Raw genomic sequence first — 144,179 nt, 5'->3', positions numbered from 1 at the left:
TATGACCTTTCTTTACTCCTCTTTCCAGAAGTTGCACTTATGCATTCATCTAGATCAGTTAAAAACTTTAAAATCTACTCACAGGTTGATTTTGCATCATCAATATTGATTAACATGGGTTTCATAATAGGTATCTGTCTCAGAAGTTGAAGGATTATTTTCCATGGCCATCAAGCTAATGTGTAGGGCTGAGACATTCTACCTGGACTGCAGACCCTTCTCACAGACACACCTTGTGTCTTTTGTTGGTTGGGAATGTGTTTTATCTTATGATGTCAAATGCATTGTTGTAAAAGTTACTTGAAACACTTCAAGACAAGTCCTGAAATTCACAGTAAACTCATTGCAGTTCGCTGCTTCTCCCTCAGTATCTGTGCAAGGTCATTTGAAGTGCATGCCCTGACTTTCACCTCAGATAACCTGTCTCTCATACCCCAAACCAAGACTCCCTTTGACCTCCCCTTCAATCCCACATGGCTACATCAGCAAACTGTGGTGCATCAGCTTCTCCTGTTTGCTCATCTGACAAAAATTTACAGCTTCTTTGACTCAGGCTCTTGCCTAAGCTGTGCCAATCAAATACTCTCTTTACTAATTTTCTTATGTGACAAATGCATCTAGAATGTCTACTGTGAGCTAGGCACCACAGATGTGTAGATTATAAAGCATGTCTCAGGAGACTAGACAGCGTAAGGAGCGCTGAAAGGATTTCCTGTGCAAGTATGAACTGGAACTTAGGTGTGCGAGAAGAGAAACTAGGTAAATGCTCTCTCTATCTCTCTGTCTGTCTGTCTGTCTGTCTCTGTGTGTGTCTATAAGGAGGTGAGTAAGGATGAATTACATTCTATGCAAGGGCTGAACGTATCTACTGGTCCAGTAGTGGGGAGAAATCTAGGACTTTTTTGGATCCTTAAAAGATACTTAGAAAATAAAAGGATAAAAGAAAGACATTAGATCAGAGAGAAAGCCTGATCAGCTGCATTAAGGATTTTATCTTTCAACTCTAAAACCAAAATGTACCATCCTGAAGGGTTTTCAATGACTGCGCACTTGCGTATTTGTGTGAGCAAGCAAGCACACATTTCTGCATCTTGAATATGAAAGTGAGATGCAGCATGGCTGACCGTTGAAGAATGCAAACGTGGACAAAACAAGCCCAATTTTAAGACTCAGATAAGCATAGGAATAAATTATGAGCCTTCATTCTTAAACTTTTGGAATAGCTCTTTAAAAATTTTACAAATGTCCACCTAGTAGCTCATACTCTGATAATGAAATACATCTCAAACCTCACATATTACTGGAGGTGAAACTGTGAGGAACATCTGGCTCAGTTATGGTCATCTTTATTGAAGCAATACCATTTACTTCCATTGTCAGTGCAAAGGCCCTGCCACTATCATCTATCCTTCCTGGGGAAGCTGGAGGGGAGGAAGATTCTGCACAGGTGGGGAGGGGTCTGAGTCTGTGCCTGCTAACCTTTAGCATGGCCTCACTTGGGTGAGCCTACAATGGGTGTGAGAGGATCTGAACACCAAATTTGATTCATTACCATCCTATCCTTACAGCCCGTTTTTCTCAATTTCATTCATTTATTCATGACTCAGATTTTATTAACATGTGTGAACCATTTATTGAGGAGGTAGTAATAAAAAGTCTGCATTATGTGACACAGAATTCCCAGAGTACATGAGTGACAGTGTCTGAGGCACATTAAATCAGGAACAGAGTTCATTTCTGTCCTCAATACAAAGGCTTGGCAGGACAATATTAACTACACTGAGAAACCAGAACTCACAAACAAGGACCACAGCAGCTGCCCTTTAAGGGCTGTTTCTAAGAAAAAGATTCTGTCTTCCAAAAATTTGATTATTCTGATTTAATCTACTTACTAGAATATTTTAAAAATAAATCCCATTGAAGATACAGAGAATAGTACTGTCCAGATAATATTGTTAAAATAAATCTTCATTCCTTTTTAGTTTCACGGGATATTGGTTTCTATTTTATTTCTTAAATCTACCTTGATGTCTATTGTTTTCAGCCCCCAATATTGTACTGTAATAATATTTCCAGACCTCCCTTTTCAATACTTGAATCATCCCATGATGGGGAATGAAAGGAGGAAACATCTCAAAATTCAGAGAGAGATTTTAGCCTATTGGTTCTACATAGAAATATATCCACCACTGATATGAGGGAATAGGGAGAAAAGTAACAAAATGGAGGAAATAAAGAAGAAAAGAAACAGGATGCTATGGAAAGCAGAGAAGAAGAAGTTTACAAATAGGTGATTCTGTGTGCTTTCTAGAGGTGTTCCCCAATAAATAACCCAATCCCCAGTTCTCCAAGCCACTCATGGAGATTCTATCTACCTACCTGGGAGGAAAAAAAAATAAGTTGAAGAAATTTTATACAAGAACTCATAATTTGTGTTGCTCACCAAAATATGGAACAGAAATGGAGGATAATAAAATTAGAAGCATAGATTTTAGAGTCATTCAAACCTGCTTCAAGTGTCAGTTGTAGCGTATTTTATGTTTTAATTCTGTTTCTTTTCTTTATTTGTAAAATAGGATTATTTTGCAGGGCTGTGTATCTATGAGTTTAAATGCACTCATATATGCACATATAATTTCTCTCTGTAAAGACATTATTATTTACCCTTATGGCTACCTTTATAATTCGTGTAATCTCAATGGTGGGATACTTTTGTTATAATTGTTTCAAAGTACAGTTGGTGTAGAGCTGTGATAGGTTTGACATACAGGTAATCCTCCCCACAAGCACAGTTATTTATATCTTAAGCCTAGGAACCTGTAGTTGCTATTTTATATGAGAAAATGACTTTACAAATGTGATCAAATTAAGGGTCTTGAGGTAGATAATTATCCTGAGTTCTCTAGGTGAGCTCATTGTAAACTTGAGCTCCTTAAACGATGGATTCAGGTATCAAAAGAATGCTGGATTTGTTTGTTTGTTTTCTTATAAACAAGGTTACACTCTGCAGCCTTGGGTGGTCTGGAACTTCCTATGTATACCAGGCTCACCTCAAATTCACAGAGAGATCTACCTACTTCTGACTCTGCCTTCTGAGTGCTGGGATTAAATGTAATTGCCACCATGAGGGGTTAAGATGCTGGTTTTGAAGATAGAGGAAGACAGCCAAAAGGCAAAAGATGTAGAAAAGCAAAGATTTAGAAAAGCAAACATTTTATTCTGAAGACTCCAGCAGGAGCAGCCTTGAACTGCGGGATGATAAATGTGTGTTGTCTTAAGCCACCAAGCTTGTGGTCAGTTGTTACAGCAGCCGTAGGGCACAGATACAGTCGTGGTTGGAAAGAATCCGTTGGTGTTTCCTGCATACCACATCTCTTTGGGTGGTCCATCTACTGAGAGTCGCATCACAGTCTTACAGCTGCTGTAGCTTCAAGATCCCCGAAGGTACTCAGAGAAAGCCTCTCCAGGCTGTCCTAAGAGATGTGTAGGTAGGTACCTCATCGGAATAGTTAGCAAGCAAACTGTACCTGCTCCTAGCCACTTCAGATCAGATCTGAGGTCTAAGGGGTACTCTAGGGAGCCCAGGAAACAGGGAGAAGCAGGAGACCCCCGCCACATACACACACACACACACACACACACACACACACACACACACTGTAAGCAGCATGTTGCTCTCAGTGGTTTCCTTGGGAGCCTCTTTACCCAGGCACCAGGGAATTTTGTTATTGTTATTTTGAAGCCCTACACATTTTGTCAGCTGCCATGACCCAAAGGAGTGTGGCCAGCAAACCACATTCTGGGGGGTGTTCTGAGAGTTAGTCTGAAGCATGCCACGGTCGTCTGCTTCCTCCTAGACATATTACTCAGGATGTGTTTAGCCCTTATCTACTAATTTTGAGATGAGAATCTCTCTCCAGTATCCCTCTTTAGGTTTTGTCCTAAAGTTCAGGGGTGGGGGGGACTGTCATCGAGAGTCCAAATGATGGTCGACTTCACCAAATAAAATGATGGTCGACTTCACCAAATAAGGCCTCTGGGAATATTTTTGTACAAGTGTCATTGTGGACATATTTTTTTAAATTTAGTTTCGGAAATACTGGAATTGCTGGGTTGCCTACACCCATGTAACCATGTGATTAAATGTTTAAGTGGAGATATGTGCATTGGTGAGAGAGACTAGGAGGGTGAGGGTCTAAGCATATATGTGTATGTATATGGCTATGTATGTATGTGTGTATATATGTATATTTTAATGGGAGTTTGAGCAGTAATGTCCTGAATGGGTGGATATTGCTGTTCCCAGAAGACACGGTTATTAAATGGTTCTACCCAAAGAAAAGTTTAAAAATAAGCATAATATTAGTGTCAGCCATGGAATGCCTCCTCCCTATAAATTATTAGTCAGTGCTACCCCATAGACATCCAAAACAACCCAGGCCAATGGCATTAATCTTAGTGTTCTGGGTTGGTCTGATGCTTGTATTTTGATGCTAATTACTGGCCCTCAAGATCTGGTTACTGCCTGGATAAACCTATCCTTGTATAAACCTGTCTAAGACACTCTACCTGTTTGGTTGATTAAAGACCTAAACCCTGGGCAGGGCAGAAAGGTGTAGGTGTGGCTAAGAGTCCCAGGTTTTGGAATCATGGAAAACAGACAGACTGATGGGAAGAGAGGAGGAAGAATGAGGCCATGATGGATTAACATGGAGAAGAAACCACACAGACCGGGAGGAAAAAACTCCAAAGATAGCATGGATGAAAAAAACCAAACAACTAAATATAAGCAAATATTCATAAGATTATGGGTGGAAGGTAGCCCAGATGTATGATGGTTAAGGAGGATTGGATTGGGTTGGGGCTGGGAGATGGATGGAGAGGTTATTGAGACAGTGTAGGTGAATTATGTGCCCAGCCCAAGGTAAATAAGGCAATTATAAACAGGTGGCTGTGTCTTATTATTCGTGATAGCAGGTTAAATAATGCTGCCATAATAATTACAGGGCTAACAATAAACATTATACAGCCCAACACCATTTTATTTACAACAACATCGTAATCTCCCATCATAACTGGTTGGTAATACTCTTTTGCTGAAGGCACCACTCACGGTGGATGCAGGGCACAGAGAAGTCAACCTTGAACTGAGCTTGGTCTTCTTGCTGCATAGCTTACACAGTGCCGGACTATGTAGGTTTCTGGGGTAGAAAAGGAAGCTATGGTTTACTCAGCACAGGCCCTGCCTGCTACCATATTGACCCATTGTAAAGATGTGTCCACTGGTGCAATAAATAGTGAAATGTCTGTTACAGGGCGGTAACCTGCCATCTTCTGACTGGACATAAGGTCTGTTACACAGGAGGGATTTCATGCTGGGTGTAAACTGATCAAAAGTTTATGACTAGAAGATTATAAGCCCCCTACAGAAGGATTGTGGGGGGACTTACTGTTGTTATTTTGCTAAAGGGTCACGCTGTCAAGCTGCCTTTAAATATTTATGTTACACCTATAGATTTTTGTTACTATCAATTTTGGTTAGAGAGAGAAATAGCAGCTTATATATTTTATACTTTAAAAATGTTAGGTGTCTTATCACTGATTTTGAAGAGCTTTTTTAAATATCTTAGATGTTTATTAATTTTCTCTTTCTTCTTTTTGTTTTGTCTTTTGAGACAGGGTTTTTATGTCTAGGCTTGGCTAAACTCACTTTGTAGAGCAGGCTGGATTTGAACTCACAGAAATCTGCCTGCCTCTGCCTCCCTGTTTCATTTTCTTAATTATAACTTCTGATATACAAAAATTTTAAGTTAGTACTTATAAGTATATACTTATAATCTTATAAGTACTTATAAGTATATACTTATAAGATTGAAAGTATACACTAAGTTAAAATAAAAAAAAAACAGAAAAACAAGAAGAGAAAGAAAATGAATAAACCAGCCACTACGTACATGTGATAATGTATTATTTCTAATATATTAAAAAAATCCCTTCAAAATCAGTGATAACACAGTTAACATTTAAAAAAAATAAAAGCAGGAGGATTTTGGGCTTGAGGTAAAATGGGGCTGTGTGGTGAAACATTGTCTCAAAAACTTTCTCTTATTTTAATGAAAGTCAGGTATCATTTTTCATAGTTAATCTTCTTGTCTTCTGAGAAATATGTACTTATCCTAAGAATGCAAAGTTATTAAACGTGTACTTTCTACAAAAGGAAAAAACTTTACTACTATAGATTATATTTTGTTATATGACCCATCTCAAACTAATCATATTTTTCATAGGGTGAAATAAGAGTCAGGGTTTCTAAACATATATTTTTATGTTTTATATGGCTATCCTGTTGCTTCAGCCATTTGTTGGCAAGTCTTCCTTTCTTCATCTTGCCACATTTAGTTAAAAAATCAATTGGTTCTTATTTTGATATGAATCTAAAACTGCCTTAACAAAACAAGGTCTTTAAAAAAATCAAACAACCCCATAAATAATCTCTGTAAACTCAATGCCTGGGTTCTGTTCTATCTACCTGTTTCTTATTGGACACTACTATAATGTTTTTGCTAGCCTACTGTTATACTCAGCTTTGGAATGATGCATGGTAAGTTTTCAAACTTGATTCCTTTTCAAGATTGTTTTGGCATTCCAAGTCAGATTTAGACCCAGCCTGAAAATTTCTTATTAGAAGCCTGGTGGAATAGGATTCTTGAGATAGCAGCAAATTTCCTCACCAAGGTCTACCAGTACTCTGAACTTTGAGCAAACTTCCACTATCAAGGAGAGCGTGCTGGTCTGTGCTTGCTGCAGAACAAGTGCTGAGCACAGGGCCATGACCCGAGGTGGTAGTGGGAGACCAGCAGAAGTTTTTATAAAGCCACATACTCCATATTTAAATGTGAATTCACGCCATCTAATGAAGGATAGAGAAGAATGTTTTTTATTGATGGTTAATAAAACTTAAGACAGACAGACTTGAGCTAGCTTCTTTACCATTGGAGGGTTTTGCATGGAGGCGGAAGTGGCCTCATTTAGATTGGTATAAGTCTTGGGCTAGGATTGATTTAAACCCAAAGTATCACCTGACCCAACCTAAAAGTTGAATAGATTTTGAGCATGATGACTAGACCATGAGCTGTAGGCTTCTATTTTTAAAACCTACTTTATTTGCTTTCTTAAATGCCTCTACCTCCCTTCCAGTTCCCCATTCCCAGGTAGGGGAAAAAGAAGGTTAGTAGGAACAGGGGATATAGATCTCATTAGACTGATTTCCTTGGGGCAACTCCACTGTTCATCATCAGGATTTGAGCAGTCCAGCTAAACAGCAAACCAGTAAACACAGCAGCAGCAAACAGCAGCAGTGGAACGAATCAGAAGCATCCTCTCCCAAGCATTCTCTGGAGCTGTCTTGAAGCAAAGAGTTCTCTCTGGACTCCTATTTATGCCCTCTCAGAGTCCGCATCAGGATGTTTTCCTGCTGGCAAAAACCACCCACCAACCCCCATACGCAAGTCAGTTTTCAGCTGACAAAGATCATGCACCCCTCACCAGGCTGTCATTAGCTATGGATAAAACATTTTCACACCCCACAGTTGGCACTACAACAAAAATATAACATAACCAAAACTTCCACTACAGTGAACACCTGGGGATAAAATTCTAGGTTCCCTGTCTGTGCTGTATTGTGTGTATGATATTATCACAGAGAAAACACAAAGTGCAGAAGATAGCCTCAACATAGTAGCAGACGAAACGTGGCACACTTTCTCCTGTGGCAGCAGCTGCTTTGACAGTAGAGATTCTTCCAACAGAGAAGACCATACTGCACTCCAGAAACGCGGTTGTCACAGAGGCCTCCTCTGAAAAGGCCTCTCCTTCAGAGAGGAAAATGCCATCTATCAGGCAAGAGTAGCTCACAGCACCCAGACACTCAGTTGTGGGGGTGATAGAGAAACTGTCACAACAGGGGAGGCAGAGCTTGCCTTAAATTATATTTTTTTTTTGTTTTGTTTTACATTTAATCTTACATATGCAGAAATTTCTTTCTTTCTTTTTTTTTTTTTTTTCATCTTTTCTTAAATTATATTCTTTAAACTAAGAACAAAAGTGTTCAGAAGGGGACAAGTCTCTGAAGCGGGGAAGGCTGGAACTTGTCTGGACTGGTGGCCAATTTGACAGAGTAATGGTTAAAGTGAAAACTGTAACTGAAAGTAGCCTTAACAGAAAAGTTGATCTGTATATCTTGGGCTGCAAACAGCACTGGACCTTATGCTCAGAAATATGACAATGTTTTCCAGTTTTAAAAGGATTGCCTTGTGGAGCTCTTATCTCCTCCAGGTCTTTCCATCTCCCCCTTCTTTCATAAGATTCTTTGCACTCTGCCCAAAGTTTGGCTATGAGTCTCAGCATCTGCTTTGATACCCTGCTGTGTAGAGTCTTTCAGGGTCCTCCTTCTTGCTTAGCTTCTTTACGTGTACAGATTTTAGTATGTTTATCCTATATTATATGTCTAATATCCACTTTTAAGTGAATATATACCCTGTGTGTCTTTCTGCTTCTGGGATACCTCACTCAGGATGATCTTTTCTAGTTCCCACCATTTGCGTTCAAATTTTATGATTTCCTTGTTTTTAATGGCTGAGTAGTATTCCATTGTGTAAATGTACCACAATTTCTGTATCTATTCCTCAGTTGAGGGACATCGAGGTTGTTTCCAGCTTCTGACTATTACAAATAAAGCTGCTGTGAACATGGTTGAGCAAATGTCCTTGTTGTATACTTGAGCATATTTTGGATATATGCCTAGGACAAGAAGAGCAACAGAACCAAAAAATTCTGGGCCCGGGGGTATTTTCTGAGATTGACACTCCAACCAAGGATCATGCATGGAGATAACATAGAACCTCTGCTCAGATGAAGCCCATGGCCGCTCAATCTCCAAGTGGGCTCACTAGTGATGGGAATGGGGACTCTCTCTGACATGAACTCAGTGGGCTCTTTGATCACCTCCCCCTGAGGGGGGTGGTCAGCCTTACCAGGCCACAGAGGAAGACAATGCAGCCAGTCCTGATGAGACCTGATAGGCTAGTGTCAGAGGGAAGGGGTGGAGAACCTTCTCTATCAGTGGACTTAGGGAGGGGCAGGGAGGAGAAGAGGGAGGGTGGGATTAGGATGGGATGAGTGAGGGGGCTACAGCTGGGAGACAAAGTGAATAAACTGTAATTAATAAAAAATAAATTAATTTTAAAAAATCAAGGGAAAAAGGATTGTCTTAAAATGTTTTTTACATTTATCTTGTGTGTATGTGTGATGTGGATGCGCGCACACGTACAACTGTATGTTTGTGCAAAGACACATGTCTGAGGGTCAGAAGACAACTTTCCAGAGTTGGTTCTTTTCTCGCATTGAGCTCTGACCTTGAGTCATCAGGCTTGGCACAAGTATTTTTACCCACAGAGCCATTGCTGGCCCTGGGTTTGGTTTTTCTGAGTTAGGATCTGACTATATACCTCCAGTAGCCTGGAACTCACCACGTAACCCAGGCCAGCCTCAAACTTGTGATGATTTACCCATCTCTGTTTTCTAAGTGCTGGGATGACAAGAGTGTCCCATCATGCCCAGCTAAGATCATGCTTTGAAACCTCGTGGGTTTTGTTTTTCTGCTTGCTGTGCCATTCCAAAGCCGTTAGGAACATCTCACCACAGGCTTAGCACACATCGTGATACTCTTGAACTTCATGGGCTTTACAATATGATGATTATAGTCTTAGGCTCTCATATTACTCATTCATGTCTGTTAAAATGCACGGGTGGGGGAGAGGACGTTAAGACTTCTGCATGAGACAAGAAGCTTTCTGTTTTGATATTCAGGGGGAAAATTAAGCATTTGGAAAATTCAGCTGAATTGAGTTAATTGCTTTTTCAGATGCAGTAACACTCTCTAAGGAAGAAATCAAATATATTACAAGGAAGGCATTACTAACAAGCATGTTGATTCAAACCTGGCCTGAGGCCTTGCAAAGCTTCTGCAAGTTTCCATGGAGACAGGAGAAGAGGCTTGTATGAACCAGTTAAGATCCTGAGATTCACAGTCAGAATGGTATGAACTTGAATTCCAGCCCTCCTGTCCTCTCGCAACTTAGGGAAGTTTCTTCACCTGTGTGAAGCTGTGACTTGGAGGCTAAGAATGTCCATCTACTCCTGGGATGTAAATACAGTGCCTGGTAGAAGCATGGCACCTGGCATGTAGTGTTATCATGGAACAGCATTAAGGAAAAACAGCCCATACTATGTCCCTTGAAAACAGGATCTCTTGGGGCTGGAGAGGTGCTGGCTCAGTGGTTAAGAGCACAGGTTGCTCACCCAGAAGACCTGGGTTAGATTCCCACTGCCCACATTGATGGTTCACAAGCTTCTGTAACTGGAACTCCAGTTCCAGGGGATCTATCTGATGCCCTCTCTGTCTTCCTCAGGTACTGCCCAGACATGGTGCACAGATATCTATGCATGCAAAACACTCAAATACATAAACACAGAAGCAAAACAGACTCTCTCCTGATATAGCAGGGAACAGGCTCTGGAAAACTGCTCCACTGGGAAACTGACACAGGAAATTAAGTGGGGGAGATAAAGAGCAGGAAGTGCAAGGCTTTCTAGGAGTTTCTTGGTGTAGTAAGCTTGAGCAAATGGACCTTGAACCCACGGAAGGACACACACATCGCCATGGTTCTCACTTAGAAGCTCTGCCACAAATCTCTGGTCATGAGATGATGAGATGGCTCAGTGGGTAGAGGTGCTTGCTGACAGGCCTAATGACCTTGGTTTGATCATGGGACCCATAAGGTAGAGGGACTAGACTGATTCTTAGAAAGTTTTCTATGACCCCCACTTTTGTGCTGGGTCATGAGTCCACCCTCCCATGTCCTCTCCTCAATAAATAAATTGAATAAAAAGGAAAAAAATTTCTCAAATCTATAATCACGACAATAGTATTGAGTTGGTTCTCCTAAGCAAAATGATGCTTTTAGGGAAAGCACAGCGATCTTTAAACAGTTGTCACCATGACTAGGAAGTAAGGGACTAATGCCTTTTGCTCACAAAGTAACAATAAACACAAATTTTCCAAACTGCTTGTCTGTTTTACATGTGTAAAGTTGGCACCTTGGCATGCCATTTGGCACAAAGTTGCACAACACTGAAGTTCTCATATTGGTTGTGAAAATCTATAAAAATAGCTTGCAACATAGGAAGCCATTGGCCAGTGGACCATTAATCCCTCATTGCCGGAGTGACAGCTGACAGGATTATGCCCACTTTGCTCTTATTCTCTACTCTCTTTTCTTAGGGCTCATCACTCAGCACATTTCCATCGAGAGAAGAAGGGTTCTAACCAAAAGCACCCTTAGAATAATAATTAATAATAATAATAATAAAGAACTTTATATATGTCCTTGAGCCACTCTGTTCTCTAGGACCACAACTGGGTTACTGCGGCAGATTTCTGGGCCAGTGTATGTGCTTATTTTCAGGTGAGAGTTCTGAGTGGGAGATGCAAACTAAAATAAGTCAGCACAAGCCTCCTCTTGGCTTCTGATTTGTTCTCAAAAATAGCTCGATGCTTAATTGCACATCTAAACTTAGTCCATGAATTTGCATGTGTAAGTAATCAGAGAAGTATTTGCTCAGAAATGTGTTCCATTTCCTGTTTGCTGTAAATCAAACTACTGAGCAGAAGATAGGATTCTGAAATAGTCTTCAAAAATGTGTTGAGAGAGCCATGCTGTATTCCAGGATATTTTGGGGTCTCATGACCCAACCAGCTTAGACATTACTTTCCTGAAGAAGGCTGCCACTGACAATCAGGACATTGACACCAAAGTAGGTCAAGTGGCTTGCAATTCAGGTCCTCTCTTATCATCTGCCCAAGAGAAACGAGGTCTCATCCATACTGGCTTTGATATCATCTGAAAAGTAGTAAGAACGTTTAGTAACATAACACGCATCAGAGATACATTATACAGGGCCAAGGGCAGAGCCTCAAATAGTACTGTCAGCCTCTAATTCTTCAAATTAGCCATTTACTCACCAATTTAAATGTTTTCACGTGCACCTTATACATACCAGGTTGAAAATACAATGAAAAACGTAGTCCCTATTTATAAGGAGGTAATAGCTGAGAATCAGTTGGAAATAAAAATTAAAGAAGACGAGGCAACTGTGCAGCTGGAGAAAGTATGCAATCACCACATGCTGTGACAGGAGCTGTTAGTGCCGGTAACGGAAATTCACTCTCAGTCTTAACTTGGTCACTTCCGCTTACTAGTTCTGTTATATATACACTCTTTCAAGGTCCTGTGTGTTAGTCAGATTTTCTCATTGCCTCACCAAATACCTAAAAAAACAAGGAGCAAACATTTGGTTTGTCTCCTTGTTCCAGAGGTACCTGGCTATGGTAGCAGACAGGATGTAGAAAAAAAAAAAAAAAAAAAAAAAGAGCAGTTTCTACCACGGTGGCCAGGAAGCCGAACAACAGAGAATGGTTGTACTAAAGGCTTTCCTCCTTCCCTTCTGCCTTAGGTTTACTGTTGTTGTGATAGAACACCATGACCAAAGCAATTTGAGGAGGAAAGGGTTTATTTGGCTTATGCTTCGGCATCACAGTTCACCATCAAAGAAAGTCAGGACAGGAGCTCAAGGAGGGCAGGAACCTGGAGGCAGGAGCTGAGGCCGCAAAGGAGTGTTGCTTACTGGCTTGCCCCACTTGGCTTGCTCAGCCTGTTTTCTTGTAGTACCCAGGACCACCAGCCCAAGGTGCCATCAATCGCTAGTTAAGAAAACACTCTACAGGCTTGCCTTCAGCCCTGGTTTCTAGAGGCATTGTTTTCTTTATTTCATTTTAATTTTTATGAGTACATTTCATTAAACATTGTTTCTTGAATAAAAGTGTTACCAGTTCATGAACACTCATGTTTTTACCTTATTTTTTTATTCTTTTCTTTTTTTTGTTTTAATTTTTTTCTCATGTATTACATCTTGACTGCAGTTTCTTCTCCCTCCTCTCCCCCCAGTCCCTTTCCCTATACCTCTGCTCTCCCCCAGATACACTTCTCCTCCATTTCCCTTCAGAAAAGGCACTTTCTTAACTGAGGTTCTTTCCTCTTCTATGACTTCAGCTGTGTCAAGTTGACATAAAACCAGCCAGCATACCTTCCTTTCTCATACTCAGGATCCTAATCCAGTCCTTCCTGGAAATATCCGTACAGACATACCCAGAGACGTGATGTACCAAACTCCTAGATGCTTCTCAGTTTATTCAAGTTGACAGTCAAAATTAACCTTCGTGGCTTCTAAGTGGGTAAATGTTCCAAGAGAACATTTACTTCCCTGTCTTTGGTCCTGGGATTGGCCATGTGACTTGCCTGGGTCAATGAGATACAAGCAAAGGCTTGAAATGGGTTGACAGTTTGGATTTTGTCTTTGTGCCTGTCTCGGTCATGCTGCGGTTGGAAGGGGGAGAGATAAATGCCCAGAGTAGTCCACTGAGGTTCTGTGGCTGTGTGCGTTACATGAGCTGTCAATATGATAGGACTACTATTGGTGAATGGAGGAGGGGCTCCAAACCCAGGCTGAAAGACTCTTGGGAGGGCCCTAAGACACAGTAATGAAAAAGGATGAATGTTCTATGTGTGCTTGTAGAAGTGTGTGTGTGCACATAGGAGTGTGTGTTGTTTTTGTTGTTGTTGGGGAAGTTGGTGGTGTGGGTGGAGGGAAGGGCCAACCAAAGGAATGGAAGTAAGTGAGACCATGTCCCGTTTTCTGAACTGTAAGTAGAGAAGCTTTGCTGGAGCAGCCTGCACAGCCAACAACTGTGCATGGACCTCCGCTCTAAGCAGAGGGGAAAGCCCCATATTTGAAGGTGTTCTCACTGGACACTGGCCTCTGGCATTACTGAGGACTTAGTCCAGAGTTCTCCCATGGGAAAAGCTACTCAGTAGTTGAAACTATGCCCGTTTCCTATTAGAATTCAATTATCGTCACTGTTATTAAATACTTTTGCTTCTTTTATTTTCTTAGTAAAAATATTTAAAATACAATAATGTACACTGGCTTGAAAGGAAAGGAATTTGCATGGGGTCTAAGTGGCCCCATCTATTTCTTTAAGGGAAGAACGATACATTTAGCTGTCCAGAGTTTGTCATCTTCTTTGAATAATGTGATGCTAGAGAAATCCTCTAGACTTAGCAGGATTTGATCCCTGTACTGTGTCTGAAACGTATGGCATAGTCAGTGGTAATAACCGGGCTGATTCCGCCCTAAGTCTTTCCCCACGCTGGCCCGGCCATGACTCACAGGCACCGTTAACACATACTTAAGTATATACGTCTCTTTCCTGCCGCCACTTTTCCAGGTCAGAACACTTTTAACCTCACGTAGCACAGACGTCCCTGAAATTTGACTGAAACCCGACTTTATACTGTTATGAAATCTATGAACTGAAAGCTCCAAAGATCCCTTTTATACCTCACAAGTACAAATGGTCAAAATAATCTTTAAAAGACTTTACTGGACGTTTCCAATTCACTGATCAACCGGAAACTGCGGCACCATTTGCCAGCAGCTTACCTATAAAAGTGTCCCAGCGTAGGGAACTTTCCAGACCACGGAATGCTAAGTTCAAAGTGATGTCCAGAGAAATGACTGGCTTTGCACCCAACACTTCTCTGGGATGAAAGCTGGTCTTTTGGCAGTTTGTTATCTGGGTTTTCTTTCCTACGCTGCCACAAGAAGACACATGACCCTGAGGGCAAGTCACATGAGCCTCCCTTGCCTCTGGGCTCCTCATTTGTCAAATTAGAGGGTTGCACTAAGTAAGCTTGAAATGCCTACCTCTTTCCCTGCCCAGGCCTCACAGTTAGCATTCAGTGTGCGGTTTACACTCTGAATCCACTGAGATGAGAAGGGAGGCTGAGACGGCATCAAGCAGGTTGAATTTAAAGAGCTTCCTATGCATGGAAAGAAACAGTAACTAGTCAGGCATGGTAGCTCACTCCTTTAATCCCAGCACTCATGGAGGCAAAAGCAGGCGGATCACTGTGAGTTTGAGGCCAACCTGGTCTACAAAGTGAGTCCAGGACAGCCAAGGCTACACACAGAATCCTTGTCTCAAAAAACACACACACACACAAAAGGAAAGAATAGAAACAGTAACTATGAGGTAGATTATATATTCACTCCGCCTGCCTCCAGAGATGTTTAAAATTGAGTTGCTATCATGCAGCCTTGACAGGTTTACAGACAGACCAACCTGGGTCTTGAGTGAGTCAAAAAGAAGAAAATACTCAGAAACAAGGACCATCTTTATCATTGGTGTCTGTTTTATCTAGCATCTGTTGGGACTCCTAAGTTGTTAGTAACGAGGTCTGATGACATATTTATCCTAAGGGTAAAAATGTCTCATGAAACAGATATGAAGCTGACCTTTCAGTGAGATCTACTTCCACAAAGAGAAAGGTTGCTAGGAGCCTTGGCAGGGCCTCTTCCCTCAGCCCTATTGATTATTCCTGGAGCCTCAGGTAGATTCTCCCTTATTTAAACACAACCAAACACATACCATACTTCCTTCAGGGGCTGAAGTTTACTTTGCTTGCATCTGAGGCAGAAACCTACATGAATTAGACATTTTCCAATCTCAGTTTACAAAGTCTAAGGAGAATCCAGTGGCTCTGTTTGGCTACTAAGGTGAAGGGTTCATTGCATGGTGCACTCATTGGCAGCCATGGCGGCGAGTTCTTATGTTCTCACATGTGCTTTTGAGCAGGAGCTCTGAATCATATGCCTCCAAGGAGCGCTATTCATATTGTATTGTATGAGCAATGTCCCATAAAACCACACAATGACAATCGAGGGTAGTTCTTAGATAAGGGAATGATAGTCAGCTGTAGCCAAAAGATGCTGGCTGTATCTCGCCAAGTGGTTGCTGGAAAGCCAACCCTCTTCCCCCCAAATACAAGTCTGACTTACTAGCTAGACCTTAGAAGTCCAACTGGGGCCAGAACTTCAGGTTCCTGCTCTATAAAACATACCTGCTCACCATCTCACTCTATACTTTAAGACAGGGTCTTCTTATGTAGCCTCTACTGGCCTGAACCTCACAACAAAGACCAGGCTAGCCCTTATCTCACACTTTGCAGTTCTGTGTCTTTGTGCCTGTAGTGGACAACTTACGATGGAGGAACTAGTAAATATGTGTTTCCCTTCCTGCAGCCCTCTAAGGTTTCACAATGGTTTTCAATGCCTCTGAGACCTATTCTCTTCTCTCTTAGAGGCAAAGAGTCCAAGTAAGTACTCCCCTAACTGACAATCTGCTGGAATGCCAGAATTCTCTTGGCTCTACCTCCCTAAGTAGCCCCCCTAAACTTAAGTTCCACTCTGGGAGAAAATGGTTTTCACAGCAACAATGAGCCACATATTTCTTCTCCAAAGTATACAGGTCCACTGGACATGACCCAGTCTGACACATTCTAAATTTATTTTCTTAGATTCAGAACTTCATGCGACTTAAGAACACTAGATGTGGAGATCATTTGAGCCCTGATTCGGACTTATTTAACTTGGCCATTCTGGGGGCCAAGTCTTTACTCAAGTGGCTACAGTTAAGATATCAAATCTTTGAAAAGCTGAGCAGCCTTTGTTTCGTGCTTGGCATCTGGTATGTGTCAAATGGCCCAGCTCGGATATTTCCTTTCCTTCTGAGAACACATCTCTCAAGAAGGTTTGGTATGGTCTTGCCAATGAAGGAAGCAAGAAACTCAAGCCAGCCTGGAGCTTTGTAAGACATGGAAAACTGGCTGAATTCACCATGAAAACAATTTGGAAGGATGAAGTAAGTACACAGTGGCCTCTTCCCAGCCCAGTCCTTCATTCCAGTTTCAGGGACAACATGCTCATGCACAGTTGCTGGAATATGACTGTGATATTTGGATGTTATTAATGCCTCTGACTCTAATTTAGAATTGTGTCCATATATTTAAAACATCATCAAGTTTATTATAGGCTTACCTTTGATGTAGAATTAATAGTGCAAACAAATGGTAATTATTCAGCTTACCTAAGATAGAGAACTCTTTCGTGATTAACAGTTTAATTTGTATAGGATGAACATGTATTTAAAATAACCTTATATTTCAAATAAGCTAAATCTAAAGGCTAGAATATCAAATACAATGACAACATTCTATAGTACAGAGTTTTATTACTCAAACAGTTATTGTATCCCTTGGTCTTAAATAGAGGCTTATCTACACAGAAAGTAAAGGGAAAAAGTATTCTCATTTCCTAGAGCAATTTGTTATGATACTTACAGGCTCCAGAAGTTTCCAAATGTGTAAAAGTAGCACATCTTTGGCAAGCTTAGCGCTGTCAGTTTAGATTCAGCTTCAGCAGTGGCTCTGAATTTCCTCCTGTCATGTTTATATTCTTCCATCTTTGCAGAAATTCCCTGAGTTTTCTGATGGATCTCAAGCAGGTACTTTGCTGTTGTTTGTCCCTTGGCTATCCGCTTTTTGTTGCAATGTTGGGAACTGAGCCTTACCACTGAGCTTCTCCCCTAGCTTTTTTTTTTTTTTACTGTTTAATATAATTTATTTTCATAGTTGGTATATGAAATAGTAGGTTTCATTTCAACTATAAAATTATGTTGAATACGATTACTTTTTACAATTTCCTTGGACTTTTTTTTTAATGCAGTTTATTCAGGAACCTTGAATAATCATCTGACCCTGGGGAATGTGGGCTGGCTTTCCCCTAGCTTTTAAATGTAGAAACTTGCCAGACTCATAGATAGACACTGAAAACCAAAATGGAAAAATATTGGTTGATACACAAAGTGAAGATGCCGGCTAATCTAAGCACACCTACTATGTGCCAATAAAGCTGGGTCCACTGTGGTGATGGTAGAGGTAAGATGTTATCCCAGGCCGAAAGACAGGTACAATGTAGTGGTGAAAACTACAGAAAATTGAGATTATAATACTAGGAGAACACAGAGCCGGCGACAGCGCACTGCATCAGCTGTGGAAGTTCCACTGAAGGAAATAGCGAATGGAGTCTTGCTCACTAGAACAACTGTGGGGAACCCTGCTGTGTCAGAGGCTTATCAAAGGCTTTGGGGCTTAGATCAAAGTCTGTCCGCAGAAATTACTGAAACAAAGCTCCTGGGTGGATGCTGCTTCGTCCGGTGCACAATAAAGAACCAGTATCTTAGCTAATGATTTGCAGGGTCTTATTTTTCTGTTTCTTCTTCTTTCTTAAGCCAACAATTGAAAGATTAACCAATTAAAATTCAACAAGACCAGGCATCTAAGTTCCAAACTGTAAAAGAGGATGATGGTGACCAGCAAAAAGATGCAAGTTTGGAATTCCGTGTTCTCAGCATAACTCTCCCAGTGGAGATCCTGTCTGAGAGCTGGAAAGCTGGATCGGGGAGGAGACACTGTGACCCTGTGTTTAGTGTTTTTGAAGGCCCACCTGTAGCGTTGAGAACAAAGAGAGACAGAAGCCAGGGTATTAGTTACTTCTCTTGCTGTGACAACCTAACAAGAAGCCACTGAAAGGAGTTTATTTCGGCTCACTGTTTGAGGAGTTGCAGTCCCTCGTGGCAGGGGAGGTTGGCAGCTCCATGACATGGTGGTGGGCAGCTGCAGGCAGCAGGAGTGCCTGTCAGCCAATTGCTCACACCTCTGCAGGTCAGGAAGTGAAGACCAGACAGGAAGTTGTTGAAGTTATAAATCTCTAGGCCTGCTTGCAGTGGCCTAGCTTGTTCACCTCCTAAATGTTCTATGGCCTCCCTCAAACAGGGCTGTTAGCTGGGGAATGAGTGTTTAAACCAAAGAGACGGTTTCCACTCACACCACAGTACGTGGTGGCTTATGTTCATGTGAGCGATGAACAAGACCTGAAGAAAGTCTCTTCTGTGAAACTTACAAGGTCAGGTGATTGTTTGTGGAGGTTGGGGCATCGAGGGCACTGAGGGTGATCTCTTTCTGCTATGCTAGAAATGTTTCTCAAGAAGCTCATAAAAAGTATAAATTACCATTCTTTTAAAAACATCTAAAATATTTCAACTTCAGCTTATGAATTTAAGTTCAAACTCTGTGATGAAGACATGTTGGCAGTCAGAGTTTCGGAGCCTCTAGAATAGAATTCTCTGATGGAGAACATGCGCTAAGTTCTCACCGCTGAGCCCTGGAAGTCACATTCACAAGGAAGTAAGACCGTGTTGTTTCGAGAAATAAAACTGGCCACACTGTCCCCTGTTTTTTCTTGAAGCACATTCCCGTTGAGCTGGATAAGAAAAAAATGAAGCAGCTCTGTGTTTTTCCCTAGAGGAAGCAGACTGGAGACTGTACAGAGAACATTCTGATACTGAAGAATTAACTACTTTCTGGGATCCGTAGGCAGGCTGGCCGGAATGAATGCCAGGCCTGGAGTATCCTAGCATGAGTGAGAATGCTATTTTGGTCTGTTGTAAAGAACTGTGGAATGTAGATCTTGAACCATTTCATCACATTCACCAGAAGCACAAAACAAATGTTATTTCAGAAAGAGAAATGTGCATATAGAATACCAAAAAATGAAATAAAGATTATATGGGCATCGTAATGAGTTTAATGAGTGTGTTCACTATCTAAATCTCTCTCTCACCCCCTCTGTCTCTTACTCCCTCTCTCTCTCCATCTCTCTCCTGCCCCCTCTCAATATAGTGTCGGTTATTTCTAAAGTTTGATTGAGTCCAGGTATAGAGGGAAGGAAACTGAAGAATTTCATTGGTTTTTTTCTTCAAACCATGGTGGAAAAAGAACAGAACAAACCATTATGGGCAATACCAAACAGCCTTTCTTAAGACAAACCGAGGGCCTTATTTTCCCAGAAGAAATCATTTGGAGACTTCCAAGATCTTGAGGTAATGAGATTCCTTCATGAGGCTGGGTGAATGTTTCACTCTTCTCCAAAGAATATAGCCTTTTTAAAAGGAGCAATTCAAATGTTTTTAACTGTGGCAGTGCGGTCCCCAGAGAGGGAGCAGGCTTTGCAAAATGACTATCATGGTCAGCTGTTGCCACACCTTTGACCTTTGTCATCTGCTTAATCTTCGGTCTTCCTCTCAACTCAAAGTAGTAATTCTTAGTTCAAAACCTCTGAGGACACTCCCTGTTCAGTACATTAAATGCTTATAAGAGTCTATGACTTACACGAAGCTTTACTTCTCTTTCACAGAACCATTATCCTTAATGAATTAACCGCTTTGCTACATTTAAACACATAGAAATTTTCTGGTGATGAAGAATATTAGGCTAAAATTTCCAGGCCGTGGGAGTATCTGCCATTTATTAGCTGAAATTCCACAAGGAGTGAATCATTTGTTAGGTTAAATATTGTAATTTTCCTTATATCTTCAGATCAATCTGCAGGAAAAAAAAAAGCACACAGTAAATCCCCATGGAAAATAGTTCAATGTTTGAAAAAAAAAAAAAACACCAAAAATTTGAAAAAAAGTTGTTGAGAATGGCTATATTGTGGTTGAGAATGGAGATTTGTGTAATTGCTCTAGGAAACAATTTGAGATAATTTTACTTTGGGTGAAGATAGAGGGATAAGAATCACAATTATCTATCTGAAAAAAGTGATTTTAAAAACTTGATAAATTAGGTAAAACACTATTTTTTTTTTAGATGTGGAATGTCAGATAATAAACAGAGAATGCCGAGAACTTCAGCACTCCAGGAGGATGGAGAGAGTTTCCAGGCAGCATCCAAAGAGAACACTGTGATGTGCTCTCTTGTCTTACAGTTCTTGAAAGTCCAAGTAAGTGGACGTTTTCACCGTGATGGATGGACCTCTGTTTTGACAGCTCTAGCCTTATTCTGCGCCTTCTCTTCCTCTCACAAAGCTGAGTCGAATGACTGGCTGCATTGTCTTCCTCTGTGGCCTTCCCCCATCTCCTCCCATGCCCTTATCCAAATCCACTGATAGGGGAGGTCCTCCTCCTCTTCCATCTGATCCTAGCCTATCAGGTCTCATCAGGACTGGCTGCATTGTCTTCCTCTGTGGCCTGGTAAGACTGCTCCCCACTCAGGGGGAAGTGATCAAAAAGCCAGCCACTGAGTTTATGTCAGAGACAGTTCCTGTTCCCATTACTAGGAAACTGAGTAACGACTTGAAGACTGATCTGCCATGGGCTACATCTGTGCAGAGGTTCTAGAGATTCTAGGTTATCTCCATGCATGATCCTTGGTTGGAGTATCAGTCTCAGAACAGACCCCTGTGCCTAGATTTTTTGGTTCTGTCGCTGTCCTTGTGGAGCTCCTGTCCCCTCCAGGTCTTCTTGTCTCCCGCCTTCTTTCATAAGATTCCCTGCACTCTGCCCAAAGTTTGAGCCAACCACTCTTAGAGGTTAAATGTGTTGTATTGAAGAACAAAATCTCCTTGTTGATCTAGTGTAACATAAAGAGAACTTAGAAAGAAGCCACTGTACCCCTGAAGCTGATGAGACAGAATTGGGAGAGCAGGGAAACTCACGTTCAACTAGCAGAATACTGGAGAGACAAAAAAGAATTAGAGAGTCCCTTTTTGTCTGGAAGAGCATTCGTCAATACTCATGTATGAGGAGACCACTCCGCGATACTGGAGAACACTCTGAAGTGACTAGAAGCAGCGGAACACACTACACCAGCGCAGCCCATTTCCAGAAGCCACCCTGGAAAACCGTAATCGACAGGTCATCAGAAGATTAATTAGCATGGTCTCCCCTCCCTTCACAGGGGAATATATATCTCCACATCATATTGTTTGCTCTTATCCTGATGATAAACCTTCAGAGAAAGGTGTGCCTGAAAAGATTAAAAAATATTTATCTACATGTATATGTGTCTGCAGGTATGTCTGATTGCTTGAATGTGTGTGGGTATACATGTGTACATGTATGCATATGCAAGTGTGTGTGTGTGTGTGTCTGTCGAGGCCAGAGGTTGACATCAGATTTATGCCGTCATCATGCTGTATCTTCACCTATTGAGGCAGTGCCTTTCCCTGGAACCCGAGCTTGCTGTTTCAGTAAGTCCAGCTAATCTGATTGCTCCAGGGAACCCAAATATTGGGATCACAGGTGGACCACCACCCCTACCCAGCATTAATGTGGGTGCCTGAGATCTGAATTTTAGTCCACACGCTTGCATGGCAAGACCTTTTCCCACTACGCCACCTCTGAGTTATTTTGAAACAAGTGTGCTGTAACCCAGGTCAGAGCCCAAGAATCTTTTTAGGAAGTCACAAGTATTCAGCACCAAATCAGATAAAGTCATAACACCTAGCACCCAATCAAAACTTACCAAAAAAAGCAAAAAAGAGGAAGAACATAGGACACGGGCTATGAAGAGTGTCAAAATATGGCTGGACAAACTTTAAAACCACCACAACTCCACAAAGGACGTAGGGAAAGAAGTTATAACTTAACAGGATTGGTGACCTATCTGGTGACAAGATTAAAATCTTTCTTACAGATTCTAAACCTTGCTGTTCTTTTTATGGAGTAGAAAAGATGTTTTTACTCCAGTAGGTGGTTGCAAAGTGTGCTGTTCTGGTTGGTTTTTGACAGCTTGACACAAACCATCACCGTTTAGGAAGGGAGAACTTCAGTTGAGGAATTGCTCCCACCAGATTGGCCTATAGGCAGGTCTGTGGGGGCGCTTTATTGGTTAGTGATTTATGTGTGAGGGACTAGCTCACTGTAGGCTATGCTGTTCGTGGGTTCTTGGGCTCTTGGGTCCGGGGTACGTATAAGAAGGCAGGCTGGGCAAGCCGTGGGAAGCAAGCCAGTAATCAGCATCCCTTCCTGGCCTCTACATCCGTGTGTGCCTCCATGTTCCTGCCCTGACTTTATTGTCTGCCCTGATTTCCCTTCACCATGAACTGTGTGCTGTAGTCGTAGTCTAAGCCAATAAGGTCAGAGCTGAACCATCATTTCCACGTTAGGTTCTACATCAAGCCTTTAAAGTCTGGTTTTGTCTTTTTTAGCGGTGCCAAGGCTACAAATGCATTCAGACCCATTCTATTGACATTGTAGCTGCATGAAAGCTTGCAGTAGCCTCCACCATTCTGCCAGGCCTTGGGGATTTGATGTTAAAATTATAAATTATTTGATGCTAAAATTATAAGAACAAGTCTCCACATAACCGAGGCGGCTGTGGTACAGAGACCCCTGCATGAAGCCACTGTCAAATGTCTGATCAGGGGGCAAGGTCTCCAGCTGAGGACTTACGGGATAAAGAAGAAGGAAAGTACGCTGAGCTCAGAGTCACGGGGTAGGATAGCAACGAGAGTAGCCTCGAAGTGAAACAGACAATGCATCTTAAGAAACTCAAAGAATCCCACCAGCAAAGACAAAACTCCAGTAGATTCCCTTTTGCTTCTCTTTGAAGGTCATAGAATTGTTGATAGCCGTACTCCAGGAAACTGGGAATGGAGGAAGAAGATGTGATCAGAGCTTATCAGTAACAGGAGAGGAGTCAGTCAGTGGTTTAGCTATTCTTTTAATTTTTCCCTTCCTTTAATGTGTTTTTATTTTGTTTTAAATATTTTATTTAATATTCATACATGCATATAATGTGTTTGGATCAGATCCATTCCCCATGCCCTACCCCTTCAATTCATCCCTTATCCACTCACCATCACTTTCCACCCCTCCAATGTCATGTTCTCTCTTTCTCTTTGAGACAAGGTCTCAATATGTAGACCAGGCTGGCCTTGAACTCACAGAGATCTTCCTGCTTCTGCTTCCTGAGTGCTGGGATTAAAGGGGTGTGCTGCTACACCCCACTCTTTTTCTTAATACATGCTTAATACATAGAGCTGCCAGTATGCGCATGGGTACAGGGCATCCACTGGAGCATGGGTGGTGTCTCAGAGCCCTCATCCCTAAGGAAACTCACTCTCCCTTCCCCAGCAACTATCAAATGCCAAGATTTCCTCAGATGGGGATCGACCTTCAGGAGTCCTTTCCCCCTTATTCTGGAATTCCTGCTGGCTTGATCTGGTATAAGTCTTGGTCATACAGTCCCAGTGGCTATGAGTTCATACCTGTAATGGTCCTAGTACCCCAGGAGACTCAGTACTCCCTTGGTTCTCAAACTTTTCTCAGTGGTATTGCCCTGAGGATCTCTGCTTTCTGGTCAGAAAAGTATTTGGGAAGTTATCATTCTGATAATGATCTTTAAAGAATATCAAACTTGTATTCAGTTATCTGGATGAGTGCATTATAAGGAAATCATGGCACCTGATTTCAGTGCCTCTACTTACTAGCTTATGTCTCTCTTTGTAGCAGTAGAGGAAAAGCAACAGGACACAGAGTTTTAACTGAAGAATCCCTGTGGATAAAAGGAAGGCAGAGGGAGAGTCCATGATGATGTAGAGGCATGCCGGACCAGTGCTGAGCTGGGAGGAGGGCACTCACAGTTTCACAGCGAGGGAACAGCCATGCATATCCCAGACCGCTTCCTTGTTTGTGCCAGCTTGCAGTAAGTGAGAAGGACACGCGCAATGGAAAATGTTCTGTTTCTGATTCACACCATTGCACACTGTATTCCCTTCTCATGAAACGCAGGTTTAGAAAATTCCACAAGCGCAGCCTCATCTCTGGGTACATAAGGCGGCGTTTTTATGTCTATCAAGCACATAGATCAGCAACATTGGCACTTGAAGTTTGCGTCCTGGAGAAACTGTTCTTTTTTGAGTTGAAGCCTGCTTCTTCTGAGCTGGAAGGCAAGGCTTCGTTCGGCATTCCGCAGTTGTCTCCGCTGTGTTTGTGTGTATTCACCACAGCTCCTTCGGCTAAAGATTCCGAAGAAGAGGAGAATGTGGGTCTAGCACTGGATCTTGGTTTCTAGCTGTAACCCTCATTTTGAATGTCTGGTTTTGTCTCGCAGCACAACTGGTAACATGAAAGTGTCTTTACCCTTTTATACTTCCTGACTTGGAAATGGTTAGGAGCAGGTTGCTTGGGTTTGTAAGAAGCATAAGAGCAAGGATATTTTTATCTAGATTTATATTTTTATACATCTTACTTATTTTTATAAGGTAGAACACCATAAATTCATCAGAATCTTTTCATAAAAAAAACCCTGTTTGTTTTTTACACATTTGGGAAGTTTCCATCAGGAAGTGAAGGATGGCAGCTTCTACCGCATACTTACTGGATTGGTTCTTTGCGGTTGTTCATAATTTCTTTTAAGAGTTATTCCGGAATTCTTTAACCTGTAATTAAATTAAATTAAATATTTCAAGCTCCCAAAGTCTCAGCCCTCCCCCGTAGAGCTACCCTCCTTCCTGTTAGTGGGCACTTGCCAAAACTTGCTGACATATCTGTGTCATCGTCTCCAGCCTTCCTCCCAGCCACATCTTTTTCCAGAGCCCTAGTGGCCATATCTGGCTCCTCTCCTGAATACTGGCCTGTTCTCCAAATGTCCAAATCCTAGTTGGACAGAGCTCGAAGTTTAATTGCAGGTGCACAGGGAGTCCTGTGAAAACGAAGAGAGACAGAGCTAAGAGCACAAAGGCGGTATTCGGGGCTCAAGGGCCAAGTCCTGACTTTGGGATTCTGTGCACCCCCCCTTAGCTCCCCGCTCTGTCACCTGAAGTGCAGATCTTTCCTCCAAGCAACCCCAGTCATCTTCTTTCACAGACTGGCCCCCTGCTTTCTTCTTAACACAAAGCATTGTCAATTTCCTTCAAAGGAAATGCCTGCCGTGAAATAGAGAGTGAGCTCAGACCACTAAACACTGGTCTTAAATAACTGTTTGAATTAAGTGGCTCCATCCATATTACGGTGTGTATAGCTTTCTCCATTTCTGTAAGAATATAGTCATGCTAAGCATGCATTCCATTTATATTGCAGAACAGAACTTAATAAGATGGACCATGGCATCTACATCTGAGTTTATGATAGTTTGCCTTCTCTCCAAGAAAAATAAGAGCACGTGTTTTATATTTGGAAAATCAAAAAGCCCTTTCTGCTTCTTTCTCTCCAAATATAGAGATTCTATTTCAAAAGAGGATAGTGAGCAGACCTGAAGTTTCTAAAATAATGACACCGATAATATTGGGAAAAGAGAGTCCTACTTCTATTGAGTATTATAGCAAATTAGGAAACATTTTTTGAAGGAAGCAAATATTCAACCTCCATTTGTATTTTACATTACGTGTATGTGTGTTGTGATGTAGACATGCATGTGTCCATGTGAATGTATATGTTCTTGCCTGTGGATGTCAGAGGTTGACTGTAGGTGTATTCCTCTATTTCTTTCCTCCTTATTTTTGAGATGATGTCACTCACTGATTCAACAGGACTAGCTGGCCGGTGGCCTTCAGGGATGCACCTGTTTCTGCTTTCCCAGATCTGGTATTACGGGCCTAAAAAATGGAAATGACAGCATCTCCCTGATATGGTGGTTACTGTGAGGATTTAAGGGTAGAGGTGCTTTAGGTATTTCCAAGTATATAAGCACTCAGTAAATATGAGCTGCGTTTGCTGTAATGATGATGGGGATTAGTGGGGTGGTGATGAAGTCAATCTTAAACACCCTTAAAAGCATATCAGAGACTCCGGAGAGGCTGTTGAGGAACGTGTTCAGTTACCAGACCCTTACTATCCTCTGTGGTTACTCTCATGGGAACCATGGGCAGGACTTCGGTGGCTGTTTGTTCAGGAAGAACAGGCAGAACAGAGCCAAGTTCTAGGTGACAGAGTAAGGGCCTGGGGATACCCAGAAGATGGTGAGTGAGGGGGACTGGGTAGTGAGCGTGGAGAGCGGTCTTTAGATCACAAGGTGACCATTCAAGAGCTGTCCCTCTGGGCCCCTAGAATCAATGTCTTGCAAGTGGCTCTCCAAACTCTGGGGTGTGCTGGCAGCCTGGCCTCTGAGAATCTGGCTTTGGGCTCCTATTTCACATGGCTGTGAAATTCTCATTCCTCCTTCTACCTCCTCCATTTTCTTTTTCCTCTGTGTGTGAACGTTCATGTGTGTGCATGCACATGTGCGTGGGTCAGAGGACAACTTCATGTATTGTTCCTCATGCTTTGTTCACCTTTTTAATCTAGACAGGATCTCTCATTGGCTCAGAACACAGCAAGTAGGCTAGCTAGGCAGGCTGGCTGGACAGGAAGCCCCAGGCAACTTCCTGTCTCCACTTCCCCACCACCAGGATTGCAGCCACACACCACAAACCCCAGTTTTGTTTTGTTTTGTTTTTAATGGGATTCTTGGCCTTGAACACGGGTCCCTAGGCTTGTACAACAAGCTCTCTACATACTGCACTGTCTCCAGCACCCTGCTTCTCCCTGGAACACTCCTCTGCATCTCTTTGGAAACTCCTTTTGGGAGGTGGCAATGAGATTGCATTTTGATCTCAGTCCCTGCGTCCCACCCTTATGACTAAGGCTTTAAGAGCTCAGAAACAGGAAGTGAGCTATCAAGCCAGATTTTCTCTGTGGACTTCTATCATGTCCCAGCCCACTGGGCGAAAGTGATGTTCAGGACAGGCTCAGTAGCACAGCTACTCCGTTCAGTCAACATTTCTCTAAGGAAGTCAAAAGTGATGACCCCAAAGGCAATGTCTCCCCCAAAGGCAACTTCAAATAATCCTAATGGTTTGTAATTATTAAGAACAAAATACTATGGCAAAGAACTCTTTGAAGTTTGGAAATAAAAGATGTTATCTGACCATTTCTGAGGGCTTTCCCATGTACAATTTATGTTAAAGAAATATGAGTTGAAGATAAGTGGGAGTATCAGAACAGTAGAGCAACTGAGCATATTTTGAGAATGAATTTATTATTGTTAATAACTTAAAATTTGCATACTGATTTACATGTCTTAAACTATTCAGGTAAGCATAGTAAGCCATTCATATTTACTATATTTATTGCTTACTTTGTCAACAAGGAGGATATTTTGTTTGTTTTTTCCTTTGAGACAGGATCTTACTAGGTAGCGCAGTTGATCTTGAACTCCATGCAATCCAGGACAATCTTGAGAGTCTGGTGATCGTTTTGCCTTAGGCTCCCAAATGCTGGGATCACAGACATGTACCACCATTGCCTGCCAGAGTTTGCTGAGTTCCAGACTACTTTTAGGTGATTGTCAATCAAGAACTTAGAAGAATAACCCGTTGGTGCACATCTTTATGAAATGATCAAAGATCAGAGATGGCCATTTCCTCATCTTCTCCCTCTTGGAAGCAGTCCTCTGCTACAGCCATTATCTTTCAGATAGTCTTGTGAGGTGTCACCACACCCTACCCAATCTTCAAGGTTCCCCAGGCCACAGATACTCCAACATACCTTCTTAAAACCTTCATTCCCATACTCGATTACTTATTGGGGAGGAAGGGGGGACGAAAGTGGGTTTGACCTTCCCATTAACTCATTTTTCCTCTCCCCTCCTCACCTTCTTTGTGTGTACTTCTTTGTAGTTTTTGTAAATAAGAAATTGCAGTCTAGTAGAACATCAGCTGGTACACTGAGAACAGGAAGCTGTTAGAGATACGCTTTCTTTCTCCAGTTTCCGGAAGAAGGGCTAATTTTTTCCACGATGCATAATGTAGCTGTAGCAAATTGATAAAGGGGCCAGTTCTTATTTTAAGATGCTGCCTTTGCATTGATTAGAAATCGTGAGACCCAGTTTGGAACTCCCATTTTCATATAACACAACGTAAATTTTCTTTTTATTTTTTAAATGAATTAAAGGGAAAACTATTCAAACCATTCTTTTTATGGGTTTCTTTCTACTAATTTTCTTCTTTATCCTCTTATTCACCCTTCGTCTCCTCTACTCCCACCCCCTACGTCCTTCTTTGTTTTTATCCTTAAAAAGAGCTTGTCTATGCAGTCCAAACTTGAGATCTTCCTGCTTCTGCCCTGTGAATTACTGGGACTACAGATGTGTACCACCTGAGTGGCTTTTTCTTCCAACTTAAAATCAAAAGTGCTTTGGTTCCCACAGAAAGATACTAAACAAATAATAACGACTAGCATCATTTGACCACTGGTAGGACTAGCTCTTCACGAGAACAATGTGCCTTTGTGTGTTTGCTTCTCTTGTCGCATGACGGTCTTTTAAGGTGGCTGCAAACCTCTACTCCTACCTCATTTGTCAACAGAAGGGAACCTCCTGTCTAAAATCACATGGCTAGTAAGTTGTGGGTCTGGGTTATAGTTCATCTTCCTGCCAAGAGGAATTATTTTTAATTTTTGAAGTAATGTTTGTAGTAATCATGGGCTTGCTTCACAGGGTTATCAAGTCTCGGAAAAATGAAGAAATGGGAACCCGCCTTCCAAAGTGGATGGCACTGGGCTGGGACCTCTGCAAACCTCTCCCACCCCATGGAAGAGAGTCCTGACACTATTAATGGTGCTCTGCTATGCTTGCAGACAGGAGCCTACCAGAGTTGTCCTCTGAGAAGCTCCATCTAGCGTGTTTCAAAACAGATGCTGAGACTCATAGTCAAACATTGGGCAAAGCATAGGGAGTCTAGTGGAAAAGTGGGGAGAAGGATAAGGGAACTTAGAGGTGACAACAGCGCCACAAGAAGATCATCAGAGCCAATTAACCAGGGCCCAGAGAGAGGGGCCTGTGGAGTCTGAAGCACCAACCAAGGACCATACAAAGACTGGACCTAGGTCCTGTACATATAAGTAGCTGGTGAGCGGCTCAGGCTTCATGTGGGGCCACTAGTAAGTGGGGGGGGGTGTCTCTGACATGGACTATGTTGCCTGCTTTTTGATCACTTCTCCCTGATGGGACTGCCTTACCAGGTCACAGGGAAAAGAGGATGAACTCAGTCCTCATGTGACTGGATGACCTGGGGTGGGTGAGAGGGGCTCCCCTTTTCTTTCTTTTTTTGCTTTTCTTACTTAATTAAATTTTTATTTTTTATATTAATTACAGTTTATTCACTTTATATCCCAGCTGTAGCCCTCCTCTCCTCCCAACCCCACCCTTCCTTCCTTATCGGCTCCCCTTTTCTGAGGAATAGGGGAGGGGGTGGGACTGGGAGAAGAGAAGGAAGGGGGCTAAGACCAGGATGTCGTGCATAAATAAATTAACTATTTTTTTAAAAGGTGGTTATTTACAAACTTAAGTCCATATGCTCCCTATCCTCAAAATGCTCCCCAGGCTGCTGATAGGATAGACTTGGAAATGGCTGGCTTCACTGTAAGCCTCTTTGTCTTATCTGCATGAAGCACTTTGTGGGAGGAAAAGATGCATTGGGGCAAGAGCAAGATGAAAGGCTGATGACTAGAGTTTGATCCCTAGGACCCACATACAAAGGCTGCAGGAGAAAAGCACCACCAGCAGCTTCCTTCTGATATATATGATGTATTCTCTCACTCTGTCTCTCTCTCTAGCTTGCTTGCTTTCATGCACACACACACACACACACACACACACACACACACACACACTTTTAAATGGAGAATGCTGTTTAAAAAGATGCTCCGTTAGGCTTGCAGACAGACAGTAATGACATAAAGCTTTGAGAGACACTGTACGGAACTCTTTCATCAGTGATGGCATGGTAAGATGACAGACCCCAGCTGGCTTAGACAGAAGTGGCTACGTCGTGGTTTGTCTGCATCTGTGGTCTAATGTCAGGCAACTCACTGTGTTCACTAATGGTTAGTGTCTTCATCTGTAAAATGGGCACATGACCCCCTACGACTGTTAAATTTAGGGGACGATTACATGGGATTTTATGGGAAAATAATAGCAACAAACAATATCGTTTAATCGACTTGGGTTCCCTCCCTTTCCTTCCCTTCCTGTCCTTCCAAGGTCTGGCTACTGACTAATTCTGATTACCCACAAATGCCGTGTAAAAGTCTGCTACTGGCAGGAATGTGTACATCCCTTTTATTCCGACCATCTTTCCCGAGGATGCATGCAGTCAGTCCTTGCTCTGATGGGCTGCTTCAAGAGTAGAGCTCATCTGTGCCTCGTGCCTTCCACACAGGAGCGAAGAGAAGCCCTCACCCCTCTTTCCCAGAGTGCATACAGCTGGTGATTAGAAGACTGTCAATGGCAGTGACTGAACAGAGGAGCTGCGTCGGCCTGGTGAGTAATTTGTACTCAGGACCCGCTCAAGAGTGCGCTGCGATAGATAGGCAAGGTTGTACTTAACTCCCTGGGTGACCACAGTAAAGCAAACGGAGACCATAGTGTCATCTAAGCCTAATCAGGCCTAGAGGCTGCCATTTACTAAACATCCTCAGCTGGAAGAATTGAGGTCAAATGATGTGGCAGAGGAGCAGTTTCAGCTGGAGCCTGAGAAGTGCTAAAGGGGAAGGAGAGGCAGGGAACCATGGCCCTCCTCAGGAAAAGATGGCGACACTTAGTATGTTTGGGGCTTTCTATTCATCTTGATTTTTCAGGTGTTGTGTTGATGCTCAACACTGCTGAATATGAGCCAGTTTTCATCCATCTCCTCATGCCTTGAGCAAGAAATTACGAAGCAACTCTTTTGTGTTGTGAGTTTGTAAAAACATTCTAAGTGAGCATATGTATTTACATGTGTAGAGGGGTGCGCGTGTGTGTAGAGGACAGAGAACAATGATATGATAGCACTGTGATTCAGGCACCCTTTGTCTTTATTTCTTTTTTGAGACAGAACCTCTGACTAGTGTGTAACTCACCAAATAGACTAGTCTGTTTGGCTAGTAAGCGCGGGGACCCACTGCTTTCTACCTCTCACCGCTGGTATGCATCACACCTGGCTTTTTTTTTTTTTTCTGAGACAAGATCTCAGGGCCTCATACTTTCAAGACAAACAGTTTCTAGACTTAGCCCTCTTGCCCCACAGAGTGCTTCTTATGACCCGCTGATGCTCGGGGCATTATTATACAGTGCTCAACACTTAAAGAAAGGCACTTGAAAATCTTGGAATCCAATTATTTATTCTATCTAGAACAATTTCATTAATTTTTTCAGTTTCTAAAAACACATCATTACAAATAACAGAGGAAGACTCGTCAGTGGGGAGTAAGAGAGGCAGCTAGCTGTCTTCCTGGCTTCTCTGAGAAGATGAAACCTTTCTTGTATTGAGCCTACATGCACCTCTGGGCCCACTTCCTACCCTCTGGGACATTCAGGACAGGTGTAAGCCCTCTGTATCCTAACAAACATTACAGGTAACTATTGCTTCTCTCTGAGGCTCTGATTCTCAAAGATCAACAATCCCATGTCCTTCTTCTGTCCAGCGTATGGCACAGCTCCTTTGCATCCTGTCACAGCTGTCCTAACACTGAGAGGCAGAGAGGAAGTGATGGATGACTGCCCTCAAAACCACATGTGGATATAATGTTCAGATGTTTCTGGAAAACTCACAAAGGGGGAAGGGCACAGACAGTAAGAAGATGCCTAACATGTATGAAATGATGACTTTGGAGCAAATGAGTTTGCTGGGTATTCATCACAAGAAATGGAGTGAAAACAGAGACATCCAGACAGACATCCACTAACAACTGCCCAACTGTGAGCCTGGACTGTGACAAGCCCCAAGCACTTGGAAAATAACCTGAGATGTCCACCAAATCTCAGACTCGAGCTTGGGGTGTGGTTTGTTGCAGTGACCTTGTTTTCACCAGAGTGACTTGACAGGACACTCACATATAGAGAACCCCTCCCTTCTTTTCCTTGACTCTTCCCCTTCCCTTCATTGGATGAAGTTCTCCTTGGAGACCACAGATTGCCCTCAATGAAGACTGTTTTTGTTGTGGAGTATTTGGAACATACTGAAGAGACTGATTACATCCAGTTTGATTTTTTTTTTTCTTTAGGGGGGAAAAAGCGAACATGCCTCCTCTTAAATGAAGTAGCTGACAATAATGCTGAAAACAAACCAAATGCTTCCTGATTGAGTCTCAATATGATCTGTCCTCACATAGAGGTAACATGCTAGTGTTTACACGGATCTTTGCTTTCTGCAAGGGAAAGAGGGCTCAGATTTGAGGTGTCCCACAAGGTAGAGAGGCTAAAGTCCCAGCAGCATAAGGACTTGTGTCTGAGCCTCCTGGGTTATCTAAAGTTCCCTGGAGACTAAATCTAGGAAACTGCCCCAGATCTGGGAACTGAATTGCAAGGCAGTGTATAAGGAAAGAGAGGCAAGCTGGATGGCAATGGCACATGCCTTTAATCCCGGCACTCAGGAGGCAGAGAGTCTAAAGAGAGTTCAGGACAGCCAAGGTGACCCTGTCTCAAAAAAAATAAGAAAAGGAAAGAAAGAAAGAAAGAAAGAAAGAAAGAAAGAAAGAAAGAAAGAAAGAAAGAGAGAGAGAGAGGGAGGGAGGGAGAGAGGGAGGGAGGGAGGGAGAAAGAGAGAGAGAAAGAAAGAAAGAAAGAAAGAAAGAAAGAAAGAAAGAAAGAAAGAAAGAAAGAAAGAAAGAAAGAAAAGAAAGAAAGAAAAGAGAGAAGAAGCAGCATTCCACTTGGCACACTATTCTTCAGGCCCTCTAACATAACCATAGCAATACCACCAAACCCAGGACGATGCTTCCACACGGTGCAGTCAGTATGAAAATGAAAACATTGTTATTTCTGGTGCAGTTGGAATGTGACTGGGAGATCAAGGAAAGGAAACTGGTCAAACAGATTTCTAGTCAGATTTGCAACACTCACGGACTTGTGTACTCATGAAGACTTGAGGTCCAAGCGCATTGACATGCATACTGCTCAGGTCCACAGGCTAAATTTCAAGTAGTGATAGTCTATCAGAACTATAGACCATCCCACATTCTAACAGCAGAGAACTCTGGTTTGGGTAAGGCTTTCATTGATTCCATTGCAGGTAGCATCTTTTGGGCCCAAAATTTTGCCAAGAAAATATGAGCGATGGTCTCTGAGAAGCTTGGGAAATTTTTCCTTTCACAGATACAGCTCACCATCATCTTGTTGCCATTTAACCTTCTGGTGTTAATCACGGGTAGTGACCCGATGGAGCCATGTACCAAGAAAGCAGAGCAGAAAAATGGAAAAATCCTGAGATTCAGTGTCTTCACGGATCTATAGCACAGCAGGAGGCCTAGAGGAACCTCTTTCTGTAGCTACTACCTATGCACACACATACACACATTCAGACACACACATACACACATGCATACATACACAGTCAAGCTCCTATATGCACACACCCACACATCTACACATATACAAACACTTCATCTCAGGAAGTGGGACCCTCTATCCTCCCTAGAGCTTTAGGAGCCATGGTTGACTCTTGCCTTTTTTTTTTTTATGGCCCTCTCTACTCTTGCACTTTTACTATCAGGTTCTGCCGACTCTCCCAGCAAGCTATCTTAAGTCAGCCCTGTTTTTATCTCTGCTGCCATGCCTGTGGTATACAGGCTGACACTTGGAATGTGGCAAGCATCTTTTCCCTGGGCTGTCCACAAGTGCTTTGCTTCCTGCCATCACTGCTGCACCACCTCAGAAGTGCTTTCTCAACACGGGTCAGGCCATGTCACCCTTCACTCCCTATTTTAACACCCCACATGGCTTTGCCCTCAAGGAGCCCCACACTCTGCATGAGCCTCATCACTCATTCTTTTCTCCAGGCCCTTCCCTCTTATTTCTGTGGCTCAGAAGCCCTGAGTCTCCAGCCCTAAAGCTGTCACCTTTAGCTCACTTTCCCCTGGTCCTTTAAGTCTCACTTAAGTGTCACAGAGACTTTCCTGATCGCCATACTTAGAGGAAGCACACCGCCATTGCTCTCTATCCACACGCTGGCACTTCTTGTGACTTACAAGGACTGAACTGCTCTGCTCTTGTGTTCTGTTTGCAGGCTGTAAGAGCTGCTGCAAAGCCAGGGCCCATGTCTTCCTGGGATCTTTCTCTTGTGTTTAGTCTATTGCGGAATGTAGGTAAAGCTGAGAAAATATTTGAACAAATGGGTGAATTAATTTCATGTAGGTATGTTACGGCATAACGTGTAAGTCTTGTTTCTATAACATGATTTCTTTTCTATTTCAATACATTTTAGGCTTCGGCTTTATAATAATATTATACACTATAATTTTTAATCTTTTTTAACTTTCCAATTTTTCAATTGAGGCTTATCTACATAAGATGATGATTTGAGTTACAAACGTACATTAGGATGCAAATCGATACTTCATGACATCAAAATACCCTTCTTGACTGTTTATAATACTTTTTGCATATTATGTTTATTATAACTAATTACTAGGGATTATTGCTATATTTTTCTTTAAATGGAAACTTTAGAGAGACTTTTTTTATTTTTTTACACTTTATTCACTTTGTATCCCCCCCATAAGCCCCTCCCTCCTCCCCTCCAGATCCCACCCTCCTTCCCCCTTCTTCATACATGCCCCTCCCCAAGTCCACTGATAGGGGAGGTCCTCCTCTCCTTCCTTCTGATCTTAGACTAAGAGGCCTTCGATGTAAGAATTTTGAAGAACACAATTCATACCATAATACTATTAAAATTATCCCGTAAAATAAAGTAAAATCAGATAACTGACTATTATATAGGTTCTTTCTTCTTTCAACATCAGCCTTTTGCAGTAGTGCACACTTCCTAATGAGGCTTCTGAGGAGATGCACAGAAGAGAACCTGGCAAGCAGCAGCAGAGGGCCGGTTTGCAGGATGATCGTCACTTCTGTGCTCAGTAACTCGTTTCAGCACGAGCTTTCTTTATGCATCAGGTTTTAGTAAATATTCTCTTACAGTGAGCTTAAAGTGTGCAATAATAAGGACACACACAACTGGAAAGTGGATGGGAGCAAGCCGGGTGTGTGTGGTGTGCTGAGCTATGCATGCACGGAAGGCTAAACCATTAGCGCTTTCCCTGATATCCCCCAGGCCTTGGCTTCCAGGCAGGGCTTCTTAACACCGGTGTAGACATTCAGCCAAAGTTTAAACTTAAATGTAAAACTCTAAAAGTTATTCTATTTAACTTCTTAAAAGTAAATAGAAACCCGTCTCTCACTCTACCTTAAATAGCAACTGAAGTGTGGCTACAGGGGTCTCAGGTTCCATACTGGGAGATCCTGGTCTAGGCAAGAACTTCCCTCAAGTAACAGGAGAATTGTTCCTTACATAGACTTGAAGGTTGATGGCAGTGTGCAGGGGACTCCCTGGGCCAGAACCCTGCTGTGTGTTAACCATTTGATGATCTGTACATCCTCAACCTCCTCAGAAACGTGGCCTCGGTTTCTCTTTCACATCACAGAACTCTTACGTGGAGGAAGGAAGAGATATTAAAACATTCATGAAACATTGAGCAACCAATTAATCAATACAACAATCTCAGCTGATGGTAACCAAAATGACTTTTATTTCACTTGGAGTCGAGAGAATAGAGGTCACGTGTCAGGCCACAGGATGAGGAGGTAGAAGAGGCTGGGTTTCGACTCAGGTCATCAAGAACACACTAGTGCCCTATACTTGTGATACATATGGCTGGATAATTCACTGTCTACTCAGGGACAGTCCCAAGGATGCCAAGAGGGATGTGGTTGGTTGAGCTGGTACAATAATCAGCACTTGAGACTTGGTCTAGACAAAGAGTCTGGCTCGTCACTTTTATGTAGGATGTGTTGATTTGTGGCTGACTTGAAGGTTTTCTGGTGGGGGCAGGAAGGTATTGCTGGGGGAGACAAAGACAATGTTGTCCCTCATGGGAAAGAGTCATGCACAGTTCCGCCAGCCACCATCTTTCTCCTCCTCACTACAGGCAAGTAATCAAACAGCCCTGTTTCTTAAGCTGATAATATCGGCCCTAGAATAGCTACTCTCTGACAAGTTTTTATTTTGTAGGAATCATGGAGATGCAGTGAGAGGCAGAACCTGAATCATTTGCTCTGAGGATCCAGACAATTCTAAACAGCATGTCAGGGAGTAGGAGCACCAAGTCCTTAGGTTTGTTATTCCAATGGACTCTGCACTGTGTGGCTGCAGGCTCCAGTGCTGTCTAACTGTGGAGCAGAAGACCGCTCATGCAAGTCTGTGACAGCTTAGAAGCCATGTGAAAAGAGGTAGAAGAAATGTCAGAGATGGAGGAAGGAAAGGAGGGCCATGAAACCTTTTCTTCTGGACATGACATGGCCACTGCACTCATGAACTCACAAAACTCTGCTTACCTGCCCAAGACCTGGACAACTCAGAGATCTCCAACATTCCAGTACCCGTGAGGAACTTATAAGAACCTACCTCTAGTTGAGAAGCACCTGGGAAAGCCTCCAGGCGTACCTGTGAAGAATGATTTAGTCTCTGGACATGCCTATGAGAGATCAGGGATAGATTGAGGAGGAAATCTATCCCTCCAAGGTAGGATCCCGGCCTGTATACAGAGGAGACGGTGGGCTGAACCCAGGCAAGCATGACTCTCTGCTTTCTGGCTGTGTATGCAATGGGACCAGATGCTTCAAGGTCCTGAAATAGAATGAATAAATATGTAGATGTGTCTATGTTCTAATAAAGTTTTATTTGGTAAACAAACATACAAACAAAAAGGACTGTGTTCAAATGCCCACTTGATGGCTAATTTTGGTTGTCATCAGAAATTAACTAAAACCCACAAACGGAGGGCACACCTGTGAGCAACTTTTGCTTAATTTGAAATGGGAAGATCAACTTCTTATCTGGATCTTTGAGGGAGTTGGGAAAACCCACCCCTAATCTGGAGCACACACCTGCTGGAAGCCTATGTAAGAACTCGGATGAAGGAAACTTTTCATCTTTGCCTGCATGTCCTGACCCTGTTAGCAAGTCCATTCCTTCTATGGCCTATCCTTTGGGATTCTAATTTATGTTGAAGGTCAGCTAATATATCCAGCCTTGTAGGCTGAAACAACTACTGGATTTTTGGATTTTGTGTTCACAGCCAGCTATTGTTGGGTTTGCTGTACCCCCACGAGTCACATATATAGATGAGATTAGAAGATATATGCATATATAAATAATGAGGATGCATGATATGTATATATAGTATATGAAAGATGCGCTCTATAAGTTTGTTACTCTAGAGAACCTGAAATAATCCATCCACTGTGCAGGGTTCCTCAGCATTTTTCTCCTCATGCCTTCCTGTGACCCCGAGAGTCACTATCTGCATTTTGTTTCACAAACCTGTATTTTAATATAGAACCACATATTACTCATCATTCATCATTCATCATCTGTGTCACATACACTTTGTTTCAACTTTGTTGAGCTAGATCATGTGATAGGAAACATCGCAGAACCTCTGAAGGTTATACAAGTTAGACCTTTCTTTTCCTTTGTTCTTGGGATCGGCCTGAGATCACTCAGGAGGCTTTGCTGGGAGAATACTCTGAAGGCTGCACTCTGGAGAAGCTTTTCCGACCTCCTCCTGCTCTCTCTCCTCCCTTTCTATCTCTCCTTCTGCCCCCTCCCTATCTGGCCCCTACTCTCTCTCTCTCCCTCATCTCACGGAAGCTCTTCTTCAGGTTTAAAGGGGAGCCTTGCTTTTCTATTAGGCCCTGTCATATTTAGGTATCTCTGTATCTTGTGTTGTTTGTATCTAATGCTCTTTCCTTCCACCTCAAGACCTGCTCCTGGCCCAAGGCCCTCTCACTATAGTAAATCTAATCAAAGGGAATTTTGTTCCAGCTTCTTCCGCATACTGACCACTGCAGCCTTCTACTTCTTCCACACTTTTCTTGTTGGATACTCAAATTAAGGTATCAAAGCGATATTGTTTGCTTGTTGCCATTGCATCATTATTCACAATAGCCAGGTGGAAAAGTGCAAACGTGGATTAATTGAAGAGGGTGCATTATACAGTGGAGTATTGTTCAAACAAAAAAACTAGCAAGGTGCAACAAAATGAATGAACTTTGAAGACATCATGCTGGGTGGAATAAGCCAGTCATAGTACTACAGAAACAGCATGATTGCATCCATACACAGTATCTGAAACAGTCAAATTCATAGCATCTGTGAGTGGAATGGTGGTTACCCGAAACTGGGCAGGAGATGGAGGGTGGATAGGCAATACATTTTAGTCATCAAAGACAACAAAGCTTGGAGATCTGCTGCGCAACATTGCACTTAGAGCCAGTTACCATCTATTGTACACTTAAATTATGTTCGGAGGCTTAATCTCATGCTGAGTGTTCTCCTGTGCCACAATAAAAGAGTAAAACAGGAAACAGTACAAATGTTAAGGAAAGTTTCTAAAGAACGATTATGGGAAGAAATCCTATAGTGTTAAACAAATAGAATAACTATCTGGTGAACTCAAGTCATCCAGACTGGTGGAAGGGAAACTGAAGGCAATACACAGTGTTCTTGGAAAGCTCTGCCTGACTGAGTGGAGGACAGAAGAAAGCAGAGATGATTCCTATTTTAAAAGTTGGCTGCAGATAGCTGCACAGAGAAGTACTGGTCTACTTTAAAGTAGATTAATATTTATTGCCATGGAATGGGATCCACAGTATGCTAAACCAAGATGAGTGTGCCTTAAGCCATTACAGACAACCCAATTCTAATTTTTCTCACATGTAAAGAGATGAGTGAATGGATACATGAATGAATATCTAAAATCAGCTCACAGGATTGCAAATAGGTTTTGCTCTTTCCAACTTTGTGTATATCTTCTACTCTTCAAAAATCAAAGACTGTCTTTCTAATAAAATGTGTTTGCATACAGGCTCACCACAGTTTTGTTGTTGTTGTTGTTGTTGTTGTTGTTTGTTTGTTTTGTTTTGTTTTTTGGTTTTTTTGTTTTGTTTTGTTTTGTTTTGTTTTTTATCTCTGCAGTTGATAGACATTAAATTGTTCCGACTTCTGGCAATTGTGAATAATAGCCAGTATGAACATAGCTACTAGGAACATTTGAGTCCAAGTCTTTCGGTGGACATATGTTTTCAATTTTCTTGGATACATATACCTAGGAACAGAATCACTGGGTCATATAATAACGCTGTGTTTAACATTGTGAAGAAGTGCCAAAATGTTTTCCAAAGCAGACACACCATTTTACATGCTCTCCAGCAAGGCAAGAAGGTTCCAGGTCCTCTCCGGCCGTGCCAATACTTGTTGTTTTCTGTCTTTTTGATTGTAGAAATTCTGGCTAGGTTCAGAGTGGCTCTTATTTGCATGTCCTTAATGAGTAGTGATGTTGGATGTTTTTTTCGTGTGTGTGTTTACAATTTGCATATATTCTTCAGAAAAATCCTTTGTACATTTTTCATGTGGGCTGTTTGTCTTGAAGATATTAAGCTGGAAGAACATTTTACACATTTTAGATACATTTGGGGGGGGGGTAAGGCTAAGGTTTTAAAGGTATTTTTTTCCCTCTAATTTTTTTGTTCTTTGGAAGACTTTTTTTTTTTTTTTTTTTTACTTGAAAGAAATCTAGTTTAGGTGATGTATCTAACCAACCATTTATATAAGACCAAAATGTACTCCCATATTTTCTTCTAAAAATGTTAGCATTTGAGCTCTTTTATTGAGGTATATGGCTCAGTTTGAGTCAAGTTTTATGTACAGTATAAGGTCGCATGTTTAATTTCATATTTTTGTCTATGATTAGCTCTACTTGTCTCTGTAATATTGTTGAAAAGATATTCTTCCCCATTAAATTGTCTTGATACTTTTATTGTAATGCTTAAATTATGTTGAGGACTATACAATATATTGACTATATATGACTATATATAATATATAATGACTAAAATGACTGTATATATAATATATATTGACTAGATATAATGACTATAATGCTCAGTCATTTAGTCAAATATTAGTTTAGATGTTGCAATTTCATAGACATGATTATCACTTATAATTAGTTGACTTTTAATAAAAGCAGTTATTTTAGATAATGCAAATGGTTACCATATAGTCAACAGAAGACCTTCACAGCAAAACCAAAAGTCTTCTGGAGTCAGAGAAATCTGTCTCAGCACTGTAAAGCAATAAGTCTGGGTATGTTTTACCTGTTGATCTGAATAACAGTTGTCAGACTCAGTCCCCTCACATGACAAGAGCTTTCCAAACTGTCACGTTCACTGCAGCACAAATAACAACAAAAAAGATAAGGAGTCAAGTTAGGTGCCCATGAATGGACAACTGTATAAGGGAAATGGACTGTATATTCACACAGTAGAATTTCATCCAACCAGAAAAGTCATGGCTGAGCATGGAGGACATTATACAAAGTGAAATCAGCTGGCCAGAGAAAGACAAATACATCATATTCTCGTGTGTAGAAGCTAGGTGTGTTGATCTTATGGAAGCTGAGAGTAAAATAGTGGTCACCAGAGACAAGAGAAGCAAAATAAAATCAGAAGTTCTAGTGTTCCTTAGCACAGAAGGGTGCCTACAGCTAACAACTTGCTACGTACTTCAAAGAATTCAGAAGGAAAGTGTGTCTGCATCTCCAACATAAAGAAATGATAAATGTTTGCAGTGACAATATGACAATTGTCCAGATTTGGTGGTTGTCCATTGTTACACATGTCAACATACCTGCCGTGTCCTGTTATATGTCAGTTAAGTATGGTGAAAATTGAGTTTCCTTGCCAATTTCCTAATTTTACAAGAAATTTTTTTACCCTTTACAAACTTTTTAATTATTTGATTTCATGTGTATGGATCTTTTGCCTACATGTATGTCTCTGCTTCATGTATGTCCCTGGTACACATGGAGCTCAGAATAGGACATTAAATTCCCTGGAACTAGAGTTTACAGGTGGAGGCCTCTGCAGGAACAACCAGTGCTCTTAACCACTGAGCCATCTGTCCCGCCTCAATCATTTCACCCTTTGACTTTACAAATGACCCAGCTGAATTTCTCTGTAGATTCCCTTTATAGGGTGAAAATTTTCTATTCTACTTTTTATTTGCTGAGTTTTTTAACCAGAAAGGGGGTATTGTGTAAATTACTCTTTGTTAGTCCGTTGAAAGAGTCATGTGGATTTTGTCCTTATTTTATTGATTTAGAATATAACAAAGATTATTTTTTTTATGTTGAGCCACCCTAGAATTTTTAGAACAAATGTCATTTTATCATGATAGAGAATTTATTTTGTGGTGTGCACACAGAAATAAAAATTAGTGTATTAAAGGCATTTAGCAATAAAAAAAAAAAAAAACAACCAATCAGGTCAAAGGAAAACAGAGAAAAATTCCTTTGACAACATCACAATTTGAAGATTTTTTTTTTGTGGCTTTTGAAGACTATCATCTCTAGAACATATAGTTTATGTGAACTGACCAAAGAGGAAAAAAAATAAAAACTGACTGAATTTCAATGAATTAGACTTCACTAGACATAGAATTTAATGTCTTATAGAATGACTTTGAGTTTTTATCATAATTTCAAATGTTACATCCCATTTCTCTTCAATATCTCTTGTTTCCAGATCTCTAAGAGTTGAAGGCAGTAAATGTTGGCACAAGATATGTGGAGAGGGCGTAAGCTCTTGACTATTCTCACGGATGGCACGCCCAACCACCAATGGTTAGATAAAAAGACCCCAGCATTATGTGTGTCTAGTTAAATTTATTTTAAAACATAATTTATTTTAATTTTACTTATGTGTGTGTTTGGGTGGGTGGGTGCTCTCAGAGGCCAGAAAAAGGTATCAGATCCTTTGGAGCTGGAGCCACACAACATGAACCAGGAACTGAACTCAGGTCCTTTGCTAGCACTGTTCACTATTGAGACAGTTTTCCATCCCCTTCACTCTGATTTTAACCATGAAATTATAGCCTATTGATTAAGAGTTCTTTCTCTTGACTCATTCAGCTCCTTGGCCTTACACAAGCTGCAGCATCAAAGGAATGGATGCTCATTTTCTCTTTGAATTAACAGTTGCTCATTAGTTTTCACAACTGTTTCTAGTGTATGTTTGTGATCTTGAGGCTGTTTTGTAAGGAGGACCAGTCACTGGGTGTGGAATAGCTACTAAGTGTACAGAGAAGTGGGGGTGGGGCTATTATAAGATCCTTGAAGCATCAAGACTTCAAAGTTACATAAGAGTCCTGACACAGCATCCTTCAGAGGATATGGCTTCTTGGCACTTTCATGTTCTTCATCCGTCCTCTTGGCATCAGTGTAGGATTCGGTGCTGGCAGCTCTTCTTTACCTCAGCTCACACAATTTCTCTTGTTCTCTCATTAGTAGAGCTGAAGACCATCTGCTCTCTTTTATGGCCTCATTTAATTTAATTTATACATCTGCAAACATGACCTCTCAAAACTTTGTAGAACATTTCAGTCTGGCATGAAGGAAGAGGCCTTCTGTCTTACCCCAGTTATCCCCAATAGCTGTGTATTATGGCTTTGGTTTATGTTTTTGTTTCTGTTGTTTTTCTAGTTTTTTTTTTATTTTTTATTTTTTTTATTTTCCAAGTGGGCTTTTAGTTTTATGACTTACTCTTTTTAGAAACTCTCAGGACATGTGACATTCCACAATGCACTTGTTTAATGATTTGCTCCACAAATAGATCGATGGCCATGATAAGACAATGAAATGGTGACTCTAGACATACCGTGTGACTGGGAGTTGGAGACTTCCCACTGCTGTTCCCCAGAGGTGGTGTGGTAGGAGCATTGACAATGGCCATAGAGTCCCCTCATGAAAGCATCTGTAGCCACTGCCAGCATTTCATAGTAATGAAGAGTATCTAAGAGGAAAACTGACAGAAAATGAAGGAGCCCTATCTTATCAGGAGATATTCCACCTGTCTTTGTTAGGTTTCTACTGCTATGATAAACGCCATGGTGAAAAAGCAACTTGGGGAGGAAAGGGTTTATCTCAGCTTACAACTCTCGGTTCACACTCCATCACTGAGGAAAGTCAGGGCAGGAACTCAAAGCAGGAACCTGGAGGCAAGAACTGAAGCAGAAGCCATGGAGGGATGCTGCTTACTGGCTTGCTCCCCATGGCTTTCTCAGCTTGCTCATAGACAACCCAGGACCACCTGCTCAAGGGTTCTCCACACTCTTGCTTACAAGCAATCTGATGGACAATTTTACTGTTTAAATTGAGGTTCTTCCCAGAAAACACCAGCTTGAGTCAAGTTGTCACAAGACTGACCAGGACCCTTGCCAAAAGATAGAGAAAGAAGGGCTTTTCCAAGGATTATCTGGTAGTTTCTACCCATCACTTTTTGACTTTGAGTTGTGACTCAGAGAGCAAACATGAAAAATTTTAAAATTAGTGTGTGATTTCTCCAGAGGAAGTTGCATAAGGTTTAAGACGCTGGGCTAAATATTGTCCTTCCCTGTGGATTTATAGCCTCACAAATAGATAGAAAAATCAAACAGCGGATCTCCATGGAGTGAGCCGGCTGCTTCTGTTCTGGGTTAGTCTCTCATTCTTTCAACTTCGGCTTATCAGTCTACTTCCTCATGTACTTCCTCTGCAGTCTGCCTTCCGGTCCTCATTGGACTTATAGACATCTCTTCACCTCTGTGGAAATCATAAAATCCATTAGTGTTGTCCTCATAAATTTTTACAAGTAAGAAGGAAAGCTTCAATTTGCATTGTCAATTCAATTTCTTTTCCTATAGGAAGTGGAATTCTTTACATGGTCTTATCAGAATCAACTGTAGTTTGTTTGTTTGTGTTTTAAAAGAAAAACCAACATGGAATAGGATATACGCTAAGGCATTGTTGCACCTTGTTATCAAATGCCTTGGCAAAGCTGAATCCTTCTGGCAGGATTGTATTCACAAAGGAATACGCTTTTTGCCCCCAAAGTGGCAAATTTCAGTAGTGCATTAGTCAACAGCTACCTCCCTCTGTACACTGTGCTCCCCTGCCTGGGTCCTACTGTGAGCTCTGATACACGTACTATGGAACTCTAGGCAAACTACTTAATTCCTCTAGGCCGGAACTGGACAATACCTACCTAATGCACATGAGTCTCTTAAAACGGTATCTGAAAGATGGTGAATGCTCAAGCTAATTTGGCCATCGTTACAATGACACTAAGGATGGGGTATGAGGTGCTCTATATAGTGTAATCCTCACCAGTATCCCCCTGTACTGATAAGAAGGCTTGAGGCTTGGGAGTTGGCTAACAAGCATGAGGATGTAAATTTAGCTCCCCAGAATCCATGGAGAAGCTGGCATAGTCGGACGCATCTGGATTCTCAGTGCTCTGTAAGAAGATGAGAGGCAGATATAGGAGAATTCCAAGATGCCTGAGGATCAGCTGCCCTGACTTACAGAGCGGTGAACAACAAAGGTGCCCTGTCTAATACCAGGCAGAAGGGGAAGAGGACACATGATGTCCTCTGACTGCCACATGAATGCACACGTCCATATATAATGCACACATACAACTGCTTTTTAAAGGAAGATGTAGAAGGCTTAGCGAAAAATGAATAATTATCTCAAAGCTACAAAATTCATAGGCACTAGAACACAGACTTAGACCCTGGTCTTTCTAATCCATATTGAGGGCTCTCTCTCTCTCTTAAATTATTCCTGGACAGATAGCAGCAATGTGTATTAAGAACAGTCTTTACAATTTATAAATATTTTCATAAATATTACTTTTAATTGCTTAGCCTTCATATAACTCTATTGGTGTGCCTTACTAGTGTTATAATTGACTGATGTGAAATGAGTGCTGCTATAACACTCATTTTCAAAACCCTGCTTTATTTAGGGAATTTAGGCCTCTACCTCCCTTCCAACCTCCCAAACCTACGTAGGAGAGAGAGGAGGTTAGTGGGGAGAGGGGTCAAGGAGCCCTTTAATTCTTGAGCCTGTTTAGGGTCGATGGGTCATTAGGGAATATACCAATCTCTGTCAACAGCAAACACAGGTAGGAGTCTCCCCCAAGCCTCAGTGCCCCAAAAGCGACTCTCTCAATCTGTCTACTCCAAAACACCACACCATCTGTCTCTGGTCTCTCCAAACTGCTACACAAAACACGCCACCACTACATGCCACACTTTCTCTCTTCCTCTTTCCCGACTCTCACATTATACTCTCAGAGCCCTAGACCACACCCCTCTCCGTGCCACACATAGAAGGCCGTTACCAGCTGGCAAAAGCCACTCTCTTTCTGAGACAGTTAACAGCTGCGGACAAACTATAGCCCAACTAAAATCCCACACTTGGAATTAAAACCAAAGCATATTTACATAACAGAACTGAGTTTTTAACAAATCCGAAACTTCCTTTACATGTTGGTAGGACGAAATGATGAGTTTAGACAGCTGATGAGTTGAACGCAAACCAGAGCTTCTGACACAGTATTTCTCCTTTGTCAACGTCACTGCTGAGTTGTCCATGAGTGTCCCTACACGTTAAAGGGTTGGGCCCCAGGGTAGCACTGTTGAGAGAAGGTGAAAGGAGGTGGGGCCTGTGGGAGGTCTTTAGGTCTCTAGAGCATGCCCCAAGGTATTATCAATCTTTCTGTTTGCTGCCTTTCTTGTTGCTGTGACAAAACACCGGATGAGCTCAACTTAAAGGAGAAAGGGGTTATTTTGACTCAAGCAGTCCATTGTGGTAGGGAAGGCATGTCAGCAAGAGCATTAGGTGACTATGACATTGCTTCTGTAGGCTGAGGGAGATAAAACGTACTCGCGAGCCTGCTTTCTCCCAACTGTGAGATGGTGTCACCTATACTCAGGGTAGATCTTGCCACCTGGGTTAAACTTCTTTGGAAACAATCTAATGAACAAGCCCAGAGGTTTAGTTCTTCAGTTGTCCTAAATCTTGTCAAGTTCGCATTTAACATGAACCATTACTGACTCTTCCTTGTATTTGTTCTCTACTCCCAAGGGAAGCAGTGCCAAACATTGCCACCATGATGTATGGCTTCCCCATGGATCTGAAGCAACGGCACAAGTAATCATGGGCTAAAAATTTGAAATTGCTAGTTTAGAAAAAAATTTTTTTTTCTAAATGAATTGCCTTGGGCATTTTGTTATAGTGACAGAGAGTTTACTCCAAAAGAGGATCAGCTCTTTTCTAAAGAAAAAAAACATTTGTGCTTTTTAGTTTCTAATCTGAATTCCTTTTCTTGGCCATCTGGACTATTCATCAGTTGAAATAAAGAATGGGGGGGGGCAAAGAAAGATGTCATCTGTCCTGCCAGTTTATACTTTTCGAGGAGCTGTTTCCTGATTGAAACTGATGAGGCTCAGTCCTCATTAGGACTACAGACTCCGACTTTGACTAGCTATTCGTCTCAAGCCTTGACAAGGTTTTCCTCAAACCCTATGAGGAGAATGCTGTGATTGCCAAACTCACAGAGATGTGATCCAATGCAACCTAGGTCCAGAGGCCCTGCTGTGAAGCACATAATCATATTACTCCATGGTCAGAGCTGCCATTTCCTCAGCCTTGAGGTGTCAGCCCCTAGAAGGCTGGTGCCGTAGCTCTGAGCCACCAAGATAACCAGAAAGCTCACTGGAAAAGAGAATTTGAGTAGAATTCTGTAGGATAGAAATGAGCTGCCAATGCACACATATAAGGAAAGGACATTCTGGATTTCATTCCTGGTAAAAGAGAATATCTTATGCCAAGTGTCCTGAAGCGAGTTATGAATCTTCTCTTTCTCACTTTCCTCAGCTACATAAAACCTGGATGTCAACTGTGATCTATCTCTTGAGACCAATGAAGATTTAAGTGATGGATGCCCCTGTCCCACCCCTACCCCAGTCCTACAGCTGAGAAAGATCCAGAGCTCCTTCCCCGTAACGGCTTTCCAGGGGATATATCTCCAAGCTTCTGTGGCCCAAGTCCCCAGTGCCACTCATGCTCTGACTCTTGCAGCTTCGACTGACATGAAAACCCAGCCCTCTCATAAACATCATAGAAAACCATGGCCTGTGCAAGCATCAAACTGAGGCTGAGGCCTTGGAGAGAGACTGGAGGAAGGGCAGGCAGCCTGTACAGCAGTAGCAGAGCCAACACCCCAAATAGGGCAGCAGGCCTAGGAGGTTAATTCTCTGGGCAAGCCTTCAGCACACTGGCCCCCTTTCTTCTTCCCTCTTCCTTCTAGTTTCAAAACCCAACTTCCTCCATGTTTTCTTCTGCCCTCTTCTCCTCCAACATCACAAAAGCCCAACTACCCCAGGAATGTCTCTCACAGGATTTTCTGGAACGAACAGAGCGGCACCTCTAAACTGCTGTGGAGCCAGTCTGAGGAAAGCGCTAGTTTTTCATATCTCTGTGTTTAAGCTGAGGCAATCAGGTTATCTTTGTTAGGCTGTTGGAAAGATAACATGAGAGGGCACTTGGCTAGCTTTAGCAATGTTGCTGGCATAAATCGAATGTTAAAAAACCAGGAACAACGATGGGTACAGTTACTGTGCTTATGACAGTGCCTGTGAACGTAGGTTACTACAGTTTGAAGCCTGGTAAATGTGGGACTTCATTTAGAAAAACTGGAGAGATGGAAGTCTAGGAAAGTTCTTTATTAGTGAACAAAGTGAAATAAAATAAACCCCTAGATGCCTGGGGTGGGGCAGCAGAAATAGAGAAGAGTGAAGGATACAAAGCTACGCAACCACAGTTACCCTAATGAGCATTCAGATCTAAGTGGCAAACCTGAGGATGAACGGCTCTTGTGACCTGCCTCACCCCGTACCATGAACCTGCAGAGTGCCATTGAAAGAGCATACGTGAGTTCTGGTTAGAGACCAGGTTGTATATACATTAATCTGCCACCTTCAAAAATCTCAACAGGAACTCAAAATGGAAAATATACTTATTTCAGTTGCCATTAAAATAAGGATATGATCACAAACTTCAAGCACAGATCATGCTGCAACCCTGCCAACTGTTGTGAAATTGGGACTAAAATGAGGAAGAACACAAAGAGCCAGCAGCACACTCTCAAATCTTGGGTAAGATGAACACTTCCCCCCGAGCAGGTGAGGCTGCCCAATGACACAAGTGATGTAAGATCCAGAGCATAAAAGGTCAGAGTGGAAAAAAGAGAAAGACTCTTCCCACAGGAACCCAGCTTCACCACAGAGTAACCCAGGCAGAGAAGAGGAACCCAGTGTCATGCCCTTTAACAGCTGTTTACCTAGCTGTAGAGACGATCAGAGGTGAAGCCAGAGGAAGAAAGAAGGAAATCACCAATCCTTTCCCAAATTGCCAACCTTTTCTTTTTACATATGTATGGTGTGTGTGCGTGAGAGAGAGACAGACAGACAGAGTACATTGTGTGTTCAAGTGTGCATGCACGTGTGGAGGCCAGAGGTTGGTGTTTGATGTCTTCCTTGATCATTCTGGACCTTATATTTTGAAGCAGAACCGCTCATTTAAAACCGTAACTCATCCACTTGGGTACGCAAGCTTGTCAGCTTGCTCTGGGACTTCCCCGTCTGCCTGCTAAATTCTGGGATTACCAGAGGGCCACCATACATGCACACCTGGGTGCTCAGAATCTGAACTCTGGCCCCCACGCTTACATGGCTATCACTTTACCCTCTGAGCGTGCTCCTCACGTGTGAAGTTACGGACCTTTTTAATGCTAAAAGATGGATGGCAATTGATAGTCTCTGATGAAGAAAAATAATGGGGTTGGTGAGAAGTTGTGGGAGCGAATACGCTCTGAGTGATGTAGCACATGCTGGCCTCGAACACGTGAACCCCCTGCCTTCACCCAACTGCTGGAATTATAGGTGTACACCAAGACAGCCAGCCACAAACCACTTTTCAATGAATATATATGATGAACAATCAGAAGGAAACAACCCTTAGACTTGCTTTAGAATGAGAGAGAATAAGCGAACGTATGACAAAGAAAAGAGAAACTATGCAAGGGAGACAGAGAAAGAGCCCATACAAAGAATTCTCTAGAACCTCAGAGGGATCATACACAGGAGGTAACTGCAAAGAAAAAATACTGCACAGGAGAAATCCACACACAATAAACAATCAAAATTAACTAAATTACTTGGAAGAGGATCCACCTCAGTGCTAGAGCCCTCATCCAGCATGCCTGATGCCCTGAAAAAAAAAACAAAACAAAACACACCTTAAAAGCCCCTAACTTAACATTGTCATTAATTAATTAATTAATTAACTAACTAACTAACTAACTAACTAACATCCCTTAGATGCTGATGATTGGCAGTGCTAATTGGACAACATCTATTCCTTCATATATATAGGGAGGAAGAAATAGACAGTGAAAAATGTAGGCTAAAATTTGATAGACTAATAGAAAGGATAAAACAGGACTACACAAGAGTGTGAAAACGTTTCGGGTGGTAAGGAACATTCTCTCTGGCCGAGTGATCCATACTATTACATGAGTGATTAAGGCCCACAATTATCTGGGGGGAAATCTTTGGCTTTTGATTGATTGCTTCATGAAGATTTGGAACTAATACACATTCAGTAAAAAGCGTTTGAACTTTGCATGGACACTGCCCGGCGTTGCCAGTGGTAGTGACCTGTGTACAGCTCTCAGACACATGCAAGGTGGGGAGGAGGACCTGTTTCTAAGCTCTGGCGTTTGAGGCCTAAGAGTACATGTAACTCTATCTTCAACATATGATGAAAACACCACACAGGGTTAAGGAGTGTCTATGACAATAGTAACTATAACACATTAGTTAAAAGACTTGAAATGGTATTTTAAAAATACTAAAATAATACACAATAAGTATGTGATTTTGGCTCACAAAAAGAGCAGTAAAAACAGAAAATTAAATGAAGTCCTAAAAAAATCTATTCCAAAATAAACACTTAAATTTTTTAGATGAAAGAGTGATGCCCAGTGAAACGCTGACATTTGGATGATCAATACTAAGGCGTGAGAACAGTCCGTGTAACCAGCCCTCTGGGACAGTCTTGAGGCTTGATTTGTGCTACATCATGATTTGTGCAGGCTCATACAGAGGGAATGATGTGTCAGCACTGAGACTAAGTCTGAAAAAGCCGTGGACAGCTTCCTCTTCCTCTTGTACCTGCTCCCGTATCGGGAGCAAACACGGGATATCCTACAGGCCTAGGGAGAACGCCAGGCCTGGGCACCTCCACCGCCATCAAGACATAGCTAACCGCCACACACACAAGTGAAGTGACTGTGGGCCACCAGCTCCCGCTGCGCCACTCTCTGAGCCGTTCGGTCAGGGTCAGCCAAGCCGCACAGCCCGTCCACAGTAAGAAGTGGTATTCGTGCTTAGACATGCTGCTTAGGGAAGGAACCATTACAAGTGAAGCAGCGAAAGTGTCAGTTGTCTTTTTTTTCCAAATATCTTTGTTACCTTTAAAAAAGATAATTTTAGGAAAAAAAATGTGTTTTATAATGAAATGTCTACCTGAATTTCGGCATACATTAGTATAGTCTCCCAGGATCTGGAAAGAATTGTCTCCAGGACCTACAGACATGAAAATTTGTGGTGTTCTGGTATTCCATATAAGTGATGTAATATTTACGTATAACTTATATATAACAGTCCCCTCCTATACTTTAGGTAATCTTTAGATTGATTATAGCAGTTACTATATTATAAACTAATTGTATTGCAGGATTTTGGGGATAAGCAATGTTTGTGAATGTTCGTGCATAGTTGCTTTTAGCTATTTTCAATCCATGAATAGCTGAAGGATCCGGAGGGCCAACTGTACATTTTAATTTTTTTCTTTTGCTAAATTAAAGTGGAATTACATCTCATCTTTTTCTTTAAATAGCATTGACTATTTTTATTAATACTCTTATTTTAAGAACTGGATCCATTTCACGCAATTCTAACCACTTTTTATTTTAGCTGTACATTGGCCTAAAGAGACACCAATAGTTATTCTTTCCTAATGGTAAAACTTTGTATAACCTCTTGCATTGTTCTTTGTTGTGTTCTGTATTGCTTAAATCTGCTGTAAGGGTATGCACTGACGTTATTGAAGAAAAGGGAAACAAAACCAGTAGAATCCTTTAACAGAGAGCTTGGAAAAATTCAGCACAGGTGAGGGCGTGTTGAAAGGATGAAAGCGCGTTATGAAATCCGGACTGATCTTTCTGTCAGAGGATGCATATTCATGGAAAGCTGCTGAAATTCAGGCCTTTGGATCAATAAGAACTACGGAATCAGCACCGATAAACCAAGCTGATCCTTGCACCATGCTTATAGAAAATGCCAGTAACAGAAGGAGTGGAGAGAAGGTCAAAAGGCAACCGTTTGTACTGTTCTGCGTTCACGTTTAAAATTATTTCAAAACAGAAAAGAAAATGAATGACGCTAAACTTGTACAAATAGTAAGTAAAATTTTGGTCTTGCTTTTCTTTGAAAAGCAAAACCTATTATTTGTGGAAGAAATGAGAAAGAGTTTTCAATAATCTCTAATTAAAGTATATTATTAAAAATAGTTGTTAGGCACACACTCTGGGTTTTTGGCTTTTGGGTTTTGAGAGAATGGTGAGGACCAGACCCAGGGCCTCACATTTGCTGGGCAAATCTCTATACTGAACTATCTTCTCAGATCCTGTATAGGTTTTAGAATTTGTATTTTATAAAATAATGTCTTTTTAGGATATAAGATAACAAGAGGATTATTGGTGTAAATGTTCAATTTCTTCATCATTCTTCTATTGTTTTCAGCTAATATTTGATCTGTCAAGGACCACATTTGTTTATATTCTACACAAATGGAACCTTGCATATTTGTTCCACTTTTAAAATAATAGTAAGTGCACTTCCAGCTTAAATGTGAGATTCTGTTCAACCAGAGCAACAGTTAAACAATAAAACAGCATGTTGTGTCTCCACATTAGCAAAAGATGATGAACACACAATATGTACTGAAAGTTAATGAAATTGCATCTGTGAAGCATTACGGCAGACACTGGTCCAGACTGGAAAGTCAGGCTCCTGAGTTGAGTGACACTCTGGTTTTCATCAGTTATCCTTTACATCCACTTTCATGTCATTACCCATGCTATCCATACTTCACGCTAAGGCCAAAACATGCTGGAAACTTATAAACAAACAGCTCTGACACATTCCAACGGTTTTACACAGGAGCTATTTTTAGAAAGAGAACCATTTCATTTCATTCCAGATTCATTATAAAGAAAATCTCCTGGTGGATTCAGACCCAAATAGAAAGAAGACAAAAAGGGGGTGGGAGGAGGCTGGTGAAATAAAATTCCTTTTTTTTTTTTTTTCATTTAGAACAACTTCTGATTTCTTTCTTATTCAAACAAACAAACAAACAAACAAAAAAGCAGTAATTCACACCACGGATATTATGTTTGTTTGTAGAAGTTGCAACCTAAGCTTCTAAAATACTACCTTCAAGTCAAATGTCAAGAATGTTAATTAGTGAAAAGGAAGGGGAGTGGACAGAGGCAGCCACGAGGCAGGCCATCCCTGCCAGCTCCCTGTGTAAACAGCCATGGGTCTCACATTCCACAGCAGCTATACGGGGGTGTAGTTTGAACGGAGGAGATAATAAATGATCAGGCATGCTGCAAAGAAGATAGGCAGAGTTTTGCAAAAACTGTTCCCTGAACAAACACATTCTTCTGCAAAACTGCTTTAAAAAAAAAAAGAAAAGAAAAGAAAAGAAAAAACAACTGGGTTTCAATTATCTGGCTTAAGTGTATTTGCTATTTGAGTTAGACTCCGGCATTTCCTATTTTGTTCATTCTTTGAATTAGTTTGCCGTCTCTGTTAAGATGGCTTCTGCAAAATATGTTACAAAATGCAGGCATATTTTTAAAGTACGTGGGCAAGTTTTCCAATCCTAAATATTCTCCTGTTAAGCTAGTAGCCCATTAGTGCAGGTGTAGAACAAGGGAAACACATACATTAAAACAAAGGAGTTTTTAACCCTCCATACTCTCATATCTTTCCATATTTGTTGCGGTGCATGAAATTTAAAGTAGGTTAAGTTTTTACAACCCTTTAGTCCTTTAATAACCCTCTAGTCCTTTTTAATCCTTGAGTTTCACCAAGACCATCTCTTCTTTTGAGCAATGTCACCCTAAATTTAACAGAGAGGACTTAGCAATCAAACCAAAGGTACATCCTCTGCCTGTCATGTCCATCAATGCCAGGATTGCCTTAAAGGTTTAAAGAGGCATTTATAGTCTCACCAATCACTGTTCAGCCCATTTAAAATACACAGCAGTTAAAAATCTAAATCACACAGATCAATAAACAAGCCAGATTTCCTAGAGCAAAAGTTAATGTATCAAAATATTAGATTTTAAAGAAAAAAATCCTGAACTTGAATGCATATGTTACTATGAGCCTGTGTTAAGAACAAACAAAACTCTCCAATGTATTAACAGTTGTTAAGATTGAATAAGGAGCACAGCAGTATAGCACTGTCACTTAGAAGGCTGAAGCAGGAGGACTGTGAGGTTGGGGCTAGCCAGGGCTACACGGTAAAATATTAGATAGATAGATAGATAGATAGATAGATAGATAGATAGATAGATAGATAGATAGATAGTTGACCAAATACAGTTTAGTCAATACAAACTGCCAATACAGTTTTCCAAGTATTTGTTGAGCAAATTCATTAAGGAAGCCTGGGCTCAGACTCTAGGATATAGCCATGAGTCAATCTTTTCTTTGTTCCTTCTCCCCAGTAGCCAATATTTCTTTTGTGACCTATTACTCATTCACACAACATTGCAAGCAGGCTATGGTTTAGCCAAGTGGCAAGATCAGGACCAATTCTGATACATCTTTTTACTTTATCTGATAAAGGTGTGGTTGGTCAGTGTTGTTTTTCATTCCGCCAGAGAGGACTTTATACCCATCATGGTGAGGGAGAGAAATGGGGCTGAGATAGTCCTGCCCCAGTGGACAGTGTCGTCATCTGCCATGAAAATAGTCCTGGAGAGGAGGAGTTGGTGAGCCTGAGCACTGTGCTAGAGCAGAAAGCCAGGGGGCTGCCTTGCCTTCTAGACTGATGCCAAGTACCTGATCAAGGCAAAGTTTAGAACAGACCTCAGCAGCAGCATGCAGAGGATAAAAAGCTTCAAGGGATAAGCAGCACCGTAGCTTCTAAGACACATGGGCCACCTAGCCACGTCCCATGTCACCCATTCTCCTGAAGCGAGCCAGCCTCGCTGTTAGACAAGAACCAACTGTACACATGAGGCATTTTGTGTTAGAGGCGGGATGATATAGCATTTATCATCCAAGATAGACCTCTTCTAAGAGGGCACTGTTCCAAATCATGCCAGATCAACAGGTATCTGGGAGCTTGCCAGGAGAAACCAGGGTACAGGACCAACCTATGAGAGGGGACCGGCTCGGGATGGCTGCATCTTGTCTGCAGTAGGTTTGCAGTCCACTGCACACTTGAGACAGGAGAATCCAAGAGGCTCTGCCCCCGGGGTTACAATGCCTGGAAATGATTTCAAGGGTGTATTTTGGGACAAAACAGAGTTTCTGAAGAAAATGTCCCCATAAATGTGTAGCAATCGCTATGGAAGAAGTCACATTCCCATTTGCCTTCCCAATGTGGTTAGAGAAGATTCTAGAATTAGAAAAACAAAAACAAAAAAAAAAAAATGAAAGACCTGCTCTAAGGGTTTAATTTTGCCCTTCACAAGACAAACATTCAAAGTGGCTGATGGAATCTTTTAAAAGATTTCTATCAATCGTTTACCTCTTGTTCATTCTTTCTTCATTTGACTGATATTCTCCCATATCTCTTTTTAGAAAAAAAAAAGTTATTTTTCTCTTCACCCTAGAAATGTTGATAGTTTAGCAACAGAAAGTCTGTTACATGGAAAGCACACCTTATCTTTGCCAGAGCATAGTTGGCTGTCCATCAGGCATCATTTCATTCTTTCACTGTTCTTTATTTGTGATACCTTTAATGTGTCATCTCAAACAGGAATACTCTGTCTCCACAGCTCAGGGGAGAGAGCTTGGGCTGTCACAGGAAGAGACAAGGCTGAGGCTGGGGCTGGGGTGAGGGGAGGCCTGGGCAGAGCTACAAGAAATATTTAGCATTCCTGGCTTCCCACAAAGGATAGGTCAAGGAGAGGGAACAGGCTGTTGGGATGGCGCGCACACCACAACTATTCTCTTTCAGGCCTAACCCCGTCCACTGAAACACACAAACCTCTCCGGTGGGAAGGCCCCGAGTTTATTTTGCTGTGTGGCATTACATGCTCAGGGTAATTACACACAATGCCTGTCTATCAGGCAGGATGGGGTCAAACGCTGCGGCCAACACACAGCTGTTACTTTCATGGCTACGTGTTAAATGTGCTTTTGCGAACGGTTGTCCAAGCCATATTCAGAGAGCTCTGGGTTTAAAAGTGTGAATCCCCAGGCCCCAGTCAAAACAAAGTTCACCTCTTTCCATGTGCCCACAGCCAGCCTCCTTCAGAACCCTGATGTCAGGTTTTTGGATGGGAATTTTGGAAAAGAAGGCATGGTTGCTCTTCCTTGCTTGGGCAATGATTTGACAGTGTGTTTCTCATTTTTTATTGAGACTCAGAGGGGGAAAAAAACCCACTTCATCATCAGTAACATAAAGCACCACATAGCACCCCAAGACAAAACCATCCACTCATTGGTAGTTTTCTCTCAGCTCCACTCTGGTCTTTTGGGACTGGTTTAGCTTCTGCTGTCAGACCTATAAAATGCTATATTGAGACTATTTCACTGGGTTTCCAGTGGTGGGAATTTCCAGCTACTGGAAATACCCTCTGCCAGTCTAAGCTCATTTGTTTTTCTTAATTTGAGTCTCTGGTTACAGACAAAGAGCAGAGCCCACTTGGAACTGGGTGCTAATTCTCCCAAGTTCTCCCAAGGCAAAACTGAAGGGAAAAAAAATCAGCTGGAAGGACTCATGGGAAATGGGACGGTGTGACAGGGGTGACAGAGGGGTCAGACGATGGATAGATGTCACCTCCCCCATTCTAAGCTATGTGGATGTGCAAGTTTGGGGCGAGAAAATTAAGAAAAGCTTCCTTCATAACAACCAAACAGCAGCAGGATCTTCATATCCTTTCGCTATCCCTATCTCTATGGCCCAAGGTGCAGTAGAGATTTAGTGAAGTCTGGCATTTAGTAAGCGTTATCATAAAGTCGTTTTGATCTTCTGATTTTTTTTTCTTTGTTCGGTTCAGATGACACCTTGGGCAGACTCCTTGGATTTCCCCATGCAGCCATAATTTATAATATTGAATTGATGATTTCTACAAGCATGGCAGTTCTTCCTATGTTGGGTTCAGAGAATATGGCTGCAAAAAATCTTAGCACCCGAGTGCATTCTATGGGAAGAAGAGAGGAGTAGGAGAGAAAGGAGAGGTGAGCACTGAGCACCTACTTTAAGACAAGAAACAAGACCAGAATTTGCATGGTTAGCATGTTTATTTGTTACCATGGCGGGCATGATATATAGCCTGACTTTATTACATAGAAGAGGAAGCTGGAGTTCAGAGAGGCTCAGCAACCTGCCCAAAGTGTCCAGAAAAGTTGTCTGTGAGGGAGATTTTAGGGTGGGCTAATTAAGTACGAAGAGCCACACAATCTGGGAGTTTTTCCACTCTGTGAGCTCGGGCTCCAGACTATGCAAGGGGAAGCAGAACCAGCGGCAGAAGTCATCAAATGTAGCGTGTTCTGCCTCAGCTGCCCCCACGACTCCTCAATGGCTCACAGGTAAGTGCAGAGGCTGACCTTCTGGGTGATTCTAGATCCTGACAAATTAATGGTCAGTAGCCATCATCACAGGGCAGGCGTCTGCTTTCCTGAGTTCACCCATCTAAATGTTCTAACTCACCCAAAATCATTCTTACCGAAATATCCTGAATGACATTTGACCAAATGCCCAGTCACCCTGAGACCTAGCCCAGTGACAGATAAATAAATAATAAAATAAATAATAAATAAATAAATAACCATCATGTTGTGTGGTTATGGAGCAATGAAGCCAGGCTTCAAAACAAAGTCCTTGTGATTTAGGGCCTTTCTACCATCGTGTTTTTAATTTTGTTTTCAATTTAATTTTAAGTTTACGTTTTTATTTTGTTCTCAACCAAGTTAATTGTTCTTAAGGACTCAGAGCCATAGACATAAAGCTCTCCCTCATAAAAGCGAATGTTAAGCGATGACAAATGATCCATCCTATGAATGAATTTACTTACCCACATGCTGTAAGATGTGGTCACACGTACCCCTTAGTTTTGTTCCTAGTGGAATAAATTTTTGTTCACTATATCCTGAAGAGGATTGTCAATTATAACACAGGCTGAAGGATCTTTCAACCCCAGACAGAAGCCATAATTCAAAGGAGCTGAAAGCGTCTAGGGAAGACCCTAGCTCTGCTCAGTGTTTGGTGACAGAAGAGATGAAGATGTGATAAGGACTGGCCGACAGGTTGAGAGGGCCATAAAGTTGCACAATTTCTGCCACCCTCGGATAAGGGCCATTCTACAACATTTACTGGGTACTTCCTCCAAACAGGGCAGGATGTTGAAACGTGCTCGGGCTACTGAGAAACAAAAGACCCAGTCTCTACGCTCAACTGGAAAAGAAGCACGGTGATTAGTAAGCAAAATGCCAACTGATAGATTCAAGCAATGTATTCTGCTGGCCCCCACTGGGAACACTGTCATTGTGGTAAGGGGGAGGTCAGTGAGGGGCTATTTGAGATAGGCTTTGCAGTACTTGTAGGAGTCTAGCAGGCAGACACAGGAAGGGAGGGGAAGGCAGGAGAGAATGCACAAAACAGAAGAAGAGGACTTGTCTAAACAGCAGTGAGTCATTTGTTTGTCTGGCCTGTAGACTGTGAGAGGGAGTAGCAGGGACATGACTTAATTCCTTGCCTTGCACTTGATCCTGAACTGTAGTCATAGGTAAGATTTATCACTTTTGGCATGTGCTCCTGAGTATGACCAGACTTCCCCAGACAACAGGAAGCACTTGCCTCGGGGTCAGAAGATGCTCTCCTGTGTTTGTGTGTTGGAAAATGGGACACTGGGAGCCCAGGGGCTCGCTCTCCATAAATTCAGCCTGGTTGTGAGCATAAACTCCTTGGCCTGAGTTATTGGTTTGACCTCCTTTTTGACCTTCGCTGTCCTCTGCCCCGGTCTATCCCATTTGCTCTGAGTCTCCAACCCTCTGCGTGGAGGCTGGATCAGCTCTGCTTGCAGCACAGGCCACAGAGGAAGCTAGGGGCCCTAGAGGAAAGTGGGAAACCAGCACTGCTTTCTGCCTGCCTCTAGGGAATTGCTAAGGCTGGCAGTGACCTATCAATTAAGCCGCAAGCTGTTTGCATTTGGATGTGGTTTGCATGTCAGTCTGAGATTTAAAACAAAACAAAACAAAACAAAGCAAATTGTTTCATTACATCTTAAATTGTTGATTTCTAGTCATGTTCTCAAAACATGTTGTGCACAATCACCACAGGCCAGCCTCCATAAGGAGAAGAAATCACGTGACAAGCCTGCTTGGTGCTTCCCGCATTTCACTGCCTTGTGAAAGTGTCTAATTTCTAAAGTTGACCTGGACTTCTCAGCCGGGACACTTTCTGCGTTTAAAATCTGCTTTGAGGGTTGTTTAAAGCCCAGGTGCCAGGGCCCATCTCTCACATGGCCAAATGTAATTCTAAGGCCAGGGACACAGGTCTGTTGGCTTCCATTCTTTGAGGTTTCGTCTTATCCTTTGTGCGTATGTGTCTGTGTATGTATGGATACACGTTGTATTCTAGACTTTCAAGAGAGATCTTAGAGACACATCAGCTTAGCGTTTTCCAAGCTTATGATAAAAAGCTGAGAAGTCTGGGAGAAAGGATAGAGCAGAAAACTTTCCCTAGCATATGTGACTGGGTACCATCTGCTGTTGGGGTCTCTCTGCTGGAGGATCACAAGGAACTTGTGTTAGTTTTTATGGCAACTTGACACCAGGTAGAACCATTTAGAAAGGAAGCGGCTCGGTTGAGAAAATGCCTCTATACGACTGACCTACAGACAAGTCTGTTCACCATTTTCTTCATGTGATTGATTTGAAATGACCCCGCACACTGTGGGTGGAGTCAACTCTGGCCAGGAGGTCCTGAGTTGTGTAAGAAAGCAGACTGGAGGGGTAGAGTAGTAAGCAGCATCCCTCCGTGGTTTCTGCTTCAGTTCCTGACTCCAGGTTCTTCTCTTGAGTTCCTGCTCTGACTTCCTTCCGTGATGGGGTGTGACATAGAGCTGTAAGCAGAAATAAAACCTTTCATTCCTAAGTTGCTTTTGGTCATGGTGCTTATCACAGCAATAAAAACTAATCTAAGACCAAAGGAAATGATGATCTAGTTCAACCCCATCTGAGAACATATAATCCTGGCCTTGCAGCCTCCCTGATCTCAGCTTGGGTTGCTTCTGTATGGTCCCTCTACTGTCTGTCTCTGGATAAGGATGCTGTGTGATAGCAGATGAGATGTGGAGAGGCAAAGCACATTCTAGAAGTGCAAAATGATGTGTGCATAGGTTTGGTGATCTGAATATCAGAGAATGTCTGAGAATGGTGGAAGTAAAAAGCCTTTTCTTCTTCCAGTGAGAAACCTGAGTCTTAAAACCTAGAAACCAATGATCCTTTCCTCCAACTTGAATTTTGAACCCAGCTTCCTTCCTGGATTCCAGGGGACAGTTATTTGGAATCAGTCTTTAATCCCACAATCTGTCTTAGACAAGTTTAACTGCTCTTCTACCAGGAGCCGATGCTTGGAGGGGAAGGGGTTCAGTAGAGCATGGAGATGCAAGTTGAGTGCCAGAGGAAGCCGGGAGTGTGAGTGCACGTAATGAAACTTCTAGGATCCATTCCTCCCCTAACTCAGAGCTCTGGAGGCGTGTGGTGCATCTGGCCCTGGCAGTGTGTGAGATCAATTAAACAGCCCCTTCATCTAATGCTGCAGAAACTATGCAATAATGCTTCATGCCTTCAGGACACCTGGCCTTGTTCCTGTTCATATGAATTATTCAGCTATCATACAAATAATCACAGGCCCACAGTGGCACAGTGTGGCTTCTCCATCCAGACAGACATCTGCTCTCACCCTCTCTTTATCTCCCTAACTGGTTGGAATGACTCTTAACTAGAAAAAAAAAAAAAAAAACTGTTTCATGACCCTCACCTCCCCCCACTACAACACCACCTAATCATTTGCTTTCACATCCTTGCCCAGAAATCTCCTGGACCACTGACTCGGCCCTGGCTCCCCAGGTCCAAAGCTTTTGCAGTGACAGAGCCATTCTCCCTTCAAATTTTCAATGGTAAATAAGTAAAGTATTCCAGACTCCAAACAGTACAGGGAAAACTGCCACACGTGGAGCTGGGCCAAGGTCACAATAGGTGACTGTTTAAGGTGGTTTAATGGGTCTCAAAACTTCCTACATAAGATCAGCCTCCACTTCGCTCCCCTTGACAGGCCTCGGTAAATAACATGAGTTGACAGGAATAAAACAGCTCGCTCAGGGCCAACTGAATGAAGTTAGAATGAACAGACAAGAAAGGAAAGTTGCCACTTAGGTCACAAGTAACTTTTTGTTGGGAACACTGGGGGATTTGGTGGGATGAGGTCTCCTTGACTAATCACGGGTATAGAAAGTTTATGGCCTCCCCACCAAGCCAACTTCTCAAATAACTTGAAAAGCACAAGAGGTGGCTGTTAATTTCAAAGGCAGTTATGTGAAGCTTTTAGAGAGCGTGGTACAGGGTGTGTAGTTAGCAGCTTGTGAGAAAGTGAACCCTTGAAATAAGGCTTTCAAAAACAAAAACGAAAGTACTGGTTTTATTTTTGTTTGAGCCAAACAAGTAAAGTATGGTGGGGTGTCCATATTTCACACAAGATGGGCCATTTCATCCCCCAAAGGCATGTGCTATGCTGCATATCCTTGGCTGCTCAGGAGGGCAGGGCTCTGAGATCCTCCAGATAGTTCTTCTCCAGAACAAGGCAGGTTACGTAGGGTGGCCACTACTCTAGCTGGCCAGTAAACAAAGTAGTTCTAGAGCTTTCTCTCTCTCCTTGATAATAATCTGGAAGATAATGCAAAGGGGTGAAGCTATGGATACCCAGGAAAGGCACAAGGCATGGAAGCCAGAAAATGAACCAGTTGGTTCCTCGAGTGAGAGAGGAAGATGACCCATGAAAAGAACAAGACATCGTGTGTTCCCTCAGTAGTGAATTAGCGGTCCCGAGGCCACATGGAAGAAGCAAACCGGATTCACCTGGTTCTTCAGGCAGAGGACTCCCAGGCCCACATGGAGCTTTTGATTCTGAATGTTAGGAAATGGGCACCTCATAGGTTTGCATGTTAGGAAATGGGCACCTCATAGGTCTAAAAGTTCTGAGCCTCAGTGACAGGAAGGTAGGGTATCCCTCACCTCTAATCAGCTATCTGTGGCTCTGACTCACCTGACCCAGGAAGTCTTTCCTCCTCCTCCTCCTCTTCCTCATCCTGTTCTTCCTCTCACCTTGCAAATCACATGCCACTTGTCCTATCATTGAGTGCTCATTAATCGTGGTGCTAAAAGCTAGGGAAACAAATGTAAGAAGTGGAAAATCAGGTCTCCCCTTCCCCCCACTCACCACAGCTCTCAGGGCAGTCCCCACGGGATGATCAGGTAGGTACATTCCCGCTGGGGACACTGGCTGGCTTTACCCTTCATTTCGTATCTGTAATGAGTTAGAACAGTGGGGCTTCTTGAGCTAAATCTCATTTCCATCCAATGCCACTGGCTAAAGACTGAATTTTGTTTGCTTATTTGTTTGTTGTTTTTGACAAAGGCGCTTTCCATATAGCTCTGGCCATCCTAGAATTCACCTTCTGCATTAGGCTGACCTCTAGCTCACAGAGATCCGACTGCTTCTGTCTCCCTGAGACTAAGGTCCTGTGTCACCATTCCTGGCACGTGGCCGAAACAAATATAACATCACATAAGACATAACATAACAAACAGAGCTTCTTTGGAGCAGTGTTGAGGAGGGAAGGGAATAATGTAAACAAAGAGATTAGTTGCAGGAGAATGAATGGTTTCCTGCCTCAGCACTGGCACCAAACACAGTCTTTCCCATTACCTAATTCAGTCTTGCTGGCAGCATTCATTCTGGCCTCAACTCTGAGGGCTTTTTTTCTTTTTTCTTTTTTTTGAAGGCAATTTTTTGGCCTTTCACACAATGCGGGAACATTAGTAGTTTCCAGGGACTGACCCAGAGTGCACATCATTTTCTCTTCCCCTGGGTGTAAGAGCATGAGAGTTCAGGAAACCCCCCTCTAGGAGCTTGAGGTCTGGTGAGTCCTGGGTGAAGCCTCACAGTTTCACCCATCTCCAGCAGTTCTGAACTTGCTGTGAGTTGCATCTATGGTCGACGGGAGTCTGGAATGCACAGGAAAGCTATTTGCAGCCTATTTCGTGTTGAGGATAGATTCTGTGACTCTCTCCAGATGATCATGTACAAAAATGCAAGAAGGTGGTTATGCTTAAGGAAGGGACCTGATTCTTGAAAGCCTGTAAGGAGCAGAAGTGCTCCCTGGCAGTCAAGTACGTTCTTCCAAAGCTCTTAGCGAAGAAAGTAAGGTTCACAATGCACACTCCTGGATTCTCAGTGCTCCCCACTTCTAGAAGTGTCTGAGAAATGCCTAGTAAAAGTTTCATTACTGCTGGCTCGTCCCTACTCCTCAATCTCCACCCTGTAGGTTTTCTCAAGTGGGTCCCAAGAATCCTCGTGATTCTAAATCCACCTGCCCAGTGTCACTGCAGAGTGATGCTGATCGTCACCGAGGGCTGTCTCTGGGATAGATTGTAGTAGGACATAAGCCTGAGACACTCTGAAGAAATACTTGTCTTTCTTAAGACGGTTCATCTTGGAGTTTGGTAAGGCAGGGTGCAGGAGGCCTGGAGATCTGCAAGCCAGAGCCAAAAACTGCTTCTTAAACTTACCAGCTCGCTGGTTCACATCCTCAGTAGCTTGGTCAGGGAGCTCAAGCTTCCCCTCGTGATATGCTCAGCAGAAAAAGTCACATGGGAACCGCCATCTTGGAGAACAACTTGTAAGTTTTCTGGAGAAGCTCTAAGAATCAACTGAGGCCCTGGCTGTGAACAAGAAGCAGGTATTTCTGAATTCAGCCCGAGGCCACATAAAGCCTTTTAGCTTAACCTCAGGTCCTTGCCAGGTTGCTTTCCTTTTCTATTTTTTATTATTACAACAGACTATCAGAGGCTGGGAAACTTATAAAGGAAAGATGGTTTTTTTAGCTCAAGGTTTTTGAGGTCCAAGAGGAGAGTACCAGCATCTATTAGGTTTCTGGAGTAGCCATCTACAGTTCCGTCCATGGAGGAAAAGATGGAGGCACTTATGCACATATAGAACAGCTATCACACAGAAAGAGAGGAGGCAAGTGATCAGGCAAATGTGGAAGAGATGCACGCATGCTCAAAAGGTGCATGGTGTACTCAGGAAGCAAAAGGAAAACTGAGGAAGCTGAACGTGTTTTATAGACACCTAATCTGGTGGTAACCTATCCAGTCCCACCATAGCGGGGACTCATTCCTGCCATAAAAAGAATTAATCTTTATCAATGTCATCACTTGTCCCATCACTCATCACAGGCCCCATCACTTGTTAGCACCATCACACTGGGAACCAAATTTGTCCCACCGTAGTCCTCAGTGAAGACAAGCCACACCCCCCTAGTGTCAACTGTGCACACACCTTCTCGAGTCACTCACACAAGCCTGTGAGTGGCAAGCCCACAGGCAGGAGTAAACCTCTCCCTGAGGAGCATGGGTCCCTGAGGAGCATGGGGGCCTTTAGATAATTTTCTGAGTTCCATGGCTGTACCAGACTCTCTACCCTCTAGAACACTGGTACTCAGCCTTCCTAACACTGCGACCCTAATACAGTTCCTCATGCTGTCGTGACCCCAAACCATAAATATTTTTGTTGTTACTTCATAACTGCAATTTTTGCTACTGTTATGAATCATAATGTAAGTATCTGATGTGCAGGGTATCTGATAGGTAACCTGTGTGAAAGGGTCATTCAACGCCCCCCAAAGGGTCACAGCCTGCAGGTTGAGAACCACTGCTCTAGAAAGAAAAATGAAGCACGCTTCCTTCTTTGTGCAGAGGCTTTGTGTCTACAAAAAAAGAAACAGTATCTGAGTTAGTGCCCATGGGCTGCTACTTTTCACAGCAAAACAGCTGGACAGACAGCTATTCAAGGCTATTCTCTCCCCCTACACTGACATGAGTGTGTGAAATGGAAAGGCCGTCACTGCACCTCACCATCTGAGTGGACTAAACCCCTGGCTGTAAAGATGGTTCTGTGTAACCAGGTATCTAGACAACTGGGGATACAGTTAGATCGGCCTATTAATAATTATTTCCCGAGCCCCTGGCTTACCAGACATTCCCTTAGACTTTTTGTTTTGCAAGTTAACTTTTAAAGAAAACCCGGAACGTGAGGCCAAACTGTATCCCTTTGACTGGTAATGCCCCTCCGCCCTCACCTCCTGTCTATCTCTGGTGTTTATTTGACTTAGCACGGTGAGTCTGGTTATAGAATTTTCTGGGGAATTTTTGAGGTGCCTGGTTGGATACAACGAGCCTCCAGCCCCAGTTCTTCTGAATTCTGCTTTCAGGTGAGCAGCCCAGGATGACTCATCAGGAGGCTGTGGTACCACCATCCTTACCTCCGACTCTTGCGGGCACAGCATGTTCAACCTAGTGGAAGAGGTTTGGTTTGGAGATAACTCCTTTCTTCTGAACCCATTGGGATCCTTGAGCTGGGAGGATCATCCCATCTCTGGTACCCAGGGAGTCAGGGCAGTATCACTGTTTATAATGTCAGCCTGTCCTGGGATGAACAAAGACAGGATGCAGACAGGCTGAGGGTTTTTCCCCTTGGTCATCCCTCTTCCCTTCTACTGGACCAGGCAGCAGCCTTAAGAAACATTCTGAACAAAGAGCTCCTCTGGCTTTCTTGGGCCTACTCTTGTGTCCCAGGGCTTTGAACTGGGCGTGGGAGGGGAGGTTGAGAGGTAGCTCAGACACCCGTGGTACCTCCTCACAGTCTGAATGCAGACACTGACCTGGAAATCGTCAGGGAGTCACATTCTCCTTATGCCTTTCTTCATTTATCCATCTACAAAGACCTATTGTGTTGCTGTTAGTCTAACTGATCTTGGCAGGAGGAAGACACTCAAAAGTAGCAGTTCTCAACTCGTGGGTCATGACCCCTTTGGGGGTCACATATCAGATGTTGACATTATGATTCATAACAGTACAAAAGTACAGTTATGAAATAGCATCAAAATAATTTTCAGGTTAGGGGTCTCCACAACATGAGGAACTGTATTAAAGGGTGGCAGCATTAGAAAGGTTGAGAACCACTGCTCTAAAAATAGACACCTGTCTCTTTGGCTATCAGACTTCTGAAGCAGTAGTGTCTCAGGAGTTGGAATTTCTCCTGGCATGTCATGCTGGGAGAAGGAAAAGGCTAAGACAGATCTCCTGCCAGTCAGAGGAGGAACTTGTCTCCTAGACAGAGATTTCATGAGGTTTTGAAAACTCATCAGACCACCATACAGGGTGGACTGGAGACAGACAATGGTGGGTCAGTCATGGGCAGAAGCACACTTGACCAAGACTGCTAAGCTAGGCCCACGGCGTACTCTCTACTTAGAACCAAACCTCATGTCAGTACCCTGACATGGACTTTGGCGTCATTGGACTTTATTTGTTCCTCTTCTTAATGTGGTCACATTGAATAAATCTCCCTTTCCCGCTTTTCATTATGACCTGTTTCTTTAGCTGAAGTGTAGAGGGCGGGTGGTCAAACATAGCTTGTGAGGGCTGCAGAGGCCTGTGCTGTGATCCAACAACTCCAGTAACACTCAGTACCAGGCAATTCCCCTGGAACGGACCTCAGGTGGAAAATACTCACTTTGGAAACTACAATCTAAGTGAGTCCAGGAAGGCTGAGTCAGATCCTGGAGACATCAGGTATCCAGGCAAAAAATGCAGGAAGGCAGTCCTCAGCACTGAGCTTACTGGCATGCAGCTAACTAACAGCATAGCATAGTGGGGTCTGTAAAAAACTTAACCACAGCTCCTGGGTGCCTGCGGCCTCAACAGCACGAAGGTCACTCTGCAAAAATCACGGCAGAGAGCCACCCTGCCTCTGATAGCCCTGACCAAAGACCCAACTCTCCGAGATTTGCAGACTGGTATCAGACTCAAATTCTTTCTGGCAAGAGCAGCGAAGAAGGAGATCCAAATGCTTATGGTGTTTGTCATGTTCTTTGTAGCTCCCAGGAAGATCATAGGCTGCTACTAGACTCCCTCCTGAGGATTGCTGGAGAAGAACTAGCTGTTTTCAAAGGTGAAGCCCATGGACAAAAAGAGCAGGTGGTCCAGCACCTCCTTTGCCAACTGGCATCACTCACTACAACTCAGCCTTCTCCCAGAACCATGCCATCTTACCCCCGCTTCCATGGAGTCACCTCTCCATGAGGTTGAAGGAGAATGAGATTAAATAAAGCATTTGGGTTTTCTGCCATCACATAAATTTCACCTGAGTTCTTATAAAGTAGATGAAGTATAAATTCAAGCCCTCAAATCCCAATAGTCATGTCTGGCATTCAGTAGAGGAAGCAAAAAGGCCTGGACCCAGTTGTGACATTGGGGTGATAAATCACTCTGATCAAAATGGATGCCAGGAAAGCAGCTGAAAGTCTGTCTTCTGAGCCACATGACTTTGACCTCTGCAAGCGTAGCCTCTATCAGGGCAGACATCAAGGCACAGGACCTGATTAGTCAACTCACACTTGTGACTGTGGCTTCCTGGGAGAGGGAGGCACTATGAAGCCAGTAAGTGTTGGGCAGGTCATAGGGAAGCATCTTTTCAGGGAAAACCCAGTTGCACAAGGGGAAGTTTCAATGCCAGCCCAAAGTCAAAGGTCTGCAAATTCTACCCTGAAGTCTAGGGAGGCATCTCACCCAAAGGATCATGGGAAAAATTCTTTTACCATTACTAATAGGGAGTTCTTTTGATAGACAGCAGCAAATAAAGATAAATAATTTTCAATTGAAAAGACTTTCTTATTCTGCCCACAAAATGAGATCAGCCAGGCTCTAGACAAATACCTTTTACACTGGGCCCTCTAGCTTCTATGGCTGTTAAGGCAATTTGGTGAAAGTTTGAGTCCTTAAACCAGTTTCTTTGTGTTTTCAAATCCTTAGACGCATTTTGTTTTTTTCCTATTTCAAAACAGGCAATTGACCTACAGCCACAGTATTTCTTATGCTCCTTTGGCAAATAAGTATGAACACGGTACATGCCAATGCGGCGTGCCTCCAGAGTGTGTTGCAGCCCAAGTGGAACTGGCTCTGATGAGGAAGAAGAGTAATCACGAGTCCCGGGTGTTTGAGGACAGCCCTATCACATGCCTGTGGGTCTTCAGTCCTCATCAGTTTGCGTCTGGATACCGCAAATTTCCCCAATCTGGATGGTGAATTGCAGTCACTGGGTGATGCTGAGTCTTTTCTCCCTTCAGGAACAGTTTGAGCCATGGAGTCGGGGAGCCAGAGGCTGCAGAAGCCCCATCGAGAGCTGAGGATAAGGTGCTAAACACAAGGAGGGTAGCATTTGCCAAAGACCCGAAAGGTGCTGAGGCCCAGTGGCTGGGGAGCAGGTTTGCTTCCAAGAGCTCCTTCACCCAGTTCAGCAAGAAGTTATACCTGTTTGTTCCAAAGCTTACTCAAGATAGCCTCAGAGAAAGCCTCTGGCTGCAGCGTCAAGGGCCTGCAGCTATGTATGAAAAGGCCAAGAGCTAAAGAAACACAGTGCTCATGTGAGTATGCTTCCTGAATAGTAAATATTCTCATGGGGATGGCCAAAGCTCACAGCCAACAGAGAAATAGGTACTGTGAGAGGACCTGGCCCAAAGGCTGTGGTCATCTTTTAGCCCAACCAACCCACTTTCTGGATGGCAAGCGTTTTTGAGACAGGCATTCCCCGGCATTCATTCATGGCAAACTGATGTCCCCCTAGGCCAGGGAACTGTGCCTCTTTCAAGGGGCACAGCCACACTTTGAAGGCAGGGTGTTTGAGTCTGTTGTTTCTCATTGCTGTGACCAAATACCTAACAGAAGCGACTTAACAGAAGGAAGGGTCAATTTCGGTTCAATCTGAGAGAGCACGGTGCACGGTGGCGAGAGGAAATGGCAGGCGGAACTTCTCATTTGTCAGCAGACCAGGAAGCAGGGAGCTAGGGCCAGGAAGTGGGACTGGCCATAACCTTTAATACCCATCCTCTCAAGTGACCCACTTCCTCGAGCTAGGCCCTGAAGGTCCTGCAACCAAACCACCACCAGTTGAGGCCAAGTGTTCAAATACATGAGCTTGAGGAAGGACATTCCATTTTCAAACTATAACAGAGATCAAACAATATTAGTGAATAAATGAATGAATGGAGGATGGATGAGTAATGGGATTGTATGCATAATTCCCCAGCTTGGTAGCAGCTGGACAAACTTCAAAGCCAAGTTATCAAGGAAATGGGCTAATTTGTAAAATGCCCCAGTCTTTCATGTCTCCCTTCTGTCCAAAATTCTGCCACTCTCAGTAGCTCTTTGTGTGCACCCATAGTGACTAGATCCTAAAAATAAAATCATTTTTAGCCAACACAGAGGTGTGTATGTTTACAGGGAACAATGAGGTTTGATACACATGAACAGTATGATCACATCAGGATAATTAGCCTACCCTCACCTCAGACGTTTTTCAGGTCCTGGTGATAGAAACATCCAAAATATTTTCTTAAAAGTATTTTGAAGGGCACAGCAAATTCTTATTAACAATAGTCACCTCGCTGAGCTACAGAACACTACGACTTATTCATGATGCCATCTAATTGTATTTTGTACCTAGCAACCAATCTCCCTCTATCCCACCCTGCCTCCCTTTCCCAGCCTCTAATAATGATTAACTACTTCTATAAATGACAGAGAATATGCTGTGGTGGTTTTTTGATTTTTGGGTTTTTTTTTCTGTTGTTGTTTGGTGTGTGTGTGTGTGTGTGTGTGTGTGTGTGTGTGTGTGTGTGCCTGGCATGTTTTACTTAGGACAATGCCTTGAAGGCAGGCTTCACAAAAAAACCTAAAAATTGTGTGATGTAGTAATCCTACCACTAAGTATCCAAAAGAGGAAAATCAGTATGTAGAAGATAGACTACAACCCAATGTTTATTCAATACTATTTATAACAGCCAAAATATGATGTCATTTGAAGAATCTACCAATAGATGAACATCTATAAAAAGTTTAGTGTGTGTGTCCTGTTCTTCGTGTCAATTCTCTTTTAAACTGTGACATTTTCTGAGCTAGGATGACTTTGTCATGAAGATACGAGAATGTTCTAAGAATGTAGGGGGATAGTTTTATTCTTATTGGCTGATGTCGAGACACAAGCCCCATTCAGGAGACTTCCTTGACCAAAGAGGAGAAGGCTTCTGGTCTGTAGATGCCTGATAAGGTCTACATGATTTCAAGGGAGTCCCACTGTTTACTGCCATGCCATTTAGCAACCACATGTTCACAGCAAGATGGGATTTCTCTTCAGATGATCCATGTTCCTTGTCAGTGTACCTTTCTACATTCAATACTCACACCAAGTTCAAACCCACCCAGCTTCAGAGTGAGCTGGGAGGTGTTAAAACAATCTCTGCCCTCTTGGTGGGTGTTGTAAAGATTTGCAATACAAGATCCACCAAGGATGCCCCTATTTAAGGATGAAAGCTGACGCTACCACTCCACTAGGCTGCAGTCTTGGGATACTCGTTGTTTCTGCTCCTGAACTGAATGAGACAGTATTGCCAATCTTATGGAGTGGCTGGGACAACCAATAAAATTTAAAGGATGCAATTTTTGATAAGCTACAAAAACCACAGCTAGCCTCATCTAGATGTTTCTTCCTAGACATGTCCAGAGCCTTATGTCTTTGGTGATTCTAGATCTTACAAAGTGGACAACTGACTATTATAATAGGGCAACCTCAGGTTACTTCTGCTGTCAAACACATTACAGGACTAAGCCTAACATGGAGACCTGCAGTAACTGTTCTAGTCAGCCTCAGCTGTCAACTTGGCACAGTATAGGGACATCTGAGGGAGTCTCAATTGAGGGACTGACCACATCAGAACAGCCATGTCTGTAAGAGATGGTTTTTATTAACAATTGATATAGGGGTGTCCACTATGGGCAGCACTATTCCTAGGCAGATGGGACTGGACTGTATAAGAAAGTGAGCTGAGCAAGAGCCTGCGAGTAAGATGGAGAGCAAGCCAGCAAGCAGTATCCCTCTATGGTCCCCCCTCTAACTTCCTGACTTGAGTTTCTGCCCTGACTTCCCTCAGTGATGAGGAAAGTTACCTAAGTAGAAACCCTTCCCTCTCCAAGTTGCTTTTTGTCAGGAAGCAGCAGAAAAACAAGCTAGAACAATAATGCAATCTTGCCATGTGCCCCATGTCTACCTTAAACCTCCTAACAGCTCAATGATAAAGGTTTGTTGCCTGTCCCTCTGTGTAGATAGGGATAAGAAAGGTAACTTATCCAAGTATAAAGATCAAAATTTGAATTCAGATATCATCTGAGGTACAGGGCTGACCTACATGTTCTTGGAAGCATTAAGGAGTAGTATCTTTGTGGATTTGTTCCTCTCTACCACCCTGAGCATCTCTGCCTCTTCATCCTAAGCCACAGCTACAGTGTAAAACTTCCTAAGCCACAGCTACAGTGTAAAACTTCTAGACATCTTGGTGCCATCTCTGACTTCACAATCCTTTGTGCTGTAGTCTGCTATGACAAGACAAGTCTACCAATAGTGTCCAAAACGCTTGTGTAGGAAGAACGGTAGGAAGTCATCTTTAGCTACCTCAATTTATGATGAAAAGGGTGTTGTCTATCACCTCAAAAGAACTCATGTTCTGATTTGTCATCTGAAATACTTTCTGATTGACAAGACTTTGCCTGGATTATTTCTATAGAAGACATCATATTTAAAAGAAAGAAAGAAAGAAAAAAAAAGACAGTGAAGGATAACCCTGGTGGGAAGAATATGATGTCCTTGACCTTGAATACAGACAAAAAAAGTAGATTAGTCCAGAAAGAAGGGTTTAGTGTCCCCAGAATCAAATTTCATAGAGCCCCACTCCAGGAATTATTGCAATCATTATCCAAAAATTCGTTTGAACTTTCCTAACTCTGCCATTCTGGACTCATAAAGAAAACACTAATTACATGTTGTGAAGTCCACAGAAAAGAAAGGGGTAAGACATATTGAAAGGAATTGCTCCAGCCCCTGGCTTAAGCTTCCCCTGGCATAAGCCCTGAGGGTGAGCAAGCCTCTGTGGATTCCCAGTCGGGAAGCGCCACCCGGGGGTTATTTTCAGGGTGGAAAGTCAAGCGACAATTATCTCCTGTCACAGCAAATTAAAAACTCAGGCTCACCCATCCCAGGAGCGGGGCTAGCGCAGAACCATAATGACAGGCTGAAGCTGGAGCATGTCCTTTAAAGGACTAGGCCACTCACGAAACACAAAATAAACAGAGACATAAAAGCGCATGGGAAGGGCCCACGAGTTGAGCAAGAGTCTGAGCCAAGATCAGAGAGTGCGTTGTGACTCCGCTGGGCATTGAGAACTGTGGAAGCTGAAAGAGCTCAGAGAAGTCTGGTGCTGTGTTGAGGATGGTGCGGGTTCTACTGTGTGCAGCATGTACAGAGGGTGAGATGGTGGTCCTGTACCTCATAGAGTCATTCCTACGGCAGTGAGAGCTTTTTTCCACCCCGCTTACTCCCATCAGAATTTTCTCCATCCGTGTCCGGGCACCTGCCCATATTCCCCTGGACAGGGTTGTGGTCCTGGTGGCCAGAGTTTTAGCTCTCTGCTCTTACATTCTACGTCAGCATTATTGTGACAAGCTGGGGCAAAACTTAGCTCTCTCAGGAAGACTTCTAAGACCAGGGTCCCCTCTCTTCACAGCTTCTACAGCTGTCTCTGCTCTGTTTGTCAATGAAGATGTCTATCTGGGTCTTCTGATTGGGGACTCTTTCATGGTTTGCTGTCTTCGGGAGCGGTGGCAATTTTTCTTCATGTCGATGTCAGATGGACATGTTCAATGTCCCCCAAATGCTCCAACAGCTACTTTGGCATCACCTAGAAGGTGTGTAGGGACAGAAGTAATCCTGCAAGACTGATGGGAACTGAGAGTGACCAAGAACATGGGCTTGATTCAGGCAGTTTCCCAAGCTCTCAAAGCCTTGGCTTCTTTCATCTGTAAAACAGGGATGGAGATAGTCCCATCCACACATTACTTTAGAGATTCAGCAAGATAACACAAGAAATATGTAGACACCTCATATAGTGAGGAGCCCTGGAGAACTGCCATTACTTTAAAATGATAGAACTTGGGCTCAGAGGAGTTAATACACAGCAGGGGCAAAGAGTGACACAAACAGTTTAGAAGCATTTGATCTGGTTGCATTTGATCTGTGGAAAAAACACTTTGCCTCTCTGGGTTTAAATTTCCTCATATTTTGAATAGCAATAATGACATCATATATCACATATACTATGTTGAAATGCTCAATTCAATTCTTTATAATTAGCATATATAATCACACAGAATAACAGGTTACATTGTAATGTTTCATGTATTTCATATATGATATACTTTGCTTATATCCAAATCTCCTTAATCTTTTTTCCTCTCTTTCTTCTCTCCTGATCCCCCTCTGTTCCATATTGGACCCTGTTTTACTTTCACGAGGCCTCTCCTTGCCCCTAAACCATGTATAAAAAAAAAGTATGTGCTATTTGTCTCAGAATCTAGCTAATTTTGCTTAACATGATAATCTCCAGTTTTATCCATTATCTTATCATTCTTTCTGGATTAATGGTAACACACACACACACACACACACACACACACACACATCCTCTGACGGGCACTGACCACTGTAACTTGGCTGTTGACAGTAAGCATGGGTGTGGAGGATCTCTAGTGTGTGGTGGCTTTGATTCTTTTAGATGTATGCTCAGGATTGGTACAACTTGATCATATGCTGGGTTTATATGTAGTGTTCTGAGGAACCTCCACTCTGATTGATCTCCGTAGTGGCTAGACTAATTCCCAGCTCCACTGAAGCATATATAGATTTCTTCAAAACTGCTCTTGAAAGCATGTTATACATTATGATGTGCCTCAAAACATTAACTTAGCCAACCCACCAGAATACTGAATGCCTGGAACACATCGGTACTAGAGCTGTGATTTAGTCCTCCTGAGTTTCCCTCCTAGCATGCCCTGCTTTCTGCCTGACATTCTGAAACTGCAACTCAGAGTTGTGGCGAGCTGGGCCTTCCTGGAGAAAGAGCATCACGAGACATGGGTTTTGGGAATTTACAGCCTTATCCCACTTCCAGTTTGCTCTTTCTGTTTCTTATTTGCAGTAAAAGATGGGATCACACATCTCTTGTTCCTGCTGCCTGCTGCCATGCTTCCCTGCCATGATGGCCCTTAGGCCTTTGGAACTGTAAGCCAATGTAAGTTCCTTTCTTCTGTAAGTTGCCCTGGTCATGGTGTTTATAGTAGTAACAGAAGAATAACTAAGACACCCATCCTTCTCTCCATAGTCATTGGAAGTATGCAAATGAAGCCAAGATCAGAAACTAAAGCCATTGTGGCTGACTCTTCGCCTTACCTCTACTGTTGACTAAGAGAACAATCTGACTTAACTAAAAACAAATCCTACTGTAGGAGGAACAGTGGGACCAGAACTGAGCCTAAGGGGGAAGAGAGGAATATTACACTTTGTCCAGCAGCCTGTACCCCATTGGCCTGTGAATTAATCTCTCTAAAGTCACTCTTCTCCCAGACATTAGGGAGAATGTAGTCTAACGACTACACAGAATTCCCTCCACCTTTTTCCTGCCCGTGGGAAGGCACAGACTAGAAACTAGCATGTCCCCTGAGAAAAACACCACCAGGTCTTCTCCCTGCTCAGAGAAGACCCTCTGCTCTGGAAACCTTGTTTTGGCTGTGAAGGACTTCAGGGATTGTCTGAACTTTCTGACCACTGTTCTGCTAACATGTTCAAGTAGGTGCAGACTGCATTCTGGGTCCGGAGTGCTCAGGTTGTCCTGAAATATGGTGTTTTCAGCCTTCCTGCTTTCACATCCCTTTTCTAAGCATTATTTATTACAGAATAATTTTAGAAGTCTCTGAGGAGCTGAGGAGAGGATGACAATGGGAGTGTGTCCTTACTATAAAGCCATAGGAAATTGGCTGTGGATAAGGACTGGGCAGTTTGGTCCTAAGCCTTACTTTAAACTCCTGACATGATGTTGGAAACATTTGCACCATGTTTGGTCAGACACATATGTTGGCCATAAGGTGAGGCAGAAATTAATAAATCTTTGAGCTTGGAGCTTACTAAATTTGAGGTTATATCACAGATCTTTATTCAAAGAATTACACGTATGATAGGAATGTCTTCATAAATTCATCAAATTCAAAGTTCTTTCTGTATTTAGTTAAAATAACCACTAACTGATGTTGAATCAAGCATAGTTTAAGCAATGACATCATGAGCTGACTTCATGACTCCTTTCAGCATTTATACAGACTAACCATCTAAACATTCTAACTTTTCATCTTAGTCATGTTTCATTTTCCTACTTTAGCAATCTAAGCTAACAACCACTTTTGGTCATAATTCTCTAAATTGCACTTTTTTTGTCTGGGTAATCTCATGGCATCATGTGGAATTATGTCTGCTTGTACTTAGCAGATGGAGGTATGGGGAATAGAGAGAGGGGGCTGGTCTGTACCCGTCAGCCTAGTTGTCTGGGTCATACACACATGAGCAGATAAGCTTGGGTTTCCTTTGGTGAGAGTTACAGGCCCCATAAGTTGAGAGGAGACTTTAAGGCCTGTTGTCATTTCTGCCATATTCTACTGATTAAAGCAAGTCAGAGAGTCACCCACAATATTCAAGGACAGAAGCCCTGCCTTTAACTGGAAGGGATTACAAGTTAATAATACAAGGAAATATATACATCGATGTTTGAAAGAAATTTTTGGAGCCATCCATATAATCTATGATAGACTCTGAAGTTAAAAACTTGCATTTTTGTCCTATTCACTTTTAGAATGTCCTGTTCTTCACGACAAATATGGAAGATTACAACTGCGATTGGTCATTCAAGAAAGAATATACATTTACATGACATCAACTGTCCAAACACTGAACACACAAAATCCCATATAAATCTCCATATACCTTTACAGCATGTATGATCTCCACACTATTGTTAAGGAAGATATGGTAATGAAGAATAAAGACAGTGTAACTTCAGTATATAGGATGCAACTAGGAGTGTCTGTGTCTACAGGATGGTAATCATAGAACTTTACCAACAGCATAGCTGAGAGGGGTGAGGGCTGTATGCGGAAACCGCTGGTAAACACCAGAGCAACTGAACACATGTCAGCTGTTTTCACCGGGCCAAACAGACTTTTGTGGGGAAAGAAGGATACCTAGGAAGGCGCCAGAGCCCATCCGAGCCAAAGCCAGACACCAACTGTTGTTAGTCTCTCAGCTGCTATTTGCTTTGGCCTCAGATCAAATCCTTCACCCAGTGCCGTGGTGATTGTAGACAGGAGAGCCCCATGAGGCAGGTGGACAAGCCAGGACAGGCTGCAGGTGAGGGCCGGCATGCTGCAGTCTCTTCCTCCAGGCTTGCTTCCACTGTAAAGTGAGACTGAAGTCAGGACGTAAATGTCTCACCTCAGGTTAGGATAGGAGAAGAAATACATGGTTTTTGCTGTAGCTGTTGCTTTTGATTCAGGACCTCATTGAATTGGTCTGGGCTTATTTTTCCTATTCATTATTTCTCATCCTATTTCTTTACACAGTGTCTTATTTCAACCTTCTTCTGGACTTGACATTGGCTTGAAGTCATCTGAGAAAGAAGTCTCAATTGAGGATTTCCCAGACCACAATGGCCTGTAAACTCATGTAAGGTGGAATGTCTCGATTGTTGATTGACGAAGAAGGATCCATCCTAACATGAGTAGAACCATCTTTAGGAGATGGTTCTACTAAGTATGCTAAGTATGAAACCTAGCTAAGCATGAGCCTGAGAGTGAGCTACCAGGCATCATTTCTCCATGGTTCCTTCTCTACTTTCTTGGCTGTGAGTGAATCTCTTAATCAGAGGTATTGCTTTATGGAAAGGCCATCCATCCTGCTGTCAGGTTCCTGCCTTGAGTTCCTGTCCTCACTTCTCTTAGTTATGGCCTGTGATCCAAAAGTCCAAGTGGAATAAACAAAGTGTTTTAGCACAACAACAGAAAGAAAAGTAGACCACCTTCTTCTCCTATGATATCTCTCCCACATTTTTTTTTATCATTACACACAGGGTTCTTCCTTACTGTCTTATCTGTAACTCCATCCCGTATGTTCCAGTTTTGTGGTAGACCAACGAGAAACCAAGCAGGAAGCTTTCAGTTGGTATTCACTAGATGGTCTTAGCAGATTCGTCCATCGGTGAGACAGGCTGCCTTGCAGGTTAATTAATATTTATTATAAAAAGTATTCATAAAACAGTCTGGTGTAACTGACAAAGGAAAATCCAGATAGAAGTCATAAAGTTTTGTTGTTAAGTTTTTGTCTCAGCTCCTTACCAACTAATGAAAATCGGATGGAAGTTAACATCTGTAAACTTTTAGAAATAAAGAATGGTAGTTTTTATCACGTTAGGTCATAGGAAAAAAAATAAATGGTATTAAGAGCTGTAAGCTTTAGGATATACAGCAATCATCATTGTAATCCCTGTAAGACAAAACTATATAACTTACATAAACCCAATCTTGGTTGTAGGCCAAAAGTGAAGAGCAAAGACAATGAAAGAATAGGTTCTGGCATTCCTGAGCAGAATGAATGCACATCTTTCCACTCCCTCCCAAATTCCTGGATATTTTTAAAGATGTACACTAACAAAGGTGAGTGTGAGAGGACAATGGCAGCCAAAGGAACTCCTCATTTGGATGGTTTCTGTATTTCTTGTCTGATTGCTGGCTGGCGCCATTAGAACTACATGGAATAGGAGTGAGAAGAGCAGGCTTCCTAGTTCTGTTTCTGGGAAGCTTACAGGAAAAGCTCTCGAGTTCAACATTAGCTGCTGGCTTACGACAAACATCTATTCCATTAGGCACATTCAGTCATGACCTAACTTGCAGAGAGATTCTATCGTGAAAGAATTTTAAGTCTTGTTGAATGGTTCTGCATTTGCTGAGAGAATCACATGGTTGTCAGCCTTCTTTCTGCTAACATAATGCATTGCATTGCTTGATTTGCATATATTAATTATAACCCAAGGATAAGTCCCAATTAGTCATGTGAATGATGCTTCCATGTATTTTATGGGGGATCTTTACATCTATGTTCATCAAGGACAGTGCTCTGTATTTTGTTTTTCTTGTAATATCTTGTCAGGCTTGGTATTAAGTCTTTGTAAAATGAGTCTGGAAATAATCCTTTAATTATTAAGCCTTTAATTATTTGGAAGACCTTGAGAAAGACTCATGTTGCCTTTTTTTTTTCAATGTTGCATAGAATTTCACCTTGATGCCATCATGTTTGAGTTTTTCTTTAATGAGAGATTTCTTTATTAATTCATTCCCCACACTTGCTAATCATTTTGTTTGAATTTTCTATTTTTTTTATGAAGTAGCTTTGATAAGCTGTATCTTTCTAGCAATACATTAAGTTCTTTTAGAGTATTTAACCATTGTGAAGTTTTCTGTAGCAGTCTCTCCACTTTCACTTCTGATTTTATTAGAATTTTCTCCCCTTCCCTTTGGCTGGACACTTACAGTTTTGTTGCTTTTGCTTATTTGTACACATACATAAAAATTTTAAACAATGGTGTGGTGATTTTAATAATAATGAACCTCACAGGCTTGTATGTTTGAATATTTGTACCTAGTTAGTGGAACTATTTGGAAAGGATTAGGAGGTGTGGCCGTGTTGGAGGAGCTGTGTCACAGAGTCTGAGGCTTCAAAAGCCCATGTCATTTTCAGTTAGCTCTCTCTCTGCATCATGTGGCTCAGGATGTAATCACCCAGCTACTGCTCCAGCACTATGCCTGATGCCATGCTCCTCAGCGTGATGGTCATGGAGTCACCCTCTGAAACTGGAAGAAAACCCCAGTAAGCGCTTTCTTCTATAAGTTGCCTTGGTCATGGTGTCTCTTCACAGAAATACAAAAGCAACAAAGATAAACAGATATCCTTATTAGCATTTTCATAGATTGAACCAAGGGCCTTGTGTAGTATGTACGTAGGTATGTTTGTGCACATGTGTGTGTCTATAAGTATACTCCTAATTTTTAAAAGAGCAACTCTTAGCTTTGTTGCTCTTTTATACTTCTTTTTGTATTAGTTTTTCACATGTTTTTGTTTATTCCTCTCCTTCGAAGAATTTTGGGCTTAGTTTAAACTTCTTATATTAAAGGTGTAATGCTGGGTACTTATCCGAGACCTTTCATTTTTAAAGTATAGGTATTATTACTATGAACTTGCCTATGGCGGCTGCTTTTAGTGCATATGTTTCAATGTGTGATGTTTCCAGCTTCATGTTTGTCTCATAATATTTAAAATTTTTCTTTTCAGTTCTTTGTTGTTTCTGCTTATCTGGTATTCTATGGGTTTTTTTTGGGGGGGGGAACGGACTTTTAAAGACAGTGTCTAGTATAGCCTCAACCTCAAACTCAATAGTTAGCCAAGAATAACCTAGGATTTCTGGTCCTGCTGTTCTGCTCTCCTGTGTGCTGGGATTACAGGATGTGGCATGATGCCCACTTATCCAGGGCTGGAGATGGATCCCAGAACCTCAGGCATGCTAGCCAAGTACTCTCTCAGCTGAGCCATGGGAATTTCAATTTCTTCTTCTACCTGGTTGGTTGGTTAGAAACAGTTTGTTTACTTTCCATGCTTTTGTGAATTTTCTAAAATCTCTCCCAGTATTTCTTTCTGCTTTGATATAATTGTGGTTGGAAAAGATAATTGATAGTGATTTTACTCTCCCTATCTTGGCTAAGATGTATTTTATTTCTTAATATGTGACCTACTGTCACTAATAATCTATGTGACTTCAGAAAATATGTAATTTGTTACTGCTGTGTGGAGATAAAAAATTAAAGCTCTTTAGAGGAAGTGCGGCCTTTGAGAGGAAGTAAAAACAAATATGTATGGGAATCTGAACTCTATGCTAACATCTTTAAAGAGATGGCATAGAATAAGCAAATTATTATAATATTATAAAATAAAAAAATCATTTATAGAAAAAAACAATCAACTAGAAATTAAAAATATAATAGCACAAATGAAAATTTCTGCGTAAGGATCAGAGAGATCTTATAACAAGTACAGCAAAAAGCAAAAGACAAAAGACGGGAAGTAGAAAGGGAAGTTATGGAAATTAGGTCCGTGTCAAAGGGCTAACACATGGTAGACAAGATGGTCAGTGTGCTTGCACAAGCCTGAGAACATGAGTTCCCTGGAGCCCAAGTAAAGATAGGAAAGAACCCCCTCCCGAAACTTGTCCTCTGACTTCCAAACATTTATGTGACACACAGATGCCCACCCTCACACACACACACACATCCACACACACACACACACACGCACACACTTATACATGCACAAACACACATACTACATAAAAATAGAAATTTAAAAAATTAAGTAGCAAATAAATTGTAATAAATAAAAATATAAATACATAAATAAATAATAAAAATTTAAAAAAATAAAGTGAAAAGACCACCATGAAAATAATAGATAACCCAGTAAAAGAGACTAGACACAACAAAGAAAGAAACTAACAAGGAAGTAATTTTTTAAATGTTTTGTATTTGAAAGCCATGAATTTTTATATTACAGATCCACCTCAGTGGGACATAACCAAATCACATTAGCTTTCAGACAGAAAATACAAAGGACAGGAATCAGAAAGACATCCTTCTATTCAGACATGGCATTGGAAGTTAGAACAATGAAATAATAATGCCGTCAGCATTCTGGCGGGAAATTATCTCCACCCTAGGATTCTGCAGTCATACTAAACACTGCAAAAGCAGACAGAATAAGGACACTTTTGAGCATGTAAAACTTAACAACAACCCCTGCACGCTCTGTCTCAAGAAACTGCTGTAGGAAGGAAGTACCCCACCCAAGTAGCAGATGAAGTCAGAGAAGAAAAGACAGCATGCAGGAAAGAGAGATGCAGCAAAGGAGAAGGACATCAACCATCCAGACAGAAAAGATGAAGGCACCTCATGAGTAGAGTTGAGAAGGCTCCAAAATATTGCTCTAAGATGAAATCAGCCGGAGGAGTTGGACAATGTTTAATTGAGAGCTTAATGCTACTTTGACATAAGAGCATAAAAATAGCAAAAGACTTACCTACCCCAAATAATTAAATGGTTATGAAAATTTAAATATTTAATACTGACTTAGCCAAAACTACATTAGATTGAAATAAAGATAAGAGATTAAAAGCAGATGAGATGGTGGAGACTAGGGAAGGGGTAGGAATGAAGGAGAATGAAATTCTGTCTTCCACAGTAGGAAGTCAATAGATAATTCTTAAAAATGAAAACCCAAGCAGTGAAAAGAGTCCTTTGCTGAAAGAAGGGTTGGTCATTTCTGCCTCTAGAGAAGAGAAAGGGAAAGTGAGAGAATTGGCCATTTCAGAGACAAGCCTGGTAGAATAGTTCAACTAACAAAACACAGTATACAATCCTACTTATAAATCTGTCCATCCTCAGACGAGTGAGGCTGGGGATGTGGGGGGGGCCCATTTTCCCTGCCCCCACCGCTTTGGTACCACATGGCTGTCATGCAGACATTTTCAAAGGTAATACAGCACTGGACTTGTCTTCACTTGTCTTTGGGAACTAATGGCTGCTTTGGATATGGCCACTCTAGAGAAAAGGGATTCCTGCCTTCAGACAGGGTTATTCTGTGATGACATCCAGTTTCTTCCAATCTCCAAAGAAGGCATAAAAATAAACAAAATCAACCAACATAGTTTCACAGATGCCAAAAGGCCTCGGGGATTGATGTATGGCTGATGCTAAAGTATAGTCATGGAAAGAAGGCTCTTTGTAGGGGGCTATCATCTGTGTTGAAGTCTTGTAATTCTGCTTCCTTGAAAGTACTTGCTAGTCGTGTGATTGCTACCTTGGATTAAATCATGTCTGAGTTGAGGCATTGTAATGTTTTCTTGCTTCTATGTATTTGGGCACACCAAAACATAACTGAAGGAATTGATGTTTTCAACGCCTTGTGCAGAGGCATTAGATAATAGAAGAAGTATGTGTCTGCTGTCTAGCTGATAATGCCTTCTAGTAAGGAGAGGGGTTCCAACAGTCGTCAAGAATGCCAGGCTGCAAACACGGAGTGGATAAATAGCAAAGCGCAGGTTGTTTGGTTTTCTTGGCTCTGTCTTACACTCGTACTTCTAGCAGTCACGCTATCAGCTACCAGTGGGGCTACCAGGAACCGCAGGGGAGTGTGTCTGGCAAGGCAGAAGCAAATAAGATGAGAGGAACGCAGACTCGAAGCAGTAGCCAGTTCTTTGGCAGAACAAATAGACTGTGATAACCTCATTCCAAGCTCTAACTTAGCTTGTGCCAAAAACGACAAGATGCCAAGTGGCATAAAAGTGGTAGGCTTCTCAAGGGTCCCCTCCAAGAACCCTCGTAAACCCTTCTGAAACACGGCTGCTCTTGTTATCACCTCCAGACATGTTCAGGGGCCCTCCCCTCCCTCCATGCTTGCTCTCTTCAGGCCGCAATCCAACTTGTAAAGCCTTGGCAACGCGCTAGTGTGTGGGGTGTTGACTTAAAATGGCCCTTTCTCTCCATAAGCCACCCCCAGGAGATGGCATTTCATTACAAACAATATGAGGATCCAAAACTTGGTTTTGAATAGGCTTAGTTGATGTGATAAATGGCTCTCTTTGAAGGCCAGGCATGTCAAGAAAGCTATAGCTGTGATGTGAGATGCCGTGCGATCGAGTTAATAAAACTCTCCAATGTGTTTTAAGAAGAAAGACGTATCTGCTGAGGTAGTATAGAGATATGCTAGCTCAGATCCCTGGAGGAGCAGATTCTAAGATGGGAGATTAGTATGTAAGAGATTTATTGTGAAGTAAAGACAATAAAATTACAAAGGGGGAAGCAGTATTCGGCAGGGAATCTTTAGACTGTGGTGAATATCTGATACTGAAGGGAAAGGAGAGAGGAGGAAAAGTTGGGCAATGGGGCCTCTTTCCCAATCAGGAACAAGGATTGTCCAACGCAAGTCCTAATTCAGTCAGATGTGGCCACGCCCAAGCTCTCCACCAAGCTCGACTGCTGTCTGGGGGCTTCAGTGCAGTCGTAGGGTAGTTCTGTGGCGAAGGGTGGCAAGTGAGACCACTGCAGATGGACCCTGGCTTCTGTCTCTCATGCAGACGAGCATCAGATTTTTCTTCTTGAAGGAGAGTGTGAACAAAATGACAGTTATACTCAGGAAGAACACAAGATAATAAAATGCCAAGATCCTCTGAGTCCAGGGTGTAAGAGATGCAGAGTGAGAATTGTGAGACACCCTCTATCTGGAAGACAACCCGCCAAGCTGACTCAATGGCTTAGCTTTCTACCCTGTTTCACAATATAAGCCCATTAAAGTAACTCGTTACTTTTAAACTCATCACGATGAACACTGGCGGTCCACTGCCCCTGACCTCTGTTCACTAAGAATTCCTGGTAAAAGAACTAATTAATTAGAACTGTGTACCATAAGGGCTGGTGGAAAGACACAATTATCGCAGGAGCCTAGGGGAATGAAGAACAAAAATATGAAGCGATTGAGACATTTGTTTTTGCTTTGACTAATAGTCCTGCCAATCTACGTCAAACAACGCCAGCACTAGTGTTTGTACCAATGAGCTCTCCTGGTGGAGTGACGTAGATGAGCTGAGTTGTGGCCCTCACTGGAGCAGAGAGTTCTCTTCTGGAGAAGTCAAGGTCTCGGTTACTGGCTTTAGGATCCACTGGGATGCCACAAGTCCAGTTTTGGAAAACGCCCAGCTCACTCCAGAAGATCTGTATTTCTAGTCCACGTGGAGAAAGCAGGGCAGAGTTCCGCTTTGGAAGAAGATGCCAGCAGATTTACATACAAGATTAGCACATATTATCCCAGGGGTTTCCTTTAGGTCACATAGACCCAAAGTCCAGGAATTTAAATGGTGGCCAAAGAAGTCTCACCCTCGACCAGCCTGTGACGTGAGTGCTTTAGAATAAGGATCTGGGGCAGTAGTTGGGGGATGGGATCATATCTAAAGCATGGTCCCTGTTTTTAAAAGACAGTTGGTAGCAGGTCTTGGCAATCCCATTACGCCTGTTAGTCTCAGTTATCTAAAGGCACTTCTGAGCACTCTAATCATTATCATTAATATTCAAGTCACATTCTTCTATACACTGGATTACACCCCTGAGAACTACCACCTCCAAACAGCCTACTAACTGTTCCGGCTGCAGCGCAGCCACCACTCTCGTCTCCACCATCCTTATACGGTATGTCCTTACTCCTGCATCAAGCCATTTACCCCCTAAGCTAAAGGATGATGGAAGTCCCATTTTCCTCACTGGTATAGACTAGTATCAACACCAGCCCATGCCCAATCCACATTTCTGTGAAGTTGTCTGCGGTGTTTCGAGGCTTGGTGGCATGTCCCTCTTATAAGTGTCTCAAGGTGTTTTTATAAAGATCAGGGGAAAAATAGACCCACCTTCTATGAATGCAAAATCAACTTGCATCATACCTCATGAAGGATGTATCAAGTGTGGCACATTTTATCCCAAGGCTTACCTCCTTTCCCTGTTCAGAACTGGATGAACAGTAACTCTTACTTCTCACCATCCTTTTTCTCTTTCGTCTGCAGTCTTTGCATTTTCGCTACAAATCATTCCGCTGGTGAGAGAGGCTCTGGTAAGAATCACAGGCTCTGTCTCATTTTTCTTCCGACTGTTGCCTCCTGAAAAGTCAGGTAAAATTGGTTTGTTTTTATAGTGAAGTCACCGACATAAATTTTCAAGGGTTAAGGCAGTCTCAGCAAACCAGCATGCTTGTATCAAGGAGGACTCCCTCAGGCCCCCCTCTTTGTAAGGAAGAGAGAAAGAGGGTGATTCCTTTGCATAAACTCCAGTGCTCCAGGAGAGCCACTGTATATCTAGCCCAGTCCGGAGAAGCCCCATATAGATCACAAACTAAAGCTAACATCAAAACAAAGGGACATGACTTGGATTTTTAAAATTCTCTTAGAATCTCATCCTATTGCTTCTTTTTCCCTCCCAGTCTTTGGCTTTTCTTTGTTTATTAGTTTTAACCCGGATAAGATAAAGCATTAGACTTAGGGTTAGAAAGAGCCAAGTTCAAATAGGAGATAGAGCTTAGTGGTAGAGTGATTGCCTGGCACGTACAACGTCCTGGCTTTGATTGCCAGGGTTTGCTAGGCGTAGAAGCACACCTTGGGAGGCCGAGGCAAAAAAAATCAAGAGCTCAAGGGCAGCCTTGGCTACATATAGTTCAAGGGCAGCCTGGGCTATAGAAGACCCTGGAAAGAGGAGAGAGAGGGATTTGGTGGGGGTAGGTAGAAAGGAATGAAGGAAAAAGGAAGGAAGGAAGGAAGGAAGGAAGGAAGGAAGGAAGGAAGGAAGGGAGGGAGGGAGGGAGGGAGGGAGGGAGGGAGGGAGGGAGGGAGGGAGGGAGGGAAGGAGGGAAGGAAGGGAGGGAAGGAGTGAAGAAGGGAGGAAAGGAAGGAAGGAAGGAAGGGAGGAAGGGAGGGAGGGAGGGAGGGAGGGAGGGAGGGAGGGAGGGAGGGAGGGAAGAAAGGAAGGAAAGAAGGAAGGAAGGAAGCCAAGCTCAAAATCCCTCTTTCTCTACCTTTGTAGCTTTTGGCTTCTAGCTCATGCTCTCTGCCTATTTCCACAGCTGCTACAGAGGAGTGGTAATTTATTTTACTGGAGAGGCCCAAAGGACCCAACACATATGGAAGTTTCTGGCCCAGAGGCCCTTAATAAAATGCACCAGTTTTCACTCCTTTGTTTAAAGCTGCCTCTGAACTGAGTCTCACAGCGAGCAGCCCACTTTAGTGGACTTGCTCGCCCAAAGCTGGAACACCTAACTTACGATCAACAGTTACTTGCTATGACCATCGAAGCAGCTCTATGCTTGCTTAACTCACTCAACTTGAATGCAATATTACCTGACACATATTAACCAATCGTACCCAAGCTTATGGTGTCTAAAGGGTGAATAAATTTATTTTTCTTCTACTTTCTCCCTTCTTTCTGTATTTGGTGGCCTGACAGGTCAGTGACTAAGTTTCTCAAAGTATTTTCCTTTAGTCCTGTAAATACTGTCTAGTGAATGTGACTTTTTCCTCATTTTCCTCTCTCTCCTGCCTCAAACTTCCCGCTAAAATCATGGCTGCCCTCAAACTGCCACTTTTAAAACGGTATGAAAAAATTAAATCAGATGAACTGCTTACATCACTCCAAAATGAATCCACCCAAGGAGTCCCTGTCCCATGATGAATTATGTGCAGATCTCTCAGGCTGCATTTCAGCAGCTTCCCCATTTGGCTCTGTCTTTCTTTCTAAACCCATGTCTTCCTAGAAACTAGCATGAACTCAATCCCAAGCAGTCTGGCCTCCCCAGCGCTCTTTATTTTCACTCGTGTGTCTCCATCCCATTTGCGTTATCCTCTACTTTCCACATTCAATTTTTATTCCTCTTTCAATGGTCATCCCAAGCTCTGCGTACCGCCTGCTTTCCATCAGAAGGCTACTCCTAAGAGCTTTGGGCTCTGTTACTTATGACTTACGAAATGGACAGCTCACTCACTCACTCACTCCACATCTGCAAAGTGGAGGTCACACCCCACCACGTTTTGGGGTGAATTAAATGAGATGAAATGTAAAGCCCAGTTGTTTTCAAGCAGTAATCAATCACCAGGTGGTGGCCATCATTACAATTCTCTCATCATATCCTAGCTCATCACCAGCCAGTGGCAGTGCTCCGTAATTTGACCACATTATATTTTGCTTGCAACCAATTGCAGAGATCTTGTGAAAACTTCTATAGCGTAAGAATTTAAGACTGGGGAAACTGAGGTCATGTGAGAATCTATAAAATTCAGTGTAAATAAAGTTTCATTTATTAAAACAACTCACCAGAGGAGGAACAGTAAACTAAGAGATTCTAGAAATATTTTTTTTGCATATCATTTTGGTGGAAATTGATTTCCATTTACAATCCTGTATACATTAGAAACTTGTTAGGACTCCATGTCCCTGAAGAGTTAAAATGATGCCTATGTGTTCTGTTTTCTTTGTAAGAACCAGGGGAAGAGCCATTCTGATAGCACTGCTTCCTCTACCCAAACATCTTTTGCACATTGGTGTGGTGACTTGAGCTATGACCTTCCCTTCCCACGAAACCTTGAAGGAAGTGGCTTCTGTCTGCCTGTTGACCATAGATGACCCATTATCACTGCCTCCTCCCCTGCCCTGCCTCTGTTTTCCTCTGTTCATCAAATAAGCTCTCCCTGGACCTGCATGAAGGGCTCAGATGTCATCACTAAAAGGCTCTGTCTTATTCCTGTCACCGCTCCCCCCACCTCCCACCCACATAGACGCACACTAAAGAGAAGAAATCAGTTACACACACCAGGTCAAGCTACTCCTCCCCGAAACTGCACAGGGGGCACTCACTGCCCTGCAGACAGACCACCTATCTTTTGAACCCATCCTTCTTCCTCTTTGCCTCTTTCAGACCTTCGGTATCTTTTTGGCTCTTTGTTGCTTTAATGTTTCTTCTTCCCCCATTTCCTTCGGGTGCCTCTTCTTTCCTACAGGAATGAATTGGCTTTGGGCCCCAAGATCTGCAGTGATGGGCAGCTGGGCTGTGTCAAGGCATTCTCTGGATGCCTCCAGCCTCCTCCTCAGTGACTGAGCGCAGACTCCAGGAAGGGAGGGAGAACTGTTGTAGCCCTTTCGGTGGGGGAAGAAGAGGAAAGTTATACTTTAGACTGATATGTTTTCTCTCAAATTTTTCTAATTGAGCACACTTCAAGGGCATTTTTTTTCAATGAGTCCTAACTAGGCTCCATTTATAGTATCCCTAGTCACATGATATGACTTTTTATGAGAATTTAGAGCCCTAACCTTATCGTACAGTTATAATTTGTTTCTTGTGGTACATAAACAGACAAAGTATCATGTTGAACTTGCTTGTCTTAAACACTACACCCCTGCAACTACAAAGGAAGAGGAAAGGAGCAAGCCTCAGTTTACACTGCCAAGTTCCTAGCTTCACTACTACCTGCAACATCTATTGGAAGGTAATCCTCCAAATGGTCTCAGAAAAAGAAAATAAAAATAAGATCACACCCTACAGAATCTCTCCTTAGGGGATGGGAAAAGCCATTGCTAATATAACATACACCAATTTATTTATGTAGCAAAGAGTATTAGTATAGAAGGCTATTAAATGTGCTGTCAGAGATTGCTGTGCATATACTTCCCTTGATCTCTCCTGCCTCTGCAACATTCTTTATACACACAGTCTTTAAATTAATTTATTTTTATTAATTACAGTTTATTCACTTTGAAGCTCCCTCCATCATCCCCGCCAAATCCTACCCTCCCTCCCTCATCTCCTCCCATATCCCTCCCCCAGTCCACTGATAGGGAAGGTCCTCCTCCCCTTCCACCTGACACTAGCTTATCAGGTCTCATCAGGACTGGCTGCATTGTCTTCCTCTGTGGCCTGGTAAGGCTGCTCCTCCCTCACGTGGAAGTGATCAAAGACCCAGCCACTGAGTTTATGTCAGAGACAGTCCCTGTTGCTCTTACTAGGGAACCCACTTGGACACTGAGCTGCCCTGGGCTACATCTGCGCAAGAGTTATAGGTTATCTCCAGTCATGGTCCTTGGTTGGAGTATCAGTCTCAGAAAAGACCCCTGTGCCCAGATTTTTGGGTTCTGTTGCTCTCCTTGTAGAGATCCTGTCCCCTCCAGGTCTTTCTATCTCCCACTTCTTTCATAAGATTCCCTGCACTCTGCCCAAAGTTTGGCTATGAGTCTCAGCATCCGTTTTGATACCATGCTGGGTAGTCTTTCAGAGGCCCACTGTGGTAGGCTCCTGTCCTATTCCCTGTTTTCTCCCTCTTGCAATGTCTGTCCCATTTGCCTTTCTGAGTGAGGATTGATCATCTTACCCAAGGTCCTTCTTCTTGCTTAGCTTCTGTAGGTGTACAGATTTTAGTATGTTTATCCTATATTATATATCTAATATCCACTTATGAGTGAGTATATACCATGTGTGTCTTTCTGCTTCTGGGCTACCTCAATCAGGATGATCTTTTCTAGGTCCCACTATTTACCTGAAAATTTCATGATTTCCTTGTTTTTAATTGCTGAGTAGTATTCCACTGAGTAAATGTTCCACGCTTTCTGTATCCATGCCTCAGTTGAGGGACATTTGATGCTAAGTTTTCCCCTTACACCCATCAGAATGGCTAAGATCAAAAACTCAAGTGAAACACATGCTGGAGAGGATTTAGAGAAAGGGGAACCCTCCTCCATTGCTGGTGGGAATGTAAACTTATACAACCACTTTGGAAATCAATCTGGTGCTTTCTTAGACAATTAGGAATAGTGTTTCCTCAAGATCCAGCTATACCACTCCTAAGCATATATCCAAAAGATGCTCAAGTACACAACTAGGACATTTACTCAACCATGTTCACAGAAGCTTTATTCATAAAAGCTAGAATCTGGACACACAGAGTCTTTACAGAGACTGTACCTTTCTTTTGAATCTATGTGAGTCTTTTCTGCTCAAGAAGCATTTGCTGAGAGTTGGTTATGGATGAAAGAGGATCTCTGAACTGCCGAATCCACAGCCACTTTGCACTCCCAACCCATCTGTAGGTTTCTAGTTTTTGTCACTCGTGACTCTGCTAGCCTGACCACAGCTGGTGAGACCAGGGGTGCACACCAACCATGGACAGTGATGTGTTGGTTGCCAGCGTCACAGAAGTCACACTTGTGAGACAAGTTTGTCCCCCAGGAGAAGTTCACCCTAAGTGTCTCACGGAGGAGCAGGCCTTTTTCTTGGACCAACGGCAAGGAGAGATTAGAAAAAAAATATATAGTAGCAGGAAAGGAGAACATAGGTTACTTAGATGGACTCAAATGTCTGGTGGAATTGTGACTGATGTTGATTGACTGATCCTGCTTCTCAGTGATCAAAACAAACACTTTGTTTAAAGGTGTCCCAGTGGGCCAAACAGCTGCATTAGACCAGGTCACGGTACTTTCTGTTAAACCTGAGTTTGATCCCTGAAACCTACATGATGGAAAGAGAAAACAGACCTCCACAAGTTGCCCTCTGACCCCTACATGCATGAGCACACCACCACCAACAAAACTACCAACAACCAAAAAAGTGTCCCGATAGCCACGGGGTTCAGCAGGACAGCTCCTGGGACAGCTTTGTCTATTACTTATTATCCCTTTACCTTATTATCCATTACTTATTATCTTTATTAGAGCTCATGGGAAGGTCTCTATTTCTTGCATCCTAAAAGGGTCTAACAGTGTGCTGGTGTGCCCAGTGATGGGACACAGAGGTGAGCTTGAGATCTCTAGTTAAAGAGATAGATTATAAGTAGAAATGCCATTCAGTTAGTGTTTCCATGGCCTAGGATAGCTAGAGCAAATTAGCATAAACTTGATTAAACCAACCCAAGTTTATTCTTGGAAAGGTCTTGAAAGATTCAGTTTAATGAAGTTAATTTAAAAGTACATTTTTTTTTTTAAGTTAGCCTCTCAGAGGAGGTGACAATGTCCTTGTCACTGAATACTTTCCTGATTCAAAAACACTCCTTTGGCACTTACGCAGGAGGTTGATTTTCATTATTAGGCATTCACTTACTCATTGCAAAGTAGGTGAGCTGGACACCTTTTTGTTCTTGAGATAGACAATATAGAGGCCAATTTTATTTGGGCTCATGGTTTCAGAAGGTTCAGTCCGAGGTTGCTAAGGCTATCTTGAGCCAAGAACAACACAGCACATCATGGCAACGGCATGTGACAGAGGAAAAAGACAGGAAGGGAACTGATCCCAACATCCTCTTGAGGGCACATCCCTAAAGACCTAACTTCCTTTCAACTACTTGAAAGGTTCCACCACCTTCCAATAGCTCCATACACAGACACCAAGTCTTGAGCCTATGTAACTTTGGTGGTCATTTAAGATCCAAATCAACAGACAGAGGGAAGAAGAGTGGAGGAAAAAGGGGGTTATCTGAACAAAAGTTAAGACATTCAGAGACCAGGATTGTCCCTTACATTCTTGCAGAAATTTCAAGTTTCTACTAAGTATTCATTAGTGAGCTCATGTGTTATACAGGATTTGAAGTCCAAGGGATTGGTGAGGGGTGGTTAAATGGATGAGAGAAAGGATTGATGGGTGATGCACAGATGATGAATACGTGGATGACTTGACTTGACTGGAAACTCTAGATCTAAGATCTCTGACTCCGAATCCAGACAGAGGACAGTGTAAAGTCACTGGATTCAAGACAGCATCATTTGAAACTTTTGTAATGTTCATTTGCATCTTACTTATTTTCCAGTTTGTATTTTCTTGAAACCCATAGGGGCTGGGATGACTCTTGCTTGTGGTATAAACAGGTAACTTCCTTTCCACACAGTCACTATAGCAATGTCACTTTGCTGTCTTCTCTACCTGACTTTGCCAATTTTAAACGATTCTTAATGCTTCTTGCATTTCTTCTCACACACAAACTTTTTCCAGGATTCTATTTTCCCAGTTAATTACAGTGACTGTAATATGGATCAGTAGAGACTGGTCGGTGAACCACGTTTGGCAGCCTCTTAGTTTGTTAGCCATTTTACCTTAGAGGCCTGTTATGACTGAATTGGCCTGGACAATGTCTCTTGCCCCTACCTCTTTTTTATTTTATTTAGCCCAGTTTACCCAGCCAGACTTACCTCTTGTCTTGCTCCTCCTCCCTCTTTCTACATGGAAGCCAAACCAAACTGCTCACAGCTGCCTGGGGGTAACTCTCTGTTTCCAGCATCCCATGACTTCGCTCATGTGGCTCATTCTGCCTCAAGGATCCTTTTCTTCTTTACACTCTCTATTTCTCTTCCCTTCTCCTATCAGTCCTTGAAACGCCAAAGCCGAAAACATTGTGCTTAAGGAAAGTTCCATTGACTCTTTTCCTCCCTCTCACCTATTACTAAGTATGCTCTTTAATACATAACTGCCAAGAGCAACTTCAAACAAAATCATGGGGAAAGAAAATATGAAGTATACTGCAAGCCAAACAAGCATGCTATGTGTCCAGACTCTAAGAAAGGTCCCAAGTACAGATAAAAAGCCAGAGGCTCTGTAATAAAAGGGCCAAATGGGGATTAGGGGGTAATACCACCAAAAGGCAAAATAAATGACCAAAGTGAGCTTTGTACAATTTGACAGATTTTCTTCTTTGTCCCAGATGAATGTGTATCCTAGATCACATCTATCTGGGATATAAATGCATCCTAGGGCCCAGAAGATGAGCCTCCTACATAGCACTGACTCTTGAAGATTCAGTCAGCGCTCTGGCCATGGAAAGGGGCACTCAAGAGAACTGTTACAGTCATCCTGGACATCAAAGTGATGACACTGTTTATAGCCAGTTCATTTTTGTTCGCTCCAGGAAGACAATGGCATTGTGGCCAACAGAACTACCCCTTTGGACACATCAAGCACACCTAGGACTGGGCTGAGGGAGGAACACCTCAGCCCAATCCACTGACCCATCCCACACACTACTGGGGAACTCTAGGTTGTGTTAAGTTGACGAAAAACTAACCAGCACAGAAAATACCCAATACACTGCAGACCAATCAGCAATCATAGCAAGGACACCAGAAACTGCTGTTTTCCAGTTTGTTAACTTCTCAGTTGAAGGTGGTGTTAATTTGCAGTAGCAAACATTCATCAGGAATAGCCACCTAGAGTCTAACCATAATGCCCATTCACAAGAGGATGGGTTCTGAAAGTGAGCAATCAGAGAAACTGTCTGCAAGGAACTGGTGTGATGACAGAGACATTGTAATATCTATCTATCTATCTATCTATCTATCTATCTATCTATCTATCATCTATCTATCTATCTTATCTGTTATTGCAATTTACTCACTTTGTATCCCAACTGTAGCTCCTTCCCTTATCTCATCCCAGTCCCATCTTCTCTTCCTCTTCTTCCTCTATGTCCCTCCCCTAGTCCACTGACCAATATACCAGAGCTGCTGGAATCCATCCCAAATTTCTCACAAGTGGCAAAGACAGTTCCCCCAGGTTTCTGCATTGAGCTCTTGCACAGACTTTCTGGGATGATGGAGTGTAACCTGTGAGCCAAATAAACCCTTTCCATCCGCTGTGGTATGGGTACACATGATTCCTGGAGCGCTCTGCCCCTCCCTTCCACCCCCGGCTTTTTATGACTTCTCTGCCATTCTTGAATAAACCCTTTTCCTGCTTAGACTGACCAGAATGGATTCTGTGTTGGCAGCTTAGAGCCCTAACCATTAAATACTCAGTCTTATTAGAAACTTAAAACTGAGATTTTCAGGAACTATAGACCTTGTTACTTTAGCAAAAATAATCACTTGTTTGTCTTTAAAACAAAATTGTGACTAACTCTTACAGGGTGTTAAATAGGCCTGGTTTCCTTACAACTTAGTTTTTTTTTTTGTCACATTTCTTATTGCAATGTTCAACTCACCTGGTAAAAATGTTTAAACTGAGTAATTTTTCTCTGGTGACGCATTTATAAAAGGCACATGGATCCACGAATCTGCTCAGTATCTCCACACACTTGGCTCACCTCATTCTCAGTAGTCAAAATTCTCAGGGCCACTGCAAGAATGGGCCCTGCTGGTAGGACAGGCTAAAACTGTTGTCCACACAGCTGTCATCCAGAAACACTGGTATCACTGCTTCTGTGCTTAAGATGTTGTATAATAATCAGAAAATTTAGGACCCCCCCCCTTTCCTTAGAAGAAGGATGGGTAACAGATTAAAGAAAAAGAAAAAAGTTGCAATATCTCTGTAAGAGTTTCTGGACCAGTATCAGCTAGAATTCAGAATGAGGGAGTTGTTTTTGCCTTGGGTCAGGTTCCCTCAAGATTGCTAACTCATATGCCTAGTCCTGAGATTTGTGCGTAGCTTCTCAAAAACTTATCTCTGGTCAGCTATAGTGTTCTACATGCACCAGATAGCTTCCCAACACCATTTGACCTAATTAGTTAGATCTTACAGAAGAAGATGCCATGTTTTCAAACACAAGCCATTGAGGACATTAAGAACGTGTGTTTCTTTCTTTTTTTTTCTTTCCTTTTTTTTTTTTTTTGTCAAACTCTTGGCCACCAATGCTTGATCCAAACTTTAAATCTCCATAGATCAAAAGTCCTGCCAGTGGAGAAAGCATACCAAAGCCATAGAGAAATGTTAGTTTTGGCAAGTTGAGCAAAGGGAAGTGGGAAGCAAGGAAGCAAACAAAACATGGAGAGGAAATTCTACCTTGACTCTCTTCACAGAAATGTCACTTAAAAACAACAAACAAGCAGCCAACAGTGTCTTTCTATCACTGAAAAAATAATTAAAAAGAACTTACTCAAAATGAATGACCCCTACAGGCTTTGCTCTTTCCAAAACTCGGAAGTCCAAAGTAGAAAGTTCTGTGGGATTTAGTCTCTGAAAATGAAGAAGAGGGCAAAAGCCAGGCTGGCTGCCATTGGAGTAGGAATGGCTAAATGTCTCCATTTAGATAAGAAAAACCAGCTCCAGGGATTTTTGTGTCTGTTAAAAAAAAAAATTCCCTGGGGATGTAGAGCATTGGAAACCACAAGGATCAATTGTAGCTTTCTCTCCTGGTGTGAATTTGGGGTACAGCCACTACTCTCTGCTGTTGATCAGCCTTCATTTGGGAGATCAAGAGAGGAACAAGAGAGGAAGGATGGAATCCGAATGTTCTTTCTCTTAAAAAAAAAGAAACACATCATTGGACGCTCCAGTGGACCACACCCCATCCCTGACGTACAATGGTTTACTGCGGAAGTGACACCACATCCAATACTTCAGCAGTTTGAAGTCATTTTGCCATTCCCCAACAGAAACCTCAGAGATACTCTGTGATGGCTTATCTTGGTTGTCAACTTGATACAGCCAAGAAGAGGAGACCTCAGCTGAGGAGCTGCTTCCATCAGATTGGCCTGTGGGCATGTCTATGGGGTATTTTCTTAGCTGCTAATTATCCAAGAAGAGCCCAGCCAACCGTGGACAGTAGCATCCCTGGGCAGGAAGCCTGAACTGCATAAGGAAAGCAGCTTAACAGGGGCCTGCGAGCAAGCCGGTGTCAAACCTCCTCCATGGCTTCTTCTTTGAACTCCTGACTTGAGTTCCATGGCTTCCCTCCATAAAGGGATGCAGCCTGTAAGATGAAATAAGTCCCTTTTCTCCCCCAAGGTGCTCTTGGTCCTTGTGTTTATCCCAGAAGCAAAAACCCAACTACAACAGATACTGCCTGAATCTCTCCCCAGGTTGCTAACTTTCATTGACTTAAAAAACATAAAAAATAAAAACTTCCTGGTTCATAGAACATTAATTCCATATGTAACTTGAATAAGGACTAAGAACATTTCGCCTTCCGCTAGAACATCTGTGCCCGACAGTAAGAAATGCAAGGGACCAGAGTACAGCATTTCTCTCACTCTGAGTCTGTTGGCTTCAGAACTTGCAGGCTGAGTTCTAGTCAATCTGTAGTGGTACTTACTTCCTTTTGCTAGAACTTACGAGTAAGGTAAATAATAGAAATTATGTTTCATAGGAAAAAGTTCCAAAAATCTGTCTAGTTCGTGCAGTTTCGACTCAGCTACATTGCTTGGCCAACACCCAAAACAAGAATCAGTACGTGTCTAGTATCAACTTGGCCGCACCTGGATTTATGACTCATTTCTTCGCTTGCTCCACGCTTCCTATGATTGACCCAAATATGTTTCATTTTCATTGAGAAAAATCCAACCTCAGGTCACAAAAATCAGTAAGAACCCTGTACTCTATTTGGCTGCAGAGCTAGAGACCAAGGTGAGACGTGGTCTCTATGTTAGTAAACGGAAATGGAGCGTTCACATGCGTGCGCTCACCCGCATGCTGGTGGCTGAACTCGTTTCCAGATGGGCTGCCAGATGAGGTTTACTGCAAGCCAACCTGGAAGAAGGCACCAAAAGCAGTTATCATGAACAACAGAGATGCCCTGTAACTGAAGGAAAAGTTAGTGTGGGTGGGATCGGAGTGTCTTGTCAAGGACAGCAGTTTTTATCCTTTGCTGAGCTTCAGTAAGTCTTTCAAACAACACAGATGTAGACACACATCTTCTCACATATACAGAGAGAATAAGGAAAGGACATTCAAAATATAACAGCATGAGGGAGGAGCTCACGTCCTAAGGTCTCGGATTTGAGCCTTTTCGCTAGAGAATATCTCAGCAATTTTGTAGTAAGCTTATATGGAATGTGTGTATATATACATGGTACTGGAGTATGGATGTTTAATATAAATACCTCAGGGCCTTACGCCTGCACCTGAGGAGATGTACAAGATCTCTGAACAAGCGCAGAGACGTTCCCTTTATATCCAGCATGCCTTTATACCTCAGTGTCGTGGTGATCTCTAGTCACAAGGGCAAAGCCAGACCTTGTTCTGGGTATTGTATAAATATTCTTATGAAGAAAATTTCCAGGCACTCTGACGTTCCCTTCACATCCGTCTCCATGGAGACGAGCAAACAAAGCTTTATCTGCGTGCCACTGGAGCAGCCTGAGCAAAGACTCTGCCAGTTGCTCCCTGGGAGAACTCCAGGCACTAGCTAGGGGTTAGTTTCCAGCTTCGTGCTCCCTGGAGAGCAGCTTTTCTGTTTGAAGCAGGAGACCATCTCCGTTGGAGCGAGGGCAGAGGTGCTACCATCTCAATGCTTTGTCAGCCCCCTCACACCTACACTCACACCAAATCTTCACAGGAAACTTGGAGAACGGGCTAATGAGTCCCCATATTTTGTGTATGAGAGAACTGAAATTGTGGAAACTTGCCTGAAGCTATTTGCTGCTGAGTCCTTATTCTTGGGTTCGTAGTTTCCTGGACTCTGCGTTTACATGTGTGTGTGTGTGTGTACGGGGTCTGGCTAGTTGGCAGCTCATGCACTGGGTAACTGAATTCTTTAGGAAGGACCAGTTCTGTCTTGTAAAGACTCTGCAAGAGGTATGGCATGAACTGCTTAGACCTGGCAGGAGCCTTCCTCCTTCATGCTGTTCCCCACCGGTGTGCTTCCAACACACATCCCCCACAAGCTGTTCCGACACTTACAGTATGAAGGGGCGTTGCTCTTACTTAGAAGGTAGCAGGACTCTCTCTCCTGCTGGGTTGAACATGGTCTACCCGAGAGTCATTTGCACGGACATTTCCTTCCGGAGCCTGCTACTTGGCGGTAACAGGACAGACATTCAAGCCACTTCTGAATGTGAATCGTGGTTTGCTGACATATATAACCTTGAGTTCAAGATCCACTGTGACCAGAGCCGGCCCCAGCACTAAGATACAATGTGGGGAAGGGATGGCTCTGTGAGCTCAAGGCAAACAGTGAGGGATTACATGTCAGCATTAGTGTCCAGGCAACACTAATGCAGAGCCTCCTCACCCTGAGGGACTCTGTGCAATAAACTGAAAGCTACTCCATAAGAGTGCAGTGTTCTCTAAACTGAGCATGTCAGAGGTTCATTGTCCCTTGGGAACTTCTGTTAAGTACTCTCTCCCACCAGCACCCGTAAGAGCCACCAAAGGAAAGGCTTACTCCATCTTGCTCTGAGATGGTGATTCCAAAGCAAAGCTTGCCTCCTGTGGCTTCCCTTCCCCTGGACTGTCTCTGCATTATTATTCACTGTGGTGGCTGACCTCCCCCCTTAGCTCCTCAGTAGCCTGATGCCCTGTGCTGGGTCTGGGGAAGGAGACCAGAAGAAGCTTTAATGAGAAGTGTGCTGGCCAGCTCTACTGGGAATTTACTTCCACCAAATGTCACACTGGAAATGAGTCAAATGAATTCTGTTTTGTTTTGGTTTGGTTTTTCGAGACAGGGTTTCTCTGTAGCCCTGGCTGTTCTGAAACTCACCTGTGTACCAGGCTGGCCTTGAACCCATAGACATTTCCCTGACTCTGCCTCCCAAGTGTTGGGATTAAAGGCATGAGCCACCACTGCCTAGTGCCAAATTAGTTCTGAAACATCTATCCATCAAGACAAAAATGTCCTGATATCTAGGCCCACTGGAAACCCTGTCACCTCAAAGCATTGGGCTCAGCATGTTGTGGATACAGCCGAAGGAACACTCCAGTTATAATTTCTCTGAGCTGGGATAGGGCTTTACACACACAAGGGAAGAAAGAGCATGCTTGACTTCTGGCTGTTTCCAGAAAGTTTATTTTCTGAACCGCATTCTATGGCAGCAGCTCTCAACGTGTCGGGTCACGACCCCTTTGGCAGTTGAAAGAATCTTTCACAGAGGTCACCTAAGACCATCAAAAAACACAAATATTTGAATTACAATTTATAACAGTGGCAAAATTACTGTCATAAAGTAGCAACAAAAATAATTTTATGGTTGGGGTCACTAAAACATGAGGTACTTTATTAAAGGGTCACAGCATTCGGACGGCTGAGAACGGCTGCTCTCTGGGCTAAATGGGACAAACCACCTATTAGGAAAAAGCTTCCTTACTTGGGGCTGAAGAAAAGTGCTCTTGCAGAGGAGCCAGGTTCAGTTCCCAGCACCCACATTGAGTAAGTCCAGTTCCAAGAGGTCCAGCGCCCTCTTCTGGCCTCCTTGAGCACCTGCAGGCATGTGGTGCACATAACACTCATGCAAACAGGCAGATATTCAGAAATAAATTATTTTTACAATATGCCACTCATTTTTTAAAAAAAAAAAATACCTTATAAAGTACCATAAAATAGCAAGCCAATCAAGTGATTATCAACAAGTGAATGGCAAGACAAACTGTGGTGAATCCATATACTTTAGAGAGTTATCAAAAAATAAAATAAACGCAATGTGTTATTGTGTGGGGAAGTGTGGGTCGGTCTTAAAATAATCATGGCTGAGTGGGGAACAATCGAATCTGTAGTGACAGGAAGTGCAGGGGTAGCTCTCTGATCAGGGTGTGATCAGGTAGAGGTGGGGAAGGACCACAAAGGACATCAGGAATTCTCTCAAATCCTCACCTGACCCATTTTTTAAAATTAATTTTCATATTCTATGGAGCCCTGCTGAGCAAATGTTCACATATTCTATCTTGAGTTTTTTTCAAAGATGCTTGCTCTTAACGATAGAAGGTTCTGCTGGGCGTGGTGGCACACGCCTTTAATCCCAGCACAGGGAGGCAGAGGCAGGGGGATCTCCGAGAGTTCAAGGCCAGCCTGGTCTACAAAGTAGTCTAGGACAGCCAAGGCTACACAGAGAAACCCTGTCTCGATAAAACCAGCCAAACAAGCAACACAAAACAAAAACAAAAGGGGGGGGAGGGTGCTCCAGCAGAAAGAACTGTACTCCAATATCAAAATTTCTATTGACAGGGGCAGAATGGTTTAAATGACACTTTTTAGTGGCTTTAACATATGCCCTCCTATGCGTATAACCTTAATATTTCTGAGCTACCTTCCAAAGGGAGCTGTGAGATTCAGGCATTTCTGACATTTGACATAAAATTACATGAGCAAAAATAGCACATGACATTAGCCAGGCTCTCTGACTCCAGAGCGCAAACCTTTCTACTATCCCGCAAGTCTTTGCCTTAACTGCCCCTCTGTGCAAGTCTTCAGGCCATTAGCTGGCTTGAATTAAGGCAGACATGAACTTCAATGGGATAGCCATTTTTATGGCACTTTCTGTAACTCACATAGGTACCTTGAGGATTAGTTTTAATTGGCCGAGGTGGTCTGTCAAATGGATCTCACCTTTTCCTTTCCCCTGGACTTGGCCGAACTGTGACACGCTGTAGACAGAGAGGATGGCGGCCTGTGGAAATGAGCCAACGTCCCCAGAGTCCTTGGACACTGCTCTGGATTAGCCTGTCCTCTCACCTTCCATGAACAGCTTAGCCTTGGTTTCTGGGATGTCTTCTAACGGTCCCACAGGGAAACCACACTGGCCCTCGGGTGGCCGTGACCCAGTCCTGGCCATAAAAAGGGATTTCATATCATTAGTGACTTCCCTTTCACAGTTCGTTAGCATGAAATGTCCTGGCAGCTGAAATGACAAAGGAGACCCTCTTCTCACCAGTGGTTTCATGAGGAGAGACAGAAAATGCTCTGTGCTAAAAGCTGCCATAGGGCAGCTGCTATTTTCTGCTTTAATTTGTGGCTCTGGCGCAACAGCAAGCTGAGATGCTGGAAAATGACTGTAGCCCTGGTCATCTGGCTACCAGATGGCAAGGGGATTTAACTTTGCACGGTAGGTCTAGTGACTAGAGTAGCTGTGTCTGGATACCTAGCTTCATTCGCATTGGTAGAAGTCTCTGCCGCCAAGGCAGAGCTATATAGTGAAGCGAACTGTCATGTCCCAGCTGGCCCCATAAAGTGTGTGTGTGTAGACATATATCATGTATATAAAATGTAAAAAAAAATATTTTACTCAATATTTCTTGGCCATCATCAAAGGGGAGATAGGAGATTTATCTGTGTTACCCCCCTGAACAAGCTACATTTGAGGTCAGAGCAGGTTTGAGTATCTTCTTCTGGAAGAACTGGTCAACCTGTTAGGGCCGGAGACACAGGTTGAAAACAGTTGATTCCAGAGCCCTTTGAAATGTGTGTTTCTTTAAAAGACAGAACAAGAGCTGATGACTGAGTCTCTCCAGTTCCTGACATCTGTACTTCTTACTGTATTTAGAAAAACTGCTTTGACTTCAACTAAATTGCTTTGGGCCTACTGATTTAACTGCCATTGGTAATCGGAGGTCATCATCAAGTATCAATGAAAAGGTGGAGGCTGAAAGCCGTCTTGAGTGTTCTCTCTGCTGTTTTCCAACAGTGTGGCAAGTTCCTTCTAAGACATCCCATTGTGACCTCTGGGCCTAGTAACTGCACTCATGCGTACTTCTCTTTTTGAATGTGTGCTAAAGTTGACTTGCTTCCAACAAACAGGAAAAAAAAATGATGGCATCAGTTTTGAAGTTAGGTTATTCAAGGAGTGTGTCTTTCATATTCATGTACATTTTTCTGATTCAGCTTCTTTCTTGTTCTCTCTTATCATCTTGCTTTTACTCTCTCATTTCTTTTCTCTCCTACGACAGGGAAGTCAGATGCCCCAGTATAAACTAGTCCAATGGAGAAAGATATAGCCTTGCCAATAAGACTGGACGTGGAAGTGGCTTTCCCCCATCCTCCACTGTCTGGACTTCAGTCACTCAGATTTTTAACCCATAGAAATTAGAAGAAGGTGAGTGTTTGTTTTTTGAAGCCACTCAGACCTGGGGTCATTAGTTAGTCAAAGGTCAACAATAATCAAGTCAGGGCAACAGGGGACTAACCAGTGAATAAGGAGGCAAGTGGTTACAGAACTCAGCGGCCAGAAGATTTAAGGCATAAATAAATACTGGTTTTGAGGAGGAGTTTTCTAAGTTTAAACAGCGGAGCCACCGTGTGTAACTCATTGTGCGTGGAGGAACTCCTCAGACACAACGTCTACCATCCTCAGGATGGTTTAAAGATGCTCCTGCCAGATTACTATTAAAAATGTCGAGGTCAGAACTCTACCCCAGACATACTAAAATAGTACCTCTTGTGGTGGGAACCGAATCTGAATTTTTAGAAAATCAGCCTGGTAATTTTGTCATTTAGTTCAATTTAGAAACTTCTGAAAAAACAAATAACCTTCCAAGGATGTGTGTGTGTGTGTATGTGTGTGTGTGTGTGTGTTGTGTGTATTATGGATTCTTCCGGGGTTCCGTGTAGTAAGAGGCACACAATCTGAAAACTGAATGTTGGGAGGACATGAACCACCTACACGACAGGAGAGGTTGAGCATTATCAACAGGCTTACCTGTACCCTCAAATCTATCAACATAATAACGGGATCTAGAATAATTCTATGCGTGGATTTTTTTTTCTAAATGTTTAAACAAGCAATGATATGTTGTCACACACCATGGTTTGGAGACTTCAGAATTATTGTCAGAAGACCTGGGCTTTCTGCTCGGCAGCCGCACTAGCTTGAGGTTTCTGACTACATTTTATTTCCTTCCAGTCTTGTTTGGCTGGGTTTACCCAGGTTTTTATGTGACTAGACCAGGCTCTTCTGTAGAATATTTTTTTTTTCACTTTATGCTCTGAACACTTTCTTGCATCATCAAAGGTTCTCTGTAATGTTATCAAGGACTCCACAGTATTACAGTCTGTCACTGTATTCTTATGGTTAAATACATAGGCTATTGTGCTATACTGTAGTCTTATGGCCAAATACATTGCCAAGTATTTGCCATTATAAACACATTGACGGAACCATACCTGTATATAAAATTTGCTTACATTTCATATTAATTCCCTAGAAAAATCTAAAAAGTGAAATGACTACACCCAAGGATATGAACTTCAAAGGGCCCACTGTACATTGCAAACTGCTCTTCAGAAAGACCAAATGTGTCATCTCACAGGCAGAGAGAAAAGTCCCTTCACAAGAAAACCATGGCAATTTTGTCAACATAAGACAATAGATATTTCTCAGGTCTTATTTATTTAATGGTCTCCTCATATTTTCTAGTTTTCCCAAATAGACTTTTCTTGGCTTGGTTTTAACCATTTAGAGAGATCAGAAACTCGTCCTGTGGTTAGCACTAAAACTCTGCAGTGGAAAATGAGAGTAATACCTCTTCCACACTGGAGATACTGGGAAACCTTATAAAGCAATTATGTATGCTTTTTAATAAATCCAATCACCTTATATATTTGAGGTCCGACTCTTACGATCTCAATTTAGCTTATAGATATTTCATATGTAGCTAAGTCAAGCTCTGGTGGGGCTGTGGGAGCAAGGAGGATCACCCTTGTCTTTCTTCATTCCACACATCTCCATGTTACACAGACAGGACTCAGTAGCATTATGAGCTGTAATGAGGGAATACCCAAGCGAGAAACGCACCATACCATCTGTATAGAGATCTCTACACTGTCACCCTCAAGAAGGTTGGGTGCTGGGGATGAGGCGATAGTTTAAGGCTTCAGTTATTTCATAGCCTGCTCCTTCATTGCCAGCCACATTCCTGAGGTATTGCTCAGCTATGGGGTGCAGCAGCTGCCACCAGTTTTCTTACAACAAAGGGCTAAATATCACTCTTTCCCCTACTAATGGGTCTGTCTACGAAGAAACTGTTTCATTTCAACACATGGAAAGAGGGCCAGCACCATAAGAGAGCCGTAATTGCCAGAATTTCTGCATTAGGTGAATGATTTGCATCTTATTGCTTAGTCAACTTGATCATCTCCCTTATTTGAAAAAAAAAAAGAAAGAAGGAAAAGCAAAAATTATGATACAGGTTCAGAAATATGCAGAAAATCTTTTAACAAATTCAATGTAAAACATTCAAGATGTTAAGTAGTGTGTGGTTTTTCAGGGGGAAAAAATACAGTGGATTTAAATGTAATCCATGTTCTGTCAAACTAAAACTTCACTATCAGAGGTCTGGAATGAATGAAACTTCTCCTGTTCTTCTAGAATTCTCTCTCCCTTTGTGTGTGTGTGTGTGTGTGTGTGTGTGTGTGTGTGTGTGTGTGTGTGTTTGTGCCTGGCAGCCACAATGAAACAAAATTGTAAAAGTAGAATCTGTCCTTTCTTATTTATAATTAAAAATATTTTAAAAAGTATTTGGGGACCCCTTGTGCTAGTGCCTATATAAACCCACAGCAAGGAATGTTGCTTTAGTAGTCCTAAACAGACTGTTCTTTTTCCTTCCAGATTTATGGAAGAACTTTAAAGGCATTTTGTGTACAAGCTGTAATTACGCAGTCTGTGCTTTAACTTATTGGGAATTCAGGCTGAGTTTGTGCTTCATAGCCGGACATTCGGCATTCATTTTGCTTTGGTCTATGTTTCCCAGTGATTACTTCATTTTTTTTTAATGTGGTATCATTGTGTCTCTATAAACTTGCTTTTTTATCACCGTCCTCTAAAATCTCATGCAGTGAGTAGTGGTTACACGCTGGGGAGCCGGTGGGAGTGTTAGCTCCTGCGTCTCTTTCATTGAGTGTGACCTTTTTGTTGGGGGAGTTCAGGATTTTACAGCCTGCTCTTTACCAGAATTATTCAACAAGGCTCACAAAGTCTCTGGATGTGAGGGTCCCCACTGTGCTTTCCAGAACCCAGATACTATCCCTTGAGCCACAAGGGTTTCTGGACTAGGTCTCACTTTGCATTGTTCTCCCCAAGCTCATGGACACCTTGAAATGTCCACGACTACTTAAAATAGGAAGCAACGAATCACAGCATAGAAAAAAAATCACAGAGGACTCTATCAATCTGGAATTGGCCATTTTGGCTCTCTGTGCCCCTTTACAATATGACAAAATTCTCTGAGGTCGAACCCAAGAAAAGGCCTATGTGTTTCAGCAAGATTCTCCCTGCTTTTCATTGTCTATCCAGGGAAGAGAACAAAGCATTTGTTTTTGTTGTTGATGTTTTGTTTTTTGTTTGTTTGTTTTTGCCACTTTATCACAAGAAACATTACTAATGTTAAATAATAACTATCATGTATTGGTTCTTAGGAAATGAAGAACAGAGCAGTGAAGAAAGTGATATTGTGAAATGCCTTAGTGAGTGAGGCAGTGCCGTCACTGTGTCATGTCATAGGCTGAGACCCGGTCTGTTAGGTCAGCTCTTGGGCCCTAGCACTTAGCAAGGAATAGCTTGTTGCAGAATTAAGACTCAGGCCCAGATCTCAGAGTCCCTGTGCCTCACCACAATGACTGCAGTAAATGGCCCAGAGGCTAAGTGCTCACCAGACTGTGTTCAGTTTGCCTTCTTTCCTGTCAGAGAGTCGGGGAAAGAAGTGAGCAGCTTGCTGGGATATGCTGTACATAAGGTTGCTACAATGTGTCTAATCTTCCATTTTCCTTTCCTTCAGCTAACCTTGCGGTGGGCAGACAAAAGATAAAGGAATCAAAGTAACATTTCTTTCCCACTGTGTCCCAATGGAAGGTTCCGTGGAAAGTTGCAAAATACACCATACAAAGTAAACATCGAGAAATTTGATTTTCAAGGTTGAAGAGCAGATGTAGATCCTCAGAAGCTAGGAGAGGGGCTTCAGAGAAGTAGCAGATTTGTTCATTCACAATCCTGTGCAACCGGGTGCTCCCCAAGTGAGTCTGTCCCACAAGGAAAGGAATGGAAGCCAGGAAGAGAGGCAGGAGCGGAGAGTTCTAAGATGTCACGGCTGTGGCAAATTTAGTCAACTTGTTTGACTGGTCAGCTGACCTACCTGCAGGAGCCAGCTTGTCTCAAGGCTTATGATTGGGTTCACTTATGGACAGTTCTCTCTCACAAACATAAACACCCCCTTAGTTCTTCCTAACATCATTTTTTTTTCTCCTCCAAATTTCCCTCCTTTCTTCATCTTCCCCTACTCCACTGGTTAATCTAAGCATGACCTTAGTTATCCAAAACACCAAACACACAAGTAATGTTAGACAACTTTGTCAAGGAAGAGGCAAGACGTCACAGAAAAGTCAATTTGAACCCTATGAAACTGAGACTATCAATCTATGAAGTTACGGAAGCAGCCATTGGGTCAGTTTAGAAACTCCCTCTACAAATAACCCAGATTTATACAAGAGAGTCTCCAGTTTGAAAAAGATCTCAGTGGCAATTCAGACTGTCTGGCTGCCTTGTGTCCATCAGAGTTTGACACAAAGACAAAGCCTCAGCTGCAAATCAAATAATGGACCCCTGGGACAGGTGAGCCTGGTCTCTGCCCATAGAAAGCTTGGTGCTGCAGAGTGAATAAGGAGAGTCTTAGGAAGGTAGGGGCAAGGTGTAAGATCTTAGACTATGCTGGGTGGAGGAGAGGATAAAAAAGGTTGTGGACAAGAGATGCTTGGTCTTGCTGTAGAAAGAAAAGAACTTTCTGCTGCTTTCAAGAGACATCAAAAGATGCTCCACCATACCAAAAGAACACTTGGTATGAAACCAGAACAACCTAAATGTCCCTCAACTGAAGAATGGATAAAGAAAATGTAGTACATTTACACAATGAAATACTGCTCATCGATTAAAAACCAGGACATCTTGAAATTAATGGAAATGGATGAAACTATAAAATATCATCCTGAGTGAGGCAACCCCACCGCAAAAAGAAATGCATGGTATGTACTCACTTTTAAGTGTATTAGCCTTACAGTCCAGGATAACCATGCTACAATCCACAGCCCCGCCCCCTCCCCCAAGACGCTAAGTAAGTTACAAGGCGGGTCCAATGGAGGATGCTTGAATCTCATTCAGAAGGGGAAATAGAACAGGCATTGGAGGTGGGTGGACAGAGGGAATTGGGTAGAAGAAGGAATAGAGAAGGGAGCAGGGGTGGGGATTAGGAGTGGAAGGGGAGGGGCCAGGGAATAGAACAGAAATTGGAGATGGGGGCATCTCCGGGACTTCCCAGATACCTGGGATAGGGGAGGCCCCAACTGGTCTACGGAGAGAACCAGTCTCTGACACTATCAGTGTTACTCTGCTATGCTTGTATACGGGAGCCTAGCGTAACTCCTCGGAGCGGCTTTACCTAGCAGCCGATGGAAACAGATTCAGAGACTCGCAGCTGAACATTAGACAGAACTCAGGGAGTCAAATGGAAGAGTTTGGGGGAATGACCGGGGGAGCCAGAGGGGTCAAGGACTTCACGAGAAGGTGCACAGAGTCAACTAATCTAGGCCCATGGGGGCTCACTTGACTGAACCACCAACCAAAGGGCATGCACAGACTGGTCCTAGGCCCCTGCACATATGTAGCAGGGGTACAGCTTGGTCTTCACGTGGACCCCCAACAACTGATGTTTCTCTTTGGATACTGTCCCCTAGCTGGGCTGTAATGTCTGGTTTCAATGGGAAGTGCCTAGTCCTGCATCCGCTTAATGTGCCAGGTCTGGTGGGTACCCAGGGGGGGCCACCCGTTCTCTGAGGAGAAGGAGAGGGGAGGATGGGGGGAGAAGTGTGCAAGGTGCAAGAGGGGACTGGGAGCTGAAGAGGAGGGCTACAACCAGATGTAAAGTCAATAAATATATTTTTTAAGTCTGTTTCCCCTTCTCTCTGCTGACCAGCATTTGTAATGCCAGCAGGTGCTATGCAAACTACTGGGGATAAATCATCAAAACTCTAATTTAGCCATAGACTCTGCCTTCCACAATACCAACCCCTCATCCAAAATCTAAGCGATGCCTATAGATACAGTAGTGGCGTCACTGATCCTGGAGTAACCAGTTGCTTCCTGGTTGGATCTTAAGGCCCTCTTCTCAGGAAGAAATTCATACACCGAATTATAAGCCTAGTCAGAAGCCTTATGGCTAGTGAGATCATGGATCCTGTGTAAGACTCTTACTGATATTTTGATAAATGGGCATGTAGTTAAACTTCCTACACACAAAAAGGTATATTTATACCCATAAACTGGCGCGGCTCTCAGTCTTAGCCGAGTATATTCTGGCAGCGGGGCCATGGTGAAAGCATTGCTGAAGTGCTAAGTCCTAAGCCCTAACTGGGTCGTCCATATCACCCTTCTGTGGCCTAGGGAACATCTCAGAAGAAGAGGTATAGGCACTATAAAAGCCAGAGGATAGAGAGTAATTTCATAAAATGTTACCTTCTGAATGTGAGGTCCCCATCGAAGCTGAACACGTTACAGTAGCTGTGACCATCTGAATAAAATCTGAATATGTGAAAAGAGAACTGAAAGTCGGAGGGGAATTAGCTGGGAAGAAAAAAAGAGTCAGGAATAGGAGGAAGATAAGAGAAGGCAATTGGGGCAAAAGTATCATAATTCACTGTATACCAGGGAAAAAAGCTGTCAAAAGTGAAACTAGTTCTTAACCTGGCTTCTAGCTGGATGTTGTTTGAGTACACGTGACTGAGTACATGTGACAGGCGTGTGCCTTCCCAGTGCACCTGCTCCATAACTGTCAGCTGTTAAATAAATGAGTTGCAACTGAATTGTTTGATGATGATGATGATGATGATGATGATGATGATGATGATGATAGTGCCACAGGCCGCCTTCTTCTACACGCAGTAACAGTTGGCTCACTTGGCAACAGAATCAAATTCATCCTTAGCAAATACTCACATTATGCCAGAAAGCCATCAGCAATACAATAGACTGAATGTTTGTTCTGGTTGCTGATGTCTATCTTGGGTCGTCTGCTGTGCCTCACTGAGCATCCGTTTTCTCATTCATAAAATGGGTTCTCTAAAGCTTCCTGAGTCTTGATGAAGAGATGGGGCGTTTACAACTGCAGTTCATTCTCAGAATGGCGTCTATGCAGTCCATGACAAACACAGTTGATCCTGACATCAGCGAGGTATATTTTAAGATAGAAAGTGCAGCCCCTTAGGTACCATACACCTCCATATTTCCTAACAGGTTCCTTACCGACCCACCAGTTAGTATCTCCCAAAGTCAGGCAGAGCAAGGCTGGAGGATTGAGAGGGCATGCAAGTGGCCTTTTCAGCAGGTACACTGCTCAGCACACTTCTCCAATAGCAGTCCAAACAAGAGTCATTACAATGGTAGGTGCCAGTCCTGCTCTGAGACAGTCCCAAGGTAAAGTTGTTCCATCTTTTCAACAATCCTGAGAGGAGAGTTTTCCTACGAGACTTTTGATTCATGGAGTTTCCGTAAAGGCCAAGGTCACCCAGTAATAAATAGTGCCTTAGTTTCCTGTCTTTGAGCATGACAAATTATGACTTCAAACAAAAGCTTCATCTCCCACAATTGTATTGCTCAGAAGCTCAAGATCGAGGTATCTTCACAGCTGTCTTTCATTTCTAAGGCCCTGGGAGAGAATTCTTCCTTGCCCATCCTAGTGCCTGGTGGCCCTAGACATTCCTTGGGCTGTAGCAGCATCACTCTGATCTCTGTCTTCCCCTCCAAACACTTTTCACTTCCATCTCCCATTTCTTACAAGAGTGGTGGTCCTCAGATCCAGGATCCACCTTGGTAAACCAAAGTGCTATCATCTCAGATATCAGCCTTAAATAATTCCACCTTACAGACTCATTCTCCGAATAAGGCCTGGAATTAGGAAGCACGCCATCGCTTACAGCTGAGCAGATGAGATCTAGCTTAAGCAGCCCAACTCCAATGCATCAAGTAATTACCTCTCCTGACCTCTCCCTTACATGCTTGCTTCTTGCAGGTGTTAGCACATCCTCCTTAATTATCTGAGATTTTCACAAACAGCACAGAGGTAGAGGACTCGTGTGTGCGTGTGTGCGTGCGTGTGTGCGTGCGTGCATGTGTGTGTGTGTGTGTGTGTGTGTGTGCTGACATTCTTTACATGTTCTAGAAAGGAAGCACATGAAGTCTACACTGCCCTCCCCCACATCCCCATCAGAGGAGGAGAACAGCAATCAGGTTTTGAAGAGGCCTGAGTTAAGTCCCACAAAGGTTGAGAGCTTGTGTATTTTCAAAACTCCGTGAACAAAACCTCTCTGTCTCAAAACCACGGTTGAGAAAAACCAACAGTGAAGATTGTTCCCTGTACTGTGAAATCCCAACATAAGGTAGGAAGAATCCAAAGCGCAGTTGCCAGGCCATTACTCAGGTGCCAGCAGAGCTGGGCTTCCTCCCTGTCATTCCTTAGTGATGAGAGAAAGCAGATTCTGAAGTGAAGCCTGCTACTTAAGTGTAGAAGATGTGAAGCTGTGGACAATCATTATTGTCACCAAAGCAGGGAGCTTCATTTCCTCTGAAGTAGTGATGAGCTCCGGCGAAGCATTCCCTCTATCAGATATGATTCGAAACAGCTGAAAAATAAACATCTGACAACGAGACTCGAGGACAGGAGGCTGTCAGAGCTCCAAGTGCAGTTTGGGATAATAAAAAAGACGGTAAACAATGCCAGAGGCCAGAGGAACAAAGGGAAAATCCTTACTTGGTTTGTTCTCATCAAATACCATAGAAAAATAATCTGTGCTTAGGCGGCTATTCTGGAGGCCAACTTCTGCGCTGCACTCATTTCTTCATTTCTTCCCTGTGTTTGGGCTTGGCTAGTTACAGGCTGTCATTAAAAGGCTTACATGCTGGATGGAGGGAGGCAAGCTGGTTTTCGTGCAAAAGCCAGTGAGAGCCTTGAGTCAGGTTCTGTAGAACTTACTACCCGAGCCTCACCAAGTGGGCTTTTCCTTTCACTGTTGTGACACTGTCCTGGTATTAGAGCCCTGTGGGAAAGAGGAGTCCATTAGCAGGATCCTTACGTCTTTAGCAACCTCAATTAGTCAAGAGCGAGGTGTGGAGCAGAGGTAGTGCCGACAGAAAACAACAGATCGTGATAAAATCACCCAGATTAAGCATGTAAACAAGCGGCAATCATTCCTCTGGACCTTCAGAGCTGGCCGAAGAACAAGCTCGATGCCCAACCAAGCAATGAAGAAACAAGGGATAGGCAAGCTGTACGAAAGACTGTTAGCGTCTGTGTAACCGAGGCTGGACTACACGAGCAAGCGCGTAGTGATTAACATGACAAGTGCCAGTATTCCACCAGCTGCGCTGAGGCTTGCCAAAGCACCATCCCTGGAGCCTGTGTCATAATGAGGGCCTTCTGATAAATTCTTCTTTTGGAGGGAGTCCAAGAGGGGCACACACCCTGTGGAATTCTACCCTGCAACCGGCCATGCCTCAGAGAAATTCCATAATCATGATGATGTGACTTATGTAGGCTAAAGGTTATCTGCTTCTCCTCCCGCAGAGCCCTGTAGACCGAGAGGAGGGCATCTCATTAGTATCAAATGACACGGGTCTGGTTCCATTCATTGGATGAGATTTGCGTGTCTCACAGATTCTGGAAGACCTGAAAAGCCATTTCTTTTGGCTTCTGCTCAGGAAAGAAAGTATCAGAATCTGACGTGGCAGCAGGGACAGCTGAAGCCTGGAGTCAATGATCATCCTTTTGCTATTTATGGAGTCTCTGGGGGAAATGTCCAAAGGACTCTTTATAGCTCTCATAATTAATCCTGAAATTCTGGTTGCCACTCATGGGTAGGGACATATGGATTGCAAATGAAACCATTTTGTGATTGTTATTTTAAGAAAAAGCTAATATGAGGGAATTTAAGGAGGAAAAGCGAATACACTTTTGATAGGCCTTGTAGTGTAATAGTGGGACGGTGTGAGCAGGAAAGAAAGTGTGTAATGTTTTCCCTCTCTTTTCTTCCATTATGTGAAGAATTAGCTACGGAAATGGCATTTTAAAGGGAACAGATGAGATCAATATATACATATATATATGCATATACATATATATATACATATACATATATATATATGCATCTATGTTCTCAACTAATTAAGAGACAGACAAGTAAAGGGAGGTCAAAAGATGACACTGGTTCCTGAGAAGAGCTGAGGGGTTGGCAGAGCTAGTTCTGTGCTCTGGATTTGGGAGGGATCGCCACCCTTCGGAGCAGACTTAGCAAAACTGAAGCTTTATCACCTTGAGCCTGAAGAAAATAAGGGGGCGGAACAGAAGGCTTCCTCACCTCCTACAGATGGGATGGAGGAAGAATCTATGGTACACTCATAGATTCATGTCCTTCATGAGCCTTTCGGTGACTTGCCCAATTTCATGTGGCTTTACCAGTAAGGTAAGAAAGAAATGAGCGAGGTTGGCCAGAGTTCCTGCTTCTAGCAAGCAGAGGGGAAGGAGCAGGTTCTCACTTACTAACATGGATTTAAATAGTAAATCATGTTACAGCAAACGTCTGGGTAATTACTTGGTACCAGGCTGAATTCCAAGTGATGCTCCTCTGGATGGCTCTCCAGGGGAGGCCTATGTCACAGACGTTTTCACCAGGACCAGAGTCTGCCTGGGTCCGAAGCCTTACCAAGACTTCTGCATATTTCCACAAGCTCCTAACTAATCAGCTCAAATACGCTGAGGGCAGCCCCAAACCTGAGCTTCATCTTCTTGGAGGCTGACATTTTCCATTACAGACATCAATGATTCACCCTCCACCTGCTTTTAAATCTCTGGAGGAAGGTTTTTAATGCTGTGCTCAGACCCCTATCAAACAAACAAACAACAATAACAATAGAAAGACAGGACTGTGGGAAAGCCAGGGTATAAGCAGTTTCTATACATCGTTTCAAGTGCAGCATGCAGCCTGGCTGAGAGCCACCAGTGATGGAGTCCTTCTATCAGAAGAGACAGAGCAGCACAGGCTGGCAGCATTCCCAAGTGAGCAATGTAGGAAGGCGGTTAGGACGGCGTAAGCTGAAGTTGGGTAGCCTGGACTTGACCTGATTCTTCTCCTTACTGGATATTGGTTAAATTACTTAAACAGTCTTAGTCTTTCCAGGGCAATCAAGGCCATCCATAAAGAAAAATTCTAAGGGCTACCCACGCTCCAGCAGCTGGCCCTCTACTCATTCACATACAGGAAACACGAAGTAGATGAAGCGAGTAAAGTTGGGAGGAGAAAGTGATGAACGGAAGAGGAGAGTAATTGGAAGGGAAGGGACTGGGGTGGATTTGATCAAGACCCGTCATGTGCATGTATGACATCCTCAAACAATAAAAAAGTGGACTTAAAAGAAATTTATTTAATTAAATCTAGCTACATAGCTTTGGCCTCGAGCATTTCTGATTATCAACCCAGAAAGTCTACTTCTGTTTGGCCCTTGACCCTTCTGTATCTATTGCAAATGGTGGTGGGCCCCTAACTCTGCCATGCAGACTCTTGTATTGTGCCCAGGCGAGAGAGATCCTGTGTGGCTCAGGAATCTGAATAATCTAAACAGAACATATCATGATGGTGCCAGCAGTTCCAGAGACTTCTCCCACACAAAGTCCCATGCAGTGAACTTTTCTGAACATGGTAACTTTCAGCTCATAGCATCCACACAGTAAGGTTCACATTATGACCCATCAACATTCTAGATCTCCTATGCTTTGTCATTGGTCCGTGGTCAGGCTATCTAGGCCTTAAAACACACTTCTGGCTCTTAACTTCAGAAAATCACATGCTGCTGTTTACGTGTTTACCTTGTAAATAATTTTTCCTGTGAAGATAATTCTGGCCTCGGAAGAATTCTGTTTCTATAATGGACCTTGGAGCCACAAGCTTTATAGCTAAAAAGCAGCTCTTAGGGCCATATAAGCATGTAGAGATAGGCCTAAATCTTAATGTTCTTGCACCAAAGTTCATTTTTGTTTCTGCTTTCTCATGCCGTCTCTGTATAGAAGTCTCTCGTGTACTTTACTATTGTCAAAAAAAAAGGAACCCGTTCCACTCCATTGACTTTCCCTGCATGCTGTGAGACATCAGAGACAAGTTTCAAGTATAAATTTCTCCTTTTCCCATGTTTGAGATGCTTTGGAGAATCGGTGTCATCATTCCTTAGCTTGTCCCTCTATCAACTTAAAGAGCACAAGAAACCATACGTTTCCGAGCCAACAAGAGGTCAGTGTTCTTCATTTACTGCCACAGCCAGGCAGTCCGCGCAAGCAGCCACACAGGAGACTTCCCTCCTTGGTCCCTGGAGTAAAGCCAGAGGGGGCAATCGGGCCTGCCTAGTGGCAACCTCTCAGCTCATCCTGGCTGGAAGTCCAGTGTCTTTCATAGCCTGCCTTGACGGCTTTGTCTATAGTAACTTCTCTCACAAAGGAGGCTCTCACAGGCCCCAGCCACGAACCCCTACTTCTGGGATTTCAGGAAACTGGGGGTGAAATGGGCAGAACAAGAATTTGTCCAAAGACCAAACAGGACAGGAGGTTCCCACTGCTTGGAAAAATCTGTGCGTTCCAAGACATGCAGAACAAAGATCTAAATGTGGTTATTTTGGCAAGAAAAGGAAGGTTTAGATTATCCTTTTCCACCCCGTGAAAGTGGCCACCTAAGATGGGAGTGCTAAAGGCACATCTGTTTCAGCACTAACAGAGCCACAGTGAAGGCGAAGGCCCCACCGTGGTCTTTCGTGCTCAGACACAGCCTTAGTGACCGGGAAGCTGCAGCTGCCGGATGCACAGGTCCCAAGGCTCTGCCTCTCCCTTTCATCTAAGTGTTTGAAATGTGGCAGCAGGCACTGGGAGCAGTGGAGGTTCTCCTCGGCGGCCACCAGCAGCTCTACAGCATCCTGAAAGGGCCACATCTTGGCTCCCTAGAGTATTATTTTTGGAGAGGGTGTTTGGGAAATGACAGAATGAAAACAGCCTCTGCACATGAGCCTCTGCACATCTTTCATGCACTAGGGGCATGAAGGAGGAGAATTTGTTCCGGAGGCATGAGCAGCTTTCCCCATCTGGAGCCCAGGTGTACAGGTTCACTCCTTTATCCCAGATAGAGCTGTCAGTAGCAGCAAGAACACGAGCCGCCCACCTTTCCGATGCTTGTTTGACAGAAATACTCTCATTTTCTGATGTACAAGTCAAGACAATTAACCATACTAAGAAAAATGAGAGTTTTGTAACTTTTTGTTCAGAGGCAATGTGTCATCATGACTAAAGATTTTATTTACATTCTGGACCAAGAGAAACATGAGCTCAGATGCCTAGACTTATCTGTTTTCTGTGTGACCTGAGGAAAGCGGCGTGCGTTTTGCAAGCCTCAGCCTCTTGATTTAGCCAACAAACCTAGCTACAGAGCCTGTCTGACCACAGTGATTGGCAAAGAAGACAGACACGAAAGAAAAGCCACAAGGCCAGTCACAGGATAGAAAACACAAATTCGCTGTTTTCCATCACGCAGAATGTTTCTGGATTTTAAATTTATCATTCATCATTTATTTTATTATTTATTTTTTGCTTTTTGATGTCACATGGGAAAAGCCAGTTTCCCTTTATTTGTGTCTGTGTGTGTTTGCAAATGTGTTTGTTGCATGTGGATGTATGTATATGTGCAGGTGTGCGCACACATGTGCAGATGCTTGTAAAGGCATAAGGCTGCCCTCAAGTGTATTTCTCCATTGCTCTCCACCTTATATATAAAGAGGAAAAATCTCTCATTGAAAGCAGAGCTCAACATTTCGGCTAAGCTTGCTGCAGGAATTCCCCTTTCCTGACAGTGAGTTGCCATGGACCCCTAGCTTTTAGGTGGGTTCTAGGCATCCACATTTTAGTCTTTATGGATGTGAGCAAGCTTTTTTCCTGCTGGGCCATCTCCCAGGCCTCAAACGGCAGCTAGCGATCTTTTCTTAAAGAATCTACTGAATTATGGTTTCCTAGCGGCAACACTATGTGCTTTGTACCAAGGGCACCCCGGTGTCAGCCCCACTAGAGAGGCGAACGAGGTTGGAGATGAGGAAGAGTTATAGAGAGAATAGATACAAACTTCTTTGGGGGGGGAAGCTTTCCCAGGGAAAGAAAGATCACACAAATGCCACACTTTTTCCCAACAAAGCAGTTATGACTCTACCAACCCCGCACAGATGGGACTTAGTATCTATCCTGGCTAGTTTTATGTCAACTTGACACAAGCTAAAATCATCTGAGAGCAGAGAATCTCAACTGAGAAAATGCCTCTAAAAAATCAGACTATAGGCGAGCAGGCCTGCGTGGCACCTTCTTAAATAGTGATTGATGAGGGAGGGCCCAGCCCACTGTGGTCCAGAGTTCTATAGCAAAGCAGGCTGAGCAAGCCTTGATGAGAAAGGCAGTAAACAGCATCTTTCTAAGACCTCTGCATCAGCTCCTGCCTCAGGCCCCCGCCCTGTTTGAGTTCCTGCTCTGACTTCCCTGGATGGTAAGCCGTGATATGGAAATGTACGCTAAATAAACTCTTTCCTCCCAGTTTGCTTTTGGCCATAGTGTTTTATGACAATAGTAACTAAGACAATGTCTAAGCCTCTTAGCCATAGTCTACACTACTCATAAAGCAGAGCACAACAACGAAGCTACCACTTCAGGTGAGAAATCACTAGGGCCAAAGAGAGTAAGTAGTCAGTCCTCCGTCATCTTCCTAGACTCCATAGTTAGAATGTCACTGTAATACAGGTCAGTCTTAGTACTAATCCTATGGAAATTATTTCTTGGGCTTGACTTGCTCCTCTGTACACCCCATTGAGCCCACTTGTCTTTTGAGTTCTTACTTTTTATTATTACTTCACTTGCCTTGAGTTATTACACCTCTTGTTTTTCCTTTATAAATATTTGTGTTCTTCATGCTGTCCATAATTGAAGGTTGCTGAGATATATCTGTTCTTAGACATTTTAATGATTCCTGTTCTCTAGCTTCTGAAAAGCTAAAAGCACATCTAATTTGATTTTTTTTCATTTCTTTTATATCATATGGGTTTTTTTTTTTAGGTTGACATTTAAATTTTGTTTTGTAGCATGTATTTTGCCTGCCTGTTTTTGGTGTCTGTACCACGTGTGTACCTGGTGCTGTGAAGTCAGAAGAGAGTGTCAGGTCCCCGGAAATAAGTTACAGACAGTTGGGAGATGCCATGTGGGTGCTGGGAACTGAACCTGGGTTCTCTGCAAGAGCAGCAAGAACTCCTAAGCACTGAATCATCAACCCAGCACTTAATCTGAATATTTAAGCAGAACCAAAGTGAAAGGACAGTATTTACTAAGATTGATTGGCCTCCCTGGCAATGCAATAAATCTGTGTGCACAATGAATGAATTATAATCCTCCCAAGTACAACCTTGTTGCTTATGGGAGCCTTTGGCAATAATTCTCCACGTGTTTATTGTTTGGTTGGTTGGTTGTTTTGGTTTTGGCCCCTCACATTTTTCATGTGTATAGTGATTTCCGTACTGTTCCCCATGAAGCGTCTGGGATTCTAAAATAACGTCCCAGGTAATATAGGAGAGGCAGGAAGGTCAGGACAGACCATAGGGCTCCTGTGAGCCTCTTGTTTCACCAAGAGCTGCCTGCCTTTGGATGTTGCAAGAATTGTCCTTCCCTTTAGGGGAAAGTCTGAAAACCATCAGTTATGCCAGCCACTTCCTGATGGAGTCAGCCTGGTAGGGGACAAGATCATGTCTATGTTTCCTCTCACAGAAGATATTTCTAGGTGAAATAAGAAAGAAAGAAGGGACAAAAACAAAGTGTTTGATTGCTAATTTGGTGTTAATGAGCTTTAAGCTTGAGATAGCCCCGAGTGAAAGGGAAAGTAAATTCACCATCACTTCCCTGTCAAGTCCCAACACACACGCCCCACTGAGGGAAAGTTCAGGCTGAAGGAAGCCTGGGTTTTTGACTGACAGTTAAGCTGTGACACAGGTCTTTAGTTTCCTTCAGATTTCAGGAGTCCTGGAGGAGTCCAATTTTCTGCTTTGATAACAGGGAAAAAGACCTATTTATACTCTCTTCTGAGGGCTCCTTGTATTTATATCACCTACATTGTAAAGCCAGTATCTACAGGTGGGTCACTTCTATCTCTGGGTTCTTGTCTTCTCTGGAGAAATTTCTGAAGGAAAAACAACAGCTATATTTTTTTTTCCTTCACCAAGAGGGATTCACAAAAGAGAGGCTGGTAAAGCCTCGGTAGAGCGTGCTGGCATCAGCTTTCACCCCTGGATCAGAGGTGCAGAGGCCAGGCTTTACTAAGGCTTGTGCGTTATGGAAGGACTGCCACTCAAACCAAACATCACACCTTTTACAATGCACAGTGAACATCCTGCAATATTGTCTCTTGAATTGATTGTTTCCTTTGCTCTACAACCGAAGCAATGGTAGGTGTCGTGAGAGTGTTCATACAAATTTAATGAAAAAAAAAAAAAAAGACAAATGGGAAAATCACAGATGAAGTTGGTCAGAGACTGTAGCAAACTACCTTAACAGTTGGCTTAGATGATGATCCCAGCCCAGGAGACCGGGCAGGAAAATCATAGTGGACACAAATGCCACCACACTTTAAAAATAGAGAATGCTAAATGTTTTCTTTCCTCTTACGCTTAAGATTTTTAACTATTTTAGCAACGTTCAATATAAAAATATTTAACTGAAAGACAATGAGCTATTTATGGTTTTCCTTTTCTTCAATGACATAAAATCAACTTATTATATACATGTCTATGGAGTTTTATGACCTGACCTGTTGGCATTACTTAAGGAACCAGGAATGAAGAGCTTTTCATATTGAGGCTTCTACCCAGTTCAGTATTTTCAATTACACCTAAAGAAACTTCCAAGCAATGTCTCCTCTCTGTGACACAATTAAATACACAGTGAAGTTAAAATATAAGAGTATTCAAGTTTGTTGAACTTTCTATTTCTATATAACAGAGACGCAGCTGACTTTCACAAGTCCTCATCCTGTTAGGCCAGCAGATGGCAAACAAAGAAGGAGACATTTCCAAGAGTCTTTGCACTCAAACTTGTCTCCTCACATTTAACCAGATTATTTAGAGTAACCTAAGTAACCTGGGGAAATGTTCAGTCATTTAGAGTCTCCCCACCCTCAACAGGATGACGCCTGGCCGAGAGGGACGCTCCTGCACCCTCACTAGGATAGGGAGAGTGAGTGAGCAGCCAGTCTCTGATGAGTGTAGTGAGCTAGGTCCATACTTCCCCCTTGATGTTAAAGTCCCATGATCAGAGTCACATGATCTGTTTGTTTGCTGCCAGCTCCACCTGCTGGTGGCGTCCCAGGGTTTGAGTTTTGGGTCCAGTTTTTGGCTCCTTGATGTAGCTCTTCTCTGTAGCAGAAAACTGCTTCAGATCTTCCTGGTACCATAGGCACAGCCTTCTTCCTCTCCATACTTGCCAGTAGGGTCATGTTATACTGCCATTTGGGGGAAGTCCTTGTTCTCTGTGGAAAAGCTTTATCTGGGGCTAAACTTTCTCTATGCTCCATGAAGCTTCAAAAGTCTAACGTACTGGAAGGGAAGCCCTTTAGTGCGTTCTCAGCTGAGGTTCACTGGGCTGCACTTGGAGTGTTCAGATGGTAGGGTCTCGCTCTCTGGCTCCCTCTCCATGAAGAGAGAATACTTTCCATGAACTGTGCTCATCTCTTTCCTAGTTACAGGTGCTTTGTCTGCACTTTCTTTATCCAGATGCTTAAACTGGCTCAGTCTCCATTCTTCACCAAACTGCCTATTTTTCATATCTCTCTAAAGTTGAATTCTCATTGTAAATGTCAGTAAGTGAAACGAGCAATAAGCACGCCATAGCATCACTTTTAAGCTGTCTTAAAATGTTCTCTGCCATACAGCTTGGTCCATTACCTTTTATTTCAGCCTCACTGAAGCTTTTAAAGCATAAAGAGAATGCAGTCAGATTCACGGACAGAATGCAACATGGACAACCTCTAACCGAGTTCCCTGATGACACCTCATGAGCTGAGCCTCCACTGTCCACATTCTTCCCAGCATTCCAGTCCTCCACAGTCCTACCAGCGTGACTCACTGAGCTCTGCTCACAGCGTTCTAGGGTTTTCTACTCTGCAGTTCCAAACTCTTCCACATTCCTCTGGAAAACCTGTTCCAAAAGCCAACAAATGGCATGGCCCCGTTTACCACAAACAATAGGACTAGTCTTTGGTGCCAACTTTAGGGACTATTTACTTTTCTCAGTGCTGTGACAAACCAGGTGACAATAATAGCTTAAGGAATGAAGAGTGTACTTTGGCAGGCAGCCCCTTGGGAGGGTAAACACATATCCAGAAGCGGAGAAGTTCACTTCCTCCTTTACTCCTTCTTATCTGGCCGGAGCCCCAGACCATGGCACCGTGTCATCCACGTTCAGGGCGGAGCTTCATGCCTCAGGGAGAGCACACTGAACATGAGCCTCCACAGGCACCGCTCGCCAGCTAAGCGATTCCGCATCTCCTCAAGCTGACAATGAGGGTAAGTGGTCACCCTGAGGCAGCGACTGCTCCCTTCCCTTACTTCCTATTAGTGACAAGGAAAATATCAAAAGAAGAGAAGAGGCCGAAGTGGGGGCTGGGGAGACAGCTCACTGACTAACGTAATCACAGAGTGTGAAGCCCAAATCCCATATTAAAAAGATAGGCAGGCATGACCCCTGCCCGTAATCCCAGCACTCAGCCAACAGACGGGGGATCCTTGGAGCAAGCTAGCATACCGAGACCTGGGTTCAAGTGAGAGACCTTGCCTCGATAATAAGATGGCTAACAGCTACAGAAGACCATCGACCCCACATACTTACACACACATGTGCATATATACCCACATAATTGTGAACACCCTAACCTACACCTACGCATACCACATACATCACATGTAAAAAAACAAACAAACAAAAAAAAGCAAAATGGGTTTTGAAAGTATTGACTTGTGTTCTCTCCAGCCAGCATATTTCTCACAAGAGCTACCACAAGTACCACAAGACATGGTTGGGGAGGGTGGGGGTGGTGCCGCAGGATGAGGATCACCTGTGTTGTCCACAAAGCTTCCAACAGTGAGCTGACCTGCTGATCAAGACAGCCGGTGAAGGGCTGCGCTGTGCCCACTGACAGCAAATGGTGTCAAGCTCTGCTATGCATTGCCCCTGGACTGTAACAAGGCGGCCAGAATGACTGCTCAGGAAGAAAAGATTGTCAATTAAAATGGCCAAAGAAATTCAAGAGAAAGATGATGAAAGAAAAACGAGTCCCTAAGTCAGCAGTTCCAGCACAGAGAGCTTCTGCCTGCACTAACACTGGAAAACTGGGGTAGATCGGGTGGCTGTGTGCTAGTGCAGAAGAAGATGGTGTTCTGTCTGAGGAAGATGGAAACCCAGAAAAGCAGGTAAGTCATTACCCACACCTCATGTAATAACGGGGTTTATTGTTCAAGGTTAAAACACATGACTGTCTTATGTGGAGGTTTGGATGAGAATGGCCGCCATAGGCTCACAGATTTGAAGATGGCGTCACCCAGGAGTGAGTGGCACTGTTTGGAAAGATTAGGAGGTGTGGCCATCTTGGAGGAAGGCTGCCACTGGGAGTAAGCTTTGAGGTTTCAGAAAGCCCGTTCCAAGCCCAGAATCTCTGTCTTCCTGCGTGTGGATCCAGGGGCAGAACTCTCTGCCCCATCTCCAGCAGCACCATGGCTGCCTGCATGCCATGCTTCCCACCAGCCAGTAATAGACTAAACCTGCTCTAAGTGTGCCCCAGTTAACCGCTTCCCTTTTTAAGAGTTGCCATGGTCATGGTGTCTCTTCACAGCAATGGAACACTGACTAAGACATCTTTACACATCCATACCTTGACCAGTTTAACCTTCACAATAGCCCTGGGTGGTAGCTCTTGCAAATGAGGAAACTGAAGTTCACAGCAATTATTTCACTTCTTCTTGATGTTGAACAAGGATTGCTGGAAAATTCCCACGCCATTCTCCTGTGCCAAGCAACCTTGCTAGGAATTGGGAAGGCAGACACTGCTAAGCTGTCTTCCACTGGCTAGATTTTGCTCTTCTGCCTGAGTACCTCAAGCACTTCAATCCAAATTGCTTTTCAGCATTACATCTCATGCCCACACCCCTCTTAAAATGCAAAACAGGAAAAGAGAGCCCTGTGACCTTTTTAAGGTGCATAGTCAGGGAATCATTTTACATGGCCTCAGTGCGTCACCACGGGAACATGGTTCTTCCATGAAAACAAATGACAGGAGGGTTCACTTGTCACCACTTTCTTCCAAACAAGCAAGGAACAAGGGTATCGTGGCAAGCTTACAATAAACGGGAGAAGATGTAAGCTATAGAGGCTTTAAAAATAAGTCCAAACATTTGGCTGGAGCCCAGGAGACATTATTCTTGCTCCATTAGGATTCTCTCCTACACAGTTTTCCAGAGGAGGATGAAATTCCTTGGTTCATGTTATAAACATCCATCTTCTAAATCACGCCCCTAATAGAAAGAACAGAAGACAAAGCATGTGCCTTAAGTCATCTGTCTGCTGAACGTGCTCCACACGCTGTAATATAGCATGTGAGGTCAGCCTTTGTGTCAAAGACCAAATGCTCAAGTGTAAGGAGATGGGAGGAAAGAGACAGAGTCCACATGGCCTGCCTTGGGGAGGGCGGGTCCTCCTGGGGAGGGTGTCTTGGAAAGGGTTTGCTAGGGTAACATCCTTGGCTTTGTAGAAGGGGAAGCCAAGGGATTCCTTGTCTAATCTATCAAATTGATACAGTCTGGAAGCAGTTCACAGTGACAGATGTCACCTTCCTGCTTTGTCCAGCCTCTAATCATTCCAAATTATCCAAATAACCGCCACCCATCTCCATCACTCTAGATCCCAAGGAGAAAAGGTTGGTCCTGTACTGGCAAAACCAGCAAGTAAGTAAATTGGTTCCACCCTTCATCCTTTTCCCTCTCCACTCAAATAAATCTTTCAGCTTTTCTGTCCTCACCAAGAAGTCAAACAATATATTCATTCAGTCCAGGATTTCATTTTCAGGCATCCGTACGGGATCCGGACCTAGATGACTTCGCCCAAGTAACTGATAAGTGGCGATTTGTCTTGCTTTTGTTAATGCCTCATACCTTACTTCCCAGTCCTCAAATCCATGACTTCTCTGTGCTGCTAAAATCAAGCAGAGAAACTAGATGAGGTCACCCTCATTGAGTTCTGGGAAGTCAGAGGCCTGCCTTCCAATACTGCTTCTTCTATTTTGCTGAGTGACTAATAATGATGATGATAACAGTGACACTATCTCTACCACCAACTGAGCACGTGGTAAGTAGGCCAAGGCCTATGCTAAGCATTAGGGCTTTAGAGTGGTTATCGTAAGAAAACAATTACCATCACTTTTAGATTTCCTGGTACCATTGATACCTCATCTAGTTTTCCCATGGTTATTAAATTTGAAAACAGAACAAAACAGCAACATCATCTTCACAAAATTGAAAGCGTTGTTCCTGTTTCCCAGGCGAGGGTAATTAAGAGGACTATGTGTGTCAGGGCTTGGTAGCATACTTGCTCTTCAATGGGATCTTCGTGAAGGAAAAAAAAAAAAAAAGATAGTAGCGAGGCAGCGTAAAAGAGCAGGGAAAATTAAGGGGTCATGGGGAAGAAAAAGGAGCCCTTCATTTCTGAGTCTGTTTGAAGCCCCTTGCTGAAAGTCCAGGATTGAAGTGAAAGTAACATTTGCGATGAAGCTTGCCTATATAGAAATAGGATACCTTCTACATAAGGATGTTTCAACCTCAGGGACAACATGACAAGGGATCATGCTTAAGGCCTGGGTGCACATGACCTCAAATATGACCTTACTCTTTTCCCAGATATTTTCTGGGATTCTCACAGTCAAGACTATATAATTTTGTCATAATTCCCCATGCCACCCTTGTGACCTTTACCTTACTAACTGTAATCCCATCCCATGTACCTCAGGAAACACCCTATGCTTTCATTAAATTCCTTAGCAGCCTTTTAAGATGCGACTTCAGAAGCCACTAAAATTGCACACATGGCTATTATAACAACACTTAAGTGTGACTCTCTCTTGAGACGCCCAAGCCCGCACTTGGGTGGGTCTTACCCTTTCCCCAAGGAAAAAGTTTTATTTCTAATAGCCACTGTACTTGAATGCACTAAAAATATTTTTAAAATAAACTCCAACTCTGTTTTTTATGGACTCGTTCTGAAATTGTTTTCTGCAGAATCAAGAATCAAGAATCCCAACTTCACCTGAGTGAGGTTTCTGAAAGATCCCCCTTGGGTTCCTACAGCAGGGCCCTGGATCTGTGTTTCCAGCTCCACTCCACTGCTGCTGACCCCAGCCGTTGAAAGGGCAGGTGAGAAAATCCCTGGAGGAAATGAGGACAGGAAGAGAGGGAGCAGAATGACATGGCTCGTCCTTGGGCAATGACTGCTTACTTTGGCACTGGTGGATAACCCATGACATTTGCTCCAGTAATTACTCCACTGGTAATAGCGGAAAGCTGCCTCACCTTGAATTTGGGGTCCTTTTATATAAGACTGGCCAGGACAGTTACCAAAGTCAGAGAGTACAATTGTAGCTCTGTAACTGGAATTTCACAGCAAGAGCCCCGGCTCACACAATTCCAACAAGCTATGCCTGGCTACTCATCACAAAATGCCAGTTAGAGATGAGTGACGATGAGAAGTGGGGAGAGCTTTAATCAGTGTGGCCACAGCAGGAAGAAACAGATAAAGGTACCCCATGACCCTCAAGTTGCTCTTCAGGGTATTGACATGAGCTTTAAATCTAAACAGCCATGGGTAAGAGGTATGCATAATTAAGCTGTCTTGGTCTTCCCCATCATCTTAGTTACAGTCCTGAGTGATTCATAAATTGATAATCTGTTTACCACTGTCATAGCCTGAAGGGCCCAATACGGTTCTTATGCCAGAGTACTCAAGAACCAGCACAGTTCTTGCTCTAGAGAGTAACCATTCCACCACTGTTCTCACCTTCTTAATTCACCGTCTTATTTTCTGGATGGTTCGCCCTTAATGCTCACTGTTGCTTACGGGGAGTTAAGGTAGCTTTCTCACAAAAGTGTTTATTTTCAGTCCTATTATTTCTATAAGACATGGCAAGTCAAAAATAAGAAAAGAAACACTTTGTATAATGACTTGACTCTATGCCTTTATTTAGCCTTCCAGAGGGACAGTTTAGGCAGACAGACACTACTCAGTGATCACTATGTCTGTGCAGGGCCAAGCAGGAGTCAGACCACAGTAAAGGAAATGGGTGGACAAGAAATACAAGCATGGGTGCCAGGATGCATCCTGGATTTAGTTACCCCAGTGGGCCCAAGAGAAGTTCGTGCTCTCTGGATAAAAGCAGCATCTAAGTGCCCTCATAGCTTTACCCCTGACTTCCTAACATACTAACTCAGTCATCTTGAACAATATGTGAAGCCCTCCACCTTTTTTTTTTTTGAAACAGGGTTTCTCTGTGTAGCCCTGGCTGTCCTGCTCTACAGACTTGCTCTATAGACGAGGCTGGCCTCAACCTCAGAGATCCACCTGCCTCTGCCTCCCAAGTGCTGGTATTAAAGACTTGCGCCACCACTGCCCAGCCTGTGGACCCCTTTTAAGTTCATTTACTCATCTAAAATGTAAGTATTAGTGCCTACTCTTCGCTAAAGACCACTGTGGACATCGGTGCTAGGGTTCGTCTTTGTAAACTTTAAGACACACGTACAAAGGGAAAGGGGTTAATGGGTAATGGACAAATCCTTCCTAGTTAAAACGTGACTACTATGATGTAAAGCCTCCAGCTGCTCCAGGTGGTTTGTTTTTGTTCCCCACAACTGTTTAGACTCAGCGATGGCTCCTCCTAAGCATGTCCTCAACAGGCACCATTTTCTTATTTTTTGGCTGATCAGAGTCTGGCTGAAAGATGAATGGCTTCTCCTTCAATCTGGCAATCATTTTCTTCTTCACTCCAAAGTCACTGAGCAAGGTCAAATTGAGGGAAGCAAATTCCTAAGAAAAGGGCTCCCTGACCTTCTGGGAGAAATTACTTCATAGTTAGAATGATGTGTTGAGACGACCACCCCTAACCCACCCACACGCATGCACACCAAGGCTTTCTTTTTCATAGGATTTCTGTGAGCTTAACCAAAGGTGGATTGTATTGACCAGGGCAGTAGCTGTGACCTTTTTTTATGGATGGGTTCTGGTGCCCTTGTTAATTCTCTGATCTCACTGGCCTTCTTCTTATGGGGTGGGTGAGCTCTGTCTTCAGTCATTGATTTAAAGTAATCATAGCTCATCCTGTCCAAACACTGGACTGTGTACACAGGCGGACAGACCATTTATCTTTAAGCGTTTAAATCCTGGCTGCTTTTGCATCTCAGTATACATCGACTATCAAACTGCCAAAATACTGCAGTCATCACCCAGTGAGTGCTCAGAAACAGTTTCTCAAAGGTTATCAAAATAGAAAAGAAACATCCAGCTCTGGAATCTATGCTATGATGACTGTTGAGAAAGTGAATCGAATGCCATCTTCGAAGTGAGTCAAGTTTGTGGACATCTTTGGAAAGTTCCAGCTCCACTGGAACGCGTTAACAGTGTGGTCTTGAATAAGTTGCTTCACTTTCTAAAACCGTTAGCTCAGTCTCTTCATCTGAAGATGAATGTAAGGTACAAAACTACATCACCTTTCTACAATGTGTTTATTTTAATTCTAATATATAGTCATTCCTTTTCCTACTCTCTGGGAGTCAGTGATAAGGCATATCTCTTACTTCATGTTATCATTAACAATGTGTCATGAACATAGCAATTGTTGAACACATATTTACTGGCTGGAAAGGAAGGGTCAGTGGCAGGAATTCAGAGGAGTTCCTTACCACGTTGATTTCTTGCTGGCTGCCCTAATGAACACCCTCATTTTACCATGAGGGCACTGGACAGGGGGAAAACTCATCCCAGGGATGCAGGAAAAGGACCCATGACACAGAGTAGACCTGATACTAGATAGAATCAAGCTCATTCTCCTTTTCATCAAACATGAAACAGCCCCCTAAACCTTGTTTGTACTTATTTAAGGGTTAAAAAAGGTAAGTGATAAAAAAAACTAACATCATTAGATGAATTATCACACTGCTAGTCTCAATTCAGTAAAGTCCCATTGTTTTAAATGTTCTATTGAGAGCAAACTCTGCCTTGACAGTAAAAGAAAATTGCATGTCCTAGGAACATGTGAATGTATAAAAATACCCATGATAGACAGTGACAGACTCTCATCTCATAAAGGATGGTATTCAAGGGAATTTCAGCTGAGGGAAGACCAGAAAGAGGGGAGGGAGTCAGCAATGTGGTTGATTTGGGGAGCAGCAGTTAGAGAAATGGGGGGCACTCATGTCACTCTCATTGCAGAGAGTGGGAAGAGGAGAAAGAAGAGATGGGGGCTCTAGATTCATAGCTTCCCAATTACCCATGGAGACCCTGTCTCAAAATAACAACAACAATAATAATAATGCAGAATGGTCCTTCAGTATGAAAAGGCCAATAAAGTACATCAACAATGGATGATACCCAACTTGAGACCCACCTATGGGAGAGAGCCCATCTCTGACACTATTAATGATTCTCTGCTCTGCTTGCACCCAGGAGCCTAGCATAACTGTCTTCTGAGAGGCTTCATTCAGCAGCTGATGGAAACAAATGTGGAGACCCACAGCCAAACAATAGATGGAGCTTGGGGAGTTTTGTGGAAGAATGGGAGGAAGAATTGAGGGAGCTGGAGGGATCAAGGACACCATAAGAAGACCTACAGAGTCAACTAACCTGGGCCCATGGGAGCTCACAGAGACTGAACCACTAACCAAAGAGCTTTCATGGGCTGGACCTAGACCCCTACACGTATACAACAAAGTTCTTCATGTGGGTTCCCTAACAATTAGAGCAGGGGCTGTCTGTGACTCTATTACCTGCCTCTGGATCCCTTTCCTCTAACTCTATTACCTCCCCTAGGTGAGCTGCCTTGTCTGGCCTCAGTGGGAGAGGATGTACCTAGTCCTGCTGCAACTTGATGTACTGGGTGGGTTGGTACCCATGGGGGGGGGGCTCCTACTCTCTGAGGATAAGGGGATGTAGGATGAGGGAGCGGTGGGAGGATGAAAGGGTGGGACTAGGAGGAGAGGAGGTAGGGGGAGGCCACAACCAGGCTGTAAAGTGAATAAAAAATAAATAATAAAAAAGAAAAAAAGAATGCAGAATGATCCTGTACTTAGAAAAAGCCACCAACAATAGATGGTACCTGAAAAATAAAATAAAATAATGAGATAAAATTATGATATAAAACCCAGAAAAGGCATGAGGGCAGAAGAAAGCTTCCAGGGCTAGTTCTAAAGCATCCTGATAGCCAGAGAGCAGGAACATGAAGAGAAACCATTTGTTATCTGGAACAGGAACAGCCAGAAGAAGTGGCAACCAGGGACTAAGTGAAGAGAGAAACTGTTTTGTTTTGTTTTGTTTTGTTTTTCAATGCAGTTTATTCAGGAACCTTGAACAATCCTTGGACCCTGGGGAAAGCCAGCCCACAGCTTAAATAGCCTCTGGGTAGCCAACCCAGGTGTGCAATGCAGATAGGTCCACATACATGGAAGCAAGCCAGATCCTCAGCCTTAGCCAAATGTGGAATTGTTCGTGACAGAGAGCACTCACCATCAGGAAGGTGGAAGGCGGAAACCAGCTCCATCTTTAAGGCATAGCATTCCGCAGCTCTCTACAGTTCCCCCTTTTTGTTTTAGACGCATCAGGCAAGAGTAGAGGTCTGATCTCTGATATTAGAAATAAATTGGGACTTTGTACTGATGTTCATTTAGGTGTCATCCACCCAAAGAGCATCAGACCCGTCTGATACCTTTTTCTCAGAGGCGGGACCTGGGGCATCAACCCGCATGCAATCAGACATGCTCTTCTCTGGGTCGAAAGCTGCTGTGCTTGTGAGTGCAGTGCTTGCCCAATTGTGTTTAACAATGAAGACTCAGCTCTTAAAAACTCTTGGCGCTTAGGAAGTGTGAAAGTTAGACATTTGGGCAAGAGTTGCTTTAGGAGATAGTTGCGGATATAAAAGCATGATTAGAAGGTTTTGTGTAAGAATGAGAAATACAATAACTGTAAATATAGAAACTATATAGAGGCTTTATAATTGTAACTGCTGCTCTCTTCCTCCTCGTCTTTCTCCTCCTCCTTTTTATTTCCCCCCTCTTCTTCCAGGGCAGAGCAGTGGAACTATGGAATTAGGGATATGTCTGAGTGACTTTGGAAATGATCCCAGTACAGAGAGAAATACTGAGTAAAGAGAGGGGATGGTTACAGCCATATATTTCAAGTTGATGAGAGAAGAAGGAAATACAGTGACCCTGTACTTGAGGAGTTGGCCTCAAGCATGAACCTGGTTAATTCACTACAACCAGAGGGTAGAACAGGTATGGGTATATAATGTAGATATAATCTACATGACTTTTGAAAGTTCTCTCATCAGCTGAAAGAAGTATTAAGAGACATATTGGAAGGTTAAGGAAAGAGAAGGGTTATACAATGATTGGAAAGGAAATGATAACCTAGGAAAATGAAGTAGGGTCATGAGGTGAGTTACACACTAGCTGGACAGCTAGGTTCAATATGTGACACCACCCCCAACCTCCTCCAAATGAGTGATGACACAAGAACCTGAGAAAAGAGTCAAATTGAAAACAATTCAAGACAATAAAGCATACAGCTCAGCCTGGGAGAGTCGGAGCCATATTCAGTTGCGCATATCTGGCCATTTTCATGAAGTTTCATTGAAGGAAACCATAAAAAAAAAATGTGATTTAAGCATCTTTCCTGGCAACCTGAAAGAGGGCTTCAATATTTGCCAGATGGTAGAATTATAGACTCACCTCCTTGGAAAACTCTTCTAAGAAGGGATTTTTATTGCATGTTTCATGTTTCATCTCTGAGTGCAACGCCACCCTCTTTATTGGTACCTTGTCATTCCTCACAGGTTTTTACACATGACTTTCCCAGCATCCATCATTCTAACAGCCTCTCTTCTATTTTTCCACTCAGAGGTTCTTCTCTTACATTCCTCCTAACAACGCCTCAGTAATTTCTTATGTTGACAAACTTTTGCTATCCCACAGAGGTTCTTCCCACAAACCCCAGAGAAGCATCTGGTCAGAAAAATAACATACGTGAGGCTGGTCCATCTGTCTGGAAATTTTTGACATACATTACAGGATTGAATCCTACTCATATATAAAACACTGAGCATAGTGTCCTGCTTGTCTCCTCCTCTTCTCCTTTCTCTTCCTTCTCATTCCTAAAGAGACTAACTCAGTTCTTCCAAGTCTTCATTTTCAAATTCATTTATAAATAGATTTTTGCCGCATCTTGTCAGATTGGGAAGAAGAGTGACAGTAAGTTAGTTTGGGAAAGGAGCTGACACAAACATCTCCTTCAAAAATGAGCTTCATTAGGAGAAAGAGCCATAGAACCATGATCATGTTTTGAGGTGACAGGCCTCTAGAAAGGAACAGTACATTATATCAGAGACAGCATGCATGGAGTCTTAAAGGGAAAGAGGTGTTTCCCTTTAAGACCTAGAGGGACACTCAATCAAGAGGGATAGCTTAAGATAAGAACAAAAGAGGTAGCCATCACGGACAAGATGCTGGGGGCTTCAGGGGGCGATGGGAAGTTTCATACCACATGACCCAGTTCAACATAGTCTGTGTGAGCACGAAAGAGCCAGGTGCTGGGTAAAACCACAAATTACAGGTTGTTGGAGCCACAGCACTGAGCAGCTTCATAACTCTGCCGGAGAGAGGGCTGACCAGAGGGATGTGGGCTGATACAGACTGTGCAATCTCTTAGAGTGACTCGTGTCTCGAAGAGTCAGGCTAACAATCTAAAACGCATGTACAATCTTACTTCCATGCCCCTGGAGGTCATGAAGTATGTCACAGAAAATACTGAGCCATTATCAGTGAATGTTCACAAGGAATGGGTTAAAAAAAAAATCGGTCTAATTCAAGTGGGAGGCAGTGGGCCTCTGAACTTCCTATCAGTGCGCAGGAAGAACGCCTGATACTGTGACTATTTTATGACGTGTGGTAATATGTCCGTGCTCACATCACACCCTGACTCACGATGCTCAGCGCAGATATTGCAGGTTGCTCTCATCCGAGGCAGACGCGCAGGGTTCGAATAGTGTGTGAAGAGAAGCCTGTAAAGGATCCGAGGGTGTTAGTCAGATGCAGATAATAACTAGGTGCTCTGTGTGGAGAAATACTTAATGGCAAAAGTGAGGAGACTGTGAGAGGGGCCCTTGACTGGGAAAGAATAATAACTGCACTTCTCTCGGTGCTAGCCCTTTGGCCCTGCCTCTATCCCTTTTCCTCCTCAAAATCAGCTTGCTCTCAGCATAAACCTCTCCTGTGTGCTAAATGTGACCTGAAATCTGGATATTGAACACAGAATTCGCTCTTGACGGTTTCACTCTTTGCTTTGGTGTGCCATTCCGTATCAGTCTCTGCCCTCCTACTGTAAGCTTGAAGTAGTAGGAATTCAAGGAGAACATGTGCTACCCATATTCTTTCTGGAACATGAGAATGTGAAGTACAGATTGAAAGCCCTGAAATCCAGTATGTGCCTGGACAGATATCTTACAACTAAGGATGATAGTACTCTACCCTGCCATGGGGTTTCTATGAGGAAGGGAACCAGGAGCCCATTTTACCCTTATTAAGTAGCCTAGAGCAATGGTTCTAACCTCTGGGTTGTTACCCATTAAAGGGGTCACATATCAGATATCCTTCATATCAAATATTTACATTATAATTCATAACAGTAGCAAAATTGCAGTTATGAAGTAACAATGAAAATGATTTTATGGTTGGGGGTCACCACCACATGCAGAACTGTATTACCAGGTCACAGCATTAGGAAGGATGAGATCCGCTGGCCTAGAGAAAAAGCCTACAGAATCCACTTGGGCAGAGGGGGCTCCTTTGTCTCTTCCTAGATAAAAAAGAGCCCATTTCTTGACCATACCAGCTCTCTCCCTCTCTTGTTTTAAGGAAATGTGGCTGTGTCTGTGATAGGAGGAAGTAGAACTTAAAGAGAACGGGAGATTGGGTAGGGGAGGAGGATACAGCCTAACTTCTCCTAATCAATGAGAACAAAGATAGGAAATTCTCAGCTTAGACCAATCAAAGCAACAGAGCAGAATATTGCTGGGCCCTAGACCTCGTAAGGTATGGTTGTTTCAGAGTCACCCAGCAAGGTACAGAGCCTTGATGGGTATGTGAGAGAATGGGAAGATGTTACTTCGAGGAGATCTGCACTCTACCAGCACCAGCCCCAAACAAACAAACAAACAAACAAACAAAACGCCTAACAAACAAAAACGGAAACCACACCCCATCTCTCCGTGAACCCAGCAGAGAGCCTCTCTCTGCAACCTGCAGGAATCACATCCTTCATGGCTGAGTAAACTGAGACCACATGACAGACACTGTTAATAAGAAGGGAAACCCCAGAAAACTCCTCTCTCTAACCCCATGCTAAGGTACCAGCCTCAGCTGCAGAGCTGAGGAGTAGAAAAGACAGAGACATGAATCAAAGCATTGAATCAAACTCAATACATTGGAGACTTTGAGATACATTTGGATTTGTGCCTCAACTTTTCCCTAAACCAGACACTAATCAAAAAAAACCAAAAAGTTGGCTATTTGGGGAAACAACAGCAAGGGTTATGTTTTGCCTTATACTTCACTTCTTACTTAATTTAGTCATATTTTCTGTCCCGCCCAGGTCAAATTTCTTAACATTATAATTATTTTCCTCTTGTGAGATGGGGTGGCTAAATCTCACAGCATTTGGGGTGAAGAAGGCTAAGGAAGTAGCACTTAAGTGTTAGTTGTCAGCAGTAAGAAGTAGACGGAAAATTAACACGTCCAGGAAGGTAGTCAATTATTTATTCCACTCCTTTCATGACCATAATCTTTTTTTTTTTTTTTTTTTGCAAGAGAAAGAGCACATGGCCTCCTTGTACCTTCTTAGTCTTCAAGTCTCACTTTCAATGTCACTTTCTCATCTAGGTCTACGTTAGCCACTGCCAAGTAGGCGGTGTCTATATTTTTCTCAAGTACATTTCCTGTCATTTAGTTTATGGTACTAATCAGGATGTGAACTTATTTGTCAGGCTATTCCTTATCTACAGCCAACCTCTATTACACTCTCCGAGTTCAGAGCCCTGTCTGTTTTTTCTCTCTCTTATGCATCTAATATAATTAAATTGGTGCTACTTGTATTTATTAAACCTTATTTCTTAAGGTTCTGAGCCTTTAGTGAAAGAATCTCAAATAAATCATCTTTTTAATTTGGCCCTCTCTGCTGCTTGTTTGCTTGCTTTGGCAGGGAGAAAGTGAAAAGTTTTTAACTTACAGACATTATCAATATAAGCCACAGAAAGGATATTTTAATATGTGTAACTTTACGAATTATTGCTATCAACCTCAGGAATTTTTTACTTGCCCCATGACGTAAAATCCCCAAAAATGTGTTACTATAGCAACCTACTTTTGACTGAAACAAAAGCAAAAGCAAACCATGAATTAGCATTAGCCATCCCCTGAGCTGTGTATCCAGACGTGAACCTCATTGTACTGAAAGATACACCAAATACTAGGTTAGTAACATGTTTGACTCCTCTATACGTGGGGAAAACAAGTGTGTACAAAAACTGCAATTTTGCAACATCAATAGTAACTGTTGAGCTCAAAACCAAAAAGAAGTACATTTAAACATAGTGGTTGGCAGTCGCATACCTACCATTGGAAACCGTTACACACTAATTTCATTTTTCCCCTCATTTCCCTGTTGACTTTGGCCAAGGTGACTGAAGAGATTCCATGGGGATGACCTCTCACCCCAACCCTATTTTCTTGAGCAAATCCAGTGGTCAGCTAATTGTCTAGTTCCTGTTATTAGTCAGGGCTCATATGAACCAGTATGGTTTTCCAGAACTGACTAACCTTTAACAGACAGAAAACCAAACAGCTACCTCTCCTGATAATCTGTTGCATACAATAGCTTTGTAGAAATTATAACAAAGTCTCCAAAAGTTTCTTGGTTGGGATCCCAAGAGGTCCAATCTGGCTGTAGAGTGCTTCTTAGAAGTATGGACAGCAGAAAGTCACACATAAATGATGGCCTTTCTCATGACATCCACCAGATATACCGTAAATGATTGTTTAATGATATTGAGTTGAAGAAAATAAAATGTTTTTGCTGCTCAAAATAGTCCAGTATCAATGCCATTAGTTTTCTTAGTCAGAACCTGAAGCCACCCAACCCTACTGACTCAGAGTCCACTAGTTAAGATTCGCCCATCACAAGCATGCTGAAGGATAAGAATCCTCCACTGATCTTGTAGATTCTCCAAATAAACTTTGGTGGAAAAGAAGTCTGGAAAATGTGCGCTTAAGGAGGACAAAGGTGGAGGAAGTTGATTCACGTCTTAGCCATCACTGTGTGTAGAAAAGTAAGCATATGACATATCTGTTAACTAACTGTGTGGATAAAATGAGAGACTAAGAGAGTCTGTGGTAGATGACGTCTTGTGGCATCCAAGTCTCCTCTATTCCTTCATCCTCCTACCTCCTCCCACTTACTAAGTCACATGAGACCAGATGTGAGAGGTCTGGATTTGGTCTCAGCTCTGTTTCTTTTAGGGTTGGAGATGTTACCCTGGGTTTCTATATGTTTCTTCAGTCAGGGATAAACAATAAAAACAAGACATTTTATCATAGATGCCAGAAGCTGAGAAGGGCATATAGGAGCAAAGAAAAGATAGCCTAAATCAGGTAAGGGATAGTGGAATGTAGGTGATATGGAAGTAGATGAAGGTGGGAATACTGGGAGTGGAAAATCAGGGATGGAAGAATGGGGAAGGGGAGTGTGCAGGGAAAGCGCTAACTAAAACTAAAGATGTATAAAAAGCCTATGGAAACTCACTACATTGTAAGATAATTAGAAATGTATAGTGTTTTAAAGGAATCTGAATAAAGTTACCCTGTATTCTGGATAACGCTTCTCCCAAAATACAAAGGTTAGTAAGCAGAGACTCCAGTACCAGGAGTGGAATGTATTGTTATGGTCGCACATAAATGATGGACAGAGGGGCCCCAAAGGTGCCTAAAGCAACACAGGCTATTGTCATTCTCTCGGATGTGTGCCATTTAGATGGTAAGACCACATCACTAGATATACCACACACTTTGAGTACAGAACATAGAGAAATCAGACTAGAGCTCCTGTGGAAACTTCCTCACCACTGGCTAGTTTGTATTGTGTTTGAAGCTGCTATGCAGGCAGCTGGGGAGAAAAGTATTTTCAGTGACTTTCCCAGCAGAGAATTGTATACTACAAGACTAACCTGCCAAATAAAATGTGCTATGGCTGCAATTGTGGCAGAGATGCTATGAGGGCAATCAATTGCTTTTTAAAATTGCATTTGAGATTTTCTCCATAGGGGGAAAAAAAAACACACTTGGTATTGGAAACCTCAAAACCCCACAGCCGAGGAGCTCATAGGCCCTAGGGAGGAGCCTAAGAATGTTGTTTTGTTAAATGGACAAAATGCCTTTTTAAATATGTATTTTTATTCTTGTAGATTAGTGCCGCTCTTAACCCCAGTCAGGGAAGCATTGCTTTGTAGTCAGCAGCAGTCAATGAAGAGAAAGAGACTCGTAAGCGATCAAAGTGCTAAGAATAACTAACTGTTGAATTCTCGGTCCTAAAGTGAACATCTGTAACAGCTTCTTTGAAGACTCGGCAACATCACAAAATTCAGGAGAGCCGGGAGGATATAAGAGCTAAAGGATGATGGGAAATCCTGAAACATGCTGCCTTCTGAGCATGGCATGAAGAGTGCACTCATGAAGGCACAGAGCATGGCTACCAGCAGAAGATCTGTACAAGATCAAACCAGTCAACATTTGAGCATGGATAGGTAGGGGACCAGGAGTCTCCATCTTAGCTAAGGAGTTAGTGGCAGTTGATGGCTGCCGGAGGAGGGGCCTTGTTTTTCTTAGAGGGGACAGCTACTGACAAGCTTCCAAGATCCAGAAAATAACCCCACACATGTAAGGGGGAAGGGAGATAAAGGAGGAATTGAGTGGATAAATATGATCAAAATTATATACATTTAGGAAATTGTCAAAAATACTATTTGAAATAATTTCAAATGTAAACAACAGATCAATGCAAAGTTATAAAGTTCTACCTTACCTAGGCACATTGTCACGTGTCTCTCGAGCTGTTCTAGCTCCAGAGCCCATGTGTCTCCTCACTGACCACTGTCACTGCTGACGTCACAGGCTTGACTTCTCCATCTGGTTTCTTCTATTTTCCTCCTACCCCTCCAACCCAAAACACCCTGAGTGCTAAACCTTTCTCAGTGGCTATGAGAATGCTGGCATTCCTAAATGGAGTCTGTCATCCATCAATGTCCTAAAGTCTAAGGGAGTTTGGTGTGGCTTCTTAAAGCAAATTCTGAGATGAAGAAAATAAATAGAAACTTGTATTCCCTCAGGTGTTTATTATTTGACAGGACAATACATTTGCGACCTAAGTATCCTGTAGCTTTGTAGTATGCTTATGCCTAATTCCTCATATTGCCATCCTATGAGTACAGTCAATAGCTTACTATTATCATAGCACACAATTACTGTACGATACTCATTACTTTACCTTTATCGCATCCAATTTAACTTTTACTCTTTGAGGTTTTGTCATTCTTATGCTCTGTGTACCGTTAGCAAAATTAAAGCATACAACAGGAGTAAAATCCCAGAACCGGGAGAAAGATGAGCCAGTCTTCAAAACTAGAAGTCACGTGTCTGAGAACATGATAGTAGAGAATGATAACTGGGGTGTGTGAGGTCAACTTAGCCTTCTACAGGAAATGTTTCAGAAGTCTTTCCGATGATTCATTATATTCCACAGAACAAACAAACAAACAAAAGCCAACTGTGTCATTTAATCCTTACAAAAGCCCTAGCTTCTTGTGCTTGGGTCAACTCAACAATGTCTTAAGGTTAGCCTCAGTGATGAGAGTGATCACACGGGGACTTTGCACTAAAGCCAAGCTCCGTAAGCATCCATTGTATCCATAGGCTCACATCTCAAGGTGAGCTCCTTAAGGGATGACACTGTGACCTTGATTCTTGTGTTCTACCAACATCTGTTCAGAGCAGAGCATGAAGTAGCACCATATAAATATCTGCCCCTTGATCAAAGTGGTCAGGCAGTCAGCAAGATGTGAATATTACTGGAACCATTAACCAGTGACTCAAGAGAAGCAAGCTAGTTCTATGTTTCTATAGATTTTATCTTTCCATGAACAAACTCAATGACTCTATGTGATGTACGGTATTCCAGGCTGGGCCATTTATATTTCTTGGCCTTTCTTCCTGCCCATCACATCTGTGCACATTGCTCAGGACTATAGCACAGAGTGTCTTTCCCTACTTAACTCAACATGCAAGATGTGAACCCAGGATAAGTTAACCCCCACCACAAACAACTTAATGAACACTGGGTATTCATTGATCGGTCTGTTGGGTATCTGTGTGTTTCAGAGCTTCTGCCTGCCCTGTGACTGTTGCCAAGGATGGGAGTAGCTGGGTGTTGCCTTCCAGGATGTCAGCCAGCTTTTCTTGGCAAGAGTAATACTTATTGTTGGAGTTCCCAAGTTGGCTATTCATGGTCAGGAGCCAGTGAAGATGCTCCTGAGTCTACTAGGAAAACCTCACACAGAGTGGTGGGGCTCCTGAGCTCAACACGTGACTTGGATCCCAAGACTCATTTCTTATCTCTGTTACCTGAGTCTTGATTATGTAAATGAGTTCTACTCTGGCCAAGTCTTGTGGGGGAACAGGCCGATTGTAAAAGGAAGGAAAGAAATGTTGGCTCAAAGCTGAGAGATGGAACTCGGGCCAAAAAAGCTGCCTCCCACCTCTCTGCCAAGACCTTTCAGCTCTGAGCTGCTCTGTCCAACACACACCATTCCTGCTGCACAGCCAGATGTCAGGGTGGGGTGTCAGACAGCCTATCTGAAGGCAGACACACAGAGGCTAAAGCCGTAGGCGTGTCTCCAGGGAGGATGGTGACAGAGCCAGGAGAAGCAACAAGGTTTCCTCCTTCAGAATTCAAACCAAGAAAACAGGTCTGATGAACAAAATGCCTCCAAGTTCCATGACTTAGTCACTGTGCCACAGCCAGGGTGTGTCTGAGTTTAGCAGGAGACCCAGCAGTGACCTGGACATCAGGGTCAATGAGTGGGCTCTCACATAGCCAGGGCCGTCCCTGGCATGGTGTGTCTGCAAAATTCCAGACACATTTCCTGAGATAAAATGACATTTATTAAGACATTCTAGACATTAAGAGCAAGTGGCAACAGCCTGCACAGGCCTTGACCCATAATGTATCTGCCAACTTCCAGTAATCTGCAAAGGGAAGAAAAGAGCAAGCTTTGAGACAACAGCTCTGATTCTCTTGGCCACTATGCCTTTCTTCTCTCTTCTCCAAACCTGCTCTAGAATCATAGCCATATCTGGGTCTATAAGAGGATCAGAGCACATTTGGCCAGAATGCTGACAGTGGGAGCAATGCTCTGACCTTGGAACAGCTAGGAGGCCAGCTGAGCACACACAGGAGAGAATCAGCCACCAGCCAGTACCTGGAGCTCACTCCCTCTCACCTTGATCTCTAGCTGCATTGTTGCAGGCCTCTGTTGTTCATTCTACCAATCTCCCTTTCCACACTCACCCCATCCAATCACCATTCTCAAGACAAAAGGAACGTTTTTACATGTAAGTCCAATCATGTCACTATTCTACTTAATCCTGAAATGGTCCCCAGGGTCCTCAAGTGCACTCCACCCGCTCTCTTTTAGTCATCTATCTCCATGCCTGTTCCCTCACACTGAATGTGCCAGGCTTTCCCAGCCTCTTCCTATACTGGAATCCAGCAGACTTCTTCCTAGCTACAGACGTTGCCTTGAGTTTGCTGTTCTCTTTGTTTTGGACGCCCTGTCAGTATCACCTTTGTCTTCCATACAGGGTGGAATTTACCTGAACAACTTCTGTTCATTCTGTATGCCTACCTTCCCCACCCCAAGCTACTTAAACCCAGGTGCCCCTCCCACAGGGTCCCTGATGTTGGAGCGCTTATCACACTGAATAATTCTCCTGGTGTTCCAGCAAACACCCCGGTACCCAATTCACTCAACAGTAAGCCAGTGTCTCTACCGCTGGGCCTGATATTTACAAAATAACCAGTAAATATTTTTTGGTTGAAGGAAGTTAATTAACCAAATCAGTTAGTGAAAGCTCTTAAATTATTTGGACATTCGTTTCAGACAAGCTCTGCCCGTCACCATGGTCTGAAGAGCTATTTTGCATAGAATAGGGACCTGGCAGGTAGCTGTGTAGCATGCCAACCAAGGAAAAATGGTAGAAAGAGAAGCAATCTCCCTAGTTAGGGGTCCGGGGATATTTCCCCAGGCTCTTCAGATATGTGGCATTCCTTGCTTTGGCAGAATGATTCACCATTTCAGAGTGATTCAAAGACACAGAGCCACTTCCCTGTGCAAATCCCTTCACATTACTTGGAGGCCACGACAAGGGTGTTGCCCAAGGCACAAAGTGAACCAGAAGGATAGTTCAGTGACAGTTCTGTGGGTGTGTATGCTCTAACAAAACACATCTTTTCTCCTGATGAGGATTGAGAGACCTTATCTGTAGATATAATAAAAGAGTTATATTCCACTTAGCAGAATAATAGTAGTAGATAGACTCTCCTCTAGAGTCTATGACTTGTCATTTAGAATGGAAATTTCTAGAATGTTTCTGAATTCAAGCATAATATCAATGAGTGGCCAGCATTGCCGAAGCCTGGCTCCCTGATGCTCAGTGAAATATAAACATTTTATTTACTCATGAGCATTAATAATATTCACTTATTAGTCAGAGGCCAGCATTTGCCTAAGCCTGGAAACCTTATGCTCAATGGAATATAAACACATTGCAATTTACTCATGGGCATTAGTAATATGTTTAGAACACTATTCTCTTTCACAGACTGTGAACAGAATAAAAAGTTACGAAGCTCTAAATATCTTTTCCTAATGAATTTAACAAAGATAAATATATTCATTGTCAGAATAAGATTTAGAAAATAAATTCCCAGTTGGTCATGAGTCATCAATGAAGGGGCGGGGGGCACCAGAATCGTGGGCAGAGAGACAGAGGATGTGAGCTATGAGATGAGAACAACTCAGGCCCTCCTCAGGACATTCCTTTTTCTCCTGCTGCATTCCTTGGTTTCCAGGCTAGCTGGGCTTCCTAATTTGGAAGTGGCCACAGAGCAAATCCTGACAGCAAGCCTGCAGTGCCCTGCCATGAACTCCCGAGGAGACAGCCTCCAGTCCCGGTTACACAATGAGCACCTCCAGTTAAGGGCCCAGCTGCTCTCCAGTGCTCACCAGAGAGAGTTCTAAAGTGCTCCTCCAAAGTACCTGTTCCCTGAAGTGGGATCTCTTGGGATTTACTGGGGGACCTAGCTGATACTAACAGCACTAGCCAGCCTTCCTAAGGAAGCAATCCTTGGGAAGTTAGGGCAAACGATGTATTGAGATTTGATGGGTGTTTCCCATCAAATATGGGGATTTGAGTGCAGTGCCTACTCTGACTAGTATTGCTATTGAAAGAAATAGTTCCCTGATTGTCCATCTCCTTCTCTTTCCACAGACACTGACGGACAGACTCTTACAACAGAAACGTTGCCTACTCTTCAGGTCTTCCACCAGCTCTTCCTACCTTTCTCACCTGGCATAGTCTCACTTTGGAGAAGGTCATAACGTGACTTCTTTTGCATACGCCTACATGCCTAACACACTGCGAAGCTCATCAAAGTTGGATAAGCTGTGAAAGAGGACACAACAGAGAGGTATGAAGGAACAGGAGAACAGACAGGGCTCTAATTCATCATTTGCTCATTTAAGCTCTTTCGGAGAGCTCTTGCACTTGAGTCCAGCCAGGGAAGTATCCACAGCTTCTGGCTGGAGTTCTGAGACGGTGTCTTTATCTAGCCTCATCTAATAAACATCAGCAGACATGGCAGGTAGGTGTGGGCTCTAAGTCACAGGGGCATGATTCAAAATCTATGTATTTATTGCATAAATATTGTTTTAACGTTAAATGAAATTTAAAAAGAATGCAGATAATCACTGATAGCCAGACACAACTGATGTTGCCTTTGAGTCATTTCAGTTGAGGTTGGATGTTGCATCCAGCGTGGCTTGGTCCTGGAAACCTCACAGGGATAACGGAGGAATTAAGAAAGGGCAGACCTATGAGCATATGCACAGAGAAGCTGGGGTTGAGGGGGCTGTGCTCACTCTGATGGAGGCCACCTACTATGCAACAACCTAGAACCTCGGAGTGTTTCTTACAGACAACACAGGGGGAGAGGTTAGCTAGTCTGCATGGGAGAAGTCGCAGGCTGTAAAACCTCCAAAAGGAGGAAGTTGCTTGCTTGCTTTTTAAATTTAATTTTATTATGTATTTATTTATTGCAATTTATTCACTTTGTATTCCTGCTGCAGCCTCCCATACACACCTCCTCTCCTCCCAGTCCCACCCACCCCTCTTTTTCTTCCCCTATGCCCTTACCCAAATCCCCTGATAGGGGAGCACCTTCTCCTCCTCTATCTGACCCTAGCTTATCAGGTCTCATCAAAACTGGCTGTATCATCTTCCTCTGTGGCCTGGCAAGGCTGCACCGCCCTCCCCAAAGGGAGGTGATTAAAGAGCCAGCCACTGAATTCATGTCAGAGACAGCCCCTGTACCCCTTACTAGGGAACCCACTTGGTAACTGAGCAGCCAATGGGCTTCCTTTGAACAGGGGGTCTAGCTCCTCTTCATGCATGGTCCTTGGTTGGAGTATCGGTCTCTGCAAGCCTCCCTTGGCCCAGGTATTTTGGCTTTGTTGTTCTCCTTGTGGAGTTCCTGTCCCCTCCAGGTCTTTCTATCTCCCTCTTCTTCTATAAGAATTCCTACACTCTGCCCAAAGTTTGGCTATGAGTCTCAGTACCTTCTTCAATACCCTGATGGGTAGATTCTTTCAGAGGTCCTCTGTGGAGAGCTACTGTCCTGTTCCTTGTCTTCTCCTACTTTTGATGTCTGTCCTGTTTGCCCTTCTGAATGAGGATTATGGTTCTCCTTGTTGTTTAGCTTCTTTAGGACTATAGATTTTAGTATGTTTATCCTATTTAATATGGTTAATATCCACTTATAAGTAAGATCTTTTCTAGTTCCCACCATTTGCCAGAAAATTTCATGATTTCCTTGTTTTTAATTGCTGCGTAGTATTCCATTGTGTAAATGTACCACACTTTCTATATCCATTCCTCCATTGAGGAACATCTAGGTTTTTTCCAGATGCTGGCTATTACAAACAAAGCTGCTATGAACATAGTTGAGCACACATCCTTATTGAATGGTGGGGCATCTTTTGGGTATATGCCTAGGAGTGGTATAGCTGGATCTTGAGGAAGTGCTATTCCTAATTGTCTGAGAAAGTGCCAATTGATTTCCAAAGTGGTTGTACAAGGTTACATTCCCACCAGCAATGGAGTAGGGTTCCCCTTTCTCCACACCTTCTCCAGCATGTGTTGTCACTTGAGTTTTTTATCTTAGCCATTCTAATGGATGGATCAATGGAATAGAAGACCCTGAAATAAATCTACACGTCTATGGAAACTTAATTTTTGACAAAGAAGTTAAAACCTTAACATGGAAAAAAAGACAGCATCTTCAACAAATGGTGCTGGTCTAACTGGATGTCTACATGTAGAAAAATGCAAATAAATCCATACTTATCACCCTGCACAAAACTAAAATCCAAGTGGATCAAAGACCTCAATATAAAACCAGACACACTAAACCTGTTAGAAGAAAAAGTGGGAAAGAGCCTAGAACTCATTGGCACAGCAGACAACTTCCTGAACAGAACACCAACAGCCCAGGCTCTAAGACCAACAATCAATAAATAGGATCTCATGAAACTGAAAAGCTTCTGTAAAGAATAGGACACTGTCCTCAGAACAAAAAGACATATGACAGACTAGGAAAAGATCTTCACCAACCCTATATTTGACAGAGGGCTAACATCCAGAATATATAAAGTACTGAAGAAGTTAAACACCAACAAACCAAGCAATCCAATTAAAAAATGGAGTACAGGGCTAAACAGAGAATTCTCAATAGAGGAATATCCAATGGCAGAGAAATACTTAAAGAGATGCTTAACATCCTTAGTCATTCGGGAATTGCAAATCAAAACGACCCTGAGATTCCACCTCACACCCATCGGAAGCTGCTTTCTGTTCACTGCCAATATCTGGACCAGAGGAAGGCTGTACCAGTTCCCATGGGAACTGGTCCTCAACATGGCTGTGCTCCTGTCAATAACACACATTTATCCAGGACTTCATCCTATCCCTCAAACTGGACACCAAATTCCAAAGGTAGAAGATTCCTACCAAACTCTCCATGGATTTGTGTGTCTGGTTTACACTGTATTTTCTGCCTCCGCCAGCCTAAAAGCTTGAAGACACAAGAATTTCAGGACAGGGTCTCAGCACTTAGCATAGTGCTCAGTACTTAGTGGGCTTTCACTAAAGTGCTTGTTAAATGAACAAATTATCCCAGCCAAGATCTTACCAGAGTGCCTTTTAAGTCAAGGGTATTAGGGTTAGAGAGAGGCTCAGTGGTCAATGAGCACCTACTGCTCAAGGATTCAGTTCTCAACTCCCAAACGTGCCTCACAACCATCTGTGACTCTAGGTCCAGAGGACCCAAGGCCTTCTTTTGGCCTGTATGGGCACCAGGCACACACATGTTTCACATGCACACGTTCAAGCAAAACGCCCATATATAAAAAAATAAAACAACAAATATAAAGTAAGTTTTTAAATAATCAAGAATCACTAGTTTATTATAGAATAAATAAAAACTCTCTTGAAAGTAGGAAATATTTCAAAGCAGATTATCAGATATTACCAAGAAGTCTCAAGTCAACGCTGGAATGGTACATTTTGCATCTAATTGTAGAAAAGACAGAAGTATGACTACGAAACTGACGTCATGAATCCTCAGAAAAAGGGCATGGAAAGACAAGGCAATGGCTGTGAAGAACTGGGTCTTCAAATGCAGATGGTCAGTCACGGGACACAGAGGAGGGACCTGGCATCTA

At 42.9% G+C, this 144,179-nt stretch overlaps 2 long non-coding RNA genes across 5 annotated transcripts; one reads left to right on the top strand and one right to left on the bottom strand.

Moving 5' to 3' along the window:
- Positions 1-81,017: 81,017 nt before the first annotated feature.
- On the bottom strand, positions 81,018-108,302 carry LOC132649014 (uncharacterized). 3 transcript variants are annotated; one of them, XR_009587411.1, is made up of 4 exons: positions 108,136-108,302; positions 87,842-88,164; positions 84,980-85,145; positions 81,018-83,599 (listed from the first exon to the last, which is right to left on the bottom strand). It is a non-coding gene; the product is annotated as an uncharacterized LOC132649014 (long non-coding RNA). The 3 variants fall into 3 exon arrangements; XR_009587424.1 differs by having other exon boundaries at positions 87,949-88,164; XR_009587413.1 differs by lacking the exon at positions 87,842-88,164.
- An 11,879-nt stretch (positions 108,303-120,181) lies between these two features.
- LOC132649004 (uncharacterized) lies at positions 120,182-128,013 on the top strand. 2 transcript variants are annotated; one of them, XR_009587391.1, is made up of 5 exons: positions 120,182-120,282; positions 120,848-121,185; positions 122,669-122,712; positions 124,039-124,173; positions 127,472-128,013. It is a non-coding gene; the product is annotated as an uncharacterized LOC132649004 (long non-coding RNA). The 2 variants fall into 2 exon arrangements; XR_009587400.1 differs by lacking the exon at positions 127,472-128,013 and adding an exon at positions 125,295-125,444.
- The last annotated feature ends 16,166 nt before the right edge of the window (positions 128,014-144,179 follow it).

Source organism: Meriones unguiculatus, chromosome 1 (assembly GCF_030254825.1).
Source record: "Meriones unguiculatus strain TT.TT164.6M chromosome 1, Bangor_MerUng_6.1, whole genome shotgun sequence".
In the NCBI taxonomy this organism is placed as follows: Eukaryota; Metazoa; Chordata; class Mammalia; order Rodentia; family Muridae; genus Meriones; species Meriones unguiculatus.
The sequence above is the reverse complement of the archived record's forward strand: the minus strand, read 5'-3'. Positions and strand labels throughout refer to the sequence as shown.